This window comes from Bos indicus x Bos taurus, chromosome 11 (genome assembly GCF_003369695.1).
Source record: "Bos indicus x Bos taurus breed Angus x Brahman F1 hybrid chromosome 11, Bos_hybrid_MaternalHap_v2.0, whole genome shotgun sequence".
In the NCBI taxonomy this organism is placed as follows: Eukaryota; Metazoa; Chordata; class Mammalia; order Artiodactyla; family Bovidae; genus Bos; species Bos indicus x Bos taurus.
In genome coordinates, this window is record NC_040086.1 from 97596496 (window position 1) to 97723305 (window position 126810).

The 126810-nt window shown below is 53.7% G+C and overlaps 6 protein-coding genes across 28 annotated transcripts; 2 read left to right on the forward strand and 4 right to left on the reverse strand.

Moving 5' to 3' along the window:
* Window positions 1–1192: 1192 nt before the first annotated feature.
* On the forward strand, window positions 1193–6208 carry CDK9 (cyclin dependent kinase 9). Its single transcript, XM_027556345.1, has 7 exons — window positions 1193–1923; window positions 2410–2491; window positions 3317–3407; window positions 3758–3924; window positions 4038–4209; window positions 4373–4521; window positions 5270–6208. Exons 1-7 carry the CDS (start codon window positions 1466–1468, stop codon window positions 5633–5635), a joined length of 1485 nt encoding a protein of 494 aa, XP_027412146.1. The 5' UTR covers window positions 1193–1465; the 3' UTR covers window positions 5636–6208.
* Window positions 6209–12571: 6363 nt separating this feature from the next.
* FPGS (folylpolyglutamate synthase) lies at window positions 12572–36796 on the forward strand. Of its 9 annotated transcripts, XM_027556349.1 has the most exons (16): window positions 12829–12951; window positions 15031–15232; window positions 27422–27550; window positions 27641–27694; window positions 27779–27843; window positions 30567–30681; window positions 30830–30910; window positions 31040–31101; window positions 31176–31278; window positions 31593–31670; window positions 31878–32025; window positions 32140–32229; window positions 33248–33398; window positions 33802–33877; window positions 35097–35163; window positions 35912–36796. In XM_027556349.1, the coding sequence occupies exons 2-16, from the start codon at window positions 15116–15118 to the stop codon at window positions 36319–36321; spliced, it is 1746 nt and encodes a 581-aa protein (XP_027412150.1). In that variant the 5' UTR covers window positions 12829–12951; window positions 15031–15115; the 3' UTR covers window positions 36322–36796. The 9 variants fall into 9 exon arrangements, with proteins under 9 accessions (XP_027412154.1, XP_027412150.1, XP_027412149.1 ...); XM_027556353.1 differs by lacking the exons at window positions 12829–12951; window positions 15031–15232 and adding an exon at window positions 12572–12645; XM_027556348.1 differs by lacking the exon at window positions 15031–15232 and having other exon boundaries at window positions 12833–12951.
* A 704-nt stretch (window positions 36797–37500) lies between these two features.
* ENG (endoglin) lies at window positions 37501–69574 on the reverse strand. The gene is made up of 15 exons (XM_027556346.1): window positions 69140–69574; window positions 60496–60638; window positions 50617–50757; window positions 47580–47742; window positions 46415–46568; window positions 45991–46120; window positions 45365–45539; window positions 44974–45116; window positions 42182–42319; window positions 41918–41956; window positions 41214–41330; window positions 40627–40878; window positions 39510–39564; window positions 38404–38505; window positions 37501–38277 (listed from the first exon to the last, which is right to left on the reverse strand). Exons 1-15 carry the CDS (start codon window positions 69204–69206, stop codon window positions 38153–38155), a joined length of 1944 nt encoding a protein of 647 aa, XP_027412147.1. The 5' UTR covers window positions 69207–69574; the 3' UTR covers window positions 37501–38152.
* Window positions 69575–79901: 10327 nt separating this feature from the next.
* Window positions 79902–95015, reverse strand: AK1 (adenylate kinase 1). Of its 3 annotated transcripts, none has more exons than XM_027556371.1 (7): window positions 89475–89565; window positions 86243–86281; window positions 84667–84702; window positions 84321–84484; window positions 83390–83506; window positions 80394–80585; window positions 79902–80144 (listed from the first exon to the last, which is right to left on the reverse strand). In XM_027556371.1, the coding sequence occupies exons 2-7, from the start codon at window positions 86247–86249 to the stop codon at window positions 80076–80078; spliced, it is 585 nt and encodes a 194-aa protein (XP_027412172.1). In that variant the 5' UTR covers window positions 86250–86281; window positions 89475–89565; the 3' UTR covers window positions 79902–80075. The 3 variants fall into 3 exon arrangements, with proteins under 3 accessions (XP_027412172.1, XP_027412173.1, XP_027412175.1); XM_027556372.1 differs by lacking the exon at window positions 89475–89565 and adding an exon at window positions 94890–95015 and having other exon boundaries at window positions 79906–80144; XM_027556374.1 differs by lacking the exon at window positions 89475–89565 and adding an exon at window positions 87976–88310 and having other exon boundaries at window positions 79906–80144.
* Window positions 95016–95273: 258 nt separating this feature from the next.
* On the reverse strand, window positions 95274–112400 carry ST6GALNAC6 (ST6 N-acetylgalactosaminide alpha-2,6-sialyltransferase 6). 9 transcript variants are annotated; one of them, XM_027556363.1, is made up of 7 exons: window positions 111769–112400; window positions 106963–107017; window positions 105264–105351; window positions 103054–103233; window positions 100193–100599; window positions 97553–97660; window positions 95274–96759 (listed from the first exon to the last, which is right to left on the reverse strand). In XM_027556363.1, the coding sequence occupies exons 2-7, from the start codon at window positions 106986–106988 to the stop codon at window positions 96570–96572; spliced, it is 999 nt and encodes a 332-aa protein (XP_027412164.1). In that variant the 5' UTR covers window positions 106989–107017; window positions 111769–112400; the 3' UTR covers window positions 95274–96569. The 9 variants fall into 9 exon arrangements, with proteins under 9 accessions (XP_027412164.1, XP_027412166.1, XP_027412163.1 ...); XM_027556365.1 differs by having other exon boundaries at window positions 106832–107017; window positions 111769–112399; XM_027556362.1 differs by lacking the exon at window positions 111769–112400 and adding an exon at window positions 108189–108345.
* Window positions 112401–113591: 1191 nt separating this feature from the next.
* Window positions 113592–122784, reverse strand: ST6GALNAC4 (ST6 N-acetylgalactosaminide alpha-2,6-sialyltransferase 4). Of its 5 annotated transcripts, none has more exons than XM_027556356.1 (6): window positions 122628–122780; window positions 122115–122248; window positions 120373–120558; window positions 117617–118029; window positions 115447–115554; window positions 113592–114300 (listed from the first exon to the last, which is right to left on the reverse strand). In XM_027556356.1, the coding sequence occupies exons 1-6, from the start codon at window positions 122662–122664 to the stop codon at window positions 114048–114050; spliced, it is 1131 nt and encodes a 376-aa protein (XP_027412157.1). In that variant the 5' UTR covers window positions 122665–122780; the 3' UTR covers window positions 113592–114047. The 5 variants fall into 5 exon arrangements, with proteins under 5 accessions (XP_027412157.1, XP_027412162.1, XP_027412161.1 ...); XM_027556361.1 differs by having other exon boundaries at window positions 121945–122200; window positions 122628–122776; XM_027556357.1 differs by having other exon boundaries at window positions 113775–114300; window positions 122115–122200; window positions 122628–122784.
* Between the last annotated feature and the right edge of the window lie 4026 nt (window positions 122785–126810).

A 126810-nucleotide genomic window follows, 5' to 3' on the forward strand; every position in this document is an offset into this window, starting at 1 on the left:
GTGGAGAGAAAGACATACAGACATCACTTCAGAATGATCTGATGGGTGCTGGCAGGGGGACAGACTGGGGAAGACAGGTCTTAGGATCCACTCGTGGAGGACTGGGGTGGGGGGTGCAGATTGAAGAGGGGTGGAGAGGAGGTCTGAAGGCAGCCTTGTTGGGGGGCTGGGTGTTAAAGGCTGGAGGGAAATACAGGAGGCTCCTGGAGCCAGAATGTATCAGAAAGCTGCTGGGGAAGAAGGGCCAGGATAGGAGAAGCAGGCATAGGATCAAAGAAGGAGATGGTGGACAGTGGTGGGCTTGGTACCCTGGCATAAGGACAGCAGGCCTCAAACAGCACCACTTGCTATACTGCTGGACAGACTGTAAACAGCCTGAATCAAGAGAATCCTCTTCGGATTCAGATAGACAAGGTTCGAGTCCCAGCTTTATTACTGTGAGACCTTGAGCAAATGACCTCACCTCTCCGAGCCTTAATGTGCTCTTCTGTAAAATTGGTTAGTGATCCTGACTATGGGGCGGTGGATTCAGGATTCAGCAGGAATGCCCAGCACTTCCTGAGCACACAAGAGGGGCAGACGAAATGCCAGCTACCTTTGTGGCTACTAACCCGGGGCGCGACCAGTTAGGGAGCAGCTCGGCTGGAACCAAAGTCCTGTGGGTCTCATCTCTTGTCTCCCAGAGAACTGGGTGGGGATCCAGGAGTGGAAGGCCCAGGCGTTGCTGGCTCACCACCTTCAATGTCGCCGCGCCCCCTGGCGGCCGTCGGTTGCCATATCAACGGCGGGTCGGCTGGGGCCCGGGGAGGCGGCGGTGGGGGCCCGTTCTCCCCTCCCCGGACCCCAGGCCGCTCTCTCGGCACCTCTAGTCTTCGCCTGCGTACAGTGGGGCGTGGGGGGGCGGGTGGGGAAATCCCGAGCAGGGGAGGAAGGGAGTCCCGCTGCGGCTGGCCAAGTGCGGGTAAACTGAGGCACGCGGTAAGTCGCGCCCCGAAGCCAGGTGTTGAGCGCGGGGCCCCACCTCCGAAGGCGGAGGAGGGGCCGCGGGCGGTGACGCGCCGAGGGCGGCGGGCGGGCGGGAGGCAGGCGGCGGCGGCGGCAGGTGCGGCCGCTGAGGGTGGAAGGGAGGAGGGAGGGGGCGGGCGGAGGGGGAGGGGAGGGCGAGGCCTGGGCACCTCCCCCTTTATAACGCGCCCCCTCCCGGGCTCTCGGGCCGCCTCCTCATCTGCTGTTTCCGTCTGGCCCCCTCGCCCGGCCGCCCCGGGCCCGGGCCCGGCCAGGGAGCCCCCAGGCCGCGGCTCGGGGGGCTGCCCCCCCCACCGCCCCCCCGCGCCCGGCGCCCAGCGCAGCCCGGCGGAGGCGGCGCCGTCGGAGGAGGAGGAGGAGCAGGGCACTGCGGCTGGCCCCGGATCGGGCGCCAGAGCGGCAGCGGCTTCGGCAGCGGCGGCGGCGGCGGCCCGAGCCGATGCAGCGGGACGCACCACCTCGAGCCCCAGCCCCGGCGCCCCGGCTCCCCGCGCCCCCGATCGGGGCCGCCGCCGGCGCCAGCGGCGGCGGAGGCGGGGGCAGCGGCGGTGGCGGAGGCGCCTCTGCAGCTTCGGCTCCTCCTGGCCTCCCGGGAACTACAAGTCCCAGGGGGCCCGGCGGCGGGCGGCGGGCGGAAGAGGCGGGGTCGGCGCCTCGAGGCCGGAAGTGGCCGTGGAGGCGGAAGTGGCGCGGCCGCGGAGGGGCCTGGAGCACGGCGGCGGGACCCGGAGCGGGAGCGGCGGCGGCAGCAGCGGCGGCGGCGGTGGTGGCTGGAAGTGGCGGCGGCGGCGTACTGGAGTCAGCCATGGCAAAGCAGTACGACTCGGTGGAGTGCCCTTTTTGTGATGAGGTGACCAAATATGAGAAGCTCGCTAAAATCGGCCAAGGCACCTTCGGGTAAGGCTGGGCACCCCCCCCTCCCCAACCCCCAGGGACCGGGAGCCTCCTGAACCTGCACCCCTCCGGGCTGACGTCGGGACGCCCAGACCCGGGCCCGGTTGGTCGGGAAGCCACTTAGACGCAAACTTATCGCCTGGTCTCGCTAGGCCGCACCGCAACCCCGCCGGGGCCTGAAGGAGTCGGCCGGCGGGGAGGAGCCTGAGGCCCTTGATGGGGGGGCAGGGAGGGGTTGCAGAGAGGAGCCTGTGAGTGGAGCGGGATCTCTCCGCGAGACGCCCTACTGAGGCGCAAAGAGCAGAGGGAAGGAGGCTGAGACTCGAGAAGGGACCGGAGTCACCGCGTGGTGGGGTAGCCGAGTGCCCTGGGAGACCCGGCCCAGCCCCGCCCGGGATTCCCTTTCCGGCCCTCCTCTGGTGGGGGAGGGGCGGGCTCTGCGGAGACGTCCTCTAAGATCCCTCTTGGGTCTCCCCTCTCCGCCTGCAGGGAGGTGTTTAAGGCAAAGCACCGCAAGACTGGCCAAAAGGTGGCCCTGAAGAAGGTACTGATGGAGAACGAGAAAGAGGGGGTGAGTATGGGGTGGGGTGGGCAGGTCTCCCAGCTCCCTTGGGCGTGAGGTTGCGTTTCCACCTTTCTGCTTTGGGGACTCTCAACGTAATAGATTCAGGTTAGGTGTTTGGAAATTTCCATATTCCAGGAAGTCTGACTTCCCAGTTCAGTCTTTGAATTCAGATGTCTTAGAGCTTTTGGTACTTCATTTTTGGGTGAATATGTTTGGTGCCAGGAGGGGGAGCCCATGCTTGTACCCAGTGCCCCTGCGTTTTTGGAGTTAGGAAGTCTTTAAACACTTTTTGTTTAGGGTTTAATTTTGTTGAACGCAAAATATATGTATTTTTCATATATATATATATATATATATATAGAAAATGCTAATAATTACATGCAATGGCTTTGAAAAGGTAATTGGCATTTAGCTGAAAAGTAACAGTCTCTCGTGCCACACACGTGTGTTAGTTCTGGTTCAGCTTTCCAGAGACCAGCTTCTTTAATATTTGTTAACTGCCAAACAGGTTAAATGCAGGCATAGGGCTAAAATTTATAAGGTTGAAGAAACTGCAGAGCGTCTGATGACTGGTAACAGAACTTTTGTGTGAAATACCACTGTTTCGGTTCATTCATTGAATTATTTTGATTCATTTCATTCAGTTCTTTATGAGGGGTACATAGTTACTCCCATTTTACATATGTGGTATTTGAGACAACTAATTTCAGAGCCTGTGCATTTACTCTGTCCCCTGAACCTTTGACCCTTCGCGTGGACCCCATGGCCAGTTCATGGGTCTGTAGTGTGCTTACCCACTTTTGACTTCCTCCTGTCTTTTCTCCCACCCAGTTCCCCATTACAGCATTGCGGGAGATCAAGATCCTCCAGCTTCTAAAACACGAGAATGTGGTCAACTTGATTGAGATCTGTCGAACCAAAGGTAAGTTGTTTGGATCATGTCCCCATTTTCAGATGGAAAAACTGAGGCTTTGTTTGCGGAGTTGACACTGGACACATTTACACTGCCTCTTCTTAACCCAGACATTCCAACTGTGACTGCTTTCTCTGGTCTTTTCATCGGAGCAGGTGCTTCCCCAGGGCCTGCCACAGCACCCAGCCCAGGGAATACACTCAGAAAATACCTTACCCGTGAAGGAATTCGTACCCGGATATTTGGGTGGCCATGGGTTGGAGGAGTTGGGAGCTAGTTTGGAGGAAATGAGTTGCATATAAGGTTTCTGATTTTTTTTTTTCTTGCCTCCCCCTCTCTCCTCATTCTTCCTGCCTCAGCTTCCCCCTATAACCGCTGCAAAGGCAGTATATACCTGGTGTTTGACTTCTGTGAGCATGATCTTGCTGGGCTGCTGAGCAACGTTTTAGTCAAGTTCACACTATCTGAGATCAAGAGGGTCATGCAGATGTTGCTTAACGGCCTCTACTACATCCATAGGAACAAGGTGGGGCCCTAGTCGGGGAGGAGAGAGCAAGGCTTGGGCTGGCCTTTGAGCTCACTGCGGGGTGGGCATGGCTAAGGGATCCCTGGGAACCCTCCGCCTTGTGCTTCCTGCAGATCCTGCACCGGGACATGAAGGCGGCTAACGTGCTCATCACCCGCGATGGGGTTCTGAAGCTGGCGGACTTTGGGCTGGCCCGGGCCTTCAGCCTGGCCAAGAACAGCCAGCCCAACCGCTACACCAACCGTGTGGTGACCCTCTGGTACCGGCCCCCAGAGCTGTTGCTCGGTGAGGACTCTCCCGAGCTGGCAGAGGGGAGCAGGGGCTGGGCACTCAGCTCAGTCTCAGCACCCCAACTGCCAGGGCTTCTTGAGCCACCGGCCCCAGGGGCGTGGCCTCTCAGGAGGCCGTGGGGCTCAGGGGGCCCTCCCTGGTGTGCTCTTATTCCCAGGGGAGCGGGACTACGGCCCCCCCATTGATCTGTGGGGTGCTGGGTGCATCATGGCGGAGATGTGGACCCGCAGCCCCATCATGCAGGGCAACACGGAGCAGCACCAACTCGCCCTCATCAGCCAGCTCTGCGGCTCCATCACCCCCGAGGTGCGTCACAGCCCGCCTCTTGGGGCCACCCCCCCAGGCCACACACCTCTGAGGTGGGTGGGGGAGGCTCCCTAGCAGGGGAGGAGCGGGGCACGGAACAGAGGCGAAGCCCTGACCTGGACAGGCGGCTGATGGAGGGTCACAGTCTACTGTTAGCCATGGTGACGTCAGGTCTGGGCTGCGTCCCCGGTTCCTGGGGTTTTCCGGCAAGGTGTCTTGAGCGCCTCGCCTCAGAGCTGACCTGTGCTGTGAGACATCTGTGGTTCTGTCACGCTTGGCACACGTATCCCAGGTGATTCATGTTAAAGGGTCTGGTACTCAGTGCCTGTGTCCCATCTGTGGTTACTGATGCTTTGGCCGCAGAGGGCTCTGGGGTGGTCTGGAAACATCTGAGCAAGTTGTTGTATTTCCTTATTTATTTTTGGCTGCTCTGGATTTTCATTGCTGCGCCTGGGCTTTATCTAGTTGCAGTGCGGGGGGCTTCTCTTGCTCCAGAGCACTGGCTTTAGACCCGGGCTTCAGTCGTTGTGGCGCACGGGCTTAGCTGCTTCATGGCATGTGGAATCTTGCCAGACCAGGGATCAAACCCATGTCCCCTGCATTGGCAGGCAGTTCTTAACCATCGGATCACCAGGGAAGTCCTGAACAGAGACGTATCCAGTCACTGAGTACGTACTTGACCAGTGGATCAGGCACATACCCTGCTGAACTAGTCTTCCCCTCTTTCCATGCCTCCCCCCTGCCCCAGGTGTGGCCAAATGTGGACAAGTACGAGCTGTTTGAGAAAGTGGAGCTGGTCAAGGGCCAGAAGCGGAAGGTGAAGGACAGGCTGAAGGCCTACGTGCGAGACCCCTACGCACTGGACCTCATCGACAAGCTGCTGGTGCTGGACCCCGCCCAGCGCATCGACAGTGACGACGCCCTCAACCACGACTTCTTCTGGTCTGACCCCATGCCCTCGGACCTCAAGGGCATGCTGTCCACCCACCTGACATCCATGTTCGAGTACCTGGCACCTCCACGCCGGAAGGGCAGCCAGATCACCCAGCAGTCTACCAACCAGAGCCGGAATCCCGCCACCACCAACCAGACGGAGTTTGAGCGCGTCTTCTGAGGGCCGGCTGCTGTTGCTTCTTGTTAGGGCCGTGGTTTTGTTTTTTTTTCTTCTGCTCTGTGACTTGCAGCGTGGAGATTATGGGGCATGTGAGTTTTTCCTCTAGCGCATATCTTATTTAATCCACACCCTGGGCATCAGGCACCAACCAAGCAGACTGGAGTAAAACTTTGGCGGAGAGTCCAGGAAGGCACCTGAGCTGCCTCACCTTGTTCCCTGGCTTTGGCGGTGATGCCCAGAGGGTCTCCCTTTACTTTAGGACAGGACTGGGGTTGGGGAAAGGCACGCCCCACTGGTGACTCTGAGATACCCTAGCATGCTAGGAGGAGGGGACTGGTCCCTCACCCACCCCGGCCCTCCCTGTGGGATGAGAAACTTCTGTGGGGCACAGAACCAGCCGCAGGAATGGGAACGGGCTGCTCTGAGCCTAGCCCTCAGAACCTCTGAGGCCGATGGATGCTTTTGGTTTCTTCGATAGGACAGTTTTATCGTGTTGATTTTGTTCAATTGTTCAGAGACATTCCTAGGTACAGGCTGGTCAGTTACAATTAAAGTTGACTCTTTTTCAGTAAATGGCTGTGTGCTGTGTTCTATGTTCAGACCGCCAGCTAACCCTGTAACTGACCACTGAGATTTGATTTGTCAGGACGTGGTACTTTCCTTTGTCCCAGTTCATGTCCCCTGACATACCTTCAGGGGACTTCTGTCTCTCTTGTTTATTTTTCTTGAGTACCCAAGTGGCAGGTACCATGATGCTCCCTTATTCTCCTCTCCACTCAGTGTCTGAGAAAGCAGGGAGACAGATGAGAAAAGGGACCCAGTCTGCTGAGGAGGAAACGGGGAGACCTTCTGTGAGCCGCACCTGCAGTGATGACCCAGCGGGGCAGCCTGCCTTGGCTGACAGATGTGTTCAGACTTGACTTACAATCACAGGAGGCTGGAAAGGCTTCTAGCCAGTGGAATGACAACAGATCTGTAACCTGCAGGAGTTCTCAGGCTGCTGACCAGAGAGTGGCAAGAAAGGAAATGACCAAAAGAGCTGAAGGGTCTCCAGGGCCTTGCGGAGGTGGCAGTAGGAAGAGTTAGGGTGGCAAGCAGGCGGGAGGACAGGGAACAGTTAGCAGAAGCTTGGATCATGTGGGCTCTGAGCTGGGACACTCAGGAACAGCACACTCTGTGGAATACCTTTGATACATTTCCTGTGAGTCTGAAATCTGAGATAGGCACATATGAAGCACATTCTACATTCTGTCCAGTGGAGGCCTCTTAAAGGGGACCTGGGGAAAAAAGATTGGCAAAACCTTTTACCTGAACTGTGCTTTCCTGGTAGGTATTAACCTGGGTCACAGCTTCACAAAAGGCAAGTGAAAGGAAAAAAAAAAAAATGACTAGCCTATTTGATTCTTGGGGCTGCCAAACACAGCGGCTTAGAATAACCAACTTACTGTCTGTTCTGAGGAGAAAACTCTGAAATCTGGAGTTGTCATCAGCAAGGTTGGTTCTTTCTGGAGGCTTAGGGAGAATCTATTCTAGCCCCAAGCCCAGGAAGCCTTCAGAGAGCTCTGTACAGAGAGGAACACACTCTGGTGATTTAAAAAAATATCCAATTTTTTTTTTTTTTTTTTTGATGGCACCGCATGGTAGTCAGGATCTTAGGTCCCTGACCAGGGATAGAACTCGTGCCCCACTGCAGTGGGAACACAGAGTCTTAACCTCTGGACCACCAGGGAATTCCCACAATCTGATTTAAAAAGAAAACAGTGGAAAACATCATGGGGCTTCCCCAGTGGCTCAATGGTAATGAATCTGCCTGTCAGTGCAGGAGACAGGTTCAATCCCTGATCTGGGAAGATGCCGTATGCTGCGGAGCAACTAAGCCTCTGCACCACAACTATGGTGCCTCCGCTCTCCAGCTCGGGAGCCACAGCCGCTAAGCCCACATGCTCCGCAACAGGAGAAGCCGTTGCAGTGAGAAGACCTTCCTCTGCAACTAGAAGTTACAGTGCAGCTGGAGAGGAGCCCCCACTCACCACAGCTAGAGAAGAGCCCAGCAGCAACGAAGACCCAGCACAGCCAGAAATACAATTATTTAAAAAGAAAACAACAGTATGGAGTTTCCTCAGAAAACTAAAAATAGATTTACCATATGATCCAGCAATCACTCCTGGGCATATATCCAGATGAAATTATAATTCAAAAAGACATGCACTCCTGTGTTCAATAGCCAAAACATGGAACAACCTAATGTCCATCAACAGATAATGAATAAAGATGTGGTGCGCATGCACAGTGAAACTAGTCAGCCATAAGAAGACCCAAGCAGGCCATCCTAAGGGGATCAGCCCTGAATATTCATTGGAAGGACTGATGCTGAAGCTCCAGTACTTTGGCCACCTGATGTTAAGAACTGACTCATTGGAAAAGACCCTGATGCTGGGAAAGACTGAAGGCAGAAGGAGAAGGGGACAACAGAAGATGAGATGGTTGGATGGCATCACCAACTCAACGGACATGAGTTTGAGCAAGCTCTGGGAGCTGCTGATAGGGAATCCTGGTGTGCCACAGTCCATGGGGTTGCAGAGTCACAACTGAGCAATTGAACAGATAAAGCAGGAAATAATGCCATTTGCTGCAACAGGGATGCAACTAGAGAATATCATACTAAGTCAAGTCGGACAAATACCAGATGATACCACTTACATGTGGAACCTAAAAGAGGACAGTAATGAACTTACCTGTGGAACAGAAATGGAATCTGGGCCGCAGAGTATTGACTAGTGGTTGCCAAGACGGAGAGTGGTTGGAGAGAGTTGGATTGGGAGTTTGGGATTAACAGATGCAAACCAGTATATGTAGAATGGATAAACAAAAAGATCCTACTGTACAGCACAGGGAACTATGTTCAATTTCCTCCAATAAACCATAACAGAAAAGAATATGAAAAAGAATGTAGATACATGTATAACTGAGTCATTTTCCTGTATAGCAGTAATTAATACAACACTGTAATTCAACTATTTGAATTACAGGTGTTTCCCAGGTGGCACTAGTGGTAAAAAAAAAAAACCAGCCTGCCAATGCAGGAGACTCGGGTTCAATCCCTGGGTCAGGATGTAAGAGACTTGAGTTAAATCCGTGGGTCAGGAAGATCCGCTGGAGGAGGGCTTGGCAGCCCACTCTAGTATTCTTGCCTGGAGAATCCCATGAACAGACAAGCCTGAATGAAACCTCTCAAGAGTTAGAACAGAACCGGACCTATAAACTTTCTGCCACTCCCAAGACAAAGAGGGCTTCAGCATCCAGGCTGAGATGGCAGGCATACATCTGGTGTCTAGTTCAGGGCCCCCCAAAGTCTAGACACACACAAAATTTGGGAGTTGTCAGAACTCCCAGTTGGGTTTTCAACTCCCATCACATGAAGAAGGGAGAAGAGATGAGGCCCAGTGGGACACTCCAGGGTTCAGTGTCATCAGGGAGTTGAGGACAACAGACAAAAGAAGAAGAGACCAGAGGGGGCTTCCCTGACGGCTCAGCAGTAAAGAACCCACCTGCAGGGGACACCGGCGCAGTCCCTGATCTAGGAAGATCCCACATGCCTTGGAGCAACTTAGCCCATGTGACACAACTATCAACCTGTGCTCTAGAGCCCGAGAGCCGCAAGTACTGAACCCACGTGCTGTGACTAGTGAAGCCCTCACGCCCTACAGCCAGTGTTCCCCAACAAGAGAAGTCACCCCTCAACGAGACGCCCTAGCATGGCAACTAGAAAGTACTCCTGATCACCGCAACTGGAGGGAAGCCCACCCGGCAACGAAGACCCACCACAGCCAAAGATAAATCACTGTATAAAAGAGTTACTCTTTAAAAGAAATCAGAGACCATAGGAGACTTGCCTGACAGTCAAGTGACTGAGACTTCTCTTTCCAATGCAGAGGGTGCAGGTTGGAGATCTAAGATCCCACATGCCTCGTGGCCAAAAACACAATACATAAAAACAAACAAAAGGCGGGAGCAGGACTTCCTTGGTAGCGCAGTGGATAAGAATCCACCTGCCAATGTAGGAGACAAGGGTTTGATCCCTGGTTCTTGAAGATTCTGCATGGAGCACAGCAACGAAGCCCATGTGCCACAACTACTGAGCCAGTGCCGCAATTACTGAGCCCACGTGCTGCCACTACCAAAGCCTGAGTGCCTAGAGCCTGTGCTTGTCAACAAGAGAAGACTTTGCAATGAGAAGCCCGTACACCACAGTGAAGAGTAGCCCCACTTCCTGCAACTAGAAAAAGCCCAGACAAAGCAATGAAGGCCCGGTGCAACCAAAAGAAAAAAAAAGAAAAGAAGCAATACTGTTATAAATTCAATAAAGACTTAAAAAAAAAGTCATACTCTTTAAAAAAGAAGAGACCATAGAGGAAATTCCATGGTAGTCCAGTGGTTAGGACTTGGTGCTTTCACTGCCAGGCCCCAGGTTCGATCCCTTGTTGGGGAACTAAGATCCTGCAAACCGGGCAGCATGGCCAAAAAAAGAGAGAGAGGGAGACTGTAAGAAGAGTGGGATCCAGGAGCTAAAGAGACAGAGGGTGTTTTTGAGACACAGGATCGATCACTTAGACAAGTGCTGCTGATAGGCCCAGGAGATGGGGGTGAGGACTGACCGTCAGGTTTAGCCATGCGGACCTCAGTGGTGACCTTGGCAACAGCCACTGGATGGATTGTTTCAGATGAAACCCCTCTGGGAGCAGTAGGATCCCTGGAGAACAGGAGAGGAACCAAAGACAAGAAGTAGAACAATCTACTGTAGGAGGGTCGGGGAAGGAGCTAGTCTTGCACATTCTAAGATAGGAGCCAGCGCATCATAGAATGCCCAGCAGGAGAGGATGCCTGTTAATTCTTGTCCTGTACACAGAAGAGCCACGTGGCCCAGTGCACTGTGGCCACGCCAGGGCTACAACCTCAAAAGATCGTGCCCCTACCCTGTTCTCTGCCACTTCTGCCCGATTCGTCCATGAGGTTCAGGGCAACTTTGCTTGTGGAAAAGCATGAGCCCCCATCAGCTTCAGTATGTTAGAGCAGCACTCCCCCAAGGTCAGCACATATCCGATCCCTGACTCACAGGTCTGCGTGGGGCACCTCTAACAAGCTGACGGTCGATGCTACGCTGTTGCCCAGGATCTGGGTGGCACAGGTAGAGCAGGGCCCTGTGACAGGATGCTGGGCGGCCATGCAAAAGGACAAGAAGTATATGCTCTGTGGCAGGAAGACGTTCCAAAGACAACAGATAGAAAGAGCAGGTTACAAAATACTGGGTTGGCCAGAAAGTTCATTCAGGTTTTACCATGAGATCGTATGGAAAAACTCGAATGAACTTCTTGGCTAACCCAGTATCTCCTGCTTCTGCTCTTTTGTAAGAAAAATGGAAGCAATCACACTAAAACATTACCCATGGTTATCAAGGTGTTTCTGTCCTTTAGGCGGCGCTAATGGTAAAGAACCCGCCTGCCAATGCAGGAGATGTAAGAGATGCAGGTTCAATCCCTGGGTCGGGAAGATCTCCTGGGAGGGCATGGCAACCCACTCCAATATTATTGCCTGGAGAATCCCATGGACAGAGGAGCCTGGTGGGCTACAGTCCATGGGGTTGCCAAGAGTCAGACACGACTGAGTGACTCAGCACACAGCACATCCTTTATGCTTCTCTGTGTTTTCTCATATTTCCTGAATTAATATTTTTACTCATGCAATTAAACCATGTTTTAAAAACAACCAGGGCTTCCCTGTGGTCCAGCGGTTAAGAATCAGCCTTGCAATGCAAGGGACATGGGTTCCATCCCTGGTCCAGGAAGATTCCACATGCCTTGGAGCAACCAAGCCCGAGCACCATAACTACTGAGTCCTCACGCACCTAGAGCCCAGGCTCTTCTCAACAAGAGAAGCCAGCATGATGAGAAGGCCTCATACTGCAGTGAAGAGTAGCCCCCACTTGCCGCAACTAGAGTGCAATAACGAAGACCCACCACAGCTGGAAAAAAAAAAATAAATAAATAAACTTAAAAAAAAATTAAAACAACCAAGTGAAAGTCACTCAGCTGTGTCCGACTCTTTGTGACCCCATGGACTATACAGTCCATGGCCAGAATACTGGAGTGGGTAGCCTTTCTCTTCTCCAGGGGATCTTCCTAACACAGGGATCAAACCCAGGTCTCCTGCATTGCGGGTAGATTCTAAACAAGCAAAACAGGTTCTAAACCCTGGAGCTTCTGGCTCCTGTCTCTCCCCACCCTTCATCTCCCCATAGAACACCCCAGAAAGGAGGCTGGGATGAAGTCAGCGGGTGTGAGTCTAATCCCCTTTATCCTTGAACCCTGGGGTGATGTGAGTGTCATCCCCACCTGGGAAGGAAGGTATGTAGCCAGGAATAAATGCTCTTAGAGGGCAGGGCCTCGTGGGGGCATCACCTGAGGCAGCCTGGCACCTGGGAGTCTCCTAAACACTAGAGCGAGCCAGCCACCAGTCTGGCAGATGACTGGAGAGGCCGGGGAAATGGGAAAGGCCTGCACCAGCTCATTTGCCCGGGCCGTCGATGTCACCCCGTAGGCCGAGGACTGGGTCTGTGTCCTGGAGTCTTTCTGATCAAATGATTGGGAGACTCAGCCCTCCCCCCAGCAGGCCTGGATGCCTTAGCTCAAGGGCAGCCCTGTGGCCTCTCCCTCCTCACCAGGGATCCCAGCCGGGCAGGCCCAGGGCAAACAGCCTTAACGGTAAGGGGAGGTGGGCTGCGATAAGAGAAGGCAGATAAAACCAGTCCCACTGGGCACGAAGCCCAGCCTCAAGGCCCGGAAGTCTCCGCATGCCCCCTCCCTAGTACTCCCTTCTGCCTGCTCACCTTTAACCTCCACCGGGTTGTTATTTAACTCACAGGAAGATTCTGACTTAGTCCTGCGCTCAGAAATCCAGCAGGGAGGCTGAGAGATCCCTGGGCTGATCCCAGGATGAAAGCAGAAGCCTATCAGGTGAGACCATCTCCCAGGCCCCTGCCCACACCCCCAGGCACACTCCCCCAAGGCCAGGGTGGGAAAAGGCCAGGTCTTGGGAATCCCTCCAGCTCCCCCTCCCCTCTGTGGCCCAGCCCAGGGCAGGCTTGGCAGAGGTACCCACTCTGTGCCCCACCCAGTGGGGGAGCGGGAAGCCCAGGGATGAGACGTGCCAGGTCCCTGGCTACTTGCTGGCCAGTGGCTGAGACGCTCTGGTGGGAAGCAGCCATGGAGGAGCCAGGCCTATCGGGGTGTCCTCTCTCGGCTAAAACTGCCTCCTTCCAGGTAGGAGAACACTGACCTTGGACAGGCAGCCTTCTCTATGGCTACCTTTTGTGCAATGAGTGTAGATAGACCTCAGGGATCCAAGCCATTAGCAATGGTCATAACCTCATACTTTGCAGAGACCCAAGAAAAAAGCCTTGTCATCCTACACCTTGTTCTAAAGGCCTGGGTGGTCCAGGGCCCCCCAACCCCATGGGCCTCACAGCTTCCTTTTCACCAACTGGAGGCTCCACAGAACCCCCCACCCAGTGTGGGGATGGGAAGCTCTGAAGGAGGACTGGGCAGGAGGTGTGGGAGGCAGCCGAGGCAGCCTTGAGGGTCCTCCTGTGTGCCAGGCCCTGTTACAGACCGGGTTTCGTCTGACTTAACTCTCTAGACTGATCTATGAGAAAGAGCAGTCAGCTCTATTTTAATAATGATAATAACAGTGGCACTATTGATCAAAGAGCTTTCTACCTGCTGGGCCCTGTGCTCGCTGTTGTCTGTGTTTGATGATCTGAGACCATTATTGTCTGCATTTTAAAGATCTGGAAGGTGCGAGTAGGAGCTTGTAAGGACTTGGCTTGTTGAAGGTCTCTGCTGTTGCTGCTAAGTCACTTCAGTCGTGTCTGACTCTGTGCGACCCCAGAGACGGCAGCCCACCAGGCTCCCCTGTCCCTGGGATTCTCCAGGCAAGAACACTGGAGTGGGTTGCCATTTCCTTCTCCAATGCATGAAAGTGAAAAGTGAAAGTGAAGTTTCTCAGTTGTGTGCTCACCTCCAGACCTCTGAGGCCAGCAGCACTGCGACCCCAACTTTACAGATGAGGAAACAGGGCTTCAGGGGCAAGGAGACTGCCAGTTCAGAAGCGGCAGAATCATCCTTGGAGGGGACCAGCTAGAGCTGGGGGTGGGAACCCCAGGCTGGACTATGTGAGTCTGTAGACACTAGACAAGTTGCTTAGCCTCTTTGAGCCTCAGTTTCCTCCTCTGTAGAACAGGCACCACAAGATTGCCTGTCTCCCTCTTGGGATGGCTGTGCGAGGCCCTGTGAGGATCTCACGGCTGTTGTGGCTCATCCAGCGTTGACTGGGGCTGCACACCGGGCTGGCCGCTTCCCCCAACCCCTGACAGAGAGGACCTTCCGCCCAGCAACAGAGGAGCAGCGCCAGAAGCCAGGGGATGGGAGTTATGGCTTCTTCAAGGTCAGCCAGGCCCCCTGGCTCTTGAGGCCAGGACCCTAGAGAGGTGAGGCGACCTGACACACAGTGTGGTCCCCTCACCAGGGGCGGCCTCCTGGGCTGGGGAGTATTGGCATTTCACACAGCTTCTCATCTTCCTCTGAACTGAGAGCCGGCTCAAGGCCAGAGCCCAGTTAGTTGACCAGATGACCAGGCACTCCAAGGGCACAGGGCAGCTGTGGGCAGGGTCCAGGGATGTCTGGAGTGCACTGTGGTTATTGTGCAGTCACCAGGTCGTGCCCAACTTTTTGTCACCCCCACGAACTGCAGAACGCCAGGCTTCCCTGTCCTTCACTGTCTCCCAGAGTTTGCTCAAACTCATGTCCATTGGGAGGCCTGGTATTACAGACCCCTGTGAATGACTACGCCACTTCCCCTGTTAGGCCTCTGTTGTCTTCCCGAGAAATGGGTCCCAGAACAGGCCTTCCCTCACAGGGTGGGTGTGAGGATCAAAGGAGACAGATATGTATAAAAGTCCTTGCACAGTGCTGATGTCTAGGAAGAACTTGTATTGTTATTTAAGAAAACCCATGTTACAAAAAAAAAAAAAACACGAGCCAGGGTTTCCCTAGCTTGATCAGAGGGGCTAAATTTGGAATCAAAAGGGGCTGGAACTGAGCTGAATCCTTGAACCAACTTGCTAGTTGGTGACCTTCCCAGGTGATTCCTTGCCTCCTATCCTCTGTTTCCTCACCTGTAAAATGGGCTCAGTACAGCACCAGGCAAGGAGGAGGCTCTGTAAATCTTACCTCCAGGGAGAAGGTACCAAGGACAATCATGGTTGCAGAGTGTCATAAACTGAGAAAACATGTTCCACACTTTTTTTTTTTCCTTTCTGAAAATTGGCAATCTGCTCTCAGGTTTGAGCAAAGAAAGGATCGGCCAGCTCAGAGACCACTCAGGCCCTTCGGGAGGTGGCAGAACTGAAGCCAGCCTTTCAGTGGCATGTCCCACCTCAAGGCTCCACGCCACACACCTGGTGCCCTTCGAAAGGCCTTCTTGGCTATGAGTGGAGACCCCAGAAACTTCCCAGGAGCGTCTGGGAGCCACACCTGCTTCCAGGTCAGTTCTGGCCCCTTGCTGGGCCTCAGTACCCCCAGCTGCTGACCAGGAATGTTGATCAAGAAGAGCTCTGAGGGATTTCCTTGGCAGTCCAGTGGTTAAGACTTCACCTTCCAATGCAGGGGTGAGGGTTCGATCCCTAGTAGGGGAACTAAGATCCCATGTGCCTCTCGGCCAAAAAAACCCAAAATATAAAACAGAAGCAATATTGTAACAAATTCAATAAAGACTTTAAAAATGGCCACATCAAAAAATCTTAAAAACAAAAAAAACAGTAGAACTCTGAGGTGCTGGTCAACTAACATGGAAGGAATCATTCATTCTTTTTCCCACTTAGGCATGTTACCAGGGGAAAAATTATAAAATACATACAAGCAAAAGGACGGTAACAGTCACCTCTAAATAAAAATTTTTAAAAAGAAAAAAATATATATATATATACTTATAAAAAGTCACTTCTAGCCTTACCTCTCAGAGCTAATCATAGTTACCTTTTAGGAGAAAAATGCCCAGGCTAGTTTCTAAATTGTAATTATTTGAACAAAAATGGGATCCCAGTGTCCATACTGAGTCATCAAAAGGTTTGTTCCCTTAACAAGCTTCTTACATCAAAATTTATAATGCTCTGTTAGAAAACATTTATTTTGAAATGCTGATACAGTCACATGGCTTAGAATCTAAAAGGTACAAAAGGGTAGATGGCAAGAATGTGGCAAGGGGACATTTGATCAGAGATCTGAAATGATCATGAGTTAGTCACGTGAACTTTAGGGGGAAGATCATTCCGGACGGAGGGAATCCCAGTGCAAAAGCCCTGAGGCTCTGTCGTGCGCTCACTCTGTATGACCTTGGGCTGGCTGAGCAATCCCTCTGCCTCAGTTTCCCATCTTCGTAAGGAGGATAATCACAGTACTCCTCAAGCCGCTGTGAGGATTAAATGAATACCTTTCATGCTAAGTAACCTCAGATATGCAGATGACACCACCCTTATGGCAGAAAGTGAAGAGGAACTAAAAAGCCTCTTGATGAAGGTGAAAGAGGAGAGTGAAAAAGTTGGCTTAAAGCTCAACACTCAGAAAACAAAGATCATGGCATCTGGTCCCATCACTTTATGGGAAATAGATGGGGAAACAGTGGAAACAGTGTCAGACTTTATTTTTGGGGTTCCAAAATCACTGCAGATGGTGATTGCAGCCATGAAATTAAAAGACGCTTACTTCTTGGAAAGAAAGTTATGACCAACCTAGATAGCATATTCAAAAGCAGAGACATTACTTTGCCAACAAAGGTTCATCTAGTCAAGGCTATGGTTTTTCCAGTGGTCATGTATGGATGTGAGTGTTGGACTGTGAAGAAAGCTGAACGCTGAAGAATTGATGCTTTTGAAGTGTGGTATTGGAGAAGATTCTTGAGAGTCCCTTGGACTGCAAGGAGATCCAACCAGTCCATTCTGAAGGAGATCAGCCCTGGGATTTCTTTGGAGGGAATGATGCTAAAGCTGAAACTCCAGTACTTTGGCCACCTCATTCGAAGAGTTGACTTATTGGAAAAGACTCTGATGCTGGGAGGGATTGGGGGCAGGAGGAGAAGGGGACAACAGATGATGAGATGGCTGGATGGCATCACTGACTCGATGGACGTGAGTCTGAGTGAACTCTGGGAGTTGGTGATGGACAAGGAGGCCTGGCGTGCTGTGATTCATGGGGTTGCAAAGAGTCGGACACGACTGAGCGACTGAACTGAACTGAACTGAACTTCATGCTAAGTGCTCAGTAGATGTGGACTTTCACAAAGGTGGGCGTGAGCTTGGTGTGTTTGAGAATCAGGAGACCAGCAGGGCTGCGGGCAATGGTAAGATCAAAAGTTTGGACACCATCCTAAGTGCAGTGAGAATCCATGGGGAGATTTGAAGCAGGAGAGAGGAGATCTGTGTTTTTTTTTTTTTTTTAATGATTTAAACGGGGATTTCCTTGGTGGTCCAGTGGTTAAGAGTCCACACTTCCAATGCAGGGAGTGCGGGTTTGATCCTTGGTTGAGGAACTAAGATTCTCCATGTCACGTGGCATGGCCAAAAAAAGACAAAAAAAAAGGGGAAACAATTGTGGTTGTGGGGGTCAAGAGGAACAACAGCAAGGAGGTGATAGGTTAGACCAGCAGTGATGGCCTGGGCCTGGAGGGATGGCAGTGAGGCCTAGCTTTATTTATTTATTTACCTTTATGATTATATTTATTTATGGTTGTGCTTTTCTCCAGTTGCAGTGAAAACAGGGGCTACTCACTAGTTGCGGTGCGTGGGCTTCTCATTGCGGCAGAGTCTCTTGTTGCAGAGCATGGGCTCTAGGGCACGGGGGCTTCCGTGGTTGTGACACGTGGGCTCAGTAGTTGAGGCTCCCAGGCTCTAGGGCACGGGTTCAGTAGTTGCTCCACGGCATGTGGGATCTTCCTGGGTTAGGGATCAAGCCGTGTCTCCAGCATTGGCAGGTGGATTCTTTACCCCTGAGTCACCAGGGAAGCCCGAGGCCTAGCTTAAGACTTGAGCCCCCTGGGTGGAGCTGTTCCCCAAACTGAAAAGCCCTGGGGAGCAGCTGAGATGCCTGCAGACGCTGAGCGGTCACCAGGCACTCATGTCGGTAGCCAGCGAAGAGGGACATTTGAAAGTCAAACATGGTCACATGTTTGACATGTGACCGGGGACAGCAGGGACCACCTCGGGGAGAGGGGTGTGAGTCCCTGGCCGCAACGGGAGGAGGTCGGAGGGGAGAACGCAGAGCCAGCAGGGCTCACCCAGCCAGGAAGGAGGAGGATGGGGAGGGGAGGTGTCCAGGAAGCTGAGAACAAAGGGTTTCAGGAAGAAGGGCGTCATCAGGTCATCAACTGTGTCACCTGCCACCCGAGATGGAGGGTGATAAACAGCACGTGGGCCCCTGAGCACAGCTCCAGTTGTTTGTTTCCTCGGGGTCAACCTTAGAAGCAGGAGAACCGCAGGGTCGGAGGGAGGCCCATTTTTAAGGTCCGCTGCCCTCCTAATACACTAAATCCATTCACACCTCTGGAGCCAGAGTCAGGGTGAGGATAAGGAGAGGCTGCTCCACTGAGGATATGGAATTCTGTTTAAGGCAAGTTTCTTCTCACCCAGCGACAGAAAAGAATTTCCATGTAGGTCCCTGGATATAAGCTGACATTCAGAGGTGAGGGGAGCCCTTATGTATCAGAGGGTCTGAATCTGGATGTGGCCATTGGAAATGTACCCTCCCTTCTGAATGCTAGTCTTCTGCATAAACCTGCCAAAGAGCTTGAACCTCGTCTGGTCTTCACAGAACCCTGGGTGGGGGTGGGGAATGGCCAGCGGAACCCCTCTAGTCCTGGCTCTCTGGAGTGCCTTTGGAGACTCTTGGCATCATCAAGACCCAGCCTCCCCTGGAAATTATGAGATGGGACAGAACTCATTTCAGCCTTGTCCTATTAAGAAGACTGCAAGTCAAGACAGAATCAGAAAGAGGAAGCAAATTGCCCAAGGTCACACAGAGCATCGACAGCAGAGATTAACCAGACCAGTGGTGGCAAGTTGGGGCAGGTTTTAAAGCCAGGAAATCTGGCTTTGCGTCTTAGCTCTGCCACACACTGTCTCACTCTGAATGAGGTGCTTACCCTCTGTGAGCCTCCATTTTGCAACCTGTCAAATGGGGATAATCTTTCATTCATATATTTTTTGTGAGGATTAAAAAGAGATTGCAATGCCAATTCCAGGGATAAATGCTAAAGGAACCCACCCAAAAGAGCAAAGAGGAAAAGTTTAGGGGAAAGGTGTTTCAGGCAGAGGTAAAAGTTGTGAGCATGAGCTTGGCCAAGACCAAGTCTTGAAGTCTTTGCCAGCTGTCACGATGAGGCAGGAGAGAGAGCAGTAACTCAGGCAGATCTGCGTCTAGATAGCCCAGCATGGTGCCTTTGCTGACCTGCTGTGTGGCCCCAAGCTGTCTCTCTTCCTCTCTGGTCCCCAACCTCCCGTCCCTACAGGCTTTAAACAGAAATCACAAATCTTTGTTCTTTTCAAGTTTCATTCTTCACTCTTCTCTTGCTCCCTGGGCAGGGTGCTCCAAGAGCAGAGCCTTGTCATCTGTCCCCACAAGCCAGTGTCCCCATCACCGAACCCAGGTCTGGCAGAGACAATTTCTCACCAAATGAACACATGAATGGATGGATGGATCACACCCTTTCCCTTTGGGAGGGTGGAGGGTTGAAGCAGGACCCCTGGCCCCTCACTACCCTCCGTGCATGCCTGCAGACCTGCCTCCCATGGGTGGACACTGGCCTGCTTGCCAGTTTCCCTGAGTCCTTGTTTTCTCTGTTCTCCACACAGTGGATTTGTTTCTCTTGTTCTTTATGAAGAATGAGACCAAAAGGCCAACAGTGGTTCTCCGGGTGCACTATGAAAGTGCTTTTGATTTTCTCCTTTATACTTTAGCTTCTTTCTTGTACAAATATCTGTGCTTTTCAAATAAAAAGCAATGATGAGACTTTCCTGGTGGTCCAGCGGCTAAGACTCCATGCTCCCAGTGCAGGGGGCCCTGGTTTGATCCTGGTCAGGGAGCTAGATCCCACATGCCACAACTAAGACTTTTGTTGTTTTTCAGTCGCTCAGTTGCGTCAGACTCTGTGACCTCACGGACTGCAGCATGCCAGCCTTCCCTGTCCTTCACTCTCTCCCGGAGTTTGCTCAGATTCGTGTCCATTGAGTCGATGATGCCAGCCAACCATCTCATCCTCTGTCATGCCCTTTCCTTCTGCCCTCAATCTTTCCCAGCATTAGGATCTTTTCCAATGAGACAGCTGTTCGCATCAGATGGCCAAAGTATTGAAGCTGCATGACCTGGTGCAGCTTCACCTAAGACCTAGTGTAGCCAAATAAAATTTTTTTTTAAAAAGCCATAATGCAAAGGAGATGAGGGGAATGCTAAAGAAATACAAATGACCTTTTTTAAAAAATTAATTATTTTTATTTTGGCTATGCTGGGTCTTTGTTGCTAAGCAGGCTTTTCTCTAGTTGTGCAGAGCAGGGCCTACCCCCTAGTTGCAGGGCACAGGCTTCTCATTGCGGTGGCTTCTTTTGTTGCTGAGCACAGGCTCCAGGCATGGGCACTTCAGTGGTTGTGGCTCCCGGGCCCTAGAGCACAGGCTCAATGGTTGTGGACCATGGGCTTAGTTGCTCTGCTGCATGTGAGATCATCCTGGACCAGGGACCGAACCCATGTCTCCTGCATTGGCAGGTGGATTCTTTACCACTGAGCCACGAGGGAAGCCCTTGACTTTTACAGATAAAAAATGCTCACCCTCCTTCATAATAAAATAAATGCAAAAGATAGCTACCCTGAGAATACATGTTTACCCCTGTGGGATTGGCAAGATCAGAGTTGGCTAATGGTGTATGCTGCTGAGGAAATAGATGGCTCATGCCCCTCAGGGCCATGGGGGTGGAAACCGGCCTTGTCCCTATGGAGGACAACGTGGCAGTCTGTATGAAAGTGTCGAATGCACATCACCTTTGATCCAGCCATTGCACTTCCTGGGATTTATCCATCAGATGTGCTCACACATGGAAGGAACAATGTTACCCGCCGTAGCATTGCTTGTGATGGCCAAATATTGAAAACCTAAACATCCATCAGTAAGAGACTGGCCACATACACGACAGTACTTCCACACCAAGGAGTACTATGCAGCTTTAAAAAACCAAATTAGCCAATACAGCCTCTCTTATGTGGCAACACAGTCCAGAATAAGGTCTAGGATATAAAGTTATATGGGAATATAGTGTATATAGTCTGCTGCTATCTTTGAGTATAAAGAAGTGTGTGTGTTAGTCGCTCAGTCATGTCCGACTCTTGGTGACGCCATGGACTGTAGCCCACTAGGCTTCTCTGTCCATGGAATTCTCCAGGCAAGAATACTTGAGTATAAATAAGAAATCAATATATATTTGTATTTCCTTGTAATTGCATAAAATGTCTCTAGAAAAATCACAAGAAGCATAACTTTGCTTTTGGGTGGAGGAATTAGGTTGCTAGGACCTGGGGCGGGAGGGAAGCTTTTCCCAGCGTACCTTTTCATACCTCTCACTATTTAAATGATATGATGTATTATCCATCTAAAAAAAAAAAGTGAGAATTTAAAGACAAAATAAAAAGTAAGAAGCAGTTTGAATACAACAAAGAAGATAAATCGATTGTATTCCTTCCCCTCTTAAATTTCCAGGTGTCATTGGCTATAAAAATTGTCCTTGGAGGGAATTCCCTGATGGTGCAGTGGTTAGGACATGGTGCTTTGACAGCTGGGATCCCGCAGCAGTCATGGGATCAGCCAAAACAAACAAAAAAAAACCGATCCTTAGAGAACATGGAGAAAAGGCCACTGGGTGACTTTGCCAAGGCTTCTTGTTTTTGTTGTTCAGTCGCTAAGTCACGACCGACTCCTTGTGATCCCATGGACTGTAGCATGCCAGGCTCCTCTGTCCTCCACTATCTCCCGGAGTTTGCTCAAATTCAGGTCCATTGAGTCGGTAATGCTCTTTAATCATCTCATCCTCTGCCATCCCCATCGCCTCCTGCCCTCAGTCTTTCCCAGAAGCAAGATCTTTTCCAATGAGTCAACTCTTCACAAAGTGACCAAAGTCCTGAAGTTTTAGCAGTTTACTGAAATAGAAGCCTGGAAAGAAGCTCAATTTCACTGTAGCCAGGGAAATACACGATAAGAATGACAGGGTACTCCACACCCCGCCATCTGGGGGACATTCTGGAATAGGGGTGCTCTCTCCACACACACAACTGATGGGCTGCAACGTTTCCAGTGTTGGGGGGAAGGAATGCAAATACGCTTGGACCCAAATGTTCCTCATCCCATGCAATCTCACCCTCAGAAATTTAAGCCCCTGGTGTAGATGCTACCCACTGCGGCAGAGCACTGCAGGCAAGGAGGGAATGCATTATGGTATAGCCACTGCTTCTGAGCTAGCAGTGCCCCCACCTCCAGTGGGGGGGCGGGCCAGGAGGAAGGTATAGAGGCTAGGAATAAGGACTCTGGGGCCAGAGCTCAAATTTTGATGTTTTGACTTGGGCATGTGCCTTTATTTCTCTGGGCCTCAGTTTCCTCACTTGTGAAACAGGGCATAATACTGGTACCTATTTCACAGGATTTTGGTGATTAAATGAGTAATTATGTAGAATGGATTTAAAGCAGTGCTTGGCCCAGAAAGGTTCTACTTAACTGTTTGCTAAGTAATGGTCTTAAAGGGATCCCTCCTTATTTTTTAGGTTTTTTTTTTTTTGAGGGGGTTGGTTTTATTTTCTTTTTTGACCCTGAAGCATGCAGGAGCTTAGTTCCCTGACCAGGGATTGAACCCATGCCCCCTGCAATGAAAGCACAGAGTCTTAACCACTAGACCACCAGGGAAGTCTATGGATCCCTATAGGCTTATTGTTGAGTATGACTGTTAAGATGCAGAAAGTATTGTCATTTGCATCAGCAAGGTTCTATAGGGAGTTCTCTGGTAGTCTAGTGGTTAGGATTTGGGGCTTTCACTGTGGCCTGGGTTCAATCCCTGGTGGGGGGACTGAGATCCCGCAAGCTGGGCTGCATGGCCCAGAAAAACCAAAATAAAAAAGCCCAAGGCCCTAGCGAGTTGTGTCTGTGATTTCACGAGCAGACACACACCAGGGGACACACACTTGGTTGTCAATGTTCTTGTCGTTCAGTCACTAAGTCGCGCCCAACTCTTTGGGACTCCATGGACAGTAGCATGCCAGGCACCTCTGTCCTCCACTGTCTCCCAGAGTTTGTTCAAATTCACGTCCACTGAGTCAGTGATGCTATCTAACTACCTCATTCTCTGCCGCCCCCTTCTCCTTTTGCTTTCCGTCTTTCCCAGCATCAGGTTTTTTCCAATGAGTTGGCTCTTCACATCAAGTGGCCAAAGTGTTGGAGCTTTAGGTTCAGCATCAGTCCTTCCCATGGATATTCAGGATTGATTTATTTTGGGATTGACTGGTTTGATCTCCTTGGCTGTCAATAAGAATTACCAAAGGTGGGGGGAGAAAGAGGGTTAAGCAAAAGAAAAAAAAACATTTAATGCCATTTTATGATCAATTTTATGCAGTTATTAAGTTATAATGTATAAAGAAAGTTTCAATGATTTTTAAAAAAGAAGAAAACTAAGCAAGACAACAACCTGTCCATCTCCCATGGGGCAGGGGTGGGGCACCCACCAGTGATATGAAGAGCAGAAGTCTAGCCAATGACAGAATCTTCCCAACACATGTGTTTATTTCAAAATCAAACAATCTCTGCTAAATATTTAGACCCAGTGTCTGCAGGAAAGAGGGAGAGACTACCATCAGTTGTTAAGGGACTGCCTTTTATCTGAGGAAACTTCTCTAGAAGCTTCTTGCAGCAACTCCCCACCACTACCCAAACACACACACCTTTCCAAGTCTCAACTGTAGAAAGGGAATCTCCATACTACTTTTTCCCCATGCTACCAGTTGGAACCAAGAAGGTCATATACAGGGACTTCCCTGGTGGTCTGTGGTTAAAACTCTGTACTACCCATGCAGGGGGCCCAGGTTCAACCCTTGGTCAGGGATCTAATGGGGGTGCCAAAAATTAAAGTAAAAAAAGATTAAGAAAAGTAAAAATATTTTTAAATCAAGAGCAAAAGTATTAATTTAAAAAATTAAGTCATAGAAAAAGTTCTGAAAACTCCAGGACAAACCTGGATCCTCCACCCACAGGTAGGGCAGATTACTGCCCTCTCTGAGGGCAGCTCTCTCTAAACAGCACATCTTCCAAGGTGCAAATCTAATCTTGTCATCCTTTCTTAGAACCATTTTATTGTAATCCAAATCTAAATGCAACCCAATTTCTTATAAGGCCACAAGATCCTGCTGGCTCTGGCATCCTGTCACCCTGGGGCTCACTAACTGTGCTCAGTCTCCACAGTTCATGAGGTCAGGATGTTGCCTCTTCCAGGAAGCCTTCCCAGGCTGCCCAGGAATGGTTAGGGGACCCAGTAGCTGTAGGTGCCTGGTTTTTGGTCTGTTATCCTGCAGTCGAGCTGTCAGATTCATGAGGGCAGAGGCCACATCCCTGCAGTTTGTCTCTGTGTTGGGTCGGGATGTTTTGGGAGCTGCGATTCAGTGACCTCCCTGAGGTGTCCACAAGTTCTCTCATTGTATCCTGGCCCGTTGAGTCCTAAAATGTTGATGTTCACTCTTGCCATCTCCTGTTTGACCACTTCCCATTTGCCTTGATTCATGGACCTAATATTCCAAGCAACAGTTAGAACTGGACATGGAACAACAGACTGGCTCCAAATAGGAAAAGGAGTACGTCAAGGCCGTATATTGTCACCCTGCTTATTTAACTTATATGCAGGGTACATCATGAGAAACGCTGGGCTGGAGGAAGCACAAGCTGGAATCAAGATTGCCGGGAGAAATATCAATAACCTCAGATATGCAGATGACACCACCCTTATGGCAGAAAGTGAAGAAGAACTAAAGAGCCTCTTGATGAAAGTGAAAGAGGAGAGTGAAAAAGTTGGCTTAAAGCTCAACATTCAGAAAACTAAGATCATGGCATCCGGTTCCATCACTTCATTGCAAATAGATGGGAAACAGCGGAAACAATGGCTGACTTTATTTTTGGGGGCTCCAAAATCACTGCAGATGGTGATTGCAGCCATGAAATTAAAAGACGCTTACTCCTTGGAAGGAAAGTTATGACCAACCTAGACAGCATATTAAAAAGCAGAGACATTACTTTGCCAACAAAGGTCCGTCTAGTCAAGGCTATGGTTTTTCCAGTGGTCATGTATGGACGTGAGAGTTGGGCTATAAAGCAAGCTGAGCGTCGAAGAATTGATGCTTTTGAGCTGTGGTGTTGGAGAAGACTCTTGAGAGTTCCTTGGACTGCAGGGAGATCCAACCAGTCCATCCTAAAGGAAATCAGTCCTGAATATTCACTGGAAGGACTGATGCTGAAGCTGAAACTCCAATACTTTGGTCACCGTGAAGAACTGACTCATTGGAAAAGACCCTGATGCTAGGAAAGATTGAAGGCAGGAGGAGAAGGGGATGACAGAGGATGAGATGGTTGGATGGCATCACCGACTCAATGGACATGAGTTTGAGTAAACTCCGGGAGTTGGTGATGGACCAGGGGCGCCTGGCGTGTTGCAGTCCATGGGGTCGCAAAGAGTCGGACACGACTGAGCAACTGAACTGAACTGAACTGGTCCCGGCTCGCAGCTGGTTCTGGCCTGGAGCAGGGCTGCTGACTGGGACTGGCTATTTGGGGGAGGTGGGGGGAGTGCGGCCAGATCCTGGAGAAGACGACGAAAAGAGTGCGTATTTTTCTAGGGAGGAGGACTCCTGCGGGACCGTGCCCCTCATAAACATGAACGAACTCTCCGGCCCGCGCCGGGGCCTGCCCCTCACAAAGATGGCGTCTCACAGATTCTTATTGGTCGCAGTGGCGATGGGCAGCTCTGATTGGCGAAGAGAGGAGGCGGGTCGGGGGCGGGCCCAGGAGCTTAGTTTTTTTCGGTCCGGGCCTAGCGTGCAGCTGCCTGGCCCTCTACTATGTCTCGGGCACGCTGCCACGCTCTCTTCCTGGCAGCGGTTTCTCCGCGTGGTGCAACAACCAGGGTCGCAGTGCGGCGAGGGTTGAGCGCGTGGCCTGTGCTGCAGGAGCCAGACATGGAGTATCAGGTATCTTTGCCCCCCGGCGGGAGGTCACGCAATGACTCGTGAGCCAGCCTGAGGTCACTTAGCATCTGGTCTGCGCCAAGCTGAGTGGGTGGCCAGGAGCCTGGGACCGAGAGACTCGCAGGGGTCGAGGGGCGGGGCGGGCGGGGACCTTCTGGAGTCTGGAGGTGGGGACAGGCACCAGGAAGTTGGGCCCCGCTCTACCGGATTTGGAAATTCTGAGGCTGAAGTGAACCGCGGTTGGAAGAGAGGAAGGGGACGCCTGGTGGTAGGACCAGCGGCTCAGCTGAGATTCTGGAGTTATTACAGTGTCTCCGGACTCCGAAGCAGCAGTTGGGGGTGGGGGAGAGTAGAGGGATTCGGGAGTTCAGACTTGGGAGATCCAGGAGTCTAGATGTGGGTTGGAGTCTCCAGGATTCAGGAAGAAGGAGATCCAAGTGCTTAGAATTGGGGGACAGGCAGAACTCAGGAGCAGGGGCGGTGGTTAGACAAAAAACTTCCTCCTGGTTCTGTGCCAAAGGCCGGTTGCCAGAGAGCAGCACAGGATGGTGGCCAGGCAGGTGGCACAAGTTTGACGAGTAGGGCCTGCAACCAGGGCCTGCCATTGAGGCCCTGAAGGATTATAAATATCACTCCCACTTCCACCACCCAGTGTGAGCTGTCCTGAGGCTATGCCTACTTGCCTTCTTGTCTGGGCAACCCTGGCACACCCTTCCTCCCGCTGAGACTCCTCTTTACCAACTGGTTGCCTCAAGCAACTCTTCTCTGGGTCAGAATGTGGGATCCCAATCCTCAGGGTTAGGCATGGAAGCCTCCAGGAATTCCTAGTTCTAATTCCGTCAGTTCTAAGATCCTAGCCTTCTGTGGTTCTGGCCCTGCTTTAGGAGGAGCCTGATATAGTGGTGAACTATGGAGGGAATTGGGCTTCCCCAGTAGCTCAGTGGTAAAGGATCTACCTGCCAGTGCAGGAGATGCAGGGGATATGGGTTCAATCCCTGGCTCAGGAAGATCCCCTGGGGAAGGAAACGACAACACACTCCAGTATTCTTGCCTGGGAAGTCCCATGGACAGAGGAACCTGGTGGGCTACGGTCCATGAGGTTGCAAACAGCTGGACATGACTGAGCATGCACACACGCATGCACGCATGGAGAGAATTAGAGCAAAGGCCTGAGAGTGAAGCCTAGTCCCGTTAGTCATTTTACCTCTTTTTGCCTGGCACTCCCTAGGTGAAGCTGAACTGCCCCAGGCTCCCATTTCTGCCAGAGCTAGAAAGATGCCACTTCTTTCTCAGTGGTGCCTAACCTCTGGGCTGGGGCACCAGGGCTGGCCTGGCAGTCCTGGTACCTGGGCCTAGCCACCGGCATGCTGTGTGCCTCTGTCCCTGTGGGCCCCTAATGCGCCTTAACTTGCTACCTGGGGCTCACTGCCAGGATGCCGTGCGTACACTCAACACCCTGCAGACCAATGCTAACTACTTGGAGATGGTGAAGCGTAAGCGGGGTGACCCCCAGACACAGCTGGAAGCCATGAAGCTGTACTTGGTACGGAGTGGGCTGCAGGTAAGGTGGAAGGGCCTGTAACCACCTCCACCCCCCACTTCTGTCTGTGCATCCTGTGCCTGAGGCAGGGACCTTGTCTGTCTGTCCCAGGTGGAGGACTTGGACCAGCTGAACATTATCCACATCACTGGAACCAAGGGGAAGGTGAATCACTGGACCCAGGGGTAGGGCGTCCACAGGCTGGGTTGGGGGGTTGGGACCTGCCCAGACAAGACCTTTTCTTTACAGGGCTCCACGTGTGCCTTCACTGAACGTATCCTCCGAAGCTATGGCCTGAAGACGGGGTTCTTTAGGTACTGAGGTACAGAGGGATGTGGTGTCCCCTAGCTGTCTGGGGGGCTCTGGATCCAACCTGAACCTCAGGGCCAGGGTCACCCACAGGAACTCAGCTGCATGTCTTTCTGACCAGTGTTTATTCATTCAACATACATTCAGTTAGCATTTAGCGTATTAGCCCAAGTTTATGGCAATCTCTAATTTTCATAATGCAAAGAACTTGGGGAGGGGAGCAGCAACTTGAATGGATAAAAGAAATATACAGCTGGAAAAGTCAGATATCTTTTTATTTCTTTTTTGGCCACATCGTGCGGTATGAGGGATCTTAGTTCCCTAACCAGGGATCAAACCCGTGCCCCCTGCAGTGGAAGTGTGGAGACTTAACCACTGGACTGCCAGGGAAGTCCCTCAGACGTCTTTTTTTTCAGTTCAGTTCAGTTGCTCAGTCGTGTCTGACTCTTTGTGACCCCATGAACTGCAGCACGTCAGGCCTCCCTGTCCATCACCAATTCCCGGAGCCTACCCAAACTCATGTCCATTGAGTCGGTGATGCCATCCAACCATCTTATTATCCTCTGTCATCCCCTTCTCCTCCTGCCTTCAATCTTTCCCAGCATCAGGGTCTTTTCAAACGAGCCAGTTCTTTGCATCAGGTGGCCAATAAGTCTGAATTTGGCAATAAGGAGTTCATGGTCTGAGCCACAGTCAGCTCCTGGTCTTGTTTTTGCTGACTGTATAGAGCTTCTCCATCTTTGGCTGCAAAGAATATAATCAATTTGATTTCAGCATTGGCCATCTGGTGACGTCCATGTATACAGTCTTCTCTTGTATTGTTGGAAGAGGGTATTTGTTATGACCAGTGCATTCTCTTGGCAAAACTCTATTAGTCTTTGCCCTGCTTCATTCCGTATTCCAAGGCCAAATTTGCCTGTTACTCCAGGTGTTTCTTGACTTCCTACTTTTGCATTCCAGTCCCCTATAATGAAAGGGACATCTTTTTTGGGTGTTAGTTCTAAAAGGTCTTGTAGGTCTTCATAGAACCGTTCAACTTCAGCTTCTTCAGCGTTACTGGTTGGGGCATAGACTTGGATTACTGTGATACTGAATAACCGGTTTGCCTTGGAAACGAACAGAGATCACTCTGTCATTTTTGAGATTGCATCCGAGTACTGCATTTTGGACTCTTTTGTTAACTATGATGGCTACTCCATTTCTTCTAAGGGATTCCTTTTTTTTTTTTTAAGATTTATGTAGTATTTATTGGTTGTGGTGGGTCTTCATCACTGTTGTGCGGGCTTTCTCTAGTTGCGGCAAGCAGGGGCTACACCTCGTTGTGGTATGGGGGCTTCTCATCGCCGTTGCTTTTCTTGTGGAGCACAGGCTTTAGGGCACGTGGGCTTCAGTAGTGGCCGCGCTCAGGCTCAATAGTTCTGGTGCATGGGCTTGGTTGCTCTGCAGCATGTGGGATCTTCCCAGACCAGGGATCGAACCAGTGTCTCTTGCATTGCAAGGCAGATTCTTAACCACTGGACCGTCAGGAAAGCCCCCTCAGATATCTTTTTATTAACTTAAATTCCTTACACAGTTTTTAAATCACATAGAAATATTTATCAGTTAGGGTATCTTTGCCATAAGGAGCAGAAAGCCTGGCTAGTAAGGGCTTAGACAGTAAGCATAGGGTATGATGCCCCTGTCGAGGTCTCCCTAGTGGGCAGCAGAAGGGAACCCTGTCACTGTGCCAGCCTCAGCCGCTGCTTTGCCCACTGGGCAGCGCCCCGTCTTGGCCACATTCAAGCATCTAAAATCACACCAGAGGATTGGAGTGAGCCGGTGGGGATAGATAGGGGTCCCTCTCCCTGAAGCTGTATGTGCCTTTCTTAAACCCATCTCTGGCAAAGCAGTGGAATTAACATGCCAGCGAATCACTCAGGTTTCAGTCCCTAGGCTTGGGGCGTTCAAGATGTGTGCCTCCTTCTATTTTACCAGTTCTATCAAGTGACCTCTGTAAACAGCTGAAACCAGCTGACTGAAGTCCTTTCAGATCAGTGTGTTTTCCCTTCACAGTTCTTTATTCAAAATAGAGAAATGGAGAGGATTCATAATATGAAAGGGTCTTTGAGGATTCGAATAGAAGCCCCAAATCTCATCTAAAATAATTTGAGGAGTTAAAAACTCAGCCTTCAACTTGGGCCCATGTGGCCTCATGGGCCAGTCTGGGGCTGCAACTTGAACACAGCTGATGAGGCTTTGTCCTCAAGGACAGGAAGACAGACAGACATTATGGGGACAGATGTTGGCAGAGTAGCTGATTGGTGTGGGCTGCTGGAGGCAGTGCTATAGGAGCCCAGAGAGCATTCCTGACCAGCCTGGTGGGGAGGATCCTTTCTCTCTGCTGGAGGAGTGGTCTTAACTTGAGATCTGTGTAGTGGGCAGGTCCACAGGTAGGGTACGTGGGCAGGCGGGGGAGGAAGCAGGGCTGGAGGAGCTAAAAAATAGTCCAGAGGAGCTGGGGCACAGGGACCTTCCAAGGGATGCAGGAGAGGTGAGGTACAGAGGCCAGTGGAACCAGCCCCACTGGGGCCTAGAAGGCCGAGGTGAGGAGCGAGAAGGGTTTTCAGCAGGACAGTGACATAGCCTGATTTGTTTTTCCAAAAGACGGGTCTGACTATGGGGCGGGGGTGGGGGGCAGCCTGGGGGTCTTGGGAAGGGAGTTTCCTGATGACCCTGGTTCTTTCGACAGCTCTCCCCACCTGGTGCAGGTGCGTGAGCGGATCCGCATCAATGGGCAGCCCATAAGCTCCGAGCTCTTCACCAAGCACTTCTGGCGCCTCTACCACCGGCTGGAGGAGACCAAGGTGCCTGTGCCAGAGGGCTGGTGGGTGGGCAGGCTAGGGGACCTCAAGTGGGTGGGTAGACCCAGAGGGCGCTGCGCATCCCAGGACACCATCTCCCCCAGCACAGAGGCTGCAGTGGCCCCGAGCTCTGACATGATCCTGTCCACAGGACGACAGCAGCTGTGTCTCCATGCCCGGCTACTTCCGCTTCCTCACGCTCATGGCCTTCCACGTCTTCCTCCAAGAGAAGGTGTGTATGGCCCCCTCCCCAAAACCCTGTGTTCCAGACCTTGGGAAGGGGAATCTCAGCAGGTTAAGGGCTCCCATGCGGTGTCCGGGAGCCCCTGTGCCCCCTGCCATGCCCTGTGATCCTCTGCAGGTAGACCTGGCAGTGTTGGAAGTAGGCATTGGCGGGGCTTACGACTGCACCAACATCATCAGGTGAGGCCGATGGCTTGGGGAGAGGGATGGCGGCCAGGAGCCCAGGGGCATCCTGGCCCTTTTGTTTCCCGCAGGAAGCCTGTGGTGTGTGGGATCACCTCTCTTGGCATCGACCACACTGGCCTTCTGGGGGACACGATGGAGAAGATCGCATGGCAGAAAGGGGGCATTTTTAAGGTGACCTGGGGAGGGGAGGTACATGGATGGCCTGACCCTGGCCCTCAAGATTCAGGGAAGGGGAGGGGTGCTCATTTGTATCTTAACTCAGAATTAGGTCTTGGAATCAGTGGGGTCTGGGTTCTCATGGGAACTCTGTGTGGGACTGGAACAAGTTGAGCCCCATCTCTGGCCTCAGTCTCCCCATCGAGGGGCTCCCAAAGGTCCAGTGGGGGAAGGCTGAATGGGCTGCCCAGAACCAGGGATGTGGGGGCCAGAGATGGGCGGTGGAGCACCTTGGGCAGCCCCTGGCTCACTCTCCGTGTCCTCCACAGAGTGGCGTCCCTGCCTTCACCGTGCTCCAGCCTGACGAGCCGCTGGCGGTGCTAAGGGACAGGGCTCAGCAGATCTCAGTGAGTCTGATGGAGCTGCCGGGGGTGGAGGAGGACTGCCTGGGGAGGCACTTTATCCTCTGGGCCCTCGGTTTGCTCATCTGTGTTCGTCCAGCTGGGGTGCATCTCGGTTCTAGGAACAGGGTTTGGTGGGTTCTGGTAGATGGAAGGGCTGATGGCATCAGGGAGGGCTATCCCCTGAGCAGCTGCTGCCTATCTCCCCCGCAGTGTCCCCTCTACCTGTGCCCACCACTACAAGCCCTGGAGGAAGGGGGGCCACCACTGACCCTGGGCCTGGAGGGAGAGCACCAGCGGTCCAATGCTGCCCTGGCCTTGCAGGTGGCCCGCTGCTGGCTGCAGCAGAAAGGTTACCAGGGTAAGTGGACAGGTCAGTGGGTGGGCAGGGGACAGGTGGACCTGCCTCTGAGGGCCCTTAGAGGTGAGGACCGAGCCCACTGAAGCCCTCCCTCTCCCTTCCCTTCCCTGCCAGATGCTGGGGAGCTGAAGGCATCCAGGCCCAGCCTCCCGGGGCAGCTGCCCCTGGCACCTGTGTTCCAGCCCACGCCCCGCATGCAGCAGGGTGAGTTGGACCTTCCTGCCCAGCTGGGCCCCCTTCAGGTGTTTTCTTTTGGTCTCCTATTAGAGAGGTGGGGCCAAAGGTGCCTTAAGAGAAAGGACTCTGCTGAAGGCAGCAAACTTCCCACACTTTGAGTCCGTGAAGTCTCTCTGAACCTGTTTCCCCATCTGCCAAGTGAGACCATGATAGAATCCACTGAGAGGTGCTGTCACTAAAGGACTGAGTCCAGAGCCTGGCAGATATGGGATACAGTGCCCGGGTGGCCCGTGGTAGCTGCCAGAACTGTCATGCTTGTCATCATCAGGAGACCATGAGGGTCTTGAGGACGGTGATACTCTTCAGGTTTCTTGCTTCCCCTCAAAGCTTTCAGCACATAGTAGGACCTCGTGGCTGTTAAAGCCCTTCAGCAGATGGTTCCAGAGAGCCCACTGTGTGCCAGGCCCTGTGTCAGGGCCGTGAGACAGTCCTGGAGCCAGGGGGTTTACATCCCAGCCCCAGGACTCAGGGCTTCCCTGGGGGATCAAGGGTGCAGAATACGCCTGCAATGCAGGAGACGTGGCAGACACAGGTTTAATCCCTGGGTCGGGAAGCTCCCCTTGGAGAAGGAAACGGCAACCCACTCCAGGATTCTTGCCTGGGAAATCCCATGGACAGAGGAGCCTGGCGGGCTCCAGGCGGTTGCAAAGCGTCCGATGCAACTGAAGCAACTGAGCACACAAGCCCAGGACTCACTCGCTCAGTGACCTAATCTCTCTGAGTCAGGGTTCTCTGCCTGCATTTTGGGACTAATATATGACAGCAGCCCCCCTCTCAGGGCTGCCTGGAAGATTCCACCCGATAAGGCAGCCAAACAGTTAATCCCAGCGACTAGGGCCCAACCAGAGGCTTCTGGGCCGATCAGATTGACGAGTAACGAGGGCTCTGGGTACGGGCAAGCAGTTAGTTGAGGACCGGAGTGGGAGAATATGGGAGGGCTGGCTCGGGGCTGCGCCTGGAGGACTGCCTTGCTCCCCAACCCCAGGGCTTCGGCACACGGAATGGCCAGGTCGGACGCAGTTGCTGCGGCGCGGGCCTCTTACCTGGTACCTGGACGGCGCGCACACCACCAGCAGCATGCAAGCCTGTGTGCGCTGGTTCCGCCAGGCGCTGCACCGCTGCGAGAGGCCGGACAGGTGAGCAGTGGGCCGAGGCGGGGCCGGGACATGGGGTCCAGGGGAGGGGGCGGGACCTCGGGGAAGGATGGGGCAGGGCTTGGTCTGTGGAGAGGGGCGGGACCTTGAGGAGGGGTGGAGCGTGGGCGGGGGCGAGGCTGGGTCAGTGGGGAGGGGTGGGACCTCAGGGAACGGTGGGGCGGGGCTTGGTCAGCGGAGAGGGGCAGGACCTTGAGGAGGGGTGGAGCATGGGCGGGGCTGGACCTCGGGGACGGATGGGGCGGGACAAGAGGACAGGCTCGGACTGGGACAGCAGGGAAGGAGAGGCAGTTTCTGGAGGAAGGATGGGGCGGGGCCCGCGGAGAAGGGGTGGGAGGCGCCTCCTCTCTGACGTCCCCTGCCCTCTAACCCTTCCGTCTCCCAGCGGTTCCGAGGTGCGCGTCTTGCTCTTCAACTCCACTGGGGACCGGGATTCCGCGGCCCTGCTGAAGCTGCTGCAGGTGAGGAACTGGCTGGGGTATGGGCAGCAGGCAGGCCAGCTCGGGTGCTGGCTTTGACCCCCAGCAGCCGTGCCTTCATCCCTGAGCCTGTTTCCTCAGCTGGAGAATGGCACTGATTGCTCATTCCCCTCCTGAATTGTGTTATAAAAGCATTGGGCACAGGGAAGTCACTGCCCGCATTCTCTGTGGTCACACTCAAGACCAGGATTATAGGCAGGACCAGGTAAGTGGTGTGAGGTGCAGGCTCTGGATTCACTTGTCAGGTTCCCTTCCGCCACTGGCATGTGACCCTGGATAAGAGATGGCATTTCCCTGAGCTCAGTTTGCCTCACCATAAAACAGGGATGTTACTATGATACCTGCTTCTAAACTTTGGTTTACCCAAGAAGACACATAGAACATAGATGGCCCATAAGTATATGAGAGTGTACTCAACATGCCAGATCAGTACAATGCAAATCAAAACCACAAGGAGATATTATTATCTCACACCTGTTAGAATGGCAGTCATCAAAAAGACAAGAGAAAGTAAGCATTGGAGAGGATGGAGACAAAAGGGAACACCTATGAACTGTCAGTGGGATATCATTTCACAGCAGCTATGGATAATAATAGGATAATAATAGAAAGGTTTTTCAAAAAAGTTAAAAACTGGTATGTTATATGATCTGGCAATTCCACTTCTGGGGACTTATCCTAAGAAAATAAAAGCACTAACTTGAAAAGATTAAAAAAATAATAAAATTTGGTTTAAGGGGTCACTGGACTAATAAGTATAGAGGGAGAGGCCCCACTGTGCCCAGGGAAACTGAGTCTGCCCTGGCTGTCAAGGCTGAAAGGGTTCCTAGGGATCGTTTCCCATTTCATAGACCCAGATGCTAAATCTGTCCTTCATATCCACAACCTCGCTCCTTTGTGCTCAGTAGATGGGTCACCTTAAGTCAATGTGCACGCCCCCTCCAGTCTGTCTCCCTGTCTGTGCTGGGCCATGCTTCTCAGGCCACAGGCCATACGGGGTACACTGAGGTAGATCGGGAGGCAGGGGGCGGGGAAGTGCTGTGGGTGGGTTTATGCAGTAGCGCTCCAGTTCAGCTGGGCGGGGGGTGGCGTCTCTCGAGATGGGGACAATGGATGTGGACTCTGGGGGTGCTGTGTGGAAGTCAGGGTGGGGGGCCTCCTCTCAGGCCCTGACACTGAGCTTCTCCCTTTGGCCTTCTAGCCCTGCCAGTTTGACTATGCCATTTTCTGCCCTAACCTGGCAGAGATGGCATCAACAGACAATGCAGGTGAGTTGACAGGCATGGTCCCTGGGGTGGGCAGGCGGCAGAGGGCCCTGAGGTGGATTGCTGTGTGGGTGACAGTGGGGGTTTTTAAACTGGAGGTCTTGAGTAGGAACTAGATTTGTTTTATCATATAAATCAATACCCTTTGGTACGTTTTGAATGTTGCGTGTGACTGCAATACTAAAAAGGAATTATTGGGGAAACTAGTTTTCAAAATGCAGGTTACAACCCATTGATGGTTCTTGAAATCAGCTTAGTCTCAACTAGCATTTTAAATAAAATAGAATAGAGAGTGTCAGTGTGTCTTGCACAAAATTGAGGGTAGGTACTGTCTGATGACATTCTCTTCTAGACGTATACGCGTACACATGTGAGTCCTGGGTTACTATTATAAAATGTATTCTTTTTTACTGTGGGTTATGTAAAAAGTTTTTTTTTAAATAATCTAAAAAATACAGATCTCCAGGCCCCACATCAGATGGCATGGGGATAGTCTGGGAAGGCAGTGAGTTAGGACAGAAAGAGGTGCTCCGTGGGCAGAAGCCCCGGCATTGAAGCTAAACTGCCTGGGCCTGTTTCTCACCAGCTCTGCGACAAAGGGCAGTCACCGAACTTTCTGAGCCTCCGTCTCCTCAGAGCTAAGGACGGACGGTGCTTGGATAGAGCCTGGCATTGAGCAGGGGCTCACGGCATGCTTCCCCACCCCTCCCCTGGGCTGCCTCACTGATGTGTCTGTCCCTGGGCCCCGCAGACCAACAGAACTTCACAGTGACACTGGACCAGGTGCTGCTCCGCTGCCTCGCCCACCAACAGCACTGGAGTCGCCTGCATGAGGAGCAGGTCAGCCCGGACCCCTGGAGCACCCCCGGCCAGGAGCAGGATGGGCCCGCATCTCTGCTGCTGGCGCCTCACCCACCCCACACCCACAGTGCCAGCTCCCTCGTCTTCAGCTGCATCTCCCATGCCTTGCAGTGGATCACCCAAGGCCGGGACCCTCTCTTTCAGCCGCCCAGTCCCCCACGGGGCCTCCTCGCCCACCCTGTGGCAGACAGTGGGGCCATGGTACTCCAAGAGGCTGCCGCCATTCACGTGCTGGTCACAGGCAGCCTGCACCTGGTGGGCGGTGTCCTGAAGCTGCTGGAGCCCTCCCTGTCCCAGTAGCCCAGGCAGTGGGGTGGAGGGGATGGGCATTTGCCCTGCATCTCCCATGAACTCCTAAACTATTTGCCTTTTGTGCCTTCCTGATTCTGTCTAGACTGACCCAGGGTCTTGGGCTGTAGGCAGTGAAATAGAGAGCTGGAGGCAGGATGCTGAGCTCTATCTCTGAGCCTTGGATGCCCCTAGTCTCTTCTTCCTGGTTCTCCAGCTGTTGGAGCACACCTGACCATCCAGCCCATTTCTACTCCCACCCTGCCTGTTTCCTGTCTCAGGCCCAGCTTACTGTGTAAGCTGTCTGACCAAGCCTGGGGCCCTGCCGGCTGTTGGCTGCTGGTTGATAGATTTCCTCCTCCCAGTGGCCTTCTGGGAAAGGACACGGTCCCTGCCTGGGGTCCCCAGGGCGCAGAGGGTGGCTGAAATGATTTAAAGCTTTGAACTTTTTTTTTTTTCCTTAAAAAAAAAAATTGGCTGGGACTTCCCTGATAGTCCAGTGGTTTTAAGACTCTGCACTTCCAATGGAGAGGATGTGGGTTCGATCCCTGGCTAAGATCCCACATGCTGCATGGTGTGGCCAAAAAAATTTTCTAAAGCATTGGCTAAACATTTGATGGGCTCCCTGGGTGGCTCAGATGGTAAAGAATCTGCCTGCAATGCAGGAGACCTGGGTTCAATCCCTAGGTTGGGAAGATCTGGAGAAAGGAATGGTTCCCCACTCCAGTATTCTTGCCTGGAGAATCCCATGGACAGAGGAGCCTGGTAGACTATACTCCATGGGGTCGCTTGGAGTCAGACATGACCAAGCAACGAACACACAAACATTTGACTGACTCTTGACCTCTAGCTCCCTCAGCAGACAATAAGGGGATGAGGACTATGGCCGGTCCAAGAACTGCCCTGTGTAGGAGCCCAGGTTGTGTGGCCTGGACAAGTCCTTCCCTCTGAGCCTCAGGTGGCCTGTCTGTGAAATGAAAAGGATGAATTGGTGTCCCTTGACCACATGGTAAACACAGGGACTTGTGATCACAAATTCTCACACCCATTTCACAGATAAGAGAATGGTGGCTGGCTTAAAGAAGCCACGGGACTTGTCCACAGTCACACAACCCAGAAGTGGTATTTGAACCCAGAACAGTCACCCCTCTCCCTGGTATAGGTGCCCCTCCCCTTCCAGCCCAGCCCAGCTCTGGTTTCATGGTCTGATTTATTGGTGGTGAGTATATAGGGGAGGACCCAGGACAGACTGCCTGGGGGGTGGGCGTGGGGGGTGTCTGTGTGACAGTTGCAGGGAGGAGCTAGGCTCCCCCACTCCACTCCCAGGCTGCGTGCCCCTCGGCTTCTGTTTCCGCCAGTCGTGCCAGTTCCGACGCGGAGACCGCTGGAAGCAGGTGCAGGTGGCTCCGTGCTGGCTCGGTTTCCACAGAGGAGGCGCCATCAGCCTGGGTGGGCTGGACTGAGTCCTGGAGTTCTCAACTCCTGCCCAGCCCAGGTCACCGGGTGCTGGGTCCAGGTTACAATGACAGGGGCTTTCTTGGGTGTTTACAGCAATGTGGACGTACAGGGCAGTGGGCTCTCACTCGGCAGTCCCGGGCAGCCACACCCCAGGCCCTCCGGGTTTGAAGGTTCGTCGGGGTGGGGTGGGGGACCCCCAAGGTGTTCCGAGCTGGTGCTCCCACTGGCGGCAGGCCTCTGGGAGGGAGGCAGCAGGGGCGGGTGCAGAGGGCAGGGTTCATCCTTGGTCAAGTGGAGGGGCTGGGGTCCCGGGATAAGTCCACGGCCAGTGGTTCCCAGCTGGTGGCTGCTCAGTCTCTCCCGCTGGGCGAGGGCTGGCTGGGCACTACGCCATGCTGCTGGTGGAGCAGGGGGTGCTCTGGGTGCTCCCGATGCTGTGGTTGGTGCTACTGCTCTCCGAGGAGGCCGGGGCAGCCACCGCCACCACGGGCTCCCGCTTGCCGGGGTGACCTGGGGGCAGGGGTGGAGGTCAGGGCCCCGGCCAGGGGTCCCCACTGCCCCAGAGACTGCGCTGGGCTCCCCCAGGTGGTGATGGAGGGGACCTAAGCACTCACTGTGGGGGCCTGGGATACTCACGCGTGTGCGAGTAGATGTACCAGAGCGCGGCGGTGAGCAGGGCCCCGATGAGGAAGGCACCAAAGGTGATGCCCAGCACGGCAGGTAGGACGAGGCCTTTGTCTGCACCACCAAGGACAGGATGGCTGCGGTCAGCACCGCTGTCTCCTCCCTGCAACTCCCATCCCCACTCCCCGCCCCGTTGTGCCAGCCAGGAGTGCAGGTTTTGGTGCCAGTCTCAGCTCAGCCACTGACCCTTACTTCTCTGAACCCATTTCCTCATCTAGCCAATGGGATCATCACACCCACACGTGGCATGAAGCTGTGTTGTTAGGAGCATGCCCTCAAAAGGGCCCAGCCAGGCCTTTGGGGCCATGCCTCTGACTCCCAAGGCTGGTAGAGATACATTTTTAGGGAGGCCGGATGGTATAATCTGAGCAAAGTGTGAGTGGGGCCTGAGAGTCCAGAGTCCCGCTGTGTGACCTTAGGTCAGTCCCTACTCCTCTCAGCCCGCTACCAAAGCAGAAGCCAGAGTGCCCCCTGAGGGCCCTTTGGCTCTCTTCTTGGGTTTTCCCAAGCTTCACTCTTTCTGCACTCCTGATGCCTGTCTGACTGTGGGCCAGGCAGCCTGGCCGTAGGCCTGTGGGTTCCCATCCCTGCAGTGGGGTCATTAGCCTGCCTTCTTGATTGTAGGCTGGGCGCAGGGGCTCCATCCAGGCCCAGGTAGGATGGCCAAGGGGCCGATGTTTCTCCCACCTGCATTCAGCGTCAGGGACTCTCCTGCCCAGGGGGCACCTGGGCCCAGGGGGAACTAAGACAGGTTGGGGGGAGCTGGGCTGAGGGGCATCCTCCACCCTAGGGGTCTTAGGGAAGGAGAGACAAGCACTGCCCCCAAGTCCTGTCCAGTCCCGATTCCAGAAGGCTCCATCTCCCAGCAAGGTCAGCCAGCCACCCTGGGGATCAAGAAGAGCCAAAGGCCTGGGATATGGTCCCATGGGGTGGTCACAAGCAAATGTTCTCCATGTGGAAGATGTAGCTGTGGACCCTGCTCTCTGGGGTCCTCTGAGCGTCCATCACGCCCCACTCTGACCTCAGTCCCTGGAACCTCGGGGATACTTAGAACTCACCATGCAGGCTGGTGCTGATGATGTTCAGGCGTGTGGAGACAGTCTTGTGGACTTCCTGAAGGAGGAAGAGAGCCCGGGGTATGGCACAGCCTTTGAGAGGCAGCTCCAGGCTTCCCCCTGTCTCTGTGACCCTGGCCTGCCACAGCCCACCCTGGGGCCTTGACTCTGAGCCCCACCTGCACCACCTTCTGGCTGGGGGCCTCTGGGCAAATGCTGGCAGATCTGTGCTCTGGAAGGGTGGCAGCCAGACAATTCTGGGCTGCTCCTGGTGTGTCTCTTTTGAGTTCCTGAAAAGCTCCCGACTCCCATGAGGATTATGGGGACACTGCATCCATTATCCTTGTGAATGCCCAGAAGCCCAGGCTCACTGTGGCCTAGGGAGAGCCCACTCAGGAGTGGTCTCAGAGGCTTCTCCAGCTTCATACAACCATAGAAGCTTCTCATCCTGAAGACCCTTTTATATGCAAGGGCTTGGGGATGACTCTGTGTGTGTGTGTGTGTGTGTGTGTGTGTGTCCAGGGCCCAGTGTTTAAAAACTGGTATATACTGGATGGTGAAGTGTTGTGACCAGTAAGTGCAGAAAATCAGAATTTTGTGTCTTTTGTACTAACCCTCTTCCCTGAGATCTCTTGTTTGTTGAGATTACCATGGTGACCATACTATATGGACAAGATGGGTGGGTGGATGGATTCCTGGGTGGATGGATTGACGGATGATGACTGGGTGTGATTGTAGAAGGATGGATGGATGACTGGGCTGATGGAAGGACTCTGGATGGATGACTGGGTGGGATGGTAAGAAGCATCAGCTGATAAATGATGACTGAATGGGATGGTGGGAAGACAGACAGATGGGTGAAATAATGGATGGATAGACGGATGGACAGATGGATAGTGGGTGCAGCTGCATATTTGACCAATGTCCCAAGACACAGCACAGCCATCCAAAGGCTGTTGGGTGGCAGAAAGAGTCCCCTTGGTACCCAGAGGCCACGTGTCTGCCTGTGGCTGTCTTTTGCTCACTGGTTCCACATCCTCCTGATCTATCACATCCCTTCCTGAAAACTCCAGACCCAGAAGCCACCCTTGAAGCTGGGCTGGGCCCAGCCCCCACTCACCAGGGACCGAATCCTGGGATGCATGGTCACAGAGCAGCTGAGGATGCCAGTCGTGGGCATGGGCACCATGTAGCCGCGGAGGAGGAAGCTGAAGCGTATGTCACCACTAGGGCTCGGGGACAGCAGGCTCACGCAGCTGCTCTTGGCTTCCTGGCCCTGGATGAGTTCCACGATTTCCATGTCGGGCCCCAGGTTCAGTTGGCAGCTCTCCAGCTGGATCATGAGCTCAGGGATGGATGGGGACACGCTCACCTGCATGGGTAGGTAAGGGGACCAAGGCGCGGTCAGTTACTCATAACTCTCCACCTTACCCGTTCTTGCGAAATAGGCTAGACTCATTCTAGAGTTCCTGCTCGGGAACTTTGATGGTGGAAGGACAGTTACTGGCCTGCCTGGAGCAAAGGAGGAGGAGGAAGTGACATTCCAACCACTATCTGAGCTCTGCCTCAGCTCTCCCCACCCCTACAACCCTGCATCAGGTTGGCCCCCGCCTAGCCCTAGGAAGTCAAGTTCCACTGGGGAGAAAGAAAGGCTCTGAGAAATCACAGGGGGCGGCAGGCCTGAGCGGTCAAGTCCAAGTCCGGTACCTGCACAAAGCCCTGCTGGCCCAGCTCGATGGTGTCGGAGGCTTGGAGGAAGTGTGGGCTGAGGTAGAGGCCCAGCTGGAGGGAGAGGCTGTCCGTGTTGATGCACTGCACCTTTTTCTGTGGGGATGGGAGGCACCCAGTGAGAAAGCCAAGGGGTGGGAGCAGGAGTCACGGTTCAGGGTTGTTGCGTGACCCTCCTCACCTTAAACCTCCCCCTTCCCCACCACAACTGATATTTATCAAGAACTTGCTCTCAGGAATTCCCTGGCAGTCCAGCAGTTAGGATTCTGTGCTTTTGCTGTTGAAGGCCCGGTGTCTGATCTGAGTCCCTGGTTGGGGGACTAAGATCCCACAAGCCACGCAGCCAGAAAAAGAACTTGCTCCTCACAAGACCTGTGTGCTTTCCATGTCTCCTCTTGGTGACAGCTCATCCCACAGGGGGTTCCTTCCTTATACTCCTATTAACAGGACCTTTGGGCTCTGAAAGCTTATGTGATTTGCCCAAGGCCATGCAGCCAATTCGTGCTTGAACCCTCTGACTTGAGAGACTGAGAACATGACTCTGAACAGTACTGCCCCCATCGCACAGAAGGGGAGACAGGGGCACACTGGAGACACATTGGCTTGCCAGGATCAGGGCCTGAGTCTCCTGAGGCCTGCTCCCCCCGGACCACATGGGTTAGCACATTGACCGTCCATCTCACCCTCTGCGGTGATGAGCTTGACAGGAGTCTGATGACCACCTGCAGGAAGAGAGCCAAGGAGGTGTTCAGAGCCCGAGAGGAGCCCAGAGGGTATCCCACCCAATGAACCCATTTTTTTGGATGGGGAAACTGAGTCAACCAATGGCAAAGCTTGTCTTGTCTTCCTACTAGCACCACACCCGCTCTCCCCAAAGCCTCTCTGCCTGGAAGATCCAGGAGGCACCTGGAAGGGGCACCATCCCTTTTTCCCACTCCAGGTCTTACCTCGTTACTAACCACATTTTCCATCACTTCCATGCCACAGCTGGAGTAGCCACTGCTCAAGACAAACTCATCTTCTGTTTCCTTAGCTTGGCAGCTGGAGTCCCCGAAGGTCAGGCTTTTGATGGTGCATAGCAGAGTCTGGGCCAGGGTTGCAGGGGGTGTGGGGGAGGCACCGTCAGGAGGCACAGGGCTCCCCAGGGCCTGTCCCTCACACCCCAGCACCAAGGACTGACCACACCCCAGGGGTCTTGAATCACAGCCACGCCTCTGCTCCCATCTCCATTTTTGTTAGGTCTCATCATCCTACACCGTTTAAGAGTTACTACTTTTCCTGAACTTGACACACTTCTGTATCTAGCAATAATATCTGTGACATCATGAGTGTGTTCTAGACATATGCATTCATAGAAATTGTGTGGGTTTGTTTTTTTTCCCCTCATTTTAAACAAAAGGCATCATACTGTCCTTCAGGCTTTAGCTTAGTTTCCTCACTGAATAATAAATCACAGACGTCTATCTGTGTGTATATTTATAGACCTAGAATATTCTTTTTAACTTGAGTGTAATGTTCCAAAGATCAGTGGATCACAGTGTATGACATCCAGTGTACTGGATGGCAGTAATGCCAGCCATTGCTGATCCCTGCACCACCTCCTCCACCTCCCAGATATCTGCCGGGCCAGGTAAAGGCAGATAAGAAGGGGGAGATAGGCCGCAGACAGATGGAGCTTCACCTTGGCCCTGATACCACACACCCCAAAACACTTCCACATGGACATAGGGTTAAATGTCATTCTTAAAATCCCTGAGAACATGCATGACTCATCAAGACTCTGGCAGAGAGATTTCCTGCCTCAGAAAGACTAGAAAAAAATCACAAAGGAGAAGATGGCCGGCTAGGATGGCCCAATGTTTTCAAACATCCCGAAAATTAAGAAACACTCTGGCAAAAATTTAAAGAATGATAACAAACCAGGAGAGATTATTTCAATAAGAACGATAGACAAAGGGCCACAAATGTCTTTCTTCATGTAAAAAGCTTATAGAAATAATCAAAGGGTAAAAAAAAGAAATAAGAAAAATACCAAAGGAGGGAGGCTCAAGAGCGAGGGAACATATGTATACTTATGGTTGATTCATGTTGTTATATGGCAGAAATTAACACAACGTAAAGCAATTATCCTCCAATTGAAAAAAAAATGTTTTAAAGAAGAAAAATACCAAGCCACAAAGTTACAGAGACTTTGATTATTATCAGTTACACAGTATCAAATTCACACTCACTACTTACTAATCAAAGAAATAGAAACTCAAACAAGAATGGAAGACAAGGTTCCACCTCCCACATCAGCAAAGTTTTTTAGACAAAAAAACAATAATTTGGAGAGACAGTTAAGTGTTCTCATTAATCAGCAGTGAAAATTGGAATCATCTTTTGGAAAGCGAGTTGGCAACATGTATGAAAATTTCCAGAATGTTCCCTCATTTTTGACCCAGCAATCTCAACTGATGTGGAAACCTATCTTAAGAAAACAATTCTATTTATAGAAGAATTTCATGCACAATGACACTTCCTGCATATTTATAATATTACATAATTGAAAACACCCAAATGTCTAACGAGGGAGGAGGAGCTAATTATGGCATTTTGTGTGTGTGTGTGTAATAAAGTTTTATTAAACTATAAAGGAGACAGAGAAAGCTTCTGACATAGGCATCAGAAGGGGGCAGAAAGAGTACCCCCCTGGCTAGTCTTCAGCTGAATGTTATATAGTCACTGCTGCTGCTAAGTCACTTCAGTCGTGTCCGACTCTGTGCGACCCCAGAGACGGCAGCCCAACAGGCTCCCCCATCCCTGGGATTCTCCAAGCAAGAACACTGGAGTGGGTTGCCATTTCCTTCTCCAAATTATGGCATTTCAATATGATGGGATCTAATGTGTTTTTAAAGTGATATTATTAAGTACATATGAACTTGGGCTTTCCTAGTGGTTCAGAGGGTGAAGAATATGCTTGCAATGCAGGAGTCCCTAGGTCAGGAAGATCCCCTAGAAAATGGAATGGCTACCCACAACAGTATTCTTGCCTGGAGAATTTCATGGACACAGGAGCCTAGAGGGCTACAGTCCATGGTCGTAAAGAGTCAGACATGACTGAGCAACTAACATTGTCACTTTCAGTATTTAGTACATAAGGCTTCCCCAGTGGTTCAGCAGTAAAGAATCCGCCTGCAATGTAGGAGACATGGGAGATGTGGGCTCAGTCTCTGGGTCAGGAAGATCTCCTGGAGAAGGGAATGGCTACCCACTCCAGTATTCTTGCCTGGAGAATTCCATGGACAGAGGAGCCTGGCGGGTAACAGTCCATGGGATCACAAAGAGTCAAACACGACTGAGCACCTAACGCATTGCTCCACACCAGGCGAGGTCGTCAGACCTCCTGTAATCCTCACCACCTGGTGAGTGAAAAAAAAGTGAAGTCGCTCAGTCGTGTCCGACTATTTTCGACCCCATGGACTGTAGCCTACCAGGCTCCTCTGTCCATGGGATTTTCCAGGCAATAGTACTGGAGTGGATTGCCATTTCCTTCTCCAGGGGATCTTCCCGACCCAGGGATCAAACCCCGGTCTCCCACATTGTAGACAGATCCTTTACCATCTGAGCCACCTCAAGCCCATTCTACAGGTGGAAAAACTAAGGCTTGTAGCGGAATGTGATTGGTCCTCCTTCCTGGATTAGGACAGAAGGCCCAGTTACCCGTGTCAGCTGGACTGGAGGCCAGGCGCTCCCTTACCGAGATGAGATCTTTCTTGAGTACCAGAGTCATGCCATCGCTGGAGCACTTGGGCTGGATCAGGGTCAGAAGTAGCTCCTGGTTGCAGCCCTTATTGGGAGTGGTGATCTCCACCGGTGTGGGTGAGGGCTGCAGCCCACTGCCTGCGGGGTAGCAGAGGGGGCCCCAGCAGACAGTCACTGTGGGGCTCACTGTGCTCTGAGGTGCTAAGCCCCTCTCTAGCTAGGTACTCTCAGCATTCCTGAGATGCATATGAGGAATATGGGGCTCCCACCAGCTGCCGCAACTTTCCCAGTTCACACAGCATCTGGACGTAGCAACAGATCCCAGGAGAGGGCCAGGGAAGGGAGCTGGCGAGGCGGGGGGCAAGGGAAGGGAGCCAGGTGCTCACCACAGCTGTGGGTCCGCAGAGAGACGTCATTGGCCACAGGGAGCTCCACGAAGGATGCTACCACACTGGCATTGAGCCTCCGGGCCTCCCCCAGCAGGCCTTGGGTTGTGTTTGGGAGTTGGAAGCCAGGGTTGATCCTATCTGGAAAGATCTTCAAGGAGTATTCACCAGTGGTCTAATGACAGGAAGAGAGGCAGAGCAGGGAGCTACGGACACAGTCAGGGGCCACACAGCCTGGCAAGGTGTGCCTGTAGGCTGGCCAGGGTCTGCCAGGCCTCAGTCAGGCTCTCTTTTGCTCCTGCTGTTTCCTCTGCCTGGACCACCTCCCCTCATCTACTGGTTCCTGTCTGTCTTTCAACTCAGTTTGGAGTTCACCTCTCCAGGAAACTTCCCTGACGCAGTGGGCTGGGTTAGGGGGCCTCTTTAAGGGATCATGGAAGGCTTCCTGGAGGAGGTGCCATCTAGGTGAAGGTCTGAAGGAAGAATAGGTAGAGCACAGAGGGCAGAGGGATCATCGTATATAAAGGCTCAGGGCTGGGGTGATGGTGCAGGAAGTTTGGGTTTTTTCTTGGAGGAGCCTTGGGAAGACCTGAACGGGGCTGTGTGGGTCTCAAAGCAAGACTCACCCAGATCTGCATGTTGTGGTTGGCCTCGATTAACCAGGACACGTAGGGTGGACCCTGAAGGATGAGCACGGCGGCGTCAGTATCTCTCCAAGCACAGCTCAGCTCCAACTTCACGGTCACTGTCCGGGGCCTGGATGTGGGGGGAGACGACCGCCCCCGCATCAGCGAGGGCGGTAGTGCGGGGTGTGGGGAGGTGCAGGGGAGCTTGACCAGGAATTGCTGGGCCAGAACAAGACCTGGGGTCGGTTGAGCAGCAGCTGCGCTCCTAACCTGGTTGGTCCTGGGTCTGTCGGGTGGGTGTGAAAATGGGCGGGGCCCAGATATAGGCGGGGTGACAGTTCTCTAACAAGGCCGGGGCGGGGCTAAGGCTTGGACAGAAGCGGGGCTTTATGGAGGGTGGGGCTGGCGGGGCTGGCACCCTTACGAGGCCTCTGGGCCCGGTAGGATCCTCAGGATGTGCGCCTCCTTGTGGCCAGCCACACCTTCCAAGCGGCAGCCCCAGGCTTTCGGGGTCCATCCGAGCGTGTGGCCCATGTCCTTCTGGGGTTCCAGATTGCAGGAGAACGGTGAGCTCGAGGCTGCGGAGATAAGCGCACCTCTGTCTCCCCTTGGAGCAGCCTAGCATCTAATACGCAGGCCCACCCTTTCCCACAGTAATGGTGGGGCAGGCAGGATGGCTTCCAGGAGGCGCGAGGATGGTGATGGACAGGGAGGCCTGGCGTACTGCGATTCATGGGGTCGCAAAGGGTCGGACACGACTGAGCGACTGAATTGAACTGAAGGGGTGAAAAAAAACAAACAAAAAAAGGACTCGCCAGCCAAGGCAGGAGACCAGACCTAAGAGACAGGGGTTCAATCCCTGGGTCGGGAAGATCCCCCTGAAGAAGGAAATGGCAATCCACTCCAGCATTCTTGCCTGGAGAATCCCATGGACAGAGGAGCCTGGTGGGGTACAGTCCATGGGGTCACAAAGAGTCAGACACAACAGAAGCGACTTAGCACGCACACAGGCAGGATGGAACAGCAAAGAGTGGGGGCTTGGGAGGACCCAGGTTCAAATCCACTTACATCAGAGTGACCCAGGGTAAGTCCCTGGCCTCTGTTTCCTCAGCTGTCAACACACATTTTACTTAAGGTATAAAACCATGGCGTATGTTAGCGATGCAACCCAGCAACTGCCTGTACATCACCCCCCATTTATCCTTCTTATAGTATTTACCATGACATGAAATTATAGAATTTGTATACCTATTATCATCTTCCTACCACAGTGCCAGCTCCAGGAGGGCAGCATCTGGGTTTGTCCCCACAGGGTCCCCAGATGCCTGGCATAGGACTTGGCACACACTAGGGATACAATAAATAATATGAAAGTGCTGTTTTTGTATATCCCGAGACTGACAAATGGCAGCAGTTTCATAGGGTTCAATCTAACATTTGATGAAAGGGTAACCACTGTCTTAAGTGACCCGGGGCAAATCACATCCCGTCTTGGTGCCTTAGTGTCCACATCCGAGGAAGGAGACAGAGGAATTCAGATTCCTCAAGAGCAGAGTCCTGAACCCAGGGAGGCAACTGGGGAGGCAGACCTTGGTCCAGACGAAGGAAGATGCTTTGCGGGTTGCTCAGCTCAGCGACAGAGGCGATGGAGCCCTGCGTATTCGCCCAGTTGAGGAGCTGGTCCTTGGTGGTGAAGGATGGCAGCTGTGTGATGTTGGCATCTAGGGCCTCGTGAAAGACCAGTTTGGAGTCCTAGGGAGACATGTGGCAGCTCAGGATGCTGTCCCTGGGCCTGAATGCCTTCTGTCCCATGCCAGAGGTCAGCAGATAACTGGGGGAGGCAGCTAGTTGGCTGAACAGAGAAGGCCAGGGCTGAGGAGGTTGAGGCTGGTGGAGCCGAAGTCAGCCCACGGGCCCCTAACTAGGGCCCCTCAGAGTCAGATCTGCCCCATCTCTTTTCCACGTCTGAGGGGCTGGGTGGACACACACCCATGTTCATCCCCCTGTTCAAACATCACCCTCCCACCCCTCCATTCAGTCCGCACTTATCGTGGGGCCCATGTCGGTTTCCCCCACACTCTTGTGAGGGACAGTGGCTGGCTTGGCCACGGCTGCATGGGGCTTGACACACAGTAGGCAGTAAGAAATATTGGCCTGACTGTGTGCTGGGTCTTGAGACCAGCAATGAAGATCCTGACATGGCAGCCTCATCCTGACACCTGGCACACGGCAGGTGCTCCCCGCACATGGAAATGGAGAAGGGAAGATAGAAGACATGGATGAATAAATGAGTGAACAAAAGACAAACAACTGGTCCCTGCTCTGGGAGATCTTACCACCCAGAAACTAGTCATGCCTCAAGTCATTTGAAACAACAGAAGACAGAGGATATTATTCTATGAGAAAAAAAAGGAGCAAGACAGGTCCCTTGAATGAACAGAGATGAGAATCTGGGTGGCTCCAGCACCTCATTGCCTCCACTGCCCATGCCTCAGCAGAGACTCTGGTGGGCTAGAGAAAGAAATAGGAAAGACTTCCTGGGGTAGAGGTCAAAGGATTCATGGGAAGCTGCTGGGGCCATGGACTCAGAGTTCCTCTTCCATCCATCTCCAAAGCCAGAGGCATTACGCTGAAGCAGCAGCAGCATGAGAGCTTCAGGCTAGATACTAAGGGGGGACTGCCTGACAGTGGAAATAGGCAAGACGTCATAGAAAGGTCCACTTGGAATGGAGCAGGGCTTTAACAAGGGGGCAAAGTGATGAGGACCTGGGTGAGGAGCCCAGTGCCCACCCCCACCCCATGGAAGGGCTGGGGCAGTGGTTTAGAGCTAGAGTTGGGTTGGGTGGGGAGGGGGAGGACTTTGACCATCTGACCCTCAGGGTCAGCTCTGTAAAATGGGAATGTAATAGGGATTAAAGGGCATTTGTCAAGCTCTCGGCCCCGGGTCTGATACAGAGTCCTGCGCCCTCCCCCGGTGGAACTCTTGGTCTCTCCAGAGGCGTCCAGGCTCCGGCTGCTTGGGGCCGGCTCCGGAAGCTGCGGGCCGAGGTCGCGCGCGGCTCGGGCCGTCCCTCCGCCCCCTCTCCCAGGCCGTGTATTCTTAGCCCCGGGGATGAAGGCGTGGCCGAGGCCTGAGCCGGCGGCCGCTGCGACCTTCCGGCCCGGCGGGCGGGCGGGCGCTTTTCGTGTGCCCTGCGTCAGCCAGAGCCCTGCCGGGCCTAGAGTCCAGGGCTGGGCCGCCAGAGGGTCCGGGAATAGGAAGGGGGAGAAACGGGAGGTCGGGGAGAGGAGCCGTGGCCCGGCCTGGCCTGCCCGCACTGGGAGCCGCAGGGTCGGTCCCGCTCCGTCCTCCCGGTTGGCTGCGTTCGGCCTGCCCTCCCGTGGGGTGGGGGGCTTCCATGCCGGCCCGCTCCGCCTGACTCTGCGCTTCGTGCCGCCAGTCGCGCACCCCCTCAGCTTCTCTCGGTGTCTAGGCCCGCGTCCCAGGCAGCCCGGGACCGGGGCCTGTCTTCAGGTCCCCTCCTCCTCTCCCCCTCCTCGAACTCAGTCTCCAGAGTCCTTCCTCCCACAGCAGGCCGGCCCTCTTTCCGTTTCCATACTTTTTTCTGTGTCTCGCTCCCACTTGTTTTCTTTGCTCTCCCCCGAGCTCCGGCTCTCTCCCCTCTGCTTTTTCTGGCGGTAAACAACAGCTGCTGCATCTCGGGGGGCCACCTCCCAGGGCCTTAAACGTGAACGAGGCAGTGACCCGGCCCACCCCACCTCCTCCAGCCCTGAGTGCCCCTGGCTGTGGTCCCAGCCAGTGGACCTTCTCTCTCTCTGGTGGATGTGTCTGACATTTAAAATTTGAATTTTTTTAAAAATAATTTTTCTCCAATTTAGGCCATGTAAATTATAGCAAATCTTGCCAATCAATACAGTGAAAAGAACAAAGCAGATCTCTGTTCCTCATCCCTCTCCCCAGCCAGAACTACTGTTAACACATTGTTAGGTTTCTTTCTGGCCTTTTTTTGTCTGTACTTGAATATTTTCACATTTACGTCTTGTAAACTTTTTCAAAGACGGTGACAAGGTTATTTTATGGAGGAATATCAGTGAGTCCAGTTCTCCCACTGGACAGATGGGAAAACTGAGGCTATGAGAGAGGGTTGGAGTTGGCTAATTTGTGCATCAACCTGAGGGCTTCTGAGGTGGCTCAGTGGTAAGGAATCTGCCCGCCAGTGCAGGAGACGCAGGTTTGATCCCTGAGTCGGGAAGTTTCCCTGGAGGAGGAAATGGCAACCCACTACAGCATTCTTGCCTGGAAAATTCCATAGACAAAGGAGCCTGGCTGGCTATAGTTCATGGGGTCGCAAAGAGTTGGACACGACTAAGCGACTGAGCACGAACGCAGGCACACACATCGCCTCCTGGGTTTGATTCCCACCTCCGGGTTTGGGTTCTTTTCCCCAGGTTCTGTTGCCCTTTGTCCTCTCTCTGGCAAGGCCCCATGGGGTTCACCAGGAAGGGCCCTGGTGAGTATAACGTCAGAATGGAAAAGAGAAGCAGGGGACCCTGGTCCACAGAGGTGGACAGCAGGGGCTTCCCAGAGCCCGTGCCTGAGGCTGCGGTTGGAGGTAACACACTCACGTAGGCCAGCTGGAGTGGGATTCCTGGTGCCTGCAATTTCAGGAAGATGGATTTGTTCACGCTGAGGATCAGCAGCACCTCTCGGGGCCGGATGCCACCTTGCTTGGATGTCTGGAGAGTCAGCTCCAGCCTTGACACATCCTGGGATGGGGGCAAGGGGAGAGACACATACACAGATCAGTCAGGCTGCAAAGGCTGTGTGCCACCCAGGTCAGCGGCGTTGACTCATTTACCGTCAGCTTCCATTTCATTCTCCCTGCCCAGCTTGTCCACTCCTGTCTTCCAGAGCCCGGCACAGTGCCTGGCCCTCAGGCAGGTACCCAGAAAATATTTGCTAAATGAATGAAAGATGACTCTCAGCAAATCCAAGGAGACTTTTTTTTTTAATGATCAGAGGAAGGGATAGATTGGGAGTTTGAAATTGACATGTACACGCTGCTATATTTAAAATAAAATGCCTGGGACTTCCCTGGTGGTCCAGTGGCTAAGACTCCATGCCTCCAACGCAGGAAGCCCGGGTTCAATCCCTGGTCAGGGCACTATATCCCACATGCCGAAACTAAGAGTTCACATGGTACAACTAAGACCTGGTGCAGCCAAATAAATAAATATTTTAAAATAAATAAATGCAATGAGCCTGAACTTTATTGGTAGTCAGTTGAGGTTTATTATTCCCATTAAACACCTGCTGTGAACCAGCCTGTGTGACTTCAGAGCGCACCGTGTGCCCTTTCTCTGTCCCAGTGCGGCACTGTTGAGGCATCAAACTCTGCTCCCCAACTGCAGGATTCCTATCTGCCTTATGATTTTAAAGTACTAAATACTCATGTTTTGTTGGGTAATACCATTATTTTGATATTTTATAAGAAATGTGAAGTTGAAATCATTTCTGTCTCAAGAGGTACTGACTGCATTAAAAAAATTAATTGATCATGGTATATGTATTTAGAATGCTTTCATAACAACAATAACAACTAATACCTAACATTTATATAGTGCTTCCTAAGTGCTTGGACTGTTCTAAGTGCTTTACACATTGACTCATTTAACCTCACAACAACCCTAAGAGGTAGGTACCCTTGTTACTCTCACTTACAGATGAAGAAGCAGGGCGCAGAGAGGTGAAGCCATTTGTCCATGACCACATAGCATGTAAGTGTGGAACTAAGCTCTAGACCTAGGCAGGCCTCTACTCTCAACTACTATCCTGCCCCGTCAGGTTTTTCTATACCTCTTTATTCCCAGAAAGAAAAAGAACACAGCAATCCACAAGGCAAAGTTTCTGTTGAAAGAATAGACTTCTTTGGGCCTTCCCTGGTGGTCCGGTGGTTAAGAATCCACCTTCCAATGCAGAGGACATGGGTTCGATCTCTTGTTGGGGAAACTAAGATCCCACATGCTTTGGGGCAACTAAGCCCACTAGCCACAACTAGACAAGTGCACACACCGCAACAAGAAGAAGGCTGCACGCCACGGAAGACCCAGCGCAGCCCGAAAGAAGAAAGAAGGACCCCCGCTGTGCTCAAAGACTCTCTGAACCAATGGAGCATGAGCAGGTGACTCCTGAAACTGAAACAGGTGCAGGCCTCAGAAGCCCTGCCTTGGACTTATATGGACAAAGACAGATGGAAACATTTGATTGAAACACAAACTCCAGCTGTTCACAAAAGCTGGCAATCTCTCTCCAAAGAGACAAAACGCTGACCACCCCCCCCAACCCCCCACAAATCTCCTTAAACTTATCAAAAAGGAGACGGATATTTCAAGATGAAGACAACAGTGGAAGTTTAGATTTAACTTCTAATTATCTCCTGGCCATTTCCCCAACTGATGTCAGACAGCCAGAGTGTTTCAGCTGGAAAAATCTGCCCCCAAATATTTCCACTACCTAATAATGACACCGTGATCACGCTTTGTGAGTTTGCTCTTTGAAACAAAATAAAAGCAAATAATGTTTCATTTTCAATGTTTCATAAATATTTTTTTCATTTTAGTGAGCTATATTAGGTTGCTTATTTTTGAATGATCACTTTTATGCTAGTTTATAGTAGAGTGATATATCTTGAATTTATGTTTGTGTAAGTTCACTTTTTTGATTAATTTCTGTTTTCTAATGGGTTTATAACTTTGGGGTTTTGAAATATCTTGTGTCATCAATTTTAAAAAATAGTGTACATTCTAAACACTTTATGGATTAAGTATTGCATTTAATATCATATTTTGGCAAAATAGGAAATACCAGTCCAAATGTCAGAGCTGACATTTTGTTCCAGGATTGTGATCAGTTCTTGAAATTAACTGAAGTGAAGGGAGACCCACCTTGGTGTTGTCAGGAAAGGCCCAGGCACTGCTGCCCTGTCTGAATCTTCAAGAAGATTGAAGATTCTTCAATGGACCCACCCCAGCTTCATTACCTAATTGCCTATGTATTATTAGCTTGAACTATCAAATATGATTTCACAACTCTGTGTATATGATCAAAACCCCTCAACCGTACACTTTAAGTGGACAAATGTTTTCAAAATAAAGCTATTAAAATACGATAATCAAATATCAGTACTTTCACAGGGTTCAGTCTAATGCATGCCCAGCCCTATGCTGTGTGTGTGAGTGCCCTATGCTCTCATCGAAGCAGGGTCAGGTATTCTCCCATTTTACAGATGTAGCAGTTGGGCACAGGGAGGGCCCCTGCCAAAGTGAGTGGTGAAGTCAGACGCCCAGTACCCATCAGCATGGTGCCAGAGTGGGTGCCTGGACCCCTGGGCAGCTCGCCTGGACCGTGTCCTCCCTCTCAACCCTGCCACTCCCCAGACTGCCCCACAGTTCATCACTGTCCAGCCCCATCTGTCTGTCCTCCCCCAGAGGAGTGAAACTCGTGGCCCATGCATGGCGAAGAGATGGGTCCTGTGGTGTTGGAGAAGACTCTTGAGAGTCCCTTGGACTGCAAGGAGATCCAACCAGTCCATTCTGAAGGAGATCAGCCCTGGGATTTCTTTGGAAGGAATGATGCTAAAGCTGAAACTCCAGTACTTTGGCCACCTCATGAGAAGAGTTGACTCATTGGAAAAGACTCTGATGCTGGGAGGGATTGGGGGCAGGAGGAGAAGGGGACGACAGAGGATAAGATGGCTGGATGGCATCACTGACTCGATGGACATGAGTCTGAGTGAACTCGGGGAGTGATGGACAGGGAGGCCTGGCGTGCTGCGATTCATGGGGTCGCAAAGAGCTGGACATGACTGAGCAACTGAACTGAACTGAACTGATGGTTAGGAGGTGCCACGGCTGCTGGGGACAAGGAGAACAATCCCTCCTCTGCCCTGGACGCCCACAGGCTGAGAGCACAGCCCCCGAGGTGGGAGGAAAGAGCCCTGTGACCATCCATGCCTGTTGCCACCCCACAGTAACTGTCCCTGTTTGTGCCTCAGTTTCCCCATCTGCAAAACAGGGATAGGACAGAATGGAAACCAAAACCAAGTGAGGCTCTGGATAAAGGAAGTTAAAGAAGAGAAGTAGAGGTCAGCGTCGGGTCATGCTGAGGGTGAGGGGGTTAAGAGACTGGAACTTCGTGACATCTGTCATGACACTCAGCTCTGCTCCCAGGGCTCGCATACCAATCCCTCCACCCCCTTGTCACCAAGTCCCTCCCTGTAGAGTTAGGAGTTGGGAGGAAGGAGGGTGTGGGCTAAGGCCCAAAGACAGGCAGGCAGGGGCCAGGGCCACGCACCAAGTGAGCCCTGTTGAAAGTCAGGGAGGCTGGAGAGCTGGGCTTCCAGGGGTCTGGGAGCTCCTGGCGCGAGCTCAAAGGCCAGCTAGTTACCAGAAAAACCCAGCCAGGGTTTCCATAGCAAACACTTCCATCCCGTGGCCCTGACTCATCAACACGGTCACTCACACGCAGACTTCCCTCTTTCCTCCCAGCTCCGAGCCCAAAAGTAAAAAAAGGGGCCTGCCTCGTCCCCCATCCCAAGCTCCCAGTCTTCCCCATGGCATCCTGGGAGTTCTGGGAGCTCAGCCGAGGTGGGCAGGCCAGTCACGCCCTCGTCCCCAGCTCTGCAACCTGGGCTGGCCGGGGCCTGCCCAGCCCCTTCCCTGAGCCAGTGGGCGGGAGACCACGTTTCTATTTTTGTGCCTCTGGCCCACAGTTGCCATTGTCGGCCCAGCAGTCAGTGGCGGGAAGGGGGATTTCAGTGGGGAGGCCCTGAGCGCTAGTAGCCACTTATAGAAAGTCGCTTCCAGCAATTCTTCTAGGAGTGGAGCCTCGAGCCTGCCTGCAGCCCCCACCCTCCTAGGGCCAGACTGGAGCCGGCCAGATTGGAGCCGGCCGTCCCTTTGCTCACCCCAGCGGAGCCAGACTTACAGGCAGGGTAGCAGGCGAAGGGCATCAAAGCCAGACGGACCTGAAGTCAAACCTGGGCTCAGTCATTAGCCTGTGACCCTGGGCAGTTACTTCCTGTCTCTGGGCCTCAGCTTCCTGATCTGGAAAATGGGCTGAACGATGTAACTACTTCATAGATTTGTGAGGATTCAGTGAGATTCTGCCTGCAAAGCAGGTGGTCCAACGTCCAACCAAACACATGGCAGCGGATTGGGTTTCTCCACCTGCCATTCCCTCCCCTCTCGCTCATCCAGAGGAGGGCCACAGTTCAGGGGCTGAGGAGGTGGGCATGTGGGCTGGGCAGCTGTTGGCTGGAATTGGGACCAGTCAGGCCTCCCTGCAACAGCCCCTCTCTGGGTCTCAGTCTCCCCATCTGTGTAGGCTCAGTATTATATGGCTCTTTGATTCTGTCTGCCTCCTTGGGGCTCCCAGGGTTTGGCATCTGGGACTTGGTCTCCAGCCAGGTGGCTACAGAATGGGCTTCCAGAACCCCCACGAGAGGCACGCCACTCTCCCCAGCTGAGGGTTCCTGATCAGCCCATGTCATTTCTACTTCCCCAGTTTCTTTGTCTGTCTGGGAGAATAGCACTGGGCCCGGCCTGGGGCTGCTATGCTCTTCATGGGAGACAGGAAAGAAGGCACAACTCTGTCCTCCAGGAGCTTGGCAGAGAACAAGACTAACACCCCCAAACAACCAGTAACACTGCTAACCTCATGGAGGTGGCCAATCAGCAAATGCTTATACACAGTTACATTTCCCCTTCCTTCCAATATTGACCCACCAATCCAACCATCCACCACATCCACCAATCCAACCATCCATCCACCCACCCATCCATCCATCCATCCACCCACCCATCCACCCACCCATCCACCCACCCATCCACCCATCCACCCATCCATCCAACCATCCATCCATCCACCCATCCAACCACCCATCCATCCACCCACCCATCCACCCATCCACCCATCCGTCCATCCAACCGTCCATCCATCCACACATCCATCCACCCACCCATCCACCCATCCACCCATCCATCCATCCATCCACCCATCCATCCATCCATCCAACCGTCCATCCATCCACCCATCCAAACACCCATCCATCCACCCACCCATCCACCCATCCATCCATCCAACCGTCCATCCATCCACCCAACCAAACACCCATCCACCCATCCACCCATCCAACCATCCACCCATCTATTTACTCATCCTTACAATTCTGGGACTGACCCTGAGTTGAACACTGGGGATATAGCACTGAGATGCAGGCACAGTACCTGCCCAGTCTGTCTGTCCCCGAGTCCATGTCCTTCCCACCAAGCCTGTCCCTAATATCTGCAAGGCCTGGGACAAGAACACATATGACAGCCCCTAGCCCCAACCCACCCCTCTTCTCTTCACATGGACACATGTGGACAACCATCCTGGATGCCCAAGCTCTGCCATGCTCACCCACAGCCCCCTATAACCTCCCCGCCATTGCTGAGTCCATCACTCAGTACCAGGACTGCTGACACCCACCTCTGCCTCCTCCAGGAGTGGCTCCAGGCAAAGGCCAGGTCTGTTTTCTCTCTGCACCATCGATGCCCACTCTTAGTAACCTCATGTAGCCCTCAGATCTGGGGGAGCTAAACCCAGCCATGCAGTGTCCCCTCTAGAGGAAAGGACAAGAAGGAGCCCCACCAACCCTAGGAGGAGGCTCAGTGCATTTGGGCAGGGAATTCTGGAGTCCTGGGTACACAGGGCAGGGGCTGGGGAGGGATGGCAGAGGGGTGCAACTGGAAAAGGGCCAGAGAGGGGCTACATGTTGTAGGTCCCAGGCAGGGGCCTCTTTGCCTAAGTCTGAGGGCTGCATTGCCTTCCACACCCCTTCCTTCACAGGGTGGCCTAGAGGAGCCTAGGGCCCCCTGCCCTCCCTCTGCCTGAGCAACCTCATCTGCCCCTCTGGCAGGAGGCAATCAGCATCAGAGACCTGTGAGTTCCATCTGCTTGGGGGTGGTGAGGTGGCGTCAGCTCCCTGAGTTTGCCCAGAAGCGGGGTGAATCAGCGGCTGTCTTGGCTGTGCCCTGGCTGCCTGAGGTTTGTTAGGAGGATAGCAGATCAGTGCAGTCGGCCTGACGGGAACCGCTGAGACACCAGGCCGGTTTCCTGTCTCCACGGGTCAGGATGTGACCCCGGGCCCCCTCCCGGAATCCAGGCTCCGGCCTGCCCTTTGGGGACCCAGCGAGATAGAGCCCCTGCCCAGTGGCCCCCTTGTCTGTCTGCAAATGTCCCGAACACACACACACACACCATACACACACACCCTGAACCTCTCTTTCCCGAGGCTCTTGGCCGCCACAGCTCATGTGCCGCCCACCCACAGGAAATCTGAGGATTCAGAGGCCACGCGGGGATGGACGGGAAACTGTTTCTCTGTGCCAGGGTTTGCAGAAGGCAGCCATAGGTCGGGAGGGATTGGGCTGGTTGCTGAGACAGCCTCCACCCACGCCACCGCTGCCAGCTCATGTTTCTTGCCTCTAGGCCTTTGCTCAGGCAATGCCCTTTGCCTGGAATGCCCTTGACGCCCCTCTGTCTGGCTCGATGCTGGGAGTCATTTCCCTACTGCCCCTTCCTTCCACATTCAGTGATCATCCTCCCGGGGCCCACAGCCCCTGGCACCCCCTTCCCTCCACTGCCAAGTCCATCACTCAGTACCAGGGCTTGCCGAGGCCCACCTCTGCCTCTCCTGCGAGTGCCTCCAGGGCCGTGGCTAGTGCTGCTTTGTCTCTTCACCATCAGTGCTGCACACAGGCTGGACACAGAGCAGGCACCTGGCAAGGACTGGTTGTGGGAAACTGTTGGACTGGAGATCCCCTTCTTGGCGGCTGCCTGGTGAGGAAGGTACCTCCCAGGGAAACCACAGTTCTTTCAGTGTTACTGTAGTAGGTCCAATGGGACTGTGGGCTCTCTTGGGACAAGAGAGCCACGAGCATCCAGCTCCAGGAGGCTAGACCTCAGCTGCCCCTCTGCAAGTGCATTCATAGACCCTGCTTCAGCCACCTGGTAGCAGTTGCCTGTGTGGATCCAATTAGTTGAGTGATGTGAAGATGCTCGGTACATTGTAGCATGTCAGGCCGAATGAGAGTACTGACATGAGAGACGTAGATCCCACAGAGGAGATGCTATAAGGACAGGCGCAGCTACTGTAAGTTAAGTAGCGGCTTTCGGCAGAACCATGCTCAGTATGTGGCCTGCATTGCCCCCCTGGATTCTTGCAGCCTCCTTACAAGGTAGTTTTGGTCATCACCCCATGTTTCCTATGGAAAGCCAAGGCTTGGAGACATGGCCCAGGGTCACGCCCCTATAAGGGGTGAGGTTCAGTTCAAAGACAATCTTGCTTCAGAGCCCATGTTCTTGACCTTCCAGGTCACATAGCAATACATTCATTCATTCATTCATTTGTATACACAGTCACTGGTGCACATCAGGCCCCGGGCCAGATGCAACTACTCCATGACTCTTTGGTGAGTCCCTGAGCCCAAGAAATGTGTGTCTGCTGTTGGAGCCTGGAGAGAAGGAGCCCCCCGCCTGCCCAGTGTGATATGAGATGCTGGCCAGTGGTGGATGCAGAACTGGGTCCCCCATCTCCCAAACCCCAGCGCTTTCCATCACCCCCTCAAACAAACAGGCTCAACAGTCCTGGAGCCTACAGCCTGGCTCCTTGAGTTAAAAGCTGGACACTCCATGGACTGAGTTCTCTGGTAGAGGCAGAAAGTGACAAGGAGATTCTGTTGTCATGAGTTTAGGATGACAGGTTACAGCAGCATCTTGTCATGCACCTAAAAATCCTCCAACAACTGTCACTGTTCACAGGATGAAGACCAGGCCGCTTGCTGTGGCAACTGGGCCTTGTCAATCTCCCCAGCTGTGCCCCGAGGAGAAATGGATGCTCACGCTACAGCAAGCCATGTGATGCTGACCCCAAACGAGGCCCGCCTCCCTGCCTGTGCGTTCACTCTGTCCACTCACTGCGTCCTCGGTTCAGCCCCACGGCCTCCTTCAGTCTGTGAGCTCTGGCCATCCTTAGCGTTCTTGCAATCTCCTGGAAGCCCTGCCTAACCCCATAGCAGCCCTGTGCTCCCTGAGAAAGCTCCAGTCACCTGGGTCCTGGCTGTCTGTCTGCACATGTTTCCCATGGCCCTGGGTTCTTGGCCAGGAGCCTTCTCTGACTCTGGCCCGCGGCTGAGTGATTGGGGCTGGGCGCATCCCAGCCACCCAGGTGAGGCGCCGAGACCTGAATATCCGAACAAAAAAAATGAACTCGCAGAGGGCAATCTCATTTTCCCTATCATTACCAAACTTGAAAAAAAAAAATTACAATGGCTATCAAAAGCACATAACGTGTTTGGCTCTATCTGGAGCTTGGGGATTATCAAGGCCCACAGTCCTCGTGGCAGGCAGGGTGGTGGGGAGCAGGGCCCCCCGATATTGGTGGTCTGGGCACCATCTTATCACTGCACTAATGCAGGGCAGCCTAACAGTTTCAGGGACCATAAGTTCACCCCAAGCTGACACCACTAAATCGCTATCAGGACCTGAGGCTGCATGGGCCAGGTGTGGTCATCAGCCCAGGAGGGCCAGGTGCCCCCTGAACACAGATCCACTGGGGAATCCAGGGGACGGCCTAGTTTGGAGTCTCCAGGGATCTAGTGAACTTGGACCTCAGACATATTGCTTCACCTTTCTTGGCCTGCCATGGGTCCCTCCTCTGAAAAATGGGGAGACAGACCCCTGACAGATGGGCCCTCAAGAGGCTTAATACATGTAAGGTGCTTAATTCTGTTCCCAACACTTAGTAGGCCTAGCACAGTACCTAGCACACAGTAAGTGCTCAATAAATGTGTTATTAGTATCAGGAGGGACCTAGACAAACTCGTGGTGGGTCTTCTTGGTAAGGGGAGGAGAGTCTCAGAGATGACGTCATCAGTTTCCAGACCCTGACCCGGTCATAGGAGTTTGATGAGTGATATTCCAGGGAGGGAAGCACTTTCTCAAGGTCAAGGCTGCCAGAAGCAAAGCCGTATCCACTGAGAAGAAGTGAGCTCCCCATCACCGGAGGTGCACAAACAACCACTCGCCTGGCTTTTTTCCGCTCCTCTGCTGGCCAAACCCAGCCCTTCCCACCTGGGTCTTGTGCGGTTTGGGGATTATCAAGGCCCACAGTCCTTGTGGCAGGCAGCGTGGTGAGGAGCAGGCCACTCCCCCCGATATTGGTGGTCTGGGCACTGTCTTATCACTGCACAAGTGCAGGGCAACCTAACGGTTTCAGGGACCACAAGAAGAAGATTACCACCAGAAATGCCTCTGCTGACAAGCCCTGTGAGATGCCCATGTACTATCCTGGCAGAATCCCTGGTGAGGACTCAGCCCACTACCCCAGGGACTGAGTCCTCAACTCATTGGCCCTGGACCATCCTCTGGGTCCCCACCCGACCCTGCCATCGGGCACTCACCCCTAGGAACGTCAAGAAGAGGACGTGGACTTCTAGGGTGGCATCGGGGATCTGAGCCACACAACCCTCAGAAACCTGGCTCGTTACGTATGTCACCTCGGAGTCCACAGGCTGTAGGTCACAGTAGACTGCTTCTGCAAGACCTGTGGGAGATCACAGTGGGGAGAGGGACAAGTTAAGAACAAGGTGGTGACAACTGCTCCCACTTTCCGAATGCCTACTGGATGCTTGGCACTGTTTAAGGTCTTTCTTACATCTTCACAGCTACTTTCCAAGGTGTGTGTGTATATGTGTGTGTGTGTGTGTGTGTGTGTGTGTGTGTGCGCGCTTGGTCACTCAGTCGTGTCTGACTCATTGCGACCCCGTGGAGCCTGCCCGGCTCCTCTGCCCATGGAATTTTCCAGGCAAGAATACTGGAGAGGGGTGTCATTTCCTCCTCCAGGGGATCTTCCCAACCCAAGGTAGATATCATCACATTCATTCCACAGATGAAGAAACTGAGCCTCAGAAATGAAAAATCTCTTACCTGAGGTCCCAGTGCTAGTAAGTATAGGGTCAACAGATAAAATGCAGGACGTCCAAATTTGAATAAATAATACGTATTTAAAGTATAAGCATATCCCAAACATTGCATGGGGTATACTTAGACTAAAAATTTTTCAGTGTTTATCTGAAATTAAAATTTCACTGGGCATCCTATATTTTCATTTGCTACATGCGGCAACGCTAATGGTGTGGCAGGGCCCACATGTACACGCACCCAAGCCTCTCGGCTGGTTCGCTCCAAAGGATCAGGAGGCAAAACTTCCCCTCGTGAGCCTCAAGGAGGCTTGAGAGTCTCCTGGCCCCAGCGGAGAGAGCGAGTCCAGGTTCAGAGGGCAGGGCCGGAGTAGGCCGCAGAGCCTGCTGCCCGGAAACGCAGGTCCTGAGGGAAGGGAATGGAATTTCACCCCGACCCAGCAGAGGAGGAAGAGGAAATGAGGCCCCTACACCTCGTCTGAAGGAATGTGCCAGGGAAGGGGGGGGCTCCGGAGGAGGGAAGGAGGACAGAGAAGGGGAGACTGTTTGGAAGTTTGTGTCTCCATCTTGTCGCGCTCACTTCCTGTTTTCTTGGAGATCAAAGATGGGCGCGGAGGGCCTGGCCGCACGTCCAGCCGACGCCAGCCCAGAGGATGGGGGGAGGGAGGCTTCTTCCGAATCCCGGGCTATTGGTCTGGCTTTGGCTTAACCCGGTCTCTTTGCCCAACTTTCCACTGGTTGGCTCAGGACCCCCAGAGGTCAGAGAAGGACATAAGATGGCCGCCCCACACCCCCCCACACACCACCCGCCAGCAACCACTTGGGAAGGATAAGTTCAGGACAAGAACGTTTGGCTTAGAAGTCCTCGCCCTGGCCCTGTCCTGTGTGCCAGGGACCCCAGAGTGCCTGTGGAATAGGGCATTTGAAAGCCAGGGTCCCTGGAACCAGGCTGACCTGGGTTTGTGTCTGAGGAGGCCCAACGCTTACTAGCCTATGTGGCTTTGGTGAACTACTTCACTTTGGGCTTCGGTGTCCTCACTGGTAAAAGGACACTAAGAATAGAATCCACAAAACCATACAGGTGACTGAGAGGACTCCATGAGACAAGGCGTATGGCTGTTTGTTGCTGTTTTTACTTTTTGGCCCCACAGCACAGCCTGTAGGGTCTTAGCTCCCCAATCAGGGATCGAACCTGCACTTCCTACGGTGGAAGCACAGAGTCTTAACCCCTGGACAGCAGAGGTCATTCTTCTGATTTTAATTCTTTGATTGACTCTGGCCATTGGAAAAGAACAGTTGGTCCCAGGTGGGTGGTGAAGTGCTGGGACAGGACAGCTTGCAGGCGCGGGGCCTCAGAGAGGGAGGTCACTGGTGTTTCAGGCTCATCTAGACTCAAGGGCTGGTACCTTTTGCTGCTGTCCCCACTACTTGGGGACCCACCAAGCCCCTCAGTGCTCCCCACATTCCCCCTGACCCTGTCAGTGAGCACAGGCTTCTTGGCTGTTGCTTAGTCCTCCTGTAGAGATGGGAGACTGCAGTCCAGAGATGCAGGATGTCCAGAGTCACACAGCACACACAGCTGACCGGGCTGGGTTCAGACCTACCTCTCCCCTCGCAGTCTGGGGTCTGGTCTGCAGATTAGCCCAGCGCCTTCCTCCTTCCTTCAGACTTTCCCTGCCCCCTCCCCAGACTTCCAGGAACCCCAGTTCCTCCCAGATCGCTGGGGCCGCCTGGGGCCACCTCCTCCCTGCCGTCAGCGGGAGAGGCCACAGGCCTGGCCATTATGTAATGATCAGATAACAGGCCAGGCTGGGAGATCAGATAAGAGGTCCATTTATTTTGGGGCCTTTTCGAGTCCTGGCCGCCCCCACCCCGCAGACGAGAATGGGGAGACAGGAGGGAGTGTGACGCCCGGGGCCTGTCTCCCGGAGCCGGAGGCGGGCCCAGACAAAGCTGAAAACAATCCCCTGGCACCAAGGGAAACTCCTGGGACCTGGGTTGGAGGAGGCGCCGCTGGGGGCCCGGGTGACCGGGTGAGTGAGAGACCCAGCACTGGGGAGCCACCACTCCAGCCCTGTCTGCTCCCTCTCCTGCCCCACCCACGAGCGCACAGCCACCTCAGGGCTTTCCAAATGGCCACCCCAAGCACCTAGGGAGGCCAAGAGCGTAACGGTCAGCAAAACCAGCTCTGGAGCTGGACGGTATGAGCAAAATCCCAGCTCTGCCTCTTGGACAGCTGGTCAGCATGAGCAAGAGCCTAACTTCTCTGAGCCTCAGCTTCCCCCTTTGCAAGACAGCTGCCATCATGTTTCCTGGGCATCAGGGACTATTTAGAGGCTTTGCATGAGTACATTCATTTGATGCGTGCAGCAATCCTACAAGATGGGGACTGTTATTATGACCATTTGACACAGGGGGACACCAAAGAGTAGGGAGAGGCAAGAATTTGGAAAAGATCCTGATGCTGGAAAGATTGAGGGCGAACAGGAGAAGAGGCTGACAGAGGACGAGATGGTTGGATGGGATCACCAACTCAATGAACGTGAATTTGAGAAAACTCCAGGAGATAGTGAAGGACAAGGAAGCCTGGCGTGCTGCAGTTCTTGGGGTTGCAAAGAGTTGGACATGACTGAGCAGCTGAACAACCACAGCAAGAATTTGCCTGAGGGTACCCAGCTGTTAAGCGGCAGGGTTCATACTGGAACCCAGACCGTCCAGCTCTAGCACCCAGCACCCACTGCACAGGCTGTGTTAGCTGCATGAGGTAACCCGTGTACAGATCCTGGTATGCAGTAAGTGTTCTGGACACAGAGGCCGTGATCATTCTATGAAACCAGGGCAGGTCCTCTTTGACAGAGGTCTTTTCTGCTTTTTCTCTTCTTCAGTCACCCAGTCACCCTTTGCTCCTTTCAGGATCCAACCACGGCCTCAAAGATTTCCCTGCGTCCAGCCCAACCACTGCTCCCTGGGCCTGGCCACCAGCAAGACCTCAGCACTCCTTTCCCCAGTCTGTCCTGGGCTGCTGATGTCTCTGGCTTAAGGCCACCCTCCACAGCCTGGAGTGGAGTTTAAAAGTACCAGGATCCAGGACTTCCCTGGTGGTCCAGCGGCTAAGACTCTGAGCCCCCAGTGCAGGGGGCCCAGGTTTGATCCCTGGTCAGGGAACTAGATCTCACCTGCCGCAATTAAGAGTTCCCATGCCACAATTAAAGATCCCACCTGCTGCAATTAAAAAAAATTTTTAAAATAAAGTGTGGGGATCAAGAGATGTTGAAGTTTCAGATCCTGATTCTGCTTCTTTCCAGCTTCCTTTCCATGCCTCAGTGCTATTATTTGTAAAATGGAGTGGTCATAGTCAAAATACCTTCCTCAGTGAGTTGGTGGAAACATTGGTAAATTGACCCATGCATGGTGCTAAGCAGGATTCCTGCTCAGGAACTGGCAGTCTCTGTCAGTTATTTATGTCCATCAGGGGGGATGTGAACGTTTTCATCAAACATACCTTGTTCCTTGCCCTTTCTGTGCCCTCTCCCTGAACACTGCTTTTCAACTCCTATTCATCCTTCAAAACCCTGTGGGGAAAATCTCATCAGAACCCATCCAGCTGTGCTCTAGGTGAGAGACCCACTATAGGTGCAGGAAAGAAACCTAATGTGTGGGGTGAGATGATTTGGCAACAGAGAACCTCACTGTCTTCCCCAAGGCACTATGGTGTATGGTTAGGTCCCAGGCTCGAGCTCCTGTTACTCATTTCTGAGCTGTGTTACTCAGGCAAATTCCTTCACCTGCCAGCACCCTAGAATTCTCAGCTGTGAACTGGGGCTAATAGGAGAGCCTGCTTCATCGGGCTTTTGTGCAGGTTAAGTCTGATAGTACACATAATAGGCCTAGAGCAGTGGTCTGGCCTTAATCTCCACCTTTGTCACAAGTATTAAAGTCAGTTTAGCCCTGGATGAGGGTTCTCTTTAACCTCCAGAGCTGATGCCCCAAAGCTGGGGTTGGAGCTAGAAGAAGGGGCTCCAGAACCAGGACGATCAGTATTCCAAGCCTCCCACAGCCACCCAGGCCACCTATGGTACAAGGAAAAGAAGTTGAGTTCAATAGACAGCTTGGATCTGTCACTAGTCCTGAGCCTTGATTTCCTCATCCATAATCTGGGTATAGAGACAAAGGGCTGCCTGATGCACTGGAGACACAGAAGAGGCGGCCCCTCCCGCTCACCCTGATTCCTCATTAGGCCCTTTGTCCTCCAAGGGTCCAGCACTGACCTAAAGGTGCCCATAAGAAATTGAGATAGATTCTTTCTCTCCCTCTGGGGTTTAGTGTTACCAACTATCTGGCCGAAGTGAGAACCTTAATTAATGGTCCTGCCCTCACTGTCCCAGGGAACCCCTGTCTCCTGGTTCACACAGCTCCTGCTCCAACCTACCTTTCCTCCTGGCAAACAAGAAGCTGCCCCGAATGCAGACTCTAGGGATGGATATCTGTAGGCTGTGTCCTGCATCCCTAGCCCCTTCTCAGGGGTCAGGGCTGGGGAGACCCTCACGCAGGTGGCCAGCAGCTCAGGGGATGCCAAGTCACACCTCTACCCTGTCTTTCAGCAAGCCCTTACCCACACTTAGGAAACACTCTTTGATTCCAGCCACCCCGCATGGGCCACGAACCCCAGCACCTCCACTTCTGGGACTCTATCCAAGTGAAATACTCCAAAATACAGGAAAAGATGCATGTACCAAAAACGTGCTTGGAAGTGGTATTTATAACTGGTCCCCAAGGGGAAACCACCTAAGTATTCAACAACAAAGGATTCATTAGGGAAATGATGAGATGGCACGTTTAAGGGAGAGAATATTCTAGAACCACAATGGCATGATCATGGAGTCCACATGACAACATAGAAAACTTCTGGGACATAAAAAGTGTACGTAAGATTTCCAAGTTTGATCCACTTGCATTGAAAAATGCTAGACAATAGCCAGTAAGAAAGACACCAGCATGCTAACAAGGCCCAAATTAATAGAAGGAGCTGGGAGGTCATTTCCCCCATTCTTATCTATTTTCTTTGAGGAGCAGACTCTAGTGACTATATGGTTAAATTGCTTTAAAAAAAATCTACATATTTGCTCTTAAAAGAAATTCCAACATGACAGGAAAGGATGTTTTAGAAAGTGAAGATCCTCTAGAAGAACCTGGTGCTAAAGAGCAGTGACATTGGGGTTTTCTTTGTGCATATGGTACATTGCATATGTGCTCAATCGTGTCTGACTCTGCAACCCCCTGGACTGTAGCCCTCCAGGCTCCTTTGTCCATGGGATTCTCCAGGCAAGAATACTGGAGTGGGTTGCCATTTCCTTCTCCAGGGGATATTCCCAGCCCAGGGATCAAACCCAAGTCTGCTGTCTCCTGCATTTGGCCGGCAGTTTCTTTTACTGGCTGAGCCACTTGGGAAGCTCAGAGCGTGTGTTACTGCTATTTTATTCTTATAGAACTGGAGTCAGTACTGTACGAGCATCTGACAGTGTGTCCCAGACAGATGTCCACAACAGTGTAGATCTGGGAATAGCTTTTTCTTGGTAACCGCTATGTGAGATTCCAGTACATAGTCAGCCATGTCATGGAGCCCAGGCTGGTGGACACTGCCTGGCTTTTGTTACAGGTACCTACGGACCATACATCCTTACTGAGTTGGGCAAGTAAGGCCTTGGGGCTGACTTCTGAAGGCAAGGATGTTACATAAGTTAGGGTTTTGAAAGATTCTGCCAAGTTGTGTTCCCAGAAGGCTGGATTCATCTGGGGACCTGTTTTGGTCCAATTTTGACCCCCCTCAGCTTGAATGAGGATGCCTGGGTCACTAGCACCCACACCCCCTCCCCTGGCGTGGAGATCTGGCTTCCACATCCTGGTCCTGGTCCTGGTCCCCATCTGCCCTCCATGGGCCTCAGTTTACCAGCCAGTAACTGAGCTGGGTTGGATGGGTTTGGAATGCCCTTGAGCCCTATGCTCAAGGGGTGCCCTTTGAAAGATTCTGCCAAGTTGTGTTCCCAGAAGGCTGGATCCATCTGGGGACCTGTTTTGATCCTATTTTGACTGCTGGTGTGCCAGCACCTTCCAGCAGGAGCAGATTAATACGTTATCAGGAGTTTTTCCAACTGGCTCTTAAACACAGCCATAATTAAAAATTAAATTTTATAAGCTTATAATTAAATAAATCACATATTTTATGTGCAATATATATCAAATGTACACTATTGTATTGAAAGTCATAAACCCCTAATTATTTTATTCCGCTTATATTATCTGTGTTCTTGAGGTTATCTATGTCTGTCATATCTGGGTGGTGGAAATAGTAGATAAAGTTTTATTATGGTGCAGCCGCCCCAACTCCAAGTCTGCTGAGTTGATAGCTTGAAATCAGCTGGGTGGGAACATTGACACCATGAATATTAACAAACATTAACCCCCCCTGCCCTCACCCACCTCTCCCAACCCACTGTTGACTCTTTGCCAGCATACCACTGCCTTCCATCCTATAAAACCCGACCCTAAAGAGCTGCGAGGGTCTTTCTCTGATGACCTAGAGGAAGAGAGTGTTATCAAACTAGAAAGTGGGGGAGGCTGGAGAAAGGCAAGATGGCCGGGGGCCTATCGTGGAGTTCAGGTACAGCTTCTGTCGGAACTGTGTGAACTCAGCAGGTCAGAACCTCCACTTCCCCTCCTGTAAAATGGGGTGATAGAGACAGCCGTCTTGGAAGATAATTGGGAGCTTATGGAGAGCAGCTGCCATATCACTCCCTGATCAGGACCAAGTGATCCTGTGGCTCAAAGGAGCCACAGGCCTGGGGCGAAACCCTGCTGGATCACTTAATGTCTTAGACTCGGTTTCCTGTATTGTCAGTGAGGCAGTGGGAAGAGCTTAGAGACCCAGGATTAGGGACCTTAAAATGCCTTGGCTGGAGTTAGGGGCTTCCCTGATGGCTCAGTGATAAAGAACCTGCCTGCAAAGCAAGAGACAGAGAGAGACGCAGGTTCGATCCCTGACTAGGGAAGATCCCCTGGAGAAGGAAATGGCAACCCACTCCAGTATGCTTGCCTGGAGAAATCCCGTGGACAGAAGAGCCTGGCGGGCTATAGTCCACGTGGTCGCAAAGAGTCAGATACGACTGAGTGACTAGATAACAATAACGACAGGGTAGGGCAGGGAGGGGGTGATCATCATTGCTTCTGTTCCCATTCTCACCCCCCTCCCCTACCCCTTAAGGAGGTCCTGGATGTGCCCGAGGTGAGGGGGTGTCCACAGGGCCTTCTGGGGACTTCAAATAAATGAGGGGCAGGGCACAGAGAGGCCCAAGGAGAGTGGCATGAGGGGCCGGGGTCCCCGACTCCTCGCTAACTCTCGTCTGGTCATTTCAAAAGGTCGCAGAGGCCATGACCACCTGGAGAAGCCCCCGGGCTGAACCCCTAGTCTGGGCTGTGCCCCTATTCTGCACACTTCTTGGGTATAAGCGGAGGGAGCACCCAGTCAGAAGGGTTCTGGGAGCCGCTCACAGGCCCCGGGGAAGGTGAAGGAGGAGGAATGTAATCATAAAACCACAACAAACAGAAACCAGCTTGCCACTGACTTTCCCCGAGGGGGCTTCTCTTATCACCCTCTACTCGCCTCAGCGGCCGAAGGCAGTCCCCCAATATCACACCACGAGGAAACACAACAGGGGATCTGAACCCAGAGCCCAGGTTCTGACTCTGAGACCGTGCACCCTCCCATCCCACCCATGCCTCAGATGAGGAACTTAAGGCCCAGAGAGGGTAGGGGACTCGCCAGGGGCTGCACAGCACTCTAGGACCTGGGCTTCCTGGGGAGAAACTGGACGTAGCTGGAGGCCAGAGCTAAGGTAAATAACTCATCACTGTTTGCCCGAGTCATTTAGGATGGAAAGTTCTTCATCCTGCCAAACCGGGACGTTTGGTCACCCTGTGACATCTGTCTCAGGTGGTCCAGAACCCTCCCGACCCCAGGACAGTTCCACTGGGCGCGAATTGGGACAGAGGGAGGAGGCCGGGAACACTCGGGGCCTGGTCTGTGCCCTGGGGGCCCAGTCACCCCCTCCCCGGGTCCCTGGACACCTACTTGTGGGGCCGAGGCTGCACACGACCAGCAGCAGGGCCATGGCCTGGCAGAGCACGCCGCGGTCCATGCTGTCCTTCCGGGGGTCTGCGTGCGGGGCCTTATCCGGTGTCCAGGGGCAGGGCTGCGGACGGGCGCGGGGGCCGGCGTGGGCTCTCGCAGGGACCCAAGGGCAGCAGGCAGCTGGAGCGACGGCGTCCCTGCTCCAGCCTTCTGAGGTGGCGGCCGAGGGGTCAGGAGAAGCGGGCACGGGAGCGTGGGGCCAGGCCAGGGGGTTGCTGGGCCAGCCTTAAGCGGTGAGAGGCTGCAGGGCTTCTGTGGACGGTGGCAGTGGCGACTGCAGTCCTGGCCTGTGGATACAGATGGAGGCTGGGGTCTGACCGTCAGCTATGGGGAGCTCCGGCTCATCCAGCCTGGCCCGGGGAGGCAGGAAATGCGCTTCCTTAGAGAAGGGGCCGGGCCAGGCGGCCTGCCAGGCGGGGAGAGGAAGTGCCACGGGCTTTGTCGCTGGGTGGGGGGCCCTGGGGCGGGGGTGTTTGTGTGTGGGGGGGGAGGCAGTGGGGTGGGAGGACCCAGGCTCCAGGTTCGTTTCCCCACATACCCCACCCTCCCATCCCACCCTCTCCAACGGCTGGCTAGTGGGGTGCATCTGGCAACCCCGGGGGGCAGATGAAAAGAATCATCCTAACAGCCCACCAAGGGGTACCATCAGGGGCCAGGCCTGGCCAAGGCCTGGAACTTCATGGGGAACTCAGCTCTGTGAACTCGCTGTCCCTATTTTGTAGATGAGGGGACAGAGGCTTGATGAGATGTGATCACTGACCCAAGAAGATGGTGGAGCTGGAGTTTGAACAGGTCTCGTCGGGCACTAACATTGGTTTCCCTAAGTGTGACACTGGGCTGGCGTTCCCTTGTTTTGTAAGCAGGGAGCCTGAGGCCCAGGATAGGGGAGCAACGCTTCAAAATTGGCACAGTGCAGCAGCTGGGGCTGAGATCTCAGGGCCCAGAGAGGACCGGGGACAAGCCCACTGCCACACAGTCGCCCTGGAAATAAAGCAGGTACACAAGGCCTTCCTCGCCAGGCGGTTGCGAGGTTTCCGTGGGTCCAGGTGCCATAGCACAGAGCTCTGGGCCCGGCACTCAGAAAGGGCTTGCCCATCACACTCCCTGAGCCTGGGAGACAGTCCCAGAACTGTTCCTTTTTCATTTGCAAACAGTTAGCACCAACTACATGTCCGCCTTGATGCTAGTCATGGGTAGCACTTTAGGAGGCTCAGAGGAGGAAGCCGGAGCTGCCTGGAGGAGGGAACATTTAGGTCTGGCCTGTGGAAGTCTGGGCGAGTTGGGGTGAGGGGGTAGAAAAGGGGGTGAGGAGGGCATGTCAGGCTGGGCACCAGCCTGAGCAAAGACACAAAGGCAAGAAGTGGCCTGACGGCCGCAGGTCAAGCAAGGGTGTGGTGGGGACAAGAGACCTAGAGAGGCAGATTCTGGCCTTGCTCTGGGAGTGGGGCAGTTTTTACTTTAATTTATCTGCACTGGGTCTCAGTTGCAGTATGCTGAACTTCAGTCTTTGTTACAGCAAGGATCTTCAAGTTACAGCTTGAGAGATTTTTAGTTTCAGCATGTGAGAATCTAGTTCTCTGACCAGGGATCGAACCCGGGACTCCTGCATTGAGAGCACAGTCTTAACCACCAGACCACTAGGGAAGTCCCAGGGAGTGGGGGGCCTTGAATGCCAGGACTTTATCCTGAAGGCCTCGGGAGTCACAGAGGGTTCTGGAGAGAGGGTGCTGGCAGAGTGGGCTTGGAGAAGATGAATTTCCATCCCACAGTGGGGACAGAGCCAGGGGCTTTCCTCTTTACACTTGTCCTGGTCACAGATGGAGAAACCAAGGCCCAGGGAAGAAGGAGAAGGTGGGAGCCCTGGCTGCCTCCGGACAAAGCGGGGGCCGAGTGGAGCGTGTTTGTGTCTGCAGGAGCTGACCCCCAGGGCAGGAAGGGCGGGTGTGGCTCCTTGGGTGGAGGTGGGGGAAGGTTTGCTCGCCCAGCCCTGCGGCTGCGCTTTCCGTGCCCGGCCAGGCTCGGGTCTCGGGTCACCAGAGACCCATCCCAGTCCAGCAAGGCCAGGAAGGCTGTGACAGAGCAGAGGGAGACCCCTGAGAGTGACTGTTTCTCGGCCTTTTCCTGCAGCCTCAGGGATGGGGAGGTGGGCATCACCAGGCACAAGGTGGCTCCATTGGGGGAAGGTTGGGTGCCTGTGAGGTTCCCCCAGGCAGAGTCCATGCCCCAGGGACAGTTAGTTACTCCAGTCCCCCCAGAGCTGAACTCTTCCTCTCTCAGGCCCCACCCTAGGCCTTCCTCTGTCAGCTCTGGATCCCCTCAGTCACGCCAGAAACACAGGAGGAAGCTGAGGCTCCCTGAGGTTTGAGTGACCCCAGCTGGAGACCCCAGGGCTGCCTGGCTCCAAGCTCTGCTCCTTCCCGTCTGCTCCCATCTGAGCTTGAAGAGGACAGATGGCCTTAGGTGAGGGGGATTGTTATCCAGAATGGGTGTTGGGGCATCTGAGGCCATAACGGGGACCCCACGGGAGGCTCCTCTCAAACCTCCCTCCCAGGAACTTTCCTGGTGGCCCAGTGGCTATGACTCCAAGTTCCCAATGCAGAGGGCCTGGGTTTGATCCATGGTCAGGGAGCTAGATCCTATGTGCTGCAACTAAGACCCCATGCAGTGAAATAAATAAATATTAAAAAAAAATAGAAAACACCGCCCTCCCATCCACCCTTATGCTGCTAATTCATCCCCTCTCACACGGTAAGCAGGACCCACTGGGTTTCTCTAGAAAGTGGGATAGGCCTAGGTGGACCCAGGACATGCTTGAGGGTGACTTCCAGGAAGAGAAAAACCTAAGGAGGGCCTGGAGTCCTGAGCCCAGGGGCCCGGTGGAGGGAGGAAGAGGCACCCAGGGCTGGAGAGGGGGCTCACCCCAAAGCTCCCATAGCACCCTGACGCCCCCAGCCCTCAGCCAGTCTCATGCTGTGTGAGTCTCTCTGCTCGACTAGAAGCCCCTCAAGGGCAGGGACTTGGATGTCTCTGCTCCACTGTTTCCCCAGCACAGAGCCCAGGAGGACCTTCTGGTCCTTAAGACTCATTGATTAAAAGCATGAAGTTCCGCAGAAGGTAAGGCAGGAGCGGAGCCGGGGGACGCATAGGGCAACTGAGACACAGAGAGGTAGGCCTTTGCTCCTGTCCCCAGTGGCAGAGGCCAGTCCCCGGGCTGGGCTGCCCATCCCCAGGGAGTTTCACAGTCACTGTGACACCGACCCGCAGGCGGGGAGCAGCCTTGGGTTAGTGGTCTCCTGTTTGCCCCCCAGATGCACACCCCATTCCAGCGGACACATCTGCCTCCTCCGGCCCCGCTACCCACCCCCAACCCCATCCCTGCACAGCTCAGAGAGGAAGGAGCCAGAGGATTCATTCTTCTGGCTCCTTCCCCACAGGGTCACTGCAGATTGGTGGCCTCTCTGCTCCAGAGGCCACAGCCCTGACCTGGCCCTCTCCACCCAGCCCTTCAGGCTGAGGGTAGTCACGGGTCATGGCCACTGCCAGCCCCGGGCTTCGGCACTGTCCCTCGTGACTTTCCTACACCCTGCCCACACCTGTGTCAACAGACCCTTCACTCCACTCCTCCAATTGTCCCACTGGAGCGTGCCGTCTGTTTCCTGCTGGGGCCCTGACTGATACAGACGTTTTCAGGTGCCGCCTAGCCACACGCCAAAGAGACAAGCGGCCAATGGCCAGGCGTCCGGGCTGGGCCCCCGCCGCGGGCAGGTGCCCCTTCCTCTCCCCCGCTGGCCGGGAAGACCGGGGCTGCAGGAGCGGATGGAGCACGTCTACCCTGGCCGCGGGCCACCAGAGGAATTTCAGACGGCCCCCAGGGACCCCCCCACCAGGCGGCGGGCTGTCTCCAGCACCGGCCTGGAGCCAGGAACAGTTGAAAACAGCAGGACCAGACCCACACAGGCAAGGGAGAGCGTGGGTGCGGGGAAAGACGGCACTGGCCTGGGAGTCAGGGTGTCCAGGCTTCAGGCAAGACCTCCACGTCTTGTGATAACTGAGGAGAATCTACATATAACTCGGGGGACTCTGCTTGGTGCTCCTGGTGACCTAAATGGGGAGGAAATTCAGAAAAGAGGGGCTGTATGTAGATGCATAGCTGATTCACTCTGCTGTACAGAGGAAACTAACACAACATTGTAAAGCGACTGTACTCCAATAAGAATTAATTTAAAAAAATGTTCTGTGTCTCAGCTTTTACCTCTGTGCAGTGGGAGGGCAGTCTGCTGGCCAGGAGGAACCCAAAGCCCAGGAGAACAATCGGAAGCACCCCACCACCATTCACACGCTTGCCCTGTGCCAAGTGCCACCTCCCGGCCACTTTAACGGGCTGAGACTGTTGCATCTCCATTTTACAGTGGAGGAAACTGAGGCTCAAGTGCGCAGGACAACAGGGCTGAGGAGGAGGGGCAGAGGCTAATTCTAATCTGGGCCTGTCCTTCCTCCCTTGACTTCCAGAACATTCCATCCTGGTTTTCCTCCCACCTCCCTGGTTGCCTTATCTGCCTCTTCTCTGGTACCTCCCCATCCTTCCTTACTTGGACCCTGGGTCTCTTCCCTTCTCTGTTTATTCTCACTCTCAAGTCCGATTTTCTCAAGTCTTTGCGACCATGATGTCATGTCCCAGAACAAACCCAGGGACTCAGACTCCAATAATTAAAACGAACATTTTGTGAACCTATATATATATATATATATATATATCTCCTTAGGATGAGCATTCACCCTGTTCCATTTTCTTTCAAATACTGATCACTAGACACCCTATTGATATCATTGCCCACTGTGGGTCTTGGGCATAGAATATAATGCCCTAGATGCTCGCCACTCAAAATGTAGTCTTAGCGTCTCCTGGGAGCTTCTCTCAGGCTCTGCCCCAGACCTGCTGAATCAGAAGCTGCGTTTAATTGATATCCTCAGGACATTCACGTGCACATTCCAGTTTGGGAAGGACTGTTCTGGGTGCCCTCATCCAGATAGCTTTAAAGACCATCCATACATTGGCAGCTCCCAGCTTTGTGTCTCCAGCCAGAACTCTTCCCTCAGGCTCCAGGCCCCTGATAAGCGCCTCAGACTTCATGAGTCCAAAACTGGGCTCTATTCATTCTCTGCCAACTATTCCTGCCTTCGTCTCCCCGTCTCAGACCATGACAGCTCCCTCCTCTCATTGCTCAAGACTTAAGGATGACCTTGACTCTGCTACATCATTCATCCAACCTATAAGCACATCCTTCGGCTCCTCCTCCCCAGATAAATTTCCATTGTCTGTGGGGCTCCCACCACACCACAGCTACCGCCCTGGCCACCACAAGCACCTCATGGAATATAACAGTCACTGGCCCTCCTTACTCCCACCCGTGCTCCCAGCCCACTCTGCACACTGTAAAGAGAATCTGTTAAAACAAAGTCAGGTTCCATCCCTGCTCCGCTCAGTGCCCTCTGCAGATAACCATCTCGCTCAGTGTGAAAGGCAGAGCCCCTCAAATGGCCCCTGAGGCTCCCCTGCCCCTCTCTGACTTCTGCTCTTCCCCCATTCACTCAATCCACCCCAGCTGGCCTCCTCGCTGTTCCTGGAATGCACCAAGCACGTGCCCACCTCAGGGCCTTTGCACCTGCCATGCTCTGTCCCTGAAACTCTGTCCCCCTAGATAACCACTGGGCTTGCTCCTCATGCTTTAAGTTGCTGATCAAATGTCACATGGTCAATGAAGGCTTCCCATCGCATTTTTGAAAATAGTTTTATTTATTTATTTGCTTTTGGTTGTGCTGGGTCTTCGTTGCTGCATCCAGTTGCGGAGAGAGAGGGCTACACTCTAGCTGCAGTGTGTGGGCTTCTCATTGCAGTGGTTTCTCTTATCGTGGAGCACGGGCTCTAGGGCTTGTCCCATTACACTTTAAGCAGCCCTCTCTCTCCCCACACCAGCAATTGGCCCCCTGGGTACATATCAACCTCTGACAATATTGTGTGTGTGCTAAGTTGCTTCAGTTGTGTCCAATTCTTTGCAGCCCTGCGGACTGTAGCCTGACAGGCTCCTCTGTCCATAGGATTCTCCAGACAGGAATACTGGAGTGGGTTTCCATGCCCTCCTCCAAGGGATCAAACCCACATCTCTTATGTCTCCCGCATTGGCCGGCGGGTTCTGTACCACTAGTGCCACCTGGGAAACCCTCTGACATATCATATACTGTTTATTTGGTCTGTTTCCCTCTTTAGAACAAGAGTTTCATAAGGGTAAGGGCCTAAGCTTTGCTGCTAAATCCCCATCGCTTAGAATAGCGCCTAGCCCATGACAGGTGTTCATTAAGTGTTCGTGTAATAAATGAACAAACTTAACCCCCGGGCTACACAACCTGGGGTCTCATGGGCTGTGATTCTGGGTTTCCAGGGTGTGTGTGTTGGGGGCATTCTGAACCCGGGGATGGGGGGTTCTCTGAAGAGGGCAAATCACTCCCAAGGGTAGAGGGAGGTGACCAGGTTCAGAGGTCCTGCCAGACTCTATTCTAAAATAGTGGAATCTATATCTCCCTCTCTTTCCCCGGGAAATGGTCCTGGTACATGCTGCCTCCTGGGTGATGCTGACCTTCTTGATAAAACCTGACCAGGCCCAAGGTCTAGATGACCATGCCCGTGACGACAATCTAAGAGGCAGAAGGATTCTACTGGGCTGGGATTCTAGCACCTCTGTGTTGTAGGGACTCCAAGTTCATAGAAAGGGAAACTGAGGTCCAAGAAGAGATGAGACTCTCCAACACCCCATGAACCATGGTGGGCAACAGAGGCGGGAGACCCTTCACCACAACCCCCAGAAGGGGCAGAAGCTATAGAGCAAGGTGAGGGTGCCCCTGCCCTGCTGTGTGATCTGGGGCAAGTCGCACAACCTCTCTGGGTCTGCTTGCCAAAGAGGAAGCCCTGTGTTGGCCAGCTGCGCATGTCCAGTGGGTCTCTGCACCCCCCTCTGAAGCCCCCCCACCGTGGAGCCGCCAGGCCTTCCTGTTTACTCGAGGCCCCTCTCTCGGCTGGGAGGCGACAGCCTTGGCCTCCTCCGCTCCCTGCTTCCTTCCTCTCCCACTTCAGTGCCTCCGGCCAGGCCCTCAGGGCCCCCGAGGCCAAGACTTAGGGGCGCAGTCCACAGGGGCGGGGGCATCTGAGGATACCTCCCTACCTGAGAGCGCTTCCTCTCTGAGACCCTGAGGTTACAGAGAGGCTGCATGGTTAAAATGTTCCTGCATCTTGGGAGGGTCCCCAGAGACCTGAAGAGTGACCGTTTCTACAGTCTCAGATTGGCCATCACGCTGCCCTCTCAGCCCGCCACTAGGCGCTGAGCACACACTGACTCTAGAGATGCCCCCTCTTCCCACGCCTTCCCTGGGCTCCCACCTCCACAGGGCAGCTCCTCTCTGAGCTCCCCAAAGTAGGGGGCTGTAGACCAGCAGCTGGGGCCTCCTGCCCAAAGCAGACCTGCTGAAGCAGAGTCAGCTTTTCTAAGACCCCAGGGAGATGCGTGTGCAGGTTACAACTGGAAGCGCTGCAGGACTCACTGTCCTTCCTGGTTTAAAAACTCTTCCTGGGACTTCCCCCAGCGAGCCAGTGGTTAAGACTCCATGCTCTCAAAGCAGGGAGCACCGGTTCAATCCCTGGTTGAGGAACTAACATCCCACATGCTTCGCAGTGTGGCCAACAAACAAACAAACCTTCGTGAGTTTAGTCTATTAGGTATTCCTGCCCCAAAGACTTCTCTTAAATCTACGAAGCCTCTACAGCTAACTTCCAGTTTACAAGAAGTTCAAGGGGTGGGGTAGCGGGTGAAACACCACCACGAGAAAGTGACAGAAGAATATGGAAAAAGGAATTTTCTGTAGGACAACCAGTCCCTTCACAGTCAGCGTCAGAGAGCAGGAAGGCCTTCGAGGTTAAAAGAGGTTTCATGGAATCACAACCAAATGCGGTGTGTGGTCCTGGGTTGCATCCTGGTTTGACCACAGACATGTTTTGGGGACCATTGGGGAAAAGTGCATGTAGTCTGATTATTATCTATCACAGTGTTACTATTAACCCAGTGTTCTTGGACCGATGAGTTGTGGTTATATAGGAAAGGGTCCTTATTGTAAAGTCATACTGAAGTCAGACTTTAGGGGTGAAATGTTTTCATATCTGTAATTTACTTAAAAGTGGTTTGGCAAAAGTAAAACAATGAGGTATGGAAAAATAGCACCAATTACTAAATGTTGGTGATGGATGTATGGAGGTTCATCACATTATTTCCTCCAGTTTTCAGTTTGCTTGAAAATGTTCATTAAAAAGTTAAGCTCTGGGACTTCCCTGGTGGTCCAGTGGTTAAGAACCCGCCTTATAACGCAAGGGACACGGGTTCAGTCCCCGGTCAGAGAACTAAGGTCCCACATGCTGCAACGGAGATCCTGCGTGCCACATCTAAGACCCAACACAGCAAATACATAACTATTAAAATATATTAATTAAATAGAATATATATGAATCAAATTATGTACTTCTGTCCCTCTAAGGTTTCAGCCCTCCCCACACTCAATGGGCCGTCTCCACCTCTGAGGCTCTGCAGAGCTGTCCCCTCTGCCCTTCCTAATGAAACATACTCCTGGTTTCCTTCAAGGCCCCACTCCAGAGCTCCAGCTCAAGGAAACTCCCGCCACCCGGGCCCCCTCTGATCTGGGTGGAGTAGCTCGGGTGGAATTTTGTGATTATGGCCGCCCTTGTTCCTAGAGCCACTGCACATGGACCAGGGGGTTTGTGACCCCGTCTTCCGAGCATAGCAGTTGCTCTGGAAAGTAGAATGAACAAACATGAACGAAGGAAACCCTCACAGGGAGGTTTGTGGTGGCAAGGATGGGTGGAGCTGTTAAAAAGTTTGTGGTTTTTTTTTCAAATTCTCAAGGGTTTTTTGTTTTGTTTTTTATTAATAAAGTGATTCCATGGTGAATAGTTGGGGTCAGCTTAGGTTTTCATAAACTAAAGACATATCTGAATTAATGAAGCTGTACTTAAAAAATAAAGGTAACGAAGATGATTTTGTCAGGTAGATTCCTCTTAGCTTTGTATCATTTGGGGCGTGTTTTTCCACTTACCCTCACACTGATCATGACAACCTCAACAGAGGAGGTGCGTGCACGCCTGTGTGTGTTTTATCCCAGTTTGACAGATGCTCAGACAGTAAAGAATCTGCCTGCAATGGAGACCTGGGTTCAATCCCTGAGTCAGGAAGATCCCCTGGAGAAGGGAATGACAACCCATTCCAGTATTCTTGCCTGCAGAATTCCATGGACAGAGAAGTCTGGCAGGCTAGTCCATGGTGTCTCAGAGAGTCGGACCTGACTGAATGACTACACTTTCACTTTCCTTTTGACAGATGCAACAAGGAGACCCCGAGGTTAGAGGTCACAGAATGAGTAGGGAGTCCTTTGCGTGCCCTGGTTGGCATGGCTCACAGACTAACCAGCCGCAGAAAACCAATCTGTACCCCACCCAGGGCCTCATGGTGCAGGCCTTTAGAACCTATCTCTCCTATACTATTATGTACCGATTTCATGTTCTTCTTTCAATAGACTCACTTTTTATAACTTAAATATGTTTATTTTAAAGGAAAGTTTAAATAATGACTGTAAATGGAAAACCAGCCACACGTGCCATAAATAGAAGGGGACACACACGCGGGTGACCCTCACCCCACCCAGGATTCCGTCCCAGCTGGGGGTGCCCTGCTGGAGATTGTCTTGGCTTTAAAAGGAGCCAGCTGGGCTTGGGACAGGTGTTAGGGACAAGTGAGCACCAAGGGAGACGCTCTCCGTGATGAGGTCAAGGCGTGAAAGAGAACAGAAGAGGGAAGATAGTTCTCCCGGGGGATACTCGGGGATTCTGAGGCATTCCCAAAGCATCCTGCCAAGGCTGCTCTGGTCTGTGGTTCCACAGGCTGTGGTACTGACCACTCACACCCCTGGCTCGGTGTGTTGTTGTCCTAACCTTGGTTGGGGGGTAGAGGGAGGAGCACTGAGCCTAATTCAGATTTGGAAACGGGCTCGGGGAGGGAATGTTGTGATCTGTCCAGGGCTGCATGGTGGGACATCCTGCAGGTCTCACCTCCAGGGAGGCACCCTTGACCATGACCCCCCTTCATTCCCAGTGCTCTGTCCAGACCCTCAGAGCATCTCGTGCCAAGAAGGCCAATTCACTGCCCACCCAGCCAGCTGATGTGTTCTGCCCTCCCTGCCCGGGGAGCCCCTACCCCTACCCCCAGCCCATGACCATGCTGCCTGCTCCAGCCCTGTCCCCCGTGACGGTTTGGGACAGAAAACATGCTCAGAGCTAAGGGGCTCAGGACCAAGGTCACACAGCAAGGATACAGGGGAAGCCAGGCCAGGGCCCAGCTCTGCCTGACCATGAGCCCCTGAGAACCAGGACCCCACCTCCATCACCCAGCGTCCCCCGGCTTGGCACAGCCCATGCCCAGCACACCCCTGTGTGAGGGGGATTTTCCACTGGAGCAAGGAGAGGGGCGCCAGCTGAAGTGGGTTGAGAGGGGCCCCGACAAGGAACCAGAGGGGGAGGGGCTGGGGACTCAAGGCTGGGGCGTCCACGCCCTGTGAATCAACCCTGATGGAAGCAAAGAAAAAGGAATAAAACTGAATGTCCTTGGAAACTCCTTTAGTGCTCGGCTGTCCATGAAAACAGGATAAAGTGGCTTCCTCTGCCTGTGCTCAGCCGGGCAGGGTGGAGGCGCTGAGCTCAGGCCAGGAAGGCCTCGAGTCAGGACGAGGGTGGGGCGGGGCTCTCGCTGGGGAGGGGGCTCCAGCTTGGCTACTTGAGGGCGTCCAGGTGGGTGCAGACCTGGGAGAAGACATTGTCCACAGAGCCTTCAGCGTTGACCTGTAGGGAGACGGGCCATGAGGGCAGGAGGCCTACGGGGCTTGGTGAGGGGGCTGGGTGGACCCCACAAGGCAGGGGGCTGACCCCCCTGAGAGGCCAAGCCAGGCTCCCCAAGCCCAGCCACAGTGGACAGCAGCCTCTTGTCCAACCAGTGAGGGAAACCAAGGCCCAGTCAGGAGGGCTGTCCCAAGGTGACAGCAATTGGAGGCCACGCCAGGCAAAGACCCAGGTTTTCTCTCGGACCCGCACCTTGCGAACAATGCCGCGTTTCTCGTAGAAGGCGATGACGGGCTCTGTGGCCTTGTAGTAGGTTTCCAGACGCTTCTTGATGGTCTCTTCGTTGTCGTCCACACGTCCGCTGGTCTCTCCGCGCTTCAGGAGCCGCTTGGTCATGGTCTCAGGGCCGGCGTCCACATACAGCAGTAGTGTGGGCTGTGCGATCTGCGGGCAGGGTGCTGTTTACAGGTCCATTCCTGCCCCCTGGGGCCACCTTCTCCTCCACTTTCCACTTCTGAGGCCCACCTGAAACCCACCCATTCCTTCCAGCCCTTCCCCAAGGCAGCCTGCGGAAGCTTGCTCAAACCGATCTGCCCTGCCTCTCCCCTGCTCACACTTCTTCCATGGCTCCCCAGTGCCCTCAGGAGAAAGTCCTAACTGCTCACCTGACCTGCCCTCCTCATCTCATGCTCCTCATGCCTTTGCTGTCCTGGCTTTGGCCACATGACTAGCTGTGGTCGGGCTCTCATCCCCTCCTCGCCAGGTCTCTGCTCGTTCTGGGAACCTCAGTCAGAAACCCTTTCCCTCAACACCAAGGGCTCGCCTTCCGATTTGAGCTAAAATCTCATTCCTCTAGGGCAGTCTTCTCAGATGCTCCCTCCCCCACCCCAACTACGACCCCAGCTCTCTGGGATGCTCTCCCTGGTGGCTCAGACAGTAAAGAATCTGCCTGCAATGCAGGAGACTCGGGTTCGATCCCTGGGTAGGGAAGATCCCCTGGAAAAGGAAATGGCAACTCACTCCAGTATTCTTGCCTGGAGAATCCCATGGACAGAGGAGCTTGGCGAGCTATATAGTCCATGGGGTCTCAAAGAGTTGGACAAGACTGAGCGACTAACATGCTCTTTCACTTTCTTGCAATCAGTCCCCGTTACTTCTGCCTTGAGCTTGTCTCAGGAGTGTGTGCGTGAGTGCTCAGTTGCTTCAGACTCTGCAATCACATGGACTGTAGCCTACCAGGCTCCTCTGTCCATGGGATGATCCCAGGAAGAATACTGGAGTGGGTTGGGTTGTCATTGCCTCCTTCAAGGGATCTTCCCAACCCAGGGATGGAACCCTCATCTCTTGCAGCTCCTGCATTGGCAGGCAGAGCCATGGAGCTACCTGGGAAGGCTTGCCTCTGGTTATTTACTTAACATCCCTCTCCCGGGCAGGCCTGGAGCCCCTGAGGGCAGGTAGATGCATCTTATATCTGCAGGGCTGACTGAACCTGACAAAGGAACAAGGGCTGAGTGAAGGGGCGAGGGGCTGCTTAGCTCTGGGGGTTCTCAACAAGGTCACTGTCATTGGAACAAGCATTTCATCTGCGGAGGTTTGGAAGGACCAGGTCGACCAGTCCTCCTCCAGTGAGGCCCAGGCGCCCCCTGGTGGCCAGAGGCTGGAGGACACAGTGGAGCTGGGCCCTGTGCCAAGTCCAGCGCCCACAATATCACCCACAACAGCCCCAGAAAGGATGGGGTCTTTCATTGACCACATTTTCTAGACATGATTGTCACGGCCTGAAGTGACATCACAAAGCTGGTACATCGGGACATGCTCAGGGCTGCCTGGCATCGGACTTCAGGATCCATGGCCTCCTAGCTCGAAGGAAGCCCAGCCAATCCCCATCTCACAGATAGGGAAACTGAGTCCCAGGCCAGGATAGACACTTTCTTGAGCTCCTTCAGCCTCTTAGAGGTCGAGAAATACAGTGTTGGGACACTCCTGGTGGTCCAATGGCTAAGACTCCTTACTCCTGATGCAGGGGGCTCAGGTTTGATCCCCGATCAGGGAACTAGAACCCATAAGCTGCAAATAAAAGCCCAAATGCTGCAGTTAAAGATCCCGTGTGTTGCAACTAAGACCTAGAGCAGCCAAAAAAATTTTTTTTAAGAAATATGGTATATTCCTACTGGGTGAGGCTCAAAGCTGTGGAAGCCCAAAGATGGCCCAGTCTCACAGAGATGGGCACTGGAGATGGAAGTCTGTCCTACCCCAGCCCCCTAAGATGTCAGGTCCTCCCCATATATGGCCCTGCTGCTGACAACCGCCCCTGAGTCCCCATCCACCCTTGCTGACCTCGCCCTCCTCCTGAGAACTCGCAGTTTCCTCTGTTTCCCCATATGGCCTGTGACGTCAGAGATACTGGCATACATCAGAGGCGTGTGTATGTGTGTACATCTGTGTGTGTGTACATGTGTACAATCTCTGTGTATACCTGAGTACATCTGTGTGTATTTGTACGTGTGTACACACGCCTCTGCCTTGTGCTCATGTGTCTGTCGGTACTTGTGTGTACATGAACCTGTGCTTGTATGTACCTGTGGTCACCTACCTGTACATGTGTGTGTTTGGGTGAGGTGTTCCCACCCTGGAGAAGATCCTCCTGGAGGGCACTCATGCCAGGCAGCCCAGAGCCCTCCTCTTCAAGGCTGTCTCTGTCCAGCCAGACTTCCTGTGGTGCCTGGAAGGGGACTAGACTCCCCCCATGGCATTCAAGACCTCAGCCAGGCCTGCACCTCCCTCCCCACGGTACTCCGAGTTGCCCTGCTCCACAGACTCTGTTCTCCCCACACCCCCTGACCTTCCATGCTGCTTCCTGCCCCTCTGACTGTGTGTTCACGGGGTGCCAAGCCCCACTTTTGAAGGTGCATTCTCTCTAACCCCCATGCTACTTTTCAAGGATACTGTCTGTCCCCATTTTGCAGTTGGAGACACGGAGGTTCACAGGCAGAATGATTGGCCCAAGGCCTCAAACAGCTGAATGGGAACCCTTGGCCAGGTTTGTGAACTCCCCAGCCTGCTGCCTCCTCTTCTACTCATTTTCCTCTAGACTTCAGAAAGGCCTCCAAAGAGTCATCCTGGGCTTCCTCCTTGCCCACCCTGCCACCCTCCGATGGTCAGTCTATCTCTCCCTCGTCTCAAAACTGCCCATCACGGCAGCTCCTGCCTGCCCGCTCTGTGTCACAGCACCCCCAGGTTGCACTTACCCTCCGCTCAAACTCCTCCCCCTGCTGCACCTCCCGGGGGTAGCCGTCGATCAGAAAGCCTTTGGAAGTATCTACCTTGGCCACCATGGCGTCTCGGAGCATGTCCAGCACTGTCTCCTGGGGGTGCAGCAAAAGAAGAGGGGGTCATGAGCCCCTCTTCTCCAGGCTCCGCTCGAGCCTCTGCACGAGCCAGCCCACAGTTAGAAATGCTCTCTGCCCTAACACAGATTTCCCAAACAAGCTGCCCTCTCCAGGAAGCTTTCTCTGAATTGCGAATACTTAACTGATTGATCAGGCCATTCATTCATTCATCCATTCATTTCTTCATTCACTCAATAATATGATTGGGCCCCTCCTTCCAGCCTCCTGTCTGAGCCCTGAGGACACAGCTCTGAACAAAGTAGACCTTCCCTGTCCTCAGCACACTCACAGTCTGCTGAGGGGACAGACCAATACACAGTTCATTTATAGTTTCCAAGAATGACATGGGCTATATACTGGCAAAGAAGCAGGGGCGGGAGTCTAAAGTGGGGGGTGGGAGTCTAAAGTGGGGGGCGGGTCTTGGCCCAAATCTGAGGGAGTCAGCAAAGTCTGAAAGCTGAGGAAGAAGGAACATTCCAGGCAGGAAGGAGTGTGATGAATGTGAGGGGATAGAAAGGCCAGGGTGCAAGGAGGGTGGAGAGCTGGGGCCGGGGGTAAAGACTAGGGGGTGTGGGGAGGGGCGCTGAAGGGGGTCGGCAGGCAGGTCCTGGAGGCTCTTGGGAGCTTCTGGAAGGAATTTTATGCCAACGGCAATGAGGACTCTCAGGAGGGTTCAGGGCCAGGGAAGGTCATGGTCAGCCCTGCCGGTGTGTCATGGGCTTTGCTGGCTGGCGTCCACGCAGGGCCACCACCACCCCCACCAACCCTCACCCCGCCAGGGCCCACTCACCAGTGGCACCAGCTGCCCCTTCTCCATGATTTCTGACAGCATCTTGCCCCTAGCCGAGCCCGAGCTGACCTCGGCCCGCAGGAGGTCTCCGGTGGAGAGGTGGGTGTAGCCGTACTTCTGCACAATCTTCTCACACTGGGTGCCCTTCCCTGAGCCGGGCCCGCCTGCAAGCGCCCACCCATTCAGAAGCCCCAAGAAACGGGACCCCTGCAGGGACGGGGTGTCTGCCCGGGCCACCCAGAGAGGTGGGGGCAGAGCCCAGGGTGCCCCCCAGGCCCAGACTCCCACCGGGAGGCCTTTGAAGCCGCGCCCTTCTCACTGCCTCACCCGCCTGCCTTGGACTCACCCACCACAAAGATGATCTTGGTTTTCTTCAGCTTCTCTGTGGGAGAGAAGAGGGGAGCGGAGCTTGGTGAGTCACTGGACAAGGAGCCAGAGGCACCTCTGAGGTCCCAGGCCTGTGCTGAGCCCCAGGCAGAGGGACGGACACCGCTCATGTTCACGTCAGGGAGGCAAATGAGTCAGCCCAGAGCGAGGGATACGGGGCGAGGGAAACGCAGAGACCGGGACAGGCCGGGGAGGTGAGGCTGATCCAGGCGGAGAGACCCGCAGGGACCAAGGCCTGGAAGTCACGGGCTCCGCACAGGCCGTGAGGGTGACGCTCAGGGGCTCAGACGCCCACCCTCACGGCCCCTCCCTGTGGGCAGCTGGACCAAGGCGCTGGGTCACCTCTGGCTCTAGAGTCTTCCATGATGCGGGGGTCTGTCCCCGAGCAGCAGGCCCCCATGGTCCCGGTCTGCTGTGTCCCCCAGCCTTCCCCCCTCAGGCTCTGGGCCTGCCCATCGCCTGCCTCCCCTAGGCAGTACCAGTGTGGAGCTGGCAACCACAACATATGTTGCCCTGGAGACGGTTGCTGGGGAAGAGGGCTGTGGTGGGCACATGGAACCCTTGCTTAGAGAGGGCGGGAGGGAGCTTGCGTTTCAACCTCTGCCTCAGAACTCCACCAGACCGCAGCCCCACCATACAGAAGGGACTGAGGCCTGGAGGCAGGCGCCTGCTGGGACTGGGCGGGGGGGCGGGGGGGGGCCTCTTTCCAAGCTGCCCGGGCTTCTCCGTTTCTCAGGGAAGTAGGAGCTCTGTGTGCCAATGGGGAGGTGAGCTTGGCAAGCTCCCAGGGGTCTTGAGGAGCTGCTAGAATGACTTCCATGGGCTTCCATCGTCTGTGGCCGTGTGAAAGGGTACAAGCCTGGGAGTGGCGGTGGGGGGGCGGTGCGCCCACACAGCCCAGCGGCACCTATGTTCAGAGCCCTGGGGGTAGAAGGATGACTGCCGGCTTCAGGCGCCAGCAGCAGCCAGGCCCACTGGGCTCCTTTAAGAGCCGCCTGGGCCAGGACCCAGTGCCAGGGATGGGATGGGTGGTGTCGCCAGGAGGCGGGCCAGCCGGGCGCTCTGCCCACGTCTCCCTGCAGGACCCAGCCCGCAGGAGCCAGGAGAGCCCAAGACACCCTGAAGACTCAACTCCACCGGTCCGGGAGAGGGGCAGGAGCGTGTCCTTGTTTGCCTTGGCATTTGCACACTTGGGGCCTCTCCGCAGGGCAGGCCTTCCCTCACTAGCGCTGTGCCCCCCCTCCAGAAAGAGCCAGAGATTCAGCTCTATAAATACCAGTGTAGGAGGTGAGCTATGGGGCCCTGAGAAGCCTCAAGGAAGCCTCATTCCTTCTAAAATTAATCTTGGAGCTGGTACATCAAGCGAGAGGCCCAAGAGGCCTGAGAAAGATGCTGGAGGCCCCCAGACAGGTCCTTCTGGCAGCTCCAGAGCTACCTCCAAACCGTCCCCGCATGTCTCCCCAAAGCACACCCCTTTAACAGATGGGCACACTGAGGCCCAGGCTGTGAGTGGGCAAGGAGAGGCGCTTCCATACCTTCCATCCTGCTGTGATCCGGGCAGCCGAGTCAGCGCTCTGCAAGACAAGGGCACAGGCAGCCAAGTGAGGGGGATTTCTTGGACATCCAGCCTCTGACCCCGGCAGCCTCCCAAGGTGGGGGCCAGGCCCTGGCCTGGTCTTCTGGGGATGGAGGGGCCGCTGGGGGCAGGGGAGGCCTGGGAGGCTGGGAGATATTACCGAAGTCACCTTTCCTTGGGGTGCCTCCACTGCCTCACCTGTCTCACGCAGGGCAGGCAGCAGCCCCTTCCGCCCACCCAACAGTGAGGGTGACAGCCAGAGGCGTAAACAGCGGCTCCTGCAACTGCTGAACTGTTTCCCTCCCAAGTCCCGGAAAACAGGCCCTGGGTTTGCGTCTGCCCAACACCTTGACAACGCTCCCCAGAGCAGGATGAAAGCCCGGGAGGTGGGAAGGTGTCCTCATCTAGGAGGGGTTTGGACCAGGATGCTCAAAGGGACAGAGGCCCGAGGGGAGAGAGCTGCGGGTCTGTACTTGGTCCACACCTGCACAGTTCTCAACTGAGCGAGTTCCCCGGCTCCCGCCCCTGTAATGTTGCACCCAGTACCTGAATGCCCTTCCCCAAGAAGCTATTGTTGAGGACTCAGTTCAGGTCCCACCTCCTTCAGGAAGCCTTTCTGGACTCTGCCTCCGCTCCCACACTGGCAGGTGACCGGCCTCCAGCATCGCACACACCACGCTATACTGGGCCTCTCTGCTGTACTGCAGCAGAGTTGGGTGGAAGGCCTACCTTCCACCCCGACATGGCCCCTGCCCCCTCCCTGCCTGAGGACCTTGCACCCCATTTTCCCCTCAGCTTGTCAATCAAGCCCAGTGCCTCTTGGGACCACACCCCTCTGCAGCCACAGTTCAGAGGTCTCCCTCCCTCTCCCCTTCCCATCAGTCTCTCTGGAGTTGCCATGACACATCTTTGGCTCCCACTTCTTCACTCCTCACCCCCCAGCCCTCCCCAAGTCTCCCAGCAACCACCACAGACTTTTTTGCCTTAACCTTTGACCCCGAAGCCTGGGCCAGCATTCCTTCTGCCAGGGACCCCTGCCCGGTGCCCCTACTCTGCCCTCTCACTGTTGGCCTCAGGTGCCCTGGACCCTCATCTCTGCCCAGCCAGCCCAGGCCTCTCTCCCCAGCCTCCCAAAAACACAGCCCCTGGACAGGCCCAGAGACCCCCAGCCTCTAAACAGCCCTTACATCATCCGAAGCCACGTACTCTATCACCCAGCCAGAGGCCCCGGTCAGCATGAACGCCCTTCTCCCCACCCACCTCCACCCCACACAAGCACGTCCCAGCCCTCTCGCTCCAGAACTTCCCTCCAGTCTGTGTCCTCACAGCCACTTCCTTGTTCCAAGCAGGGCAACTGGCCACTGCCCGGCCTCCCGTGGGCCTCCCCACCTCCACACCCCACCAGGCAACCTGCAGGATTTTCTCTGACAAGCATCAAACCACATCCTTGCCTGCTTGAAAGACTTCCACCTGAGGCCCCCTCCGTCCCCCAAATAAACCATAACGTAGCTGACCGAGCCCAGCAATCTGGCCCCCTTGGGAACTCTCCCCTGGGGGCCACTGCTTGAGCTGCTTGAAGCTCCCTCACTCACCACGATCGTGTCCCACCTGCAGGTCCCAGCTAATGTTCCACCCAACACCTGAATGCCCTCCCCCAAGGAGCTATTGTTGAGGACTCAGTTCAGGTCCCACCTCCTTCAGGAAGCCTTCCTGGACTCTGCCCTCCACTCGCACACTGGCAGGTGACCGGCCTCCAGCATCGCACACACCACGCTGTACTGGGCCTCTCTGCTGTACTGCAGGCCTGTGTCCCACGCCTCCGGGCCTGGCCCTGGCTGAGCATGGGACTGGGGCCTCACTCCATCCTCACAGCCGTCTTGGGAGGGAAGTGAGGCTTGGGGAGGAGGAGAGATCTGCTCCAGGGCCTGGCTGGGGTCACACTGGGGGCGATGTTCTCTGCTGCCCTGAGCCTGGCATCTGCTAGGTCCTTCAGCAGCTTGCTGACTGTCCTGCCCGCCATGGGGTATGAGCTATAGCCTCTTTCCTGCTGAGTGTGCTGAAGGAACGCTAAGAGCTGCCAGTGGCCCTCCGCTGCTGGTGGGGGAGGGAGAGGGTCCTCCTGGCCAGGGACAGCCTGTGGTGACGCCCTGAGGAGTGGCCTGGACCCCGACCCCACCCCGCCCCACCCCCTCCTGGTAACCTAAGCCCCTCTGCCCTGCTGGCACCTGCCGCTTCTTGGTCCAAAATAACTTGGGTTGTGAGGAGTCCTCACAGAGGCCAAGGGTCCAGGGCAGAGTTGGGTTACGGCCTCAGCACCCAGGCCTTATAAGGCCCCCAGGTCAGGACCACGGCAACTCCTCACATGACTGGGTGGCCTGCTGAGGGGCCCAGAAGGCCGAGGTCCAAAGGGACCGCGACTTCACCTCAATCACAAGGCAAGACTAGGGCAAGAGCCAGGCTTCCCAGCTCCTGACCAGAAGCAGCCTTCTCAGTGGTTGGCAACTGGCTAGGGTTCAAGTCCCAACTCTTATCACTCAGCTGTGTGACCTTGGGCAGCTGGGGTCCCCTCTCTGGGCGAGAGTCCCCAAGCCTAGTCCAGCTGCTGCTGGAGGGTCCCAGGTAGGTAGCTGAATGGCACTCAGGAAAGGCCCCACGGACTGGCTCAGGGGTCCCTCTGAGCCCCTGCCCTTTCAGGAGGCTGGGGCAGGGGGCCAAACATCCAGGGGGCTTCCTGTCCCCCCAGCACTCAAAATGACATGCCAGGATAGCTCCTCCCAACACCTAGGCTAACCCTTCCCAGGTCCTAGGGTAGGGAGCCCAGTCACAGCTCTCCTCCCAGGTCCCCAGCTGAGACGGGCCAAGGGCAGGGACCTGGAGCCCCAGGAGTGCCAGCGGGACAAAGGGGTGACTGTCACGGAGGCCAGGAGGGACAGCAACACACACACACACACACCCATCCCCAGGACACACACAGTGTGGCACAGACATCTAGTGCAGAGCCTGGGGAATACCGCCAGGCAGATACTTACAGATCACAAGCTGGGATACGAACACAGCCTTACGAAGCCTGAGGAGACCCCGACACGCACAGACACACAATTCCCCCAGGTGCGTGTAGCTTCCCCACTCCCGGCAGGGGCGCCCCCCGCCCTAACACACGTGCACAAGCACACACACGGGCACACACTGACCTGGGGGAAGGGTGAGGGTGGGCACAGGGGCCAGTGCGTGCCCTCCCTGTCCTCGCCAGCCGCCGCAAAGGAGACTATTTATAAGGCTGTCAGCGGCGCGCGGCATGCCGGGAGCCAGCGCTCCGTGATGGCAGGGAGGGAGGGAGGGAGGGAGGGAGGGAGGCAGGGAGAACGGACCGGGAAGGGAGGGGGCGCTGGACCGGAGCGGAGCCCTGGTGGGAAGCCAGGCCATGCACCCCCAGGTGGCACTGTGCAGCTTCCCGAGGGGTTTTCATTCCTCTGTTACTTCCACTGTACCTGCATCACTCCAGGGGGACCGGACCAGACTTCTTCTATGACAGCTGGGGAAGCTGACGCCCAGAGAGGAGAGGCTCTTTGCACAAAATCCCACAGCAAATCCATGGCAGAGAGAGAGGCCAGAACCGGGGTGGAGGGGACCAAGGTATGTGTTCTGGGGGCTTTGCTGTCCAGACAAGCCCCCAGCCCCTCCTCAGATCCTGCCCTGAAGTCTCTGGGCCAACAGCCACCCAGAATTCCTCCTCCTCTGTTGGAAGGGGCCTCAAGAGCTTCTCTGGGACTGTAACTCCCCAGAACTCTGAAGATCACCCACATATCCATCTCCCAGCCAGTGGCTGCGTGCGTGTGTGCATGCTCAATCATGTCCAACTCTTTCTAACCCCAGGGACTGTAGCCCGCCAGCCTCCTCTGTCCATGGGATTTTCCAGGTAAGAACACTGGAGTGGGCTGCCATTCCCCTCTCCAGGGGATCTTCCTGACCCAGGCATCAAACCTGCATCTCCTGCTTGGCAGGCAGATTCTTTACCATCTGAGCCAGTGGTAGTGTAGAAGATTATTTAAAAAACAAAAACAGCCCTGTCCCCATGCAGCTGCCAGGCAATTCCCAGTGAGGCCAGCTTGAGGATGTGGGACATTAAGAATGCTGTGGGCACAAATGGGGACTGATAGTTCTGATGCAAAGAACAGCTCCCATTAATGAGGCTCACTGGGCACCAAGTGCTGGGCAGAGCGCTGGACTCAGACCACGTCTGCAGTCCTTAAACACAAGGAAAATGAGGGTCACAGCTGTAAAAGAGCTTGCCTGGGGTTCCCAGGTAGAGAGCGAAGTATTTACCCAGAGTTTTTCATGAGACAGGGACACAGCAATAGTTGCTCAATGAAGTAGCAGAGCAGAGATGAGAGCCTAGGACCACGTAGCTTCAGAAGTCATGCACTTGACTGCTAGACCATATCACGACCTTGAAGGCAGCAGCCCCAGATGGTAGAGTGGGTTGAATCTGGAACTTGTCTTGCAGGCACTAAGGAGCCATGGAAGGTGTTTAAGCGAGAGGGTAAGACTCTCAGGAGAGTGAGGCCACCTTAGATGGGTGGCTTCTTTTTAGCAACAACAGCATCCTGGATACCAGGAGGCTTGGGTCTAATCCCAACACTGCCACCTGTGACATCAGACAAGGCTCTCACTCGTTGGGATTTTAGTTTCCCCGTCTGTGGGAGGGGTGAGTCGTGGGTCAGAGAGTCTGCCCTAGAAATTGTTTGAAAGGCCCTCTCAAAAGCTGTAGGTGGTTGTGTGCATGGGCGCAACCTTTGGGGAAAGCAAATTGATGTCAATCATCTGTGTGACTCTCTGCTCTTAGGAATCCCACGAGTGGGCACAGAAGGTGTACAGTGCAGACCAACTGATAGGAGGGGCAATGGTACAGACAGTCAGGGTGGGGAGCTGGCAACCGCCCTAGAGTCAGCGAAAGAAGGGAAGCTGGAGGTCTATGCAGCTAGGGGGCAAGAGGAAGAGGCTAAGGGCCCAACTGCATTGATCTTATCCCACCTGAGTGAAAATAATTCTAAACGTGTGTGTGTGGCATAAAATCTAGCCCTATAATTTTTTTCTCCATTTTAACATCTCTGCAATTGGTTTTGTTTAATATTTATTTATTAGGCTGTGCCGGGTCTTAGTTGTGGCACCTGGGGTCTTCTGTCTTTGCTCCTACACACAGGGTCTTTAGCTACTGCATGTGAACTCTGAATTGTGGCAAGAGAGATCTAGTTCCCTGGCCAGGGATCGACCCTGGATGCCCTGCATTGGAAGTGTGGAGTCAGCCACTGGACCACCAGGGAAGTCATTGAAATGTTTTGTCTTATAATTGAATCAATGGTATCTGTTTTTTCAACTTTTTTTCTTTAATATTTATTTGGCTTTGCTGGGTCTTATTTTCAGCCCATGGGATCTTTGCTCTTTGGCTGTGGCATGCAAACCCTTAGTTGCAACAGGTGGGATCTAGTTTCCCGACCAGGGATCAAACCCGGGCCCCCTGCACTGGGAGCGCGGAGCCTCAGACACGTAACCACCAGGGAAGTCCCTGAAATAGCTCTGTCTTATAATCAAATCAATGGTATCTTAAAGTTGATGAACTAAAGCAAAACAAAGAGACCAAGGGTGGGCACGGGATCCCCTGAGTGAAGGCAGGACTTTACTTCTGCCTTAAAGGCTTCGAAACGCGTTTCTTAAATACAACAAGCGTCTATAGATGTACCTTGAGGACACTGCTATGCTATGCTAAGTCACTTCAGTCGTGTCTGACTCTGTGCGACCCCAGAGACGGCAGCCCACCAGGCTCCCCTGTCCCTGGGATTCTCCAGGCAAGAACACTGGAGTGGGTTGCCATTTCCTTCTCCAATGCATGAAAGTGAAAAGTGAAAGTGAAGTCGCTCAGTCATGTCCGACTCTTAGCGACCCCATGGATTACAGCCTAATAGGCTCCTCCGTCCATGGGATTTTCCAAGCAAGAGTACTGGAGTGGGGTGCCATTGCCTTCTCCATGAGGACATTAGGCTAAGTGAAATAAGCCAGTCACAAAAAGACAAATATTGTATGATTCTATTTATACAAAGGGTCTCAAGCAGTCAAATTCGTAGAAACAGAAAGAGTGATGGTTACCAGGGGTGGAGGGGAAGGGGAAATTCAGAGCAGTTGTTTGATAGGTTTAGAGTTTCAGATATGCAAGATGAAAAAGTTCTGGGGTCTGTTTCACAATGGAAAAAAACGCAATGTAAATATACTTACTACTACTAAACCGTGCACTTAAAAAAGGGTAAGTGGTAAATCATATGTTTTTTTTTTTTTTTTACCACAATAAAAAAATTTTTGAAATCTTACAGACTGAACAAAAAATATATTAGGCACCTGTTTTCATTATTTCCTTTGCATATGATCTATGGATTTTCCACCAGTGCTGAGATATTAAAGTTTCAGGATTTTTTTTTTTCCCAGCTACAATCTAAAGAAAGAAAAAAGAGAGAGAGAGAAGACAGGAGGAAGGGAGGGAAGCAGGAGGGAAGGAGGGAAGGAGAAAAAGGAAGGAAGGGAAGGAGGGAAATGAAAAAGGTACATGGAAGAAAAATCTGGAAGATTAGACTGTCACCAGGGAGCAGAACTGGGTGATCCCCTTGCTTTCTATCTTACAGTGTTTGTATGTTGTGTTAGCAGCTCAGTTGTATCCAACTCTGCAACATCATGCATCATTGTCTGCCAGGCTCCTGTGTCCGTGGGTTTCTCCAGGCAACAGTACTGAAGTGGGTTGCCACTTCCTTCTCCAGAGTATCTTCCTGACCCAGAGATCAAACCTGGGCCTCCTGCACTGCAGGCAGATTCTTTACCATCTGAGACACCAGGGAAGCCCATCGTGCTTGTATAGTTCAAGTTATTTTAAAACATAAAAAAATACCTAAAATATAACCATACAGAATGAAACCAATTAAAAAAAAAAATTTGAAAATACTCTAGCTAAAAAAGAATTCCAGTGCGCCGGCATCAGGGGACACATCTGAGGCGGCCACTCTTTGAGGTGCACAGCTGGATCCACGCGTCCAGCACATGGGGCTGGGGTGTGGAGCTGCCCCGGGCGGGCCTGGCCAGACAGCAGAGCATCCGCAGGAAACAGCTGGAGTGGCTGCTTCAAGCAGTGCATGTGAGGTTGGCAGTGGGTGGGAGATGCCCCCTCCCCCAAGGAGGGGTACCCGGGTAAAAGGGTTCATGGGAGGGCCCTGAACCCCCAACTAGGAGGTGGGCGTGGTCCTGACCATGGTGGGGAGCCAGTGAAGGTTTCAGAGCAAAGCTGGCCATGATGAGGTGGCTTCAGGAAGCTAAGTTTGGCCAAGAGTGGCCCTGTCTCGGCTGGGTCTATTCTGAGGAGGTAAGAGCATGGGGTGGTTGAGGATTGGACCCCAGGCCTCTTGCTCTCAACATCTTCCATCAAAGTCCTACTTGCTGATTCTGAACTGGGCTATCCCAGGGTCCACCCCCAGCAACCAACCCGTCTTGACTCCCTCCTGCTGGCGCCCCCTTTGTGCCACTGGTGGGGAGACAGGAGACCACAGCATCCTGGAAGAAATCCCGCCCCCCGCACCCCCTGAAACCTCTGCCTGGACCCCAATTCCCAGTAGCCTTTACGTGGGGCTGGAAGTGTGTCACGTCCCTGTATCCCCTTCCCGGGTGGATCCCTAGGCTCCCCCATGTAATGACTTTGCCGGGAGTCCCGCCCCTCGGATACACCCACCACCACCACCATTACTGTCTGGTCACCCTGGGCCCGGACCCCAGGCCTCCCAGCCGCCTCCTCATCCTGCTGCTGTCTGAGCAAGGACGGCCTCTCCAAGCAGGAAGGATGGAGGCTTTGCCCCTCGGATTGGCCCTCGCGGCCTTCTGCCACCCTGTCCCTAGTGGTCTCATCTTCCACTGCTCCCTTCTTTGGCTGCCCCACTGCCTACCGAGCGGGGCTGTGGGTTCCCCCGCCAGGCTTCCATTCGGGCCCTTCTTCCCTCCTGACATCCCCTCCCTCATCAATTGCACCTCACACAGCACATGGCCCGTGGCTACCGACAGTGAACATATATGTGAACTGAGGCAAAGGGGGGGGCCATTCTCACCACCCGCCAGCTCTGTGGTCCCCATCCCGCTGGCGCAGTGCCCAGGAGAACTCTTTTCCATCCCCGGCAGGCTACCTGCCCTTGTCTCACAGTCACCCTTTGTTAGGCCTCCGCTCCCAAGGGCATCTTATCTGACTAAACAGGTTGTAATCTCCCAGAGTCACGGACCCCCTACCTCCTGCCAACCTGGAGTAAACAAGTCCTTTTGCTGAGAGGTTGGAGGGATTCACAGCTCACACACCTGGCCAGGGCTGCAGCCCTGCCTGACTCCCTCCTGTTCAGGCTTGCAGGATACTCCTGCTCCCTACCCTGGGCACCGCCCCCCCAGCCTCCCCACCCTGCTTACAGCCAACCTCTGACCCCACTGCCTGCCTGTCCCTGTCAACCTCCTCCATCCCATCCCCCTTGCTTCTGGGACAGAAATGTCATCCTTTCCCACCCCCTTCTCTTCCTGTGGGATGCTCTTCCCCTCCAAACCTCTGCAGGAACCATCCTCAGGAAGAGCGTCACCTCCACAGCTGCAGCGCCCTGTGCAGCCCTCACTGCCCTGAGCCTGTCGCGGGCCCCTCGCCTCCGTTGATCCTGACCTCCTTGAGAGTAGTGTCTGGTTTCAGCCCAGAGGGAGCTGGGGTTCTGAGAGGGGGAGTGACTTGCTCAAAGTCACAAGGGCAGGGGGAGGTCAGACTGGAAGAGCCAGGTGAGCATCCCCCAACCCCCAGGGCCACCAGGTCTCCACCCAGGCTGTAAAATGCATGACTCACAAAGAAGCTGGCCTTTCTGCTGGAGTGTGGGCTCCCAGCCTGGAAGGTGTGGGCCCCAAGTACTGGGCCAGAGAGCGAGCTAGAACTCAGACACAGGAAATGGGGCTGGAGTTTAGGTGCGTTTATTTCTGTACAAATCATTACAAAATCAAGTCTAGGGTAGTCGCCGGCCCCCACCCCTTGCCCCAAAGTGCAATGACTCACTGCTGGCCTCCTTCCCCACCTGACCCTGCCCATTCCACAGCCTCCTCCAGGAAGCCCTCCAGTCTCTTCCCTTCAAGACTCCAGAAGAGCTGGGGGTGTAAATCCAGCCCACAGAGGCCCAGCAATAAAGTGCCTGATGTAGAGGGAGATGACAGAACTTAGGCGACAGCTCCCAGGCCTCTAGAGCCTTCCCAGGCCCAGGTGGGGGAAGGCCCTTTGACTATTCCAGCAGCTGCAAACGAAGGGGCTTCGGGAAACCTCAGGTGGGCTGGGATTCCCCCCTCCTCTCAGCCCCAAAGGCTCCTCCAGCAGGTGGAAAACCTCATGGCTGGATGGCAGAAACAGGGGCCTGGCTCTTTAAGAGCCAGGCTAATGGCAGCTGGGCAGAGGGGCTAAGAAAACAGCTGAAGGTTTGTCCATTCTTTTCAGAGTTCCCTAAAGCCTGAGGAAGTTGCACAAAAATACCCTCAAGTTTCCAGGAGGAGGTGAGGAAGGGAATCCCAGACCCACAGGAAGCTGAGCCCCCCAGCAAGGGGCGGTGGCTGGAGATGCCCAGTCTTAAAGGAGGACAGACCCAAGGTGGTCGGTGGGGGGAGGTGGGAGGGTTCTCAGACTCCACAATTAGAACCTGACACAGGCAGAAGGAGGCCCAGAGACGGGGCAAGGGGTTTGTTCAAGGCCACTCAGGGTAGAGGCAAGACCCAGACACCAGTCTCCCACCCTGAAGAGCCCCCCAACCCCACAAATGCCCCAGCCTGGCCCCCTACCCCCACCCAACCTCTCTCTAGCTCTAGAAAGGGAGGAGGCGGCTTCCTGGGACAGGACCCCACCATCCCCATCAATAGGAAGTGATTTGGGGTCCATCCTGGGGTTCTGAACCAAGGCCTCACGGGAAAGGACATGACCTTAGCCTCAGATTACTCAGAAATACCCTGATTGACTATGCTCAGACCCTGACTGAACAAAAAAATACCCTCAACACCCGATTAACCACACAGAAGCCCAAATCCTTGATTGGCCAAGAGATTCCTCCAGGCCCTGGATGGCTGGAGGCTGCGCCTGCTTCAAGGCCTGACCCTCCAGAAGACACCCTGACCAGCCTTGATTGGCCAGGAGACGGCCCCGGGTCGAGCAGCTGGGCGGAGAGCCACTTCTCCCGTGTCCCTCATGAGAGCCCCACAGGCGGGGTGGCCTAGGTCCAGGAGGGGTGGGAGAAGGTGATTCCGTACAGCTGGGCCCAGGATGAGAAGACCCTCTTCTCCGTGATGAAGCGGTGGTGGTTGCCCTTGCGGCTGTTCTCGTTCTGGATGTAGGTGACACATTCGTCTGGCCCCTTGGGCTCATAGTAGTGGTAGGGCATACGCTGCAGGTGGGGCCGCAGGCTGCGGCAGAGCAGAGGGGGCCGTAAGGGCAAGGGAGGCACTGGCAGGATCCTACCCTTCCCAGCCCCTGACCTCCTGTAGCGCCTCAGTGGGGGAAATCCCCGCCCCCTCCCTGGGCCTCAGTTTCCCATCTGTGAAATGGGTATAGTGTAGACTAGGTGTCTGACTCTCAAACTTTTTTTTTTTTTAATCTATTTGGCCACATCAGGTCTTAGTTGTGGCAAAAGAGCTTATGTGGACTCTTCCTGGACCAGGGAGTGAACCCCATGTGCCCTGCATTGCAAGGCTGATTCTTTACTACTGAGCCACCAGGGAAGTCCTCAAATTTTTATTTTTTTTAATGCAGTGGAAACTTTTCATTTTCCCCAGAGGGTGGCAATGTGGGATAGTGGTAAGGACCATGGGCTCTGAAGCCTGACCCCTACCCCTTACTGTTCATGGGAACTGAGGCCTTTCACAAAACATCCTCCTCTTATCCCTTACGGTCACTATAAGGAGTAAATGAAATAATAAAAAACCATGTTTGGTACACTGTCAGCACTTAGTAAAAAAACAGCTGTCACCTACTGGGCTTTTCATATAGTAATAATAAAAATAGTTATTAATATATAAACTCTGGACTCCGGCTGAGCTTGGGATGGAAGCCCCTGAGGTAGCTCTGAAGAGCCTAGATCTCTGCACAGCAGTTTGAATACTGTAAAATAGAGGCCCTCAAAGGCATCCCAGCCAAGGTCTCCAGGACCCCTGCTCCATCCTGAGGCCAACAGCTGGACATCGCCCTGGGAGTGCTCACCTGCAGTAGTCGGGGGGCACCATGCCATAGACGTGCACATGGTCACACAACTCCACTGCAATCACCATGGTGAACCAGCCTGTGCTCAACCACGAGTGGGACTTTTCCCTGGGGGCAGAGAGGTGTCATGATGAGGGGGCGGGGGGTGGGGCGGGCAGGGAGGAAGGGTCCACCCACCCAGAGTTTCCCAGAACTCCTCCCACTCGGCCCCTCCTGGGGCTCTCCTTCCGCGTCAGGCACCCGCTGTCCAGCCCTGCTGCGGGAGCGCGGGCAAGTCTGAACGGAGGTGAGGGGTGGAGGGAGGGCTCCTTTGAGGGGAAGCACAGGAACACGACATGCTGGGAATTAACTCCTGGGGAGCCTGGTCACCCTCGGGCAGGCTGGGAGCGACCGTGACCACAAAGCATGGTAGGCGGAAACACCTGCGCACACGCTAGGAGCAAACTCCAAAGGGGAGACTAATCAGCGGAAGTCCTGCCAGGAGTGACGAGTGACAAGTTCAGAGCAAGGCATGGGGCGAGCAGCCAAGAACCGCGAGCTGTGCTGCCCACCAGACAGCCACCAGCCACACACGGGCACACGTGAGCACTTGACGTGTGGTTAAGATGTGCTGTCGGTGTCAAATACACACTTTATTCCTTAGCATGATAAAAAGAATGTAGAATATGTCACTGATAATTTTTCACACTGTTCACTTGTTGAACTGAAGATGTTTAGGGTATATTTGATTGAGGTGGGGGGTTCTTTGAAAAGTTTAAGAAAAAATAAACTTCTACAAGATTGACAGAGAGAAAAGACACAAATTAACCAATATCAAGAATAAAAAAGGAGGGTTCATCATAGGCCTTGTAGACATTAAAAGAATAATACAGAAACTGTAAAAAGCAAAGTACATGAATTTGATAATTTAGATGAAATGGGCCAATTCCTTGAAACCGCAAACTGCCAAAACTCAGGATGAAATAGATAACCTAAATATCCTATAACTCTTAAAGAATTTAAAAATCTTCTGAAAAAGAACTCTCCAGGACAAGAGTTTCTACCAAACATTGGCAAATTCTACCAAACATTTAAAGAAGAAATAAAACCAATTCTGGAAGGAAAACGTTTCCCAATTCACTTTCTGAGACCAGCATTACTCTGATACCAAAATGAGGCAAAGACAGTACAAAATAAACTACAGACCAATATCTCTCATGAACACAGATACAAAAATCTCAACAAAATATTGCAAATCATATCCAGCAACATATAAAAAAAATGACATCCACAACCAAGCAGAGTTTATTCCAGAAATGCAAGACTGATTCAATATATAAAAATCAATCAATATAATCCATCATATTAATAGTCTTAAGAAAAACCATGTGATATCAATTGATGCATAAAAACTTTGATAAATCCAATACCCAGTCATGACTAAAAAAAATGCTTTTAGCAGGACTTCCCTGGTGGTCTAGTGGTTAAGACTCCATTCTCCCAAAACAGGGGGCACAGATTTCATCCCTTGTTGGGAAACCAAGATCTCGCATTCCGCATAGCATGGCTTAAAAAAAAAATCACCAAGAACCAAAACAAACAAAAAAGTCTCAGCAAACCAGTAAGAGAAGGAAACCTCCTCAACCTGATAACTTCTTCAACCCATAGCTTCAAAAACCTACAACCAACACCATATTCATTGATGAAAGACTGAGCACTTTTCCCCTAAGACAGACCAAGGCAAGGACGTCCACTCTCACCACTTCTAAAACAATTCGGTGTTATATTGAAAGCACTAGGCAGTGCAATAATACACGAAAAAGAAATAAGAGGCATACAGATTGGAGACAAAAAATAAAACTGTCCTTATATTCATGTTGTTACATCATGATCATTTGCACATAAAACCCAAAGAATCTACAAAAGTCTCCTTGAACCAATAAGTAAGTTTAGGAAGATTATTGGATATAAGGTCAACACAAAAAAATCAATCATATTTCTATAAGCTAGCAATGAATAATGGGAAACCCATCAAAATTCTAATACTATGTACAATAGTTCTAAAAATTTTAAATATTTAGGTATAAATCAAACAAGATACGTATAGGACCTATATGTTGGATATATCAAGTTGAATAAAAGTGAATTTAATTTCGCCTGTTTCTTTTAACTTTTTAAACGTGGCTACTCTAAAATTTTAAATTACCTATGTGGCTCGCATGATATTTTTATTGGACGGCACTGGCCCAGCTTTTCTAGAGAGACCAGTCAGAGCAGCACACACCGAGGGTGATGTATCCTTAGAAGAGACATGCTGGGAATGGTCAACACGTTCCATTGAGGCATGCTACGGGAGGGCTGTCCTAGAAAGACGCTAGCAGTGACGATACAACCTTAGAGCAGAGCATGCCGGGAGCCCTTGTCCTCTGGGAGCGCTGCAAGCCCTCCGAGGGAGACGAGGCCAGGCAGAGCATGTTGGAAATGACACAAGCTAAGAGCTGGACATGAAGCGAACTCCCCTAGGAAACCTGACCAAGAGAATGTGGCAAGAAGTGACCACACCCTCAGAGCAGTGCATGCTGGGAGCAACAGGCCCTCCAGGTGGAGCACGCTGAGAGGGAGCGCAGGGCTGGCCAGAGGGAGCGGGCAGGAGGTTGGTACCTGTCCTTGCCTGTCTCACTCCGGAAGAGGTCGTCAAACTGGCGCATGCGGCTGAGGGAGATGGCATAGGCCTCCATGTTGGGGAACACCAGGCCTGCCCGCTGGATGACGCGCACCAGGCTTCCCTGGGGCTTCTGCATCTTGTTTGGGGGGCCCCAGAAGATGAACACAGTTTCAGGGGTCCGGTTGACAAACTCCTGAGGCCTCCGCAGCACATGGAATACGCTGGAATGGGCCACCACGCGGAAGGTGGTCTTGTTGCCCACATCGGCCGAGTAGCCCGTAGTGGGTGCGTCGTTCATGCGGATTGTGCACTCGGCCCGTTCGATCTCAGGACCCAGCTTGGTGCCCAGCAGGTGGCTGGAGCTGGTGACAATCACACACTGGCCGCACCTGGAGGGCAGCGTCTGGAGGGTTAAGGAAAGCCAACACTGTTATGACCACTTGGTGCCAGACGCTGTGCTCCATCCCTCCAGGAGGCGGGAATTATGATGCCCATTTTAAAGACAGGGAAATTGAGCCGTATTCATTCAACATTCAACAGATATTTATAGCAAGCTTGCTAATGGCCGGTACAAGAGACAGAGCAATAAACAAGAGACCCCACTCCTGCCTTTAAGAAATTCACAGTTGGGGAGACAGATGGTGAACAAGTAAATGGTAAAATAATGCCAGGTGGTAAGTTATACGTGCTGGGAAGGAAATAAAATAGAGGCAGAGGATCAAGGCTGGCAAGAGTGAGGGCTGTGCTAGAAAAGTCATCTGAGGGGGCCTCTCTCAGCTAACACCTAAAGGATGAAAAGAAACCATGCAGGACAGCCATGCTGGGATGTCCCCAAGGTCGCAGAGCAGAGGAGTGCAGGGCCAGGATGTGAACCTAGGTCTACATGGCCACAGAGCCCCAGCTTCACCCTCAGGCCAGCTCTTCAAAGAAGACATCCTCCCCAATGTGTCCATGACATTTCCACATCACCCACAAACAGGCCATCAACTTGTCAGTAGGAAATGGTGTGGAAGCTGCTTTGAGCCTCTGTTTTCCCATTGGTGAAATAAACAGATTGGAACCACAAGCTATCTGAAGCCTATTTTCTGCCCATGGATTTTCTGTGCACCCTTCAAGGCTAAGTTCAGGTGCCTTCCTCCTCCAGGCAGCCTTCCTTGAGGCCTTACTCCAAGATCCAGCAACATGTCTCATGTTTAATACCTCAACTGATGGCTTTGCCAGCTTTCCTGAGCTCTAACATCCTGGCCTCCCCTATCAGGCTGGAAACAGCTGCTGGCCAAGCTGTCTCATTCCCTTCCACATCACCCACCCTCAAGCAGTTCCACTTTCTCCCAGGGATTCTACCATTTCTCTTTCAAGGATCCTTAGGGTAGAGAAAGTCTCAGTTAGGTGTTAATCTGTCTCTCATGTCGTGTGTGAATGCTCAGTCGCTCAGTCATGTCTAACTCTTTGCTACCCTGTGGACTGCAGCCCACTAGGCTCCTCTGTTCACGGAATTCTCCAGGCAAGAATACTAGAGCAGGTTGCTATACCCTCCCCCAGGGGAATCTTCCCAACCCAAGGATTGAACCCAGGTCTCCTGCATTGCAGACAGATTGTTTTCCACTGAGCCAATGGGGAAGCCCTTAATCTGTCTCTTGTGCTTAGTCACTCAGTCGTGTCTGACTCTTTTCAACCCCATGAACTGTAGCCCACCAGGCTCCTCTGTCCGTGGGGATTCTCCAGGCAAGAATACTGGAGTGAGTTACCATGCTCTCCTCCAGGGAATCTTCCCAACCCAGGGATCAAACCCAGGTCTCCCACATTGCAGGCACATTCTTTACTGACTGAGCCACCAGGGAAGCCCAAGAATACTGGAGTGGGTAACCTATCCCTTCTCCAGGGGATCTTCCTGATCCAAGAATGGAACTGGGGTCTCCTGCATTGCAGGTGGATTCTTACCAGCTGAGCTACCAGGGAAGCCTCTGTCTCTAAACACATGCTAATGGGCCTTTTTCCAGTGAGGATGAGCTCATGGTCCCAGGCTCTATATGCAAAGACCTCTAGAGATTTAGGAGGGTTAGTGAGGGAAGAGAGTGAGGTAGGCAGGGGCTGAGGGACCTCCTTCTGGAAGGTGGCATCCATGCTGGAGGCCAATAATTTTCTCCCTGACCCCAAGGAAAACACTGGGGCTCAGAGGACTACAAGGTGAGCTCCGGAAATACAACCTGAGTTTCATGGCTATCCAAAACAAACAGAAGTCCCTGGAAAGGCTCTGGGCCTCTCCACACAGCTGTATCTCAGCAGATGTTGGGGCAATACCTGGGCTCCTCCTCTCCCTTGCTGTGTGGTCTTGGGGAAGTAATTTTGCCTCTCTGAGCCTCAATTTCCCCATCTCATCAAGGGAGATAATGCTAAACTCACAGCACTGGTATGAGGATTACTGCTGATCACAGTGCCCAGCACGCAGCAGGCAACTGACCACTGCAGCCATTCTTATTATTGCTTTTGTGTTGTCAAGTACCCTAGAGTCCTGCTCCCAAATCCTATGTAGACTCCCCTGCAGAGACTGAGATCTGAAAACCAGACAGACCTTTCTAAAGGGATTCTGATTCAGGAGATTATAGGCTATTAGCACTGAGGGTGGAACCTTGGAGAAAACTGAGGTCCAGAGGACAGGCTGCTTGTCTGAGGTCACATCGCAAACAAGGGGCTGAAGGCACCGGACTCCTGGGGTCCACCCTTTTCTTTAGGACGGATGGAGGAAGTAGAGAGAAGAGGAGGAGGAGGAGAAGAAGGTAGGGGCAGTGATGGTGGGCAATGGGGAAGGGCAGTCTCCAGGCAGCTCCCAGGGAGTTCCCCAGAGCGGCTGCCCTACCTTGTTGCCAAGAATGGGGATGTATCCGTCAGTGATGCTCCACTTCCTGAGGTTGACAGGCCGGCGTGTCCGGCCCCGCAGGGAGCCATAATGAAAGACCTCATTGGCACTGCTGGAGCTGTAGAGGATGAGGATGGTGATGAGGGCAAAGAGGATCACGAACACTGCTGACCGCTGCTCCTGGAGAGGGGAGAGGCCAGTGAGGTCCCAGCCATCCGGCACAGTCCTCACCACCTACCACGCCTGCTAATTCCTGTTCTTTATTCCACCAGTTCAGGTACCACCTCCCCCAGGGAGGCCTCCTCCAACTCCCTGAGCACTGCCTATCACAGGCACCACCTCCCCCAGGAAGGCTTCCTCCAGCTCCCTGAGCACCGGCCATCATAGGACCAATCCCACTGCATTCAGATCCCCCTCAATGGAACCATAAGTTCTGAAGGCTGGGACTCAGTCAGCCTTGATCCCCACCATATCTCAGTTCCCAGGGTGGAGCCCAGACCACAGAAGGGTGGCTGGATCAGATTGGATGTGGGGGTTGCAAGGATCCCTCCAGCTGCAGCGGGAAGGATGCTTGGAGACAGGTGGGACTTTCAAACGAGAGGGTCCAGGTCTTCCCCAAACAGTCTCCACAAATGTTCATCATTCATTTAAACCTGAAGGGAAAGGTTGTGGTCAGGAATCAGGATGCATGGGTAGTCGGTACACCAACTTATGGCAGAAGAAAGGAAAGTGATCTCTGAAACGTCCACTGGGACTTACTGGCCCAGGGTCTGCAAGGCTAGGTGAGGCCCCGGAGTCCTGACTCTTTGTGCTAAGCCCCCTAGGCGGTTATTGAAGTATCGCTTCTTAGTACCAGGTTTTTCTCTTTTTTGCCTGCTCTGTGAAAATGGATCTGGGCCCCTTATAAACTTTTTCTTGCTAGCAAACTTTGTTAGTAGAGGGCGCTAGACATAGATTTCAGGAGGAAGGAAGTTTGCTGCCAGGTTCTGGGGGCTTTAAGCCTGGTTCTGGGCACTTGCTCCTACAGGGCACATGGCTTCTCCCAGGGGTCAGCAGCTTCCTCCAGCATCCACCCTCCGGCAGTTTTGAAGCAGAGTGCCCCTGACTCCTACTGTGACCACAGCTTCTCCAGAAGCATGTGACACACTCAACCACCAGCAACACCCACAAAAATTAAGCTTCAGCTTCCTGGAACAGTTCTGCATGATGCTTGACGTGCCTCCTGGGAGTTACCTCCTGTGACCAGCGTTCCCTGTAGCCTAGCAGGTGGATTTATGACAACTTCCATGGCACAGCATCACCGTGAGCTCTCTGCCATCCACTGGGCCATAGCTCTTGCCCTCTCCAGGCCAGTAAGGCCTGAGTCTCAGCTCTGACTGTGGGGGCAGCTCCTTTTTTTTTTTTTCCTTTTCCTTTGGCCACATCACAAGGCTTGCAGGCTCTTAGCTCCCTGATCAGGGATCAAACCCTGTCCCCAACAGTAAAAGTATCAATTCCTAACCACTGGACCATTAGAGAATTCCCGGTGACTGCTCCTTACACCCGCTATTCCTGTATTTTGTAGAGTTCGAATCCTTTGTTACTCCAATGCCCAATTATAGTTAACAATTCTTTACATTAAATTTGCTCTGTTCAAATTAGTGTGGTTTCTCTTTCCGGATTGGACCCAGACACACCTATATCACCCCAATCCCAACCCCCAGGCTCTGCCAAAGCCGCAGCTCAGTGGATCCTAGGAAAGGGGTGTACAGGGCCAGGCACACAATAGGTGCTCAGGAAACCATAAATGAATGGATGACGTGGAACCCGGGCACCCTTGGAGTGATGCTCACAACATTATGTCATTTTTGACTCTGACCGCTGTCCCCTCTCCCAGACTCCCATTCACCTTCTCTCCCCAACCCCACCCACTGCACAGAACTCCACAGTCACCTTCTCAGCTAATCCTTGACCACAGATGGACCAGTCAGGCCTAGGAGGACAGAAGTGGACCTGGGCCCAGACAGAGGCAGGAACTTGCCCAGACCACACAGGTCAGTGGCTACAGCAAGGCTTGCACCAGGGTCTCCCACGCATCAGGAGCTTTTCAGCAGGGAAGAGAGACTGGGTGTGAGGCAGGTCCGAAGGCGACCATTTCACGAAGGGAAATAAGAAGCTGAGATGGGGACGAGAAATAAAGAGATGGGGATAAGAAACAAAAGGTAACTTACTTTGTTGCTCTTCATCTCTCTCCGGCGTCTGCTGAGGGGCAGGGGCCAGTGTCCTGCAGGTGGCCCAGGTAGGGGTGTGTGGTCACACCTGCAAGCCACAGAAAGGATTATGGTCCAGCTGGTCCTAAGCGACACCCTCCCCACTCCCGCCAGTTCTATCCACCCATGACCCCAAGGCTCAGGGCTGTACCCATTTTCCAGATGGAGACACTGAAGCCGACAAAGGGCAGGAATTGGTCAGAAGTCATACAGCCAGGTGGTGGCAGAGCCCTGCCTCTCTCCCTGCCGTTCTCTCTCCCACTCTGTGCCAAAGGCAGTTTGCAGGCCAAAGGCTGGCTTCCCGGCTGGGGTGGGGGATTGCTGCTCCTCACCTAGCAGGAGCCCTATTCGTACCTCTACTCTAAACCTTGCCTTATGGTCCCGAAGCCTGGGAAGAAAGCAACATTCCTTGTAGGTCCCCAAACTCCTCAACACTCACACCCTTCCAGGTCTTGCATAAACTGGCCCCTCCAACTGGAACACTCTGCACAACCCTGATCATGCCCACTCATCCTCCCACCTGGGGTGGGCCAGGAATGTCCCCTGCATGCCACCTTCCAGCTGAGAGTTCTGATGGCACAGCTGGCCCAGGGCCTCACTCCCATTCTCTGCTGTGCCTCCAGGGCCCTGGAGATGTGCAGGAGGTCCACTGAGTGATTCCATTCTTAACTTGTTTTCCCTTGGTTTTGACTTTGTTCATTATTACATAAGATCTTGGGGGTTAAGGGTTCAGACTCATCTATCCAATGGGCATAACCACAGCTCCACCCTGGTGAGGGGGGAGAGGGTCTCAGGGAACCATACACACTCTGCTCCTCACTCTCCAACAGACGCCCCCCACCCCGCCCCCATCGTCGCAGGACGCAGCTTCTCTGCAGTTTTCAATTTCCCCACCTTTCAAAAGGGAGTCAGTACTTGTGTCCAGCCACCTCCAGCAGATTAGGCCAGAAGACACGGAAAGTGAGTGCGCAAAGAAAGGGGCCCTGGGGCTCCCCCAGCTCGGTCGAAGCTTCCCTCCAGGGGCCTCCCAGCTCCCGCCACTATCTCCGCCCCCTGACCTAGCAGCTGTTTACTCCTACACCGCTATCAGGCATAGCCAGGCCAAAGGAGGTGTCCCCACTCAGCTCCTGACTGGTTGGGTCCTAACTCCGCCCACCACCCAACCCCGCCTTCTCTCCGCAGGCGCCCCCTCCTCCCAAGCCGTGTTTCAGGTTTCGCCGCAGCCGGCCTTCAAAGCCACCCCAGTCGGGACTCATGGGGACTCTCACCAGGTCCAGTCCCGCCGGATGCACAGATCAGGAGACTGAGGTTCAACGGAAGGGAAGAGCGGCTTGTTGTTAGACTCACAGCCCACTAATGCAAAAGTTATCCAGGATCCCTGGGTAGCCCCCATCCACCCTGAGGCCTCTAGCATTCCAGCTGCTTCTCTGAGCTGAGCCTCCCCTCTCACTACGCTTTCCTTCGGATGCCCCAAGCTCCAGACACCCTAGAACACTCCTGTTCCCAGACCCGCCCCCCGACTTTCCCACCTTTGCCTGAGCAGTGCCCTCAGCCAGGACCACTGTCCCCTTGGTCAGCCCCCGTCACAGTCCTGCTCTGAGAAGGCCATGGTCAGTACAGCATCTCAGGTTCAACTGCAAATCCGGGTTCCTCCACTTACTGGCTGAGGGGCCTCGGGCAAGCCATGTGACCTCTATGAGCCTCAGTTTCCTCATCTGTGAAATGGAATGATAAAAGTAGGTAACTCACAAGATTGTTAGAAGGATTCAAGCAGATGTGGCACGGGAAGCACAGGGATTTGAAAGTGCTTGGTCGGGGCCAGCAGCTGTTAGTTTTGTGGTTATTCATTGTTCAAGGCCTGCCTCTTCAGGAGCTGGCCAAACAATTCTCCCCTAGGCTGCCTCTGATGCCTGGCCCAGCAACTTCCCTCTAATATCAATAAATGCTGAGTCCTTGCTAAGCACCACCCACTCACTGAATCTTCCTGGCAATTGTACACAGTAGGGGCTCTCATCCCCATTTCACAGATGAGGAGACTGAGGTTCACAGAGGCAAAGTGCCTTGCAGAGCTGTTCAGAATTTGCTGGGAAGTCTTATTTCCAGGCTTGTTTCCAGGCAGCAACCTGGGGCTGAGCCTGACCGGATTTCTCTCAAGGATCCCCCAGGGCTGGTACTGACTAGAGGCCACCGGCTGCGTTCCCAGCACCTGATTCAGCAGGGATAGCAGGCCTGCTGGGGAGCCACTTCCTCAGGCCAGGGAGGTGGCAGCCCACAGCCCTAAGCCAGGAGAGTGTACTCAGCCCTGAGGAGGCCCAGTCAGAAGGCTGAAACCGTGGGCTAAGGCTGGGGGCCACACCCTGCCCTCTGTTTGGGAGTTTCGCTTTGCCCAGCTCGAGGATTCCTCCTACACGGTCGGGACGCCCCCACGAGTCGCGTGGGAGGAGAGCTCCCGGGAGAAGGGGGAGGGGGCTCCTAATTCCAAATGGGGGACGCCGAAACGGTGGGTGCATCTGGTAGGGGGCGACGGGTTCTGTGCATCCCGCTTGCGCTGACCACCCCCCCCTCCCCCCCACGAACTCCAGCACTCCGGCGGGTAAGGAGCTCTAGCCTCAGCTGGGAAGAAGGGAGGCAGGCAGAACGGCGGCAGGGTCCCCGAGCTCGAATGGGGTGTCAGCGGCGGGAGGCCCCGCGAACCCCGCGACAGCCCTTGGGCGTGAGGACCGGGATCTTCAGGCGAGATTGCCAAGAGACAGTGGGTCTAGGGGAGCCCCCTGTGGCCCCCGCATCAACCTCCATCACCAGCGGCTCCCACCCCCACCCCCACCCCCACCAGGGGTGCAGGCGGCGCCCCCTCCCGCAGCCCGCCCCCGCGCGGGGCCTGCTCACCTCCCCCGGGGAGCGGTGGCTCCCCGCGGCCCCCGAGCCCCCTCACATGGCGCCGGGAGCCGAGAGCCGGGTCCGCGATGCTCTGGCCGCCCAGGCCCCGCCGCAGCCCCGGCCCGCCGGGTCCTAGGGCCGCCGCTCCCGGATCTCCGGCCCAGGCCTGGTAGGCGGGCGGAGCCTCGAGGGGCCGCGGGTGGCTCCGCCCCGGGGCGGTGCAGACGGGGATGGGTGAGGGGCAGGCGACCCCCCGCACGGGGCACCCAGGCGCCTTGCTCACGCCTCTAGGCAGCCTGTAGTGACAAGGACAGTAACAGCCTTCCGAAGAACCTCTTCTGTGGGTCAGACCCACACCCACTTCACTTTACTGTCCCCACGGCCGGGATGGGGCAACTGAGTCATAGAGCACCCTGCCCTTGGAATCAATTGAGTTTCTCCCTGGGCATCCCTACCTTGGGCCTCCAGAGCCCTGCACCCAGTAATCACCCTGGGTGAACGCAGGGTTCCACTGTGCAAGTTCAGCGCTGCTAGCTGTGTGGCCTTGGCACTCGACTTGCTGCTTCCCCTGCTTTCGAAAAATGGGGTGAACAACCTCCGGCGGTGTTGTTAAGGATTAAAAAACGTTACATTACTTCTTGCAATTATCATGGTATTCATTACATCATTTTCTGTGATAGTGAAAAATAAGAAGGCTGGACGCCTGGTTAAATGAACAAAGGCACAGCCCTGCTAAATGAAAGATTCAGATCAGTATACACCGACAGGAAGAAATGTCCAGGATGTTCACGGGAATACGTCATAAGTGAAGAAAGCAAGTGTTAAAAATGCATCTCTATACTACTTTGGAAAACGAAGTTGGAAAATTTTGCACCATGCTCCTAGATATATTGGAGAAGGAAATGGCAACCCACTCCAGTCTTCTTGCCTGGAGAATCCCATGGACAGAGGAACCTGACGGGCTACAGTCCATGGGGTCGCAAGAGTTGGACATGACTGAGCGACTAAACCACCACCACCTAGATATATACCCTGGAGAAAGTCTTGCAAATGCACGTAATGAAGTTCAGAGCAGCAGTGCTTGAAACCAAACTGGAAATAGTTCATATAGCTATCAAGGAGAATGGAATCTTTTTACATTATGATACATTCACATGGTGAAATACTGTAGAGCAGGGGGAAATGACATGGATGGATCTTACAGACAGGAGGAGTGAAAAAGCCAAGTTCTGGAAGACAAATGGGACTACACAATATACTGTTTAAGCACACAGCAGGCAGTAGGCCGCCTCTCACAGGACAGGCGACAGCTTTGCCTATCAAAGTGATTAAAGTTTTAAAAGCAAAAATCAAGAACACAGCAGTCTTGCGTGTTGGGAGATGGGTGTGGGAGAAGGGAAAAAAGGCAGGGGTGTGCAAGTTATAGTATCAAAGTCTGGTCTTTTAGTGGGATATGAATTCCAGAAGTTCATTATATTGTTTTATTATTCACAAGTATAACTCATGCCGTCATTCAGGTATATTTTAAAAGGTGAAAAAAAAAGAATATAAATGAAAATAGAGATTTTTTGTCTATCACAGTGATTGAAGGGTCAATAGTGGTTATTTCTGGAATGATAAGATTATGGGCTGATGTCTTCTTTTGGCTTCACTGTATTTTCCAAATTTTTTAAGATAATGGTCACATTGTGTTTTTTATATTTTAAAATTTATTTTTAATATAAAAAATGAACTGCATATATAGCATAATTCCTTTTTTTATCCAACTATCTATGCACATGGGTTTGTAAGCGCACACAAACTGCTTCGGAAGAATCCATGAAGGGACTACAGGCAGTAGTTAACCCTGGAGAGTGGACGTGGGGAGAGTGGACGTGGGGAGAGTGGACTGGGTGCTATTTTCACCTTTTGCTTTATAAACTTCCAAGTGGTATCCATTGGACTAATTTAGGACATTAATACCACTTTTAACTTGTTTTTAATTAAAACAAGTTAATGGGCCCCCAAGGTCCAGCCTCCAGGCTGTAGAGACACTGCCCTCCAGGCACTGGGGGCAGTACAAATGGCTGTGGGCACAGGCAAGGCTTCCTGCCCCTCTGGTGTCCTGCTCCATCCGCTTCCTGAGCCTCGGCCCCACCCTCACCCCAGCCCTCCTCAGCGCCTGACCTGCCCTGCTGGCCAGAAAACCACAGAGCCGGGGGCAGGGCGCCTGATGACCAGGACTGCTGGGAGCTCACAGAAGGGGAATCTCTTGCTTGAGGTCACGGGCAGGTTAGAGGCCAGCCCTTCTCCCAGCCCCGGCCAATGACCGGGACTCTGGAAATAAAAGGGTGCTGCAGCCCAGCTCCAGGACCAAATCCGGGGCTGGAGCTCCCCCATCAGGCCTGCCGTGTCCCTGGGGCCAGGCTTACTCCAGGAGGCTCTGCTCTAGGGCTAGCTTCCCTTTCCAGAGCCCCCAAGAAGAGTAACAACCACTTCAATAATAACAAGGACACGGAAGCCTACACAGCTCCCTGTGGGTCAGGGGTTTCTCCTGTGCTATTAATAACAAGCACTTTGCGAACATAACTCGCTGAATCCTTAGCACAATCTATAACGTGGACACTGCTGTTACTCCTGCTTCCCAGAGGGAGAAAGTGAGGCTCGAGAGTACACAGGTGTTCCAGCTGGGATTGCCCCAGGCCTGTACGCTAAATAGTCACAAGCCTTTCTGCCCACAAGTGTTTCCCCAGTGGCTCAGCTGTAAAGAATTCGCTGGCAACGCAGGAGATGCAGGTTTGATCCCTGGGTCAGGAAGATCCCTTGGAGAAGGAAATAGCAACCCACTGCAGTATTCTTGCCTGGGAAATCCCACGGACAGAGGAGATTGGCGGGCTGCAGTCCACGGGTTGCAAAGAGTTGAACATGACTGAGTGACTGAGCATTTCTGCCGCTAAAGCCCCAAGCCTGCTCTGCACACGTGCCAGGATCTTCATGTCTGAGAAGCTGTGGCCAGTCCTGGTGCTACTCCCCGACCCTGCCCACAGCTGGGCAGCCCGTGCCCGCCCCCACCACAGTCTGATGGCAGTAGCCTCTGCTTCAGCCCTTCCTGCCCCAGGGTGGGGATCCTGGTTGCGTGTCACCCTCAGGCCCTTCTCACCCCTTAGCAATCTTTGCACTGTTAGGATTTTTTTCCCCACCATGGGATACTGGAAAAAGCCTTCACAGGCCTCTCGGCAGTGGGTCTGGAATTAAGAAGTCCCTGGTCATTTGCAGACAGAGGCTGGAGCCATCAGACTGGCCCAGGTGACACTGGACGTGGGTGCCCACCAGTACCTAGAACCCAGGCTCCTTTCCTCACCTGGGCTAACTGTGTGAGTGTGCGTTCCTGCCTGGCCCCAAGTTCCTTCTGAGAAGAGGCTACGTGAGATACCTCCAGGCTGAGATTCACCCAGCTTCCCTTGGTTTCTAGGAGGAAGCAGTGGGTCCCCAGCAGGCCCACAGAGGAGACAAAAGAGCCTGGGTGTGATGTGAAAACAGGGGCCCAGAGTGGCTGCCCACCAAGGTGACCCCCACCACATCCCTCAGGCTCCCACTCCCCCCGACTCACCTCCGGGAAACTGCAGGAACTGCAGTGGCAGAGAAGGGGGTCCAGAGAATGTCAGCAGGCCCAGATCCAATCCCCAGTCATCTTCGTCTGCCTGGAGGAACTGGCTGGTGGATCGCAGCTGCCAGGTTACCACTCCAGAAAGACATTTGGGTCAACAAAGCAATAAACCTCCAACCCACCCAAGGGCAGGGCCGACAAAGGTTCCTCTGTACACTGGACACCAAGGGTTGGGCCTGCGTTTCCCGAGTAATGGAACAGGAAGGGGAGGCAACCTCCTGGGACCGGCTGGAGTTGTAGTCCGATCAAACCCAGCAGACCCTGGGCCTGGGAGACGGAGGGTGATGCTATGAGCAGGCACGGCTGATGGCGGTGGGAGGTCTTCCTGCCCATACCTCACCACCAGGGCAGGCAGGGCTGGGTGAGCAAAGGAGACCCCACTGAAAATGATGGCACCCCACTTCATGGGTGCCATCTCTCTCCCGTGAGTTGTATGACTACTCCCTGTGCCTACCCCTGTGCCTTTTACAGGTGAGGAAACTGAGGCCAGGAGGGAGGCACTAACTTACCAGGGTCCTGCAGCAGGAAGTAGAGCCAGAATGAAGCCAAGTCTGACTCCAGAGTCCTCTCTCTGAGCCTGGAAGTTCCCCCACCAACCCCCGCCCCCATCTGCGAGGTCACATTGCCCCCTACCTCTGCCCAACACCAGCTTAGAAACACTCACCACTGCCAAGCCAGCAGTTGTGGCTTGGCCGCCAGCCTGCTGCCTCCCACAGCATGGCTCCCTGCCTCCCCATCTCAGGGCTCTCCTCCCATGCCTGCAGAGACTTCTGGGGCCACCGGGCCCTGGGTAAGGGGAGGCAGGGCACAAAAGGCCTATGGGCCAAATGCCAGGTCTCCAGACTCTCCTGACAAGGTTAGGCGTGGGAGGGGAACGTTCCGGCTACATGTGATTGGTAGGTCCAGCGCCAAATGAAAAGGTGTAGCCCCTTGTTAATTAAAAAAAAAAAAAAAGTGTCAAATGGAAACTGCAGAACATTAAGCCTGGTGCCCAAGGTAACTGCACAGGTCACCCATCAGTGAACTGGCTGAGCCCTGGAGCTGCAAGCTAGAACCCAAGGGCTCCATCCCAGCTGAGACCTTGGGGTCCTGGCCCACCATTAGTCTCCTGGTCTCCAGAAATGGGGAAAAGAGAGGAAGTTAGGAAGAAGGGAGGGGGAGTGAAGTCCTCTTTCCAACCACCAGGTGCAGGGGGCCCAGACACTCAGCTGCAGCTCTCAGACCTGGGGTTGCATCCTGGCTCAACCCGGTGGCTTCATGTCGTCTGTGAACTGGGTTAACTCTAACCCCACCCCAGGGTGGCTGCACACCGTCCATCCCCTGTTCGATGGTGGGTCTGCCTTTCCACTTTACCGGTGACCGAACTGCTACTCAGAGAAGGAAGGCCCCTGGCCTGCCCCCTGCTTTCCTTTCTGGTAGTGTAACGAACTCCAGAGTTAACTGGGAATTGAACTGGCCAGGCCCTTGGAATCTGACCCTGAACCAGGAAGGGAACGTGATGTGGGGGGATTTCCTCCCACCCTGACTCCTCTCCCAGTGCAGGGTGGGAATCCCACGGAAGGCATTTCCTGGGCTATGTGCTGCCATGGGCCACACACCCTGAGCTGGTGGGGAAGAAGATAGGCTCTTGAGGAAGAAACAGGCAGGCAGATTAGATGGCCAGAGGCCAGCTGGCTGGAGGTCTCCCCTCAAGGCAACAGATCATGGGATTGTGGTGAGCAGAGAAGCTCCAGTCCCCACCCTCAGACACATGACAATAGCCGGGACAGGCTTCCAGAAAACACATTTACCCGTACGCTCCAGAGGTGGCCCTGGCAGTCACAGTTCAAAGGCCCCCCACTTCACCCAACGAACCCCAAGCTCTAGGCTGCCCCGCTGAGGGCAACCAGCCTGGGAAGTGTGGCACCAAAGGCAGGTGGAGAGGGAGTGCAGAGAGGAAGGACCAGGGCTGGTGCTCGGTTGAAATTCATAGTGCTGGTGACTGGGGGCCACCAGCCCCCAGGGCGAAGGCCACTGGACAGACTCAGAGGTGGGAAGAACTTAAAAACGAAGACTCAGATTACTCAGGGAGCAGGGGTGGGGAGGAGGCTGCAAAGGTCACCAGAGGCCTCCTCCTCTCTCCCCAAGTCTAGAAGCCTGAGATGGCTCCAAGTGTCCCCAAGGGTATGGCTGGAAGGGAACTCAGGTCCGCTCGGCATGTGGCAGGAGGCAGGATCCATAAATTAAGTGTTTTTGGCTGAGTGTGGCTGCAACAGAGGCCTGGTGATGGTGCTGTGGCGATGGGACCACTGCGTCCTCCAGGATGGGTGGGCAAAGACGATGGGCCTCTTCTTGGCCCAGCGAGAGAACACGGCCTTCTCGGTGATGAAGCGGTGGGCGCTGCGGGGCGCCCGCTCATGCGCCAGGTACATTTGACACTCGTCCAGCCGGCCCTTCTCGAAGTAGTGGTAAGGCACTGAGGGGTGATGCTCTTCCCTGTGGGTGGGGAAGAGGGACAGGTGTGAGGCAGCCCACCTGGTCTGCCTCCCGCCAGACCCCGCCACCTGCCAGGACCATCCCTCCCCCAGCCCTACGGACCACAGAGTCCCACAGGCCAGGTCCCAAGGGAGGCCAAGACAGATAAAGGAAGAACAGGGCAGCCCCCGAGGATTCTAAAGGCCAAGGGGTTCAAGCCCTGGCTGTACCTCTTGCGAGCTGGTTGACTCTAGGCCAAGACAAACACCCTGAGCCTCAATAACCCATCTGTAAAATGGGGATGGTGACATCTACTTTCTTGGCTGAAAGTGAAAGTGAAGTGGCTCAGTCGTGTCCGACTCTTTGTGACCGCATGGACTGTAGCCTACCAGGCTCCTCCATCCATGGAATTTTCCAGGCCAAGAGTACTGGAGTGGGTTGCCATTTCCTTCTCCAGGGGATCTTCCCGACCCAGTGATCAAACCTGGGTCATCCCACATTGCAGGCAGATGCTTTACCGTCTGAGCCACCAGGGAAGCTAAAACCACAGGTCAAAAATTGCAAAGTGCCTGGTGCCGGGCTCATGGTTGAGGGACCGCTGGGTCCCCGCAGCATGTAACTGCCAGGCCTGCATACCCACCTACTCACAGGCAGTCTAGCCAGGCGTCCTGGTAGAGAGGGGCTACTTTCATCTTGCCCACGTGCTCAGCAAAGAAGTTCCCCAAAAAAACAGAGGATGAAAACACGGGGCCCCTTCAGTTCAGTGATGGGAGCCATGACAGTGTTGAACTAGAACAATATCACAAGTCAAAGCTTAGGCGTAACAGCTGATCACAGACACACACAGCAGCCCTGAGGCTGGGGCGAGGACTTCAGTAGATCATTCTCTTGCTAAACCTCTCCACAAGCTTCTGAGGACAGTGTGGTCATTTGCTCTCTTTGACCTAACAAAATGGTTGCCCTGGGAGGTGGCGGCTGGGCCCAAGGCCACTTGGGCAGAGTGGAGGTGGGAAACCCAGCCTGTTCTACAGGTTGGGCTCCTTCCCACCGGGTACCAGGCCCAAGGGCTGTCTGTGCCTTGGCTACTCACGCGGAAGCCCACACACCCTCAGCATAGGGCCCGAACATGGTGTCCCCCCCAACCACCTGGCTCCTGGCTGGCCTGACCTGCAGTAGCTGTCGCTGACCATCCCGTAGACCACGATCTCCTCACACAGCTCCAGGGCGAGAATCATAGTGAACCAGCCGGTGCTGAGGAAGGACCCGGACTGCCTCCTGGCCGGGGGAGGGACGCACAGTCAGCTGGCCACGTCCCCCAGCTCAACTTGGAAGGAAGGTGGCCCCAGGCTCACCACACAGCACTGGTTCCCCTCCCAGTCAAGGGCTTCTCATCTTAACCCCCACAGAGAGGCTCTGTGGGAGCACTGGGGAGCCGGAAGATCCGGCCCAAGGCCAGCAGTGGGCAAGAGGTGGGCGGGTGCCAACCCAGGTCTGTGCATCTTCTACCCATCCACACAGAACTTGAGCAAACCACGCCCCCAACAATGATGATGCATCAGCCCTGGTCACACCCTCTCCACATCTCAGGGACCAAGCTTGCAGAGACAGCAGAAAGCAGCAGAAACACAGCCATTGAAAGCGGGGAAGAGGGTTGTCTAGAGTCAAGCAGTCTTCAGCTTGAACCCTGAATTTGCTCCGGGGCATCCGATTTGCTTATGAACCTCTCTGAGCCTCAGTGACCTATGGGTGACAGGGGGATAACTATAGGTGGTGATAGAAAGGGAACACGGTCAGCCCAGCTCCTCCCTCAAGCCCCAACCCCCAACTCAGAGCACGGGACCCTGGAGCCGGACCTGGCTTCGCCTCTCTCCAAAAGCACCAGTACTGATTACTTTCCCAGTCGATGGCCATTCATCTCGGGCTCTACTGAAGGGCTGTGGGGTGGTTCAGCCATTCAAACCTAACACCTCCCAAGCCCTGAGCTGGCCATGAAGTGGCCCCACCCAGCGCTACCATTCTCAAGGAAGTGGGCAGCTGGAAGAGACCTGCTGAGAAGACAAGGAAACAAAAGAATGGTATGAAGGACGTCAGGTAGGAGGTGTCCCTTCAGATGGGGCCAAGGAGAAACTCCATCTGTATTGAACACAAGGGAGGATCTGGGGGAGGAACGGCATGTGCAAAGGCCTGCAGGTGAGAGCAGTGTGGATGTCCACGGCCAGTGCGGCTGGAGCAGGGTAAGCGACGGACGATGAGGCCACAGAAGCAGGCAGGGGCAGACCATGCAAGGGCACGAAGGCCTGGGCAGGGGAGGAGGTGGGAGTCTGGACTTTATTTTCCACGTGATGCAAAGCTGCTGTAGGGTGAGGCCAGGTGACTGGTGGGATGAACTCACTGGGGCACTTAGAGATCAGACTGCAGGGGGTGCTGCAAGTGCAGGGGAGTGTGGGGACTTCCCTGTGGTCCAGTGGCTCAGACTCTGTGCTCTCAGTGCAGAGGGCTCAGGTTCGATCCCTGGTCAGGAAACTAGATCCCACATTCTGCAGCTAAGAGTCTGCATGCCACAACTAAAGATCTGGCATGCCACAACAAAGATCCCGTGTACTGCAACTAAGACCAGGCACAGTCAAATAAATAAAAAAATAAAATATTACCAAAAAACAGAGAAGGATGGTGGCTTTGGTCAAGGAGGTACCCATGGACAAGGAAGGAGATTCGAGAGCCCATCCTATGTGGCAGGTGATGAAACAAGGGGAGTCAAGGGCAAAGTCAAGTGTTTGACTAAAAAACTGGAGGCTGGTGGCTGTATTTTCTGAGCTAGAGAGGTGGGGGAGAAACCAGTGTGCAGATAAGGAAGCCATAGGAGTTCAAGTGCTCTCTTGGGTGTTGGATAAAATGAGATCTTGAAAGCAAGAGTACTTAGCTCAGTACCTGGTGCACAAAAAGGGCTGTTAGAACTGCCACTGTTACTTTCATTTTCTGGAAGGGACATCAGAAACCAATTCAGGTCTTAGAACATCCCCTCCAAAGAGAAGAGCTCCCTGCCATGGCCCCATACTGGTCACCACCACCACCATCCCCCGCCACCACCCCGCCACAGTGTATACTGGTGAGGCCGAACGCCCTTCACCGCCGTGTGGAACATCTATATGGTCATTCGATGATGACAGTCTCTCTGATTCCTGTCCCCATCAGAGGGCAGGACCATGCCTGCTTCTATCACTGCTGAGCCCCAGTGCCAGACAGAGCAGACCCTTAGTGCACCAGAGGCTCCTGGAGAAGGCAGGCCGCCAGCTGCCAGGGAGATCCCCAGCAGGCCAGCTCCCCGGCTCATGCTCACCGGTTCTTGCCCGTCTCGTCCTGGAAGACCTGGTCACAGTAGGCCATCATGCGCTCGGTGAATGTGTACACCTGCAGGCCGGGGTACATCCTGGTGAGCTGCAGCAGCGCACGGTAGGTGCGGCCACCCAGCGCCCGGTCCATGTGCTTCCCCTGGCCCCACACCACATAGAGTGTGTCCCGGGCCTGCTGGAAATAGTGGGAATAGTTTCGCAGCAACAGAGGCACGCTCGTGTGGGAGATGACCCGCAGGGTGCTCCGCTGGCCCACGTCTGCCTCGAAGCCCACGGTGGGCGCCTGGTTCATGCGCAGTACGCACTCAGCGCTGTCAATCTCGGCGCCCAGGCCCGAGCCCAGCATCTGGCCTGAGCTGGACACCACGGCGCAGCTGCGGCACAGCTCTCGGACCAGAGGCTGCAGGGGGAGGAAGAGAGAAAGAAAGGAAGTCCTGGGCACGTAGCTTCCACCCTGCCTTCTCCTCCACCCAGGAATACCCCTGACCACCTGTATCAGCTCCAAGGACTTCATCAACCCTTTTTGCAGATGAGGAAACAGAGGCTAGGCAGTTGGAATGACTTTCTAAAGGTCATTCCAGTGACACGTGGCAGAGCTGAGATTCTATGCTCAAGGCCTCTGCTTTCCCATCAGCCACATTTCTGGCCCTGGTTTCTGTTGCTAAGGCCCTATGAGGCCCTACATTGCACTTTCTTGTTAGGGTTATATAAGTCAATATTTATAAAGCACTCAGAGCAGTTCCTGGCACAGACTAGGAGTCAGTTATATGTTCGTTAGGTAAATATGAACCTCAGCTCTTCAGAATTTCTTTTAGGTCACTTTCTCCTCTGCCCAAGTCCCATTTTCCTTGTCCCAGTTTATAAGTAAAAGCCCATCACAACATTGGGAACCTCTGGTTCTGAGCCTGAATCCTGGCTCTGCCCCATCCTAGCTGTGTGTGCTTAAGGCAAGTTACTTTGTCTCTCTGAGCCTCAATTTCCTTATCTATAAAAAGGGGATGAAAATAGCATCTGCTTGATCAGGTTTTAAGGATTCAATTCAAAATGCCTAGAGAGTGATCAGCACAGACTGAGGGCACAGTAAGCTGCCCTCCTACCCCACCTCATCATCTCATAAGAGGCAGGAGCCAATCCAACAAGTCTGCAAACTGTCACTGGAGAGAAGACTTGCTGCCTACCCCAGGCCTCCATGCCCCTTTGGGAACACAGGTTTATGGAGGCCTGTAAAGGATATGGGAATATTCAATCTAGTCGATAAAAGACACACAGTTGTAGCCCACTCAGGGACAGTTTATGTCTGACACAGTGTTTATTTAAGGACTTTTAGCCCCATTTTCCATGCCCTGGCAATAAAGAACAAGACTTCCTTATTCTGCCCTCAGTTTAAGCCTGAGCTGACAACTGTCGTCTGTTCAGATCCAAAGTCACCATCTGCCTCAGAAGGTGTTCTGCTTGTTCTGTTTTGCAGGATCTTTAAGACAATGAATCCTTTACAGAAATCAGCCCTTTTGACATTCTAAGATTTTCTGCTCTGTTAACAAACTCAGAGGATCTGGCCATCCTGGGGCCACGTCCTCATGAGCTCTGAGCATCTGAAATGAACACTAGCTGTGACCACGGAAGCTGGGACGGCGTCTACCCAGCCTACCTCGCCGCTTGTCCCTCTCAGCCAAACCTGGTGGCACTTGAGTTTGTCCCTCCCAACTCAGCTGTTTTTGCATCTTGATCAAAGATTTATACAGCACCCATTCTAAACACTATCCATGAATCATGCAGTTGGACCTGCAGAGCAACCCTACCAAGGTAGGAACCACAATGATTGCCTTTTATAGATAAGGTAACTGCGACTCAGAGGGATGAAGACCTGAAATAGATCTCCAACGCAAGGTCCCTGAGCCCTCCTCCCTCTGACCAACACTCAGAGAGCTGGCAGACTCCGAGCTCGGACCTTCCTGCACCGGGTGTCATTGGCAGATGCCTTTGAGAAGAAACCTACCAGCTGGGGCTGCTGAAATCAGGGTGAGCGGTGTAAAGCCTTCTGAACCTCGCCTGGCAAAACAAGCATGGGGAGGTGCACGCCATGGGGCAGGGGCCTCAGCTGCCTTGTCACCCTTGGGCTCCACTGTCCCTGTCTCCTGTAGAGGGCCAGCTCTGGGGCAGATCTGTATCCCCAGCAGGTATCAGCACAAGGCAGAGCACATCTAAGGCACCAAATACACACTTGCTAAACAGATGGGTTGTGCGTGGACAGTTTTTAATAAATTTAAAGCTGCATGTACCACCATGATGTGATGCTGTCTGGCTTCCAGGATGGACCAGGAGTTTCAGGTGGCCACCCTGCCTAACCCATCTTTTTTATCCCCAGTGCCCAGCTGAGAGCAGTCAGGCAATGTTCGTTGAATTAAAAAAAAAAAAAAAAGACATTTAGGAATACCCTGGTGGTCCAGTAGTTAGGACTCAGCGCTTTCACTGCTGTGGCCTGGATTCAAGCCCTAATCGGGGAACTAAGATCCTGCAAGCCATGCAGTGCAGCCACAATTGAAAAAAAAAAAAATTTCCTCCTAGAATTTGAAGCTCAGAGAGGTAAAGGGACTGGTCAGCTTGAGCAGAGGAGCCAAGTCCAGGATCCAGGCTGGCCTGACATAAGCCCAGTTCTCACAGTCCCCAGAGAGTCTGGGGAGAACCCTGGCAACCTTGGCTGGGCCTACCCCCCAGCCCCTGACACGCTGCCCAGCAAACTCACCTTCCCATCTGGCACGCTGCTGTAGCCACTGAAGTGCAGAGGCCCTGGCACGGTGGGCCTGGACTTGATAGAGAGGTGGGGGTCCAGGCAGAAGGCTGGGCAGAAGGGCAGGCAGGCCCAGTAGCACAGCAGGATATAGACAGCTGAGAAGCCCACAGAGCAGAGGACGATGAGCAGGAGCCGACACTGGGGGAGACCGCAGTCATGGGGTGTGAGTTAGGGGTGGGGGGCCAGTGTTGCTGGAGCTCCTAGAAGCTGCCTCTAGGATCCCCAGCCTCATGGGTCCAAATCCCAGCTCAGTAGTTCCCAGCATATCAGCAGAGGCCACAGTCTCTGTTAGCCAGGGCTGGGGCTGTCTCTGGGCTGTCAGGTTCGGAGCACATGCATGACTGAGATAAGCCCTATTATCCCAATATTCTAGATAAGGAAACCAATTTGGGGTGAAAATGGGTAGGTAACTTAAGGCCACACAGTAAGAAAGCAGCAGGGTGGGGTCTCCAAATCAGAAACCGTCCTCTTAACCAGAAAGCTGAGGTGCCCTGTGCAGCCTTGGGTATAACTGTCTACGTCTCTGGGCCTGCTTCCTCTATGAAACTGATACTACCCACAGTGGGAACTCACTCTGAGGACAGCGGCCAAAGGGCTACCATAAAGTGCTGTGCACATGAGGTCAGGCATGGCCCAGAAGAAGGGCCACCAGTTCCCTTCAGACCCCAGGCTCAGGCTGTCCCGCACACCCAGAGCCGTCCCCTCCCCCAGCCGATGATCATGACCTGGGTCAGCAGACCCTGTGAGTAAAGAGACAGTAGAAGGGGATATTGGGAAGCGTCACTCAGCAAATGGTTTCAAGAACTGAGAGCTGCAGCCTTGAAGCGTCCTCCTCCAGAAACCACGTCCCCAGAGGCCACGTGAACCAGGAAGCCCTCCTGGCCCCCTGCCCGGCTGGCGGATGTAGTGAATACCTCCACCGAGCCTTCAAGGAGGGGCTGCCTGGTGGGGGGACATAACTCTGGCCTGCCATTGTGTGCTGGGCCACCTCGGTCACCACCTGTGTCTCTCTGGGCTCTAATCGGTCTCCCAGCCTGCCTAAGACACAGGTCCCTCTGCCTCAGGAACGAACTGGCAGCTGGCTGGGGCTCTCTGAAAATCAGAGGTGAAAAAGTAGCCCCCACCAGTCCCCTCCTTGGGCATATCCTGCCAGAGGCCCTCCCTTTTCTGCCCACAAGCCACTTCAGCTCCTAAAAATAAATCTCTGTGAGACCAGCTGTGCGGAGGAGGGGGTTCAGCCCCTGAGGCCTCAAGCTGTGCTTGGCACCTGGTTCCCTGCCCGCAGGGACCCAGAGACCTTGATTCAGGCAGCCATGGCTGACTTCCCACAACATTCAAGGCTCTTGCCAGGGGCTCCTGAATAAACTCAAGACTCCGCTAAACTGAACTTTCACAACATACCCTGCTCCCAGGTAGATGCCTCACCTGGGTGACCCCTGGATGCTCACAGGAGGCAGTACTATTATCTCCGTTATACATAGAAGAGGAGCAAAGTACTGAAACCAGAGAGGGAATGCCACTTGCCTGGGGCCACACAACCTGCCAGATCAGGGCTGGACTTTGAGGCTGGTCTCCCCGTCTCCTTCAGCTCAGGAGCAGTGGAATCAGAAGTGACAGTCAGCTCTAGGGTTGGGGGAGAGGCTACTGGGCCGGAAGCCACCTCCCCTGTGAGCCTTCCTCCTTCTGCCACTTACCGGAGCCTTCATGCTGTCACTGCCGCTCAGTAGCCCGTGGCTGCTGCCTCCAGGGATCAGGCTGGGAAGGGATGGGAGCCAGGGACCTGCCAAGACCCAGACACTCAGAGCTGGGTCCCAGGCTTCCGAGGAAACTGCCCAGGGATACCGAGAGAGGGGAGGGTACAGGCCTGGGTCAGGGCAGACGGCTTCTGGGAATCATACGCCCTTAAGTCCCCAAACACGGGGCAAGCACTGTCCCCATCCTAAAGGAGCTGTAATCTCTTCCTAAAGGAGCTGAAACCTCCCGCCAACCCAGTCCCCATTGCACACACGGGGAAGGAGAGGTAGACATGAGAAGCCCAGGGCTCAAGGCCACCCCATCCACTCTGGGTCAGATAAGCACCAGGAGCCTGGAGCCTTGACTCCCATCTCCGCCCAACTCACTAACAGAGAGGCCTGGGGCTGGAGGGGACAAGGGCTCTCCACCCCACTGCCAGATCCCACCGACCCCTCACCCGCTGGGGCGCTAACCTGGAGGGCAGGCGGGGATGCGCCGGCTGCTCCCCATCCGTTACTCGGAGCTCCATGGCCCGCGGGCGGGACGAACGGGGCAGGAAGCCGGAGCCCCGGCGCTGAGGCGTCGCCGTCGCCGTCGCCTCAGCTTCTGGAGGCTGGAAACTCATTGTGCGCCGCCGCCGGTGGGGGCGGGGTTTGCTAGGACGAGGAGGAGGAGACAGGCGCCGGGGGCGGGGCTGGGGCGGGACCTACGAGCGCGCCTCGGGTGGGGCGTGCGCGGTGGGCGTGGGCGGGGGCGGTGAGGCCGCAGGGTCTGAGGACCCGGCCTCAGCAGCTGGGGGCGGAGTCTCAGCTCCGGCATCTCTTCCCTTCCGCCTTTCAGCTCATCTCCCAAGCTCCTGCGGGTGGTGGGGTGGGCGGCCCCCCCAGAGGAAAGACCTAGAGGGTGCCTTGTGTGCCTTGTCGCTCTCTTGTGGTCCGGATTGGAATTTCTCCATTCCTGAAGTTTGGGGGTGGGGAGCTTCAGGGATAATCAAGTAGGGTTTTAGGCTCAGGCAGCTCCAGATTTCAAGCTTGGTAGGGTTGCCGGATTTCGCCAAGTAAAATACCGGATGCCCACGTATATTGGAACTTCAGAAAAGAAAGAAAGATAGCGCTAAGTCGCGTCCGACTCTTGCAACCCTGTGGACTGTAGCCCGCCAGGCTCCTCTGTTCATGGGATTCTGCAGGCAAGAATACTGGAGTGGGTTGCCATTTCTTTCTCCAGGGGATCTTCCCGACCCAAGTATCGAACCCAGGTCTCCAGCAGTGCAGGCAGATTCTTAACCGGTTGAACTACGCAGGAAAGCAGCCACTAATTACGTTAGAAATCTGAAAGTCCAGTGTAACTGTGTGTTAGTCGCTCAGTCATGTCCGACTCTTTCTGGCATCCTTACCTGGACTACCTCAGATGAGCCTGTTTTTCTCCTCTGTGGAGGGAGGTTGATGATAGAAGCTACCTCAAAGTGCAGGGGCATCTTGTGGCAGAAGCAGGATTTGAACTGGGCAGTCACTGCAAAGCCAGGGCTCTGACCACCTACTTTCAACTCCCAAATGCCCCTGTTTTTTTGCAGGGTCCAGCGGTAAGACCAGGCTAGAATCACAGGACTGGGGATATACAAAACATAACCAGTATTCAATTCATGAGTCACTTGGTTTATTGTACACAATTAGCAGGCAAAGAGTTGGACTATAAAGAGGGCTGACCACTGAAGAATTGATGCTGTCCAACTGTGGTGCTAGAGAAGGCTCTTGAGAGTCCCTTGGACGGCAAGGAGATCAAACCAGTCAATCTTAAAGGAGATCAACCCTGAATATTCATTGGAAGGACTGATGCAGACGCTAAAGCTCCAGTACTTTGGCCACCTGATGTGAAGAGCTGACTCACTGGAAAAGACCATGATGCTGGGATTAAATTGCCAACATCCACTGGATCATGGAAAAAGCAAGAGAGTTCCAAAAAAACATCTATTTCTGCTTTATTGACTATGCCAAAGCCTTTGACTGTGTGGATCACAATAAACTGTGGAAAATTCTGAAAGAGATGGGAATACCAGACCACCTGACCTGCCTCTTGAGAAACCTATATGCAGGTCAGGAAGCAACAGTTAGAACTGGACATGGAACAACAGACTGGTTCCAAATAGGAAAAGGAGTTCGTCAAGGCTGCATATTGTCACCCTGCTTATTTAACTTCTATGCAGAGTACATCATGAGAAACGCTGGGCTGGAAGAAGCACAAGCTGGAATCAAGATTGCCGGGAGAAATCTCAATAACCTCAGATATGCAGATGACACCACCCTTATGGCAGAAAGTGAAGAGGAACTAAAAGCCTCTTGATGAAAGTGAAAGTGGAAAGTGAAAAAGTTGGCTTAAAGCTCAATATTCAGAAAACGAAGATCATGGCATCCGGTCCCATCACTTCATGGGAAATAGATGGGGAAACAGTGGAAACAGTGTCAGACTTTATTTTGGGGGGCTCCAAAATCACTGCCGATGGTGACTGCAGCCATGAAATTAAAAGACGCTTACTCCTTGGAAGGAAAGTTATGACCAACCTAGATAGCATATTGAAAAGCAGAGACATTACTTTGCCAACAAAGGTCTGTCTAGTCAAGGCTATGGTTTTTCCAGTGGTCATGTATGGATGTGAGAGTTGGACTGTGAAGAAAGCTGATTGCCGAAGAATTGATGCTTTTGAAGTGTGGTGTTGGAGAAGACTCTTGAGAGTCCCTTGGACTGCAAGGAGATCCTACCAGTCCATCCTAAAGGAGATCAGTCCTGGGTGTTCTTTGGAAGGAATGATGCTAAAGCCGAAACTCCAGTATTTTGGCCATCTCATGCAAAGAGTTGACTCATTGGAAAAGACTCTGATGCTGGGAGGGATTGGGGGCAGGAGGAGAAGGGGATGACAGAGAATGAGATGTCTGGATGGCATCACCGACTCGATGGACATGAGTTTGAGCAAACTCCGGGAGTTGGTGATGGACAGGGAGGCCTGGCGTGCTGCAATTCATGGGGTCACAAAGAGTCAGACACAACTGAGCGGCTGAACTGAACTGAACTGAATGATGAGAGATTGAAGGCAGGAGGAGAAGGGGAATGACAGAGGAGATGGTTGGATGGCATTACCAGCTCAATGGAAATGAGTTTGAGCAAACTCCGGGAGATGATGAAGAACAGGGAAGCCTGGTAACCATGGGGTCACAAAGAGTAGGACATGACTTACTGACTAAACAACAACAAAAGCAGGCAACACAGGTTAGTCAAAGTAGGGAAAATAGAAAGGGGGGTAACAGACTAGTCCAAGAAGAAGTCTGGGAAGATCCCATCTCAGCACCAGTGAGCAGCAGGTTTTGGTTCAGCTGAACCAGTCTCATGACAGACATGATAGGAAGTCACCTTCTGCTCCAACAGAGCATCCATCTGGAACAGCAGCGGGGAGTCCTCCAGCAAAGAGCCTTCAAGTCACTTAGCACTGTGGTCTCATTTTAAAGGATCTGCCTTTAGGGGGTAACAGTTATGCCCCCAAGGAGTCTTAGTCTCTATCAGTCTCGGTGCCAGTAGAGTCTTTCTGAGGAACCAAACAAATCTCTTATCTAAAGCAACACTATTTTTTTTTTTTTTGACCACACTACATGGTATGCAGGATCTTAGTTCCCCCACCAGGGATCAAACCTTCACCCTCTGCAGGGAAAGCATAGAATCTTAACTGCTGGACCTCCAAGGAAGACCCCAAAGCGACAATGTTAATTTATCACACTCAGACACTCACAGTCCTGTAATGGACAGTTCACAACAACTAATATGGAAGTTCACATTGGCCACTGTGACTCCATCTTGAATTACTAAGTTTAAATCCTATGAGTTTCATGCAAGATGAGGAGGAAACACAGTAACAAAAGAAGTCACACTGTAAAAGCCTGGGCTCCTGCTCTGGTCCTATCTCAAACTCTATTTTCCTTTTTCTAAGAGGTTCTGATGTGGATACAATAGCAAGGTATCTGTGTTGGGTACCTGCACCCAGTTCAGCAACTTTCCAGGGCTCTCCACTCCATGTGTGTGTGTGCTAAGTCACTTCAGTCGTGTCTGATTCTTTGCGACCCCAGTAACTGTAGTCCACCAGGCTCCTCTGTCCATGAGAGATTCTCCAGGCAAGGATATGGAATGGGTTGCCATGCTCTCCTCCAGGGGATCTTCCCAACCCAGGGACTGAACTTGCATCTTCTGCATTGGCAGGCGGGTTCTTTACCATTAGCACTACCTGGGAAGCCCACATGCAAAGCCAAATTCCCCGAAGCCGGTGACTAGACCTCCATGCTGCTCCTCATCCTATCGGAAGGGCTGATGTTGAAGCGACCCTGCTCCCAGGGCATCCTTTGAGCACAAGCCTTCCTTGTGTTGCCTCCCCCTAACCTGGGCACACCTAAGTTCAGTCTCTCTCCGTGGCCCCAACTCCAAGGGGAAGAAAATGATGAGATGTTCCTATGGATTCACTCATCACCCACAATGGCTGGTGAAGTGACGATTCCTTCCGCAGAGAGGCATAGCCTGCCTTGCTAAGACCGCATGGGGACAGGGACACACACCACGGTCCTGGGCTCCCAGAGCAGAGGAGGAGCGTACATCCACAGAGGAACTGACGCTGGCAAGTCCTGC

Excerpts from the sequence above, each read along its gene's own strand:
- CDK9 (XM_027556345.1), top strand. The coding sequence starts at position 1,466 with ATGCAGCGGGACGCACCACCTCGAGCCCCAGCCCCGGCGCCCCGGCTC. Across the intron at positions 4,210-4,372 it reads GCCCCCAGAGCTGTTGCTCG|GGGAGCGGGACTACGGCCCC; the intron begins GTGAGGACTCTC and ends TCTTATTCCCAG. Across the intron at positions 4,522-5,269 it reads GCGGCTCCATCACCCCCGAG|GTGTGGCCAAATGTGGACAA; the intron begins GTGCGTCACAGC and ends CCCCTGCCCCAG.
- FPGS (XM_027556347.1), top strand. The coding sequence starts at position 25,864 with ATGTCTCGGGCACGCTGCCACGCTCTCTTCCTGGCAGCGGTTTCTCCG. Across the intron at positions 30,682-30,829 it reads ACCGGCTGGAGGAGACCAAG|GACGACAGCAGCTGTGTCTC; the intron begins GTGCCTGTGCCA and ends TCCTGTCCACAG. Across the intron at positions 32,230-33,247 it reads CACGCCCCGCATGCAGCAGG|GGCTTCGGCACACGGAATGG; the intron begins GTGAGTTGGACC and ends CCCCAACCCCAG.
- ENG (XM_027556346.1), bottom strand. The coding sequence starts at position 69,206 with ATGGACCGCGGCGTGCTCTGCCAGGCCATGGCCCTGCTGCTGGTCGTG. Across the intron at positions 60,639-69,139 it reads GTGCAGCCTCGGCCCCACAA|GTCTTGCAGAAGCAGTCTAC; the intron begins GTAGGTGTCCAG and ends GATCTCCCACAG. Across the intron at positions 50,758-60,495 it reads TCTTCTTGACGTTCCTAGGG|GATGTGTCAAGGCTGGAGCT; the intron begins GTGAGTGCCCGA and ends CCCCCATCCCAG.
- AK1 (XM_027556371.1), bottom strand. Across the intron at positions 83,507-84,320 it reads AGGGGCAGCTGGTGCCACTG|GAGACAGTGCTGGACATGCT; the intron begins GTGAGTGGGCCC and ends CTGCACCCCCAG. Across the intron at positions 80,586-83,389 it reads GGGAGGAGTTTGAGCGGAGG|ATCGCACAGCCCACACTACT; the intron begins GTAAGTGCAACC and ends CCCTGCCCGCAG.
- ST6GALNAC6 (XM_027556363.1), bottom strand. The coding sequence starts at position 106,988 with ATGGCTTGCCCGAGGCCCCTCAGCCA. Across the intron at positions 105,352-106,962 it reads TGCCCGAGGCCCCTCAGCCA|GTGTGACCACACACCCCTAC; the intron begins GTAAGTGGAGGA and ends TGTGGCTTGCAG. Across the intron at positions 103,234-105,263 it reads GAGAGATGAAGAGCAACAAA|GAGCAGCGGTCAGCAGTGTT; the intron begins GTAAGTTACCTT and ends TCCCCTCTCCAG.
- ST6GALNAC4 (XM_027556356.1), bottom strand. The coding sequence starts at position 122,664 with ATGGGGAGCAGCCGGCGCATCCCCGCCTGCCCTCCAG. Across the intron at positions 122,249-122,627 it reads CATCCCCGCCTGCCCTCCAG|TTTCCTCGGAAGCCTGGGAC; the intron begins GTTAGCGCCCCA and ends ATCCCTGGGCAG. Across the intron at positions 114,301-115,446 it reads GTCAGCGACAGCTACTGCAG|GGAAGAGCATCACCCCTCAG; the intron begins GTCAGGCCAGCC and ends CCCCACCCACAG.